At 46.1% G+C, this 130000-nt stretch overlaps 3 protein-coding genes and 2 pseudogenes across 5 annotated transcripts; 1 reads left to right on the top strand and 4 right to left on the bottom strand.

Annotated features, from left to right (window-relative positions):
- Positions 1-9149: 9149 nt before the first annotated feature.
- Positions 9150-12123, bottom strand: LOC142579318 (very long chain fatty acid elongase 7-like). Its single transcript, XM_075689385.1, has one exon. It carries the CDS (start codon positions 11965-11967, stop codon positions 11068-11070), a length of 900 nt encoding a protein of 299 aa, XP_075545500.1. The 5' UTR covers positions 11968-12123; the 3' UTR covers positions 9150-11067.
- Positions 12124-27500: 15377 nt separating this feature from the next.
- Positions 27501-91531, top strand: LOC142577798 (very long chain fatty acid elongase 7-like). Of its 3 annotated transcripts, XM_075687246.1 has the most exons (3): positions 27501-27709; positions 87089-87261; positions 90111-91531. In XM_075687246.1, exon 3 carries the CDS (start codon positions 90138-90140, stop codon positions 91026-91028), a length of 891 nt encoding a protein of 296 aa, XP_075543361.1. In that variant the 5' UTR covers positions 27501-27709; positions 87089-87261; positions 90111-90137; the 3' UTR covers positions 91029-91531. The 3 variants fall into 3 exon arrangements, with proteins under 3 accessions (XP_075543361.1, XP_075543362.1, XP_075543363.1); XM_075687247.1 differs by lacking the exon at positions 27501-27709 and having other exon boundaries at positions 87027-87261; XM_075687248.1 differs by lacking the exons at positions 27501-27709; positions 87089-87261 and adding an exon at positions 89955-90036.
- LOC142579317 (very long chain fatty acid elongase 4 pseudogene) lies at positions 34968-37414 on the bottom strand (annotated as a pseudogene).
- A 15-nt stretch (positions 91532-91546) lies between the features above and the next one.
- LOC142578226 (very long chain fatty acid elongase 7-like) lies at positions 91547-94339 on the bottom strand. The gene is made up of 3 exons (XM_075687630.1): positions 94172-94339; positions 92217-92504; positions 91547-91558 (listed from the first exon to the last, which is right to left on the bottom strand). The coding sequence occupies exons 1-3, from the start codon at positions 94337-94339 to the stop codon at positions 91547-91549; spliced, it is 468 nt and encodes a 155-aa protein (XP_075543745.1).
- Positions 94340-105657: 11318 nt separating this feature from the next.
- On the bottom strand, positions 105658-107366 carry LOC142579316 (very long chain fatty acid elongase AAEL008004 pseudogene; annotated as a pseudogene).
- Between the last annotated feature and the right edge of the window lie 22634 nt (positions 107367-130000).

Raw genomic sequence — 130000 nt, 5'->3', positions numbered from 1 at the left:
ACCGCATGCGAAAAAGAGCACAAAAAGAAATTCATTGATTGCATCGCGGGTGTGGTATACCGCATTCCTCTCGGATGTGGATGATCCTACATTGGTCAAACAGGCAGATGCATAAATGACAGGCTACGAGAACACAATAATAAAGTAAACAACTTGGCCGCTGATGGCTTTCTTGCCATCCATTGCCAGAGATGCAAATGCAAACCTAGATTTCATGAAACAGTCGTCATGAATAGAAGCAGGTGTGAGATGACGCGCTTGATTATAGAAGCTAGACACATGTCAACATTCGGCGACGCATGCGTCAGTAAACCTTATATTTCATTATTCTCAGAAGAGCTGAATTTTCTTTGTTCGCGCTGAACGTGTACATGTCTGTGAATACGTGTCAAAAACTGCTTACGTGTGGTTCGTAGTTTACCATTCTTTTACCGAAATTTAAAGAATCGTGCCCTCTCTCGCTTTCTTCTTATACTATATACCACGTGTTTCAGCGAACAATTTAAAATTATTTTAAAATTGCCTGTGGCAGCTAGCCCCTTCTATTCGAAGAGGCGGACATTGCTTGCACAAGAAATTGAAATTCATAATTGACTAATTAACACAATTTACTCATTATGCTTTAAAATAATGATCTTATGGCACATATTGTAACTTCAATTCTAGCCGGGGTGTTCACAAGGCGGATCCACTTGAAACGAATCCTCAGGATGACACCGAAAGGAATATGTCTGCCCGAAGTTGGCTCTGGCACTGGCTGCTCGGAGCTGACGGTGAGAACGAATTTATTGGCGTATAATAAAAATATTTACGTAGCTATATAACGCTTTCAAAATCTTTCGACATCGATTGGCCAACTCTTCGTCATTGAGGATCCGTTTTAGTGGCCTTTTATGGATGCTTTTCAGCACCGCAAGCTAAGCAAGCGGACACCATCCTTCCGGTTATCCACCATCCGGTTATCTACTTTCAGTGCGCTAGCTCGGCCCCAACGACCCCTTCTCCCCTTCTGTGTGCTCCACATCTCCTCTCAACGATCCAGATAAAAAAGCTGTCTAGGTAAATATGCTGCTCGCTTTGAAAGCAAACAAAAGTTATCTATATACGTGGAGAGCGTTTGATTGGGCGAATCAAACAACACTGCGGGTCACCGTCCGATGCTTGGGTTGCCGGTTAAGTGAACTTCACATCAGGAGATTAGAATAACAACAGATTGGAATAGGTTTCTTTAAAGGGTGATAATTTCTAAGTTCTATGGAATTTTTTTTAATTGCCTGTGGCAGATAGCATAATTCTTGTCCCTGAGGTGGATTAATCGAAGAGGCGGACATTACTAGCCCGAGAAATTGAAACACATACTTATCAAATTATTAAAAATTCACTAACTTCTTAATTAATTATTTTAATGCACATATCGCAATTTACAAATTGTAGCCTGAGAGTCTGCAAGGCGTATGCACTTGAAATGAATCTACAGGATTGCACCAGTTTTGAATGATTATTTCCCAAAATCTGGGACGATATACATGGACGTTCCAGTCACTTTAGTGATTTAATGCATAAAATAGCGGTTTATTAAAAAAACTAAGTGGAAGAACAGTGCGTGTTTACGGATAGTTTGATGGCGCATGTCTCCAAACCGGCGTCATTCTGGAAATTCCTTCTTAGTGAATACGTTTTGCAAACTCGCCGGCTACTATTCGTAAATTGCAATATGTGCCGTAAAATAAATTTTTAGGAACTTAATTAGTGAGCTTATTGTTAATTAATTCAATATGTGTATCACTTTCTCTTGCAAGTAGTGTCCGCCTCTCTGAATAATCAAGCTCAAGGTCTAGAATTACGTTATCTGCAACAGGCAATTTTTAGAAATTCTGTAGAACTTAATAATGATCACCCCGTATAGGGGGACCCTAGGCACGACAATGATAGACGATATTCAATTGTACTCGCAAGAATGTACGCAGCAGGTACACTTCGGTCCATGTAACGTTACTGCAAATCGTCCTTGTGGAACTCGGCGTGTTTCACAAACAACCGCCTGCATTCGCTGACTCCTGACAAGAAGACCTGTCCTCCGTATGGACAATGTGAAGAAAAAGAAAAGTTGAATAAACCCTGTTCTACCGGCTGTAACTTGGTGTCGCTTTTACCGAGGACGCTTTCCTCTGCCCGGTACGTCACACTTGCGGGTGCGATAAACAATCGCATGTCTTCTGTGCATTTGTGCACGTTGTAGTACGGAGCAGTGGGTGCTGTGTGCCCCTCTAGCTGCCGCACAGCCGGCCATTGTCAGAACAAAAGCTATGTACTCCGTGGTCAGGGAGGAAAAAAATAGAGAGAGAAGGCAAAGGTTGTTAACCGGACAAAGCGCCGTATGATGAGGTAAAGAAATGGGGGCATAGAAAGACGCGGCAAATTCGCGCATGGGAGCGGAGGGCACAGCTAAATCAAAGACACTCATACGGGCCAGTCGCCCTCTAGAAACACAAAAGTGCCTTCAGAACCTTGTGGGCCGACGAGCGATGGGGAAGGTGTTCGAGTAGCGCCCGCACAGACCACGGCCGATCGTCCAGTCCTCGCAATGCGACAGAGAGTGTTTGGCTTTGCGACTTAAATTGACGACAGTGGCACAATAGAAGCTCGATGTTCTCTGCGCTCGCAGCATCGTCTGTCATTCCGTTAAATGTAGGGTCGGCCTTCGTGAAGGTCACTCCCAACCACAGCCGGCTCAGTGGTCAGTGGTCGCAACGGACGTATGGGATAAAGGAAGATACAGATCAATACAAATGCAAATTAATTCCCGTAATTGTGTTTTACAAAATAAGAAGAAGCGCAGGAATTGTGCTGTTTTGCGACACAGCAGAGGCAGAACTGCATATATGGCACAGCACAGGGCATTCATTATATTGCTTCCTGCAGTCTGCGCGCCTGCGAGATACTGTGATGGTGATGAATGACGGCTCACAATATTGTGTAGCAGGTAATGACAAGATGTCGGTTCGGTTTCTATCTGCGCAACAAGTTGTTGTTTTTCTTCAGGTAGCGTACGAGGTTTTACTGGCCAGCTACCTTCTCTGAAGCTCGTGCGACGAGTGTTCTGCATTCACCGCCAAAGCCGTGAGTGGTGGCGCTGGCTAATACTCCCATGGCTAAATAATGCGCACTCACAAATGGAAGAGCAGGTGGTTTGGAAAGCGGCACCACTGCAGCTAAACTGGTAAGAGCATCGCATGCGTGAAGCAAGGATATGATTTCAGATCTCGCATACGGTAAGTTCTTCTTTCCTCCACTTTCCTTCGCCTTCATTTTCTCATCTATATATTTCAATCAAGAAGCAAGTGATAAACCCTATGGTTAACTTGGTTTTATTTTCTGCTGGCTTCACATAACGGAGTCCAAACCCCCACCTAATGTTTCAATCGTACGTCTTCCTTTGTTGAGTAGTTTCTTACCCAATTTTGACACTTTATTGAGGTTCCTTAATTAACTTCACAGACAGTGGTCATTGTGGGATGTACTGGAAGACAAGGACTTCAAGGGCTGCATTATGAAAAGTTTAATTTTATTTTCCATTTATTTACTCCTTCGTCATGCGTTGCAATCACGCCACGCCTATGTAATGACCCGTATCAGCTACTCGTTGCGATGGATGATCTGAAGATAACAGAATCAATGGGAAAAGATTCTCACGTGATACTGCCCTATATAAGTCTATTGTATTGACGGACGTGCGGTAAAATTTGAGAATCAATTTTGTCCTGCAGATATCAGTAACGTTCACGGTTGGTTGTGGAAACCTGTTTAACAAACCTTTCCTTTCGTAAGAAGGTCCTGTCGTTTGCCGGCTGCCTCCGCTTATAATATTCTCGAGATGACATTTTAGGGAGATCAGTACACATGCACAGAACCCGCCACTCTCAGAGCGTGCGTGGCGCGCGAAAGCCCACAAGAATTGTCGACTGTGAAATCAGCGCGATACTGCCGCCGTTAACAGAATGAGTACGCTACTACACATTCAGTTCAATCCCACCCCTCGGTGTGGTGCGAAATGTTTTGTTTGTCCATATAACGAGGGTGAAACCGAAGATGAGAAGATGGTGTTTAACTGGGCGGTGTGATCACGTCGGGATGTCACTGAAAGAAGAGATGGGCTGAAAATTGTGACAACGACGTGGCGGAAAGGACACACGGGTACATCAAAACAGATCGGGCGGAGCAATTGTCAGCCTTGATCGTGAGGCTAAGCTCCCATGTTGCCACCACCACCACCACCATGTTTTGTAACTTTTAACCGCTGTCGCAGTGAATCGAGGCTGGGAGGCCAGTCGAGGATGGGCCACCTGGCGGAACTTTTCGGACGTGCACAGCGCTGATCTCCCCGAAATTAGCGACAAACAAACAGGGCACTAGCATTTGACGACGATTAGAAACGAAGAAGGAAAATGTCGTGTTCCGACCTCAGGCGTTAATTTGCGCTCGCCCGCGGTGCCGCTGCTACTTAGTAGAGGGATGATGGTCTTACAGTCCGCACTCAGCACATGCGGTGATGGTGACATGTTGCCCTTGGACTACCGGACAATGAAGATTTCCTCCAAGAAAGGCTCGCAACGCCATCTCGGTCGTTCATTTACACCCATTGTACGCTGAAATTTTTTGCCCAGAGCTTTCATTCGGGGTTGCCTGGGTATTCGTAGAAATTGCACTCGCTTGGAGGAAGGACAAAAAAAATAATAAGGCCTTCAAGTTGGGCACGTATCTCGAGGACAGACCCGTCCTTGCGCCAGCCGCGTGGGGACGTTGAACAATTGCGGGCGGACAAGCGAGAAGTTTAGCCACGCAGGCTCATTGTCATTTCAAGTCACGCGTTTTCATAGTATACATTGGCGCTAGACTGCCTGCAATCTATCTTCTTTATTCTCTTCCGTCATTCCAACTTCCCTATCCAGGGCAGCGTTTGTTTAAGTGTCGTCGTAAGAGAAGCGAACACGCCCTTAAGGAAGTGGGTGTTTGAGAGACATTTTCTTTCTCTCGGTCTCTCTCTCTCTCTTAATGTGCTAACACTGAATGGACGCTTGAGTGTTCAACGCTTGAGCATTAAACGGTAACAAACTATTTGAGGTCTGACTTACAAATCGAATGGGTTGGTACTAATAGAAGATATCTCACGCTACTCCGGGGGCGTACCTAGAGGTTCGAGGAAACTTGAGCAAATGTCTTACAAAGTTTTATATTTCAAAGTTTCATATCTCCACCGCTGTGTTACATGTTTCGAAAACGAGCCTATTCCCTTGCCTTTAGGAGCTTAAGACTGTAGAGTTGAACTCTCCGGTAAATCGTTCTCCCGCAGTGAACTTCACTTCCTTCCTTTTGTTGAGTAAACCACAAAAATAAAAATTAAGAAGGGTCCTTGAAGCAGAGAAGTAACGGCCCCTTGTGACTGAACAGAAAAGCTTTGAACAGAAGCTTGCAAAAGGCAAGCACCAAATAGAATGAGCACTGGACTTACAACTAACTTCATTTTTGACGGATCTTCTGCAGAAAATCAGCGCGCGCGCGACACTATTTGCGACAGAAGAAAACAGAAAACACCAGACTGACGAACTGTCAGCATAAGAACGCTATTTCTTTCGGTCAAACATAATGATTGCACGCTCCCACATGCTTCATGGCCATATTTTCTAAATTGATAAGCCTCGACATTCTCACGTTCATATTGCATTTTCCCTTGTCCAATCGCGACATAACTGAACATAATTTCCTGTTGATTCACAAGTATGTGCCAACTCGCCCAGCAAAAAACTCGGCATTACCAGGCCGATCTTAGTTCTATACAAATAAAAAATTACACAAAGAATACCCAAGGTGCAAAACTCATGAAACAAGAATTCAATCAGTAAAATTAATTAATATGTTTAATAGAAGGGCTGGATATTGGACCTGACTTGGGAAGGGGTAACAGGCACGGTATTCTAGATTTCCGGGTGGATGCCTGTCAACAGGGCTAAGGACCACAGCGATACAAGTGAAGTGCGAGCCGTCGCAGCTGAGGGGGCGATCCACTCTTAAAAGGTGGGCTTGGTACGCGTGCGTCCTACGGGCTCGAAGAGAAAAAAAAAGATTACCGACAATTACAGCATTCCCTAATGCGAAATTTGGGCGCAGCCGTATAAGTGTTTTCTTTTCGCGATATATTGGCTGGCGCGGACCATCTGTTTCATGCGGCACGTTGCAAACGAACGAAGTGGGGCGCGACTGCCTCGCTAATCGGGAGAACGTGAGAGGCGGCGCGTGGATGATGCGTGAGCGCGGTTCAGAGCAGCCGCCACGAAAAGACCTCCGCTCATGCAGAGCTTTGCTTTGACGCGCTCGCCGCATGCCTTATCCATGGCGTCATCGGTGAACAGACGACGCGCGCCACTCTGGCGCTATCTCGGAGCTAACGCAGCTTCAGCAGAGAGGCCCCACCAACTGGGTACGAGCCGCTGCGGAATTCACGTGACAGCATGAAAACCGCGCATCGTCTCTGTAGGTACGAGATGTCGCATGCTTTTTCCTCTTCCGCTGACAGGTCGGCGATGTTTTTACGTTCTTCGTCCTTCGTTCTTAACGCGAGTCATGTCCTACGAAGATGACGGCATCGTTGCCACTAAGCATAATCATGTTGGTGTACGTGCTCTCTTTTGCTGCTGCGTCGGCGCGTTCCAAAGTCAAGGAGAACGAGGTACTGGGTGTCGCCTCCTCGTCCTTGCATTCAGGGTCCGTCTTGTGATACAGAATTGGATATGGCGCACTCTCTCCAAAAACCTTTCCATCAGGACGTCTCGGTTTAGACTCACAGTGTAAAAAACAATCTCAAACCATGACGATGCAAGCAAGCGTGAACGAGACCAAACCAAGCAAACCAAACAAGCGCGAGCGAGAGCTAACGCAAGCAGACGATAGCACGAAACGAGCGGTCCGGTTGAGACCAGACACGAGTACGCATCGAGCGGTCGGGCGGGTTCGCATGACACCCGTTATATGCGCCACGTCACCGAAGGGGCCGCTCTCATTGGTCTCCGCCGTTCGCGGCTCGCGTCTTTCATCTCACTCGCGGCTTTCGCTCTTTCATCCTTCGCTGTTGTGCTCGTTCGCTCGGTTACGCCGAGGCCGACGCCGACGCTAGCCGCAGGAACGGGCGCCTAACAGTTGCGCTCTAATAAATCCGTCGTACCCCCCCCCCCGTCTCCCAACTCCCGCGCATGCTTTTTTAGAGCTACTGACCATAATGCCAACGACGTCTAAGGGGCTAGCTCCGTCGAGACTAGCAGACCTGGACAGAACAGCTATTCAACATATACATTGTAACTGACCATATATTCCGGTGTACGAGTACAGCCTAATGTTGACCAGAGATGCGCACTGCAGCATTCTTTCGCATAACTACAAATAGCAGCTTTCAGTGTTCGAGTATCCACGCAGAGATGCGTATAATTTAGATTACTAATGATAGCCGCTTGTCCATCGTGATCAGTGCCGAGTCAGCGGTGTCGGTCATAAGGTGTCGAAATAAGTAGCAATGTTGGTGCGCAGTGATTTAACGGCTTACCTACTGAAACATTTAGCCACTCAGGACTTATGCGCTGCACATTTCCTTTTGTCAACACGCGCTCTTTGAAATTGTATGTTTGAGAAGCAGGGTTTCAAATCAATTCAAATCAATCTTTATTTGTTTTACATTTATACGAAATGAAGGAGGTTGAGATAAAAGCCGCAATGAACGGCTTGAGACGCTCTCAGCCAGCTATGACAACTCTGGCAGCCGTACATAGCAGGAAAACATGAAAATCGCATATAGAAACCAAGTTATAAAAAGCATCTATGCAACTTATAGAAGCAAAATTTGCTAGAACAAAGATGCAGAGCCTAATTACGACGAGAAATATAATATATAATCAAGAATCTATGGACTGAAATATACGCGAGGAAGGTAAAAAAAAAGAAAAGACAAGAAAAAGGCAACACAGCAGGTATGCCCTCGAAAAATCGCGGAGTAACATGAAACGTGTAGAGATGAATGGCAAGGAGCAAGAAGCGTACAGTGCACACAGCAACGGCTTAGAAAATAACTAAATGAGCTAAATCCATCAATACAGCCCGATAGATATCAAGACCCCACGTGCTACATTCGTTCAACGAATTAGCGTCGATAACGCCACGAGGTTGAGCTGCGTGAATATCAGTCCGCGTAGCGCAGGCATTTTGGTGCAACTAGATTGTATCCTTAAGGGTTGCGCAAAAAATTGTAACACAACACGTACGGTCATCACCAGCCTGCTATTAGAGACATTGTTGAGCCATGAAATGAAATCAGGAAAAGGGCAGGAAGAGACTCACGGCGACGAACTTCGATAATTGCGCTATCTCCCTCTATCATTCATTCGCACTTTGCAAGTTTTTGAATAATCATACAAGGACTAATATAGTCAAATGTCGGCGCTGTTCTGAACGTAATTCGTGTTGCCGACAACTTCTGCTACTCAGTGCGATCCCAGGAGCAAAATCCAGACGAAGGACGACGAAAGGATTGCCGATGGGTTAGACGACCAGCTCATTCACACATCTTGTTGGTGGTCATCCAGCATCTTGCATTAAGTATGCCATCAGGGTCACCAGTTAAGACATGCTCAGTCCGCATTCAAGCTCCTGATCTGGTCGACCACTTTATAGCCATGTTGCGCAAACAACCTCAGGAAGCGTAACACTACTTTCCTACTACAAGCAGCAATTAACTATCCGAAGAAGCGTGTTCTGGGTGAATCTCACTTGTTATATCCCGAGTTTTCTCCCCTTCTCGTTATCTGTTAATTTGGGTTTAAACAAACAGCACATAAGGGTCACTACGCAACAAGCACAGATTGACGCCAGTATTGCATATTTATTTCTAGCTAGCCTTTGAAGTCCTGTTCATCCTAAAAATCGGGTTTAACGGTTGCACTGTACCACGGTTGAACTTCACGCGCAGAAGAGGAGATGGACAGGAACTGGAGGCAGTCGTTACCATATGAATCCACCTGCATTTTAAAGCCACTGTGCGCGCGCATAGAGAAAAATATTGAGAATTCTCATTACACTCGCGCCGTGTTCTAAAAAAAAAGTGGTCACAGTCAAGTTGCGTAGAAAAAAGACATTTATTCACAATTTGTACAACAAATACACAAGGACATTGTGTAAATACACAAATACATAAGCAAGTACACAAGGATGGGGATGAAACACAGAGTGGAGAAATGTCATGAAACAGCTTCACAGCGTGGACCTTACGCCACGTAAATGAAATGTGCAACGAGTTCTCGCGCGCTAATGATAGCTCTTGTCGGCTTAATTCATAGGGGCACCGGGATGCCAATGGGCCTTGGAGGCACTAATGTCAGTGCGTTCTTTTATTCTTTTCTTCAAAAAGCAAGAGACGTCGCATATATGCTACGCGACTTCCATGTTATATGAAAGGTTAACACGAAGCCTTACTTGTGCGGTGCACTGTCGTTGTCGGGTGGTCGTGGCGTGTTACTTGTGGAGCCCTCTCTTGTCGTCAAAACTTCTGACATTGTAAAAAAAAAGGTAAAGAAGTAAAACAAGCCGTATTAGCAACAGGTTCTTACGTTAAAGCTGTTCGTAAAAGCACGCTCCAGCCAGTAATAACTTTGAGCATACTATTAGCCAATGCGACCAGCCAATGGTAAACAGCGGTAACGAAGGAAAGGCTTTGTAAACATAGACATAGAACCTCGCAACGTCAGTAGCTCCATCTGAGCTTGGCCGCACAGCCCTTCGACAGTGCCGCATATGCGTGCGATGAATCGCTCCTACGCATTTGACCAAGGCTACACCTGTCGACCAATTTTACATTTATGAAACATGTGCATATTCCTTCGTCCTTTCCCTTTAACGTAGGTTGCGAATGACACGCGCTAGCAAAAAATAATATCTCACAATCAGCATAACTAGACATACGGCACGTTGCTCAGTCGCGCAGCTTAAGCACAACTATAGGGGAAGCCTTTTGTTCGCTCTCTGACTATAGAACATGCTTTACTGCGCTGTCTCCACTCCATAAGCGAACAATGTCAGTGACCAAGCTACACTGATGAGGAAATTACATAACGTGCTTTCGCAGAATTGTTTCAGCGATGCGTAGATTAATGCATGGGAAAGGGCATACACCTTCGTGGGTGAACGGACGCCCGTAATGACAGTCTCAAGTACAAACATAAGCACCATGCTTAAGCATCTTATTTCGAGTTAGGAAACTGATTGTGAAAGCCTGAGACATTATTTTGATGGTGAGCCAGCGCTAATACAACGACATAGATTTAATATTTTCTGTCTGAATTCCACTATTCTAGCATTGCCTTATGTAGAACAATTCAAACAAAACCGTAGGTACATCAGAACCTCTGGATCGCGAATTGGCGCAACAAAGAATAGATGGGACTGTAGTTCCTAAACTAGCCTTTATTATCAAATCAAAGTGACTGACTGACCTAAGCACAGTGATCGACACTGTACGCGCAGTTTTCTCATTTTCGCCTCCACAGCTAAATATTCACAGGCCAATATTTCAAGCCTTCCGCAAGCAGTTGAACATGACTATCATTCGGCTGTTTGTCTAGTAGATATTATCACGCAAGGAACTAGGACAACTGCCGCAGAAGCCCATAAAATAGAAATGTTTCTGTTAAGCTTTCACAGACTGCCTTTTAGAGTTGAGAAGCCCAACACGACATTCATAGATGTGCATTCATTGACAAGCGTTCCCCCGTGGGAAACCGTCATACTTGAAACGTTTAGCCATAAGTCGTGCGACATGATTACGTTTTCACAGTCAGTCATCCAGTTCATCCTGACACTAAATGAGCAACATTGCAACCCTGTAAAGCATGCCTAAAATAATATCTGTAGCGACTCTCGCTCATCAACGAACAATGTTTGTAAGGAACAGTCCCACAAAAGACAAACATCTCGTTGGCAGTTCTCACTCGGAGTTTGAAGTTTCTAAATTATAAACACTGGCACGCATTTTCGTCAGGCTATTTTTTTCGCAGTTCCATTGGTAGTTTCATCGGTGGCAATGGCCGACGACGAGTTCTCTTCAGGGTGTTTCGAATGTCCGTTCGCTGCCTTCTCAGCGGCCGCTGTCTTCCGGCTGTTGTACGCCTGGATATAGAAATTGATGAACAATCCGAGAACCAGTGCGACCTGTGGTATAGCGATGTAGAGCAGAATGGGAGGATAGCCGCAGTCCACGAAGATGGGGATAAACGCGTGCGCGATGAGCAGTACGAACTGCCCGATTTGTAGCCTGGTCAGGTATCGCTTCCACCACAGGTGCTTCTGCACCGACGGCCCGAGGCAGGCGAGGAAGTAGTACGCGTACATGATGATGTGCACGAACGAGTTAACGCAGACGCCGAGAACCACCTGTCCGTCGGCGCCGAACTGCATGAACATCCAGCCGCTGAACACGACGATGGTGTGGTGCACCACGTGGAGGACGCTTATGTGCGAGAACTTCTTTTTCATGATGAAGAACACCGTGTCCATGAAGTCGGCCACGCGCACCCACAGGTACCAGTAAAGAGAGTCGAGCAGGCTCAACGCGTGCGGGTCAGCGCTGTAGGTGAGACCCTGGCAGTAGGCGCTGTAGCCGGCGGCCCAGAAGGAGTGATAGAAGATGCGCCAGAGGAAATACACGTTGGCAAGCACCTGGAACAAGTTGTACGCTATCACGGTCCGCTTTACGGAGTACGGCTGCTTATTCTTCATGTATCGCGGCCCGAAGGACTTGGCCACGTACAAGTACGTGCCCAGCAGGGCCGCGATGTACATGGGGTTCTGTAGCGTGATCCAGTTCTTGGTTCGCGGGTCCCTTAGCGCCAGGATCGTGTCAATGGCGCTCGCTGGCTTCAGGGTCAGGGACTCCATGTCTGCGGTGCTCTGCGGAACTCGCGCGACGCGCGGCAGCAGTCTCCTGGGTTTTGGCAGATGAGCCGGGGATATGCCGTGCCAGTGCAGTCACGTCGGCCGGAACACCGGGAGGGACGCGTCTGCTGTGACTGGAGTCGAAAGACATGGATTGGGAACCAGAGGACGCGACGCACAAAAAATAAAAGCTCAAAAAAAGGGAAGGGAACTCACCTGCGTAAGCACGTGGTCGCTGATGTCAGCAGCAAAATTGCAGCAGTTGCTGGCGGAAGGGGAAAGAAAAAAACTTTCGTCTCGGACAAAGGGCAATATAGAGAGAGCGAAAGTGGCCCGTCGCCGACTCCCCCCTCCTTGTCTAGCCGTGCTTCCCAGAGTTGTGTGCGTGTGCCGACGTAACCTTGGTCTTTTTTTTGGTTTCTTATAAGCTCGCATTGTTTTTTGCTTCTCGGACAAAAAATGACGCACGACAATCCGCACGCCGACCATAGTCTGCTTGGCGGTGGCGGATGAAGGGATACTGGTGCCGGCACCGAGCTGATATACCACACGAAGAAAAACGCGATTACTATCTCCGGGCAAGGGAAGTCGCGGAGGGATGAGCCGGCCGGTTGTACGGTAATCTTGCTCCATGTTTTGCTGCCAATTGGCTCTCGCCAAATTCCGAACCAAAAAGAGAGTGCTGATCAAATGAAATTGTCTTCCAGCACGCTGCACCTCTTGGGGTCACGTTATCGGCCAGTCTCCTTCCCGAGGTTGCCTTCAATCTTCCCTCCTGTCACCCACCTTCTGTGTTTCAGTTTGTAAAATAAAAAAGCGGAGCATCGGGTACGTATAAACGGTCAGCACCACGCAGTCTCGGAGTCAAGGTTGGCGGGCATGGGCCGGTTTCGCACGCGTAACAGCAGTCTTCAGGTCAATGACCAGCCGCCGTGAAACAACACGCGGGCCTAGCAAGTCGCACGTTACCCAACGAAATTGGCGAATTGTTCCGTCACACTACGCACTGACGTAGAAGCGAATTTAGTTAAAGCTGTAAATGTTGGTGTGACAACGATAAAACAGAAGCTGGCTGAGCACAAAATAGGATACCAATAGACGTGGTTGAAGACTTAGCTGCTCTCTCAGCTGAAGACACCATGCCCTTAGCTAAAGAAGCTTTACTTCCGCTCTTAGGTGCGCTTACTTTATAGCTGACAGCGGAATTGCTGTAGTGAATTCACCTATACTACCAACCAGGAGTGTCACTTCCGCCATTTACGCTATCCCCACTTTCCAAGCTACATTCCTGTTAGGCATGATGCGCCATGTCAATATAGCGATGACGCAATGGCGCCGTTTTTCTGTCTTCTCTTCTACATTATGTTAAATAAAATAAAAGACAGCAGGCTTCGGCAATTCATTCCGCTCTGAAGTCGTTTACAGCGACAGCGCCATTTGTAAAACAGTTCAAACTGCCCCCTTGTTTTCGCTTGCTTGCTTGCTTGCTTGCTTGCTTGCTTGCTTGCTTGCTTGCTTGCTTGCTTGCTTGTTCCTCGCGTAATTGTGCTTACCGACTTTGACGGAATGACCAAGATGTCAATGGGTATATGGCAACTGTGTCGATGTAAAAGGGGGAGAGGGGGAAATGAAGCTTGCAGTCGAAGAACATTGCATTATTTTAAGAAATGAATTCAACAATATGAAATATAAAATATTTAAATAATATTATGCGTACTGTGATATCAAATAAACTGGCGCTTAGTTAACTAATATATTTGTTGTGATTTGCGTGTATTCAGCGAGTCTGAATAGGTGCACCTGCTTAAACAGTATCAGACTCTCCGTGTCTAAGCAGACCAGGTTATATAGTTAGGTGCAGCTTTATGAAGCCTTATTTTTGGAGCTGTTTGGACAAAGTGTTACATTAATATGTCTTTTTACCTGGCGTTCTAACTTATTATTAGAAAATATTTTATCGACCCAATCATCGTGGCCTATGTTCATTATTCTTTCTTTTGTTTGACATTGTGAGGTTGCTTTCTGGTTGTGTAGTAGTTGCGAGAAGTTTAGTAAAACAGCCATAATTTGTTTTGTCTTTCAGTAGGAGAACGTTCAATCCCCTACATGCATGCCCGCCGTATTGGCAGCGTGACATTTAGGATGGCCTTAAAATGTAAAGTTACCTTGAATCATATTTGAGATTCAGTTTTTGTGTAAAACAATGTTTAGGTCCCGGTGATTAGGCAGATGCCGTGTTAAAGGCGTCTCGCTTTTCAGGCTCTATGAGCCTTTTTGAAGGTGGCGGCTGGGAGCTATCCGCATTTGATTTGATTTGATTTGAAAACCAACACTTCTACAATTGATGTTAAAAAGCCAATGATGCAGAAGCGCCCACGAAATCTAAGCAAAATACTTTTTGTTTTCCTTTAAATTTGTAGACATGATATATCGGGTACTTCGGGGCTGTATATCATGTGAGTTACTACGTCAATAATTATAGGTGGCATAGCACTTGCAACGCCATCACTGACAGCGAATCCGTCGACGTTTTCGACGTTCTTTTCCACCAGCCTTTTCATTGTTAGCGCACCCTCCATTGCGGGTATGTGCTATGTTAGAGGTCCAGCATCGTCATTGTCATGTGCGCCTCTCATGTGAGGCGTCGACGCTGTTTTCAAGAGCGTGACGACGAGGAAATGCTCGCCAGCACATCACAATTTTGTAAACAACAAATTCTACGCGATGCATGCATCGACATCCCCGTCCCCTAGGATACTGCTAGCTGTGACCACCAAAATACGTCCGATGACGTCATGGTTCTTAGAGTTTGTGTGGAGTGCGAAACCTTGCACTGTTGCGCGATAGCGCTGCGGTTAGGTCGTCCCCCTCCCAAGTGCACAATGCTGCACTGACTTGGAATCCCAGTAATGCCGACTGTAAACAAAGTTTTCATTTCCTTCGCCCAATGCGATGGTGAAGCTCAAGATGAGGTAGGCAGCCTGACATTTACAAAATAACACCGATGACGACAGTGGTCGTCGTCAGCCTAACGGAATGGGTGAACGAACAAAAGGTAAACCCAATTTCAAGCACTTCGTTGCTGCTATAAAAAAACTGCTGACTCTCTCGTAATTAAGCGTAGATGTAACCATGAAATGGCTATCGGCAAAACAGATTTGTTGGGGATGATACTAGCCATAATCTTAAAATGTGTGTAGGGCAAGTTCACAGCGGCACACCACACCACACCACACCACACGGCACCACACCGCACCACGTCATAATGTGCGCTAGTCCATATGGACGCTGCTCAGCTAAACGAAAAAAAAACCGGCTGAAGGCCGCATGATAGGCAGGGAAAGACGCAGGGTGACAGAGCGCTCTGCCCAGCTAGAATAATAATGAATTGAATTCTGGGGTTTTACGTTCCAAAACCAGGATTTGATTATGAGGCACGCCATGGTGGGGGACTCCGCATTAATCTTGGCCATCAGGGGATCTTTAACGTGCCCCCAATACTCTGGACACGGGCGTTTTTTTACTGGCCGCGAACTTGTGATTTCGCCGTGGCGGTGCTCCGAGGAGGCACATGACGTGACAACGTGCGCCTCGCCGCGGACATTTCCCTCTCTCTCGCTCCCTAGTCACTACTACGCATGCGCCACTAGTAGCACCGAGCCACAGGTGTTCCGCCGCTGCGCAGCGCCGCGTCTTTCCTCCGCCGCCGTTTGATATGACGTCACACCGCGTTCCTCGTCGTTGCGCTCGCCTCCGCTCGCTTCGCCAGCTGCGTCGCATGCCTGATAACATGCCGGAGGATTGAAAAGGAGAGCCCACGTGCGCCGCAACCACAGTTGAGACGGCAGTATGGATGGCGACAATTCTGATAAGCAGGAGGAGGCCTAGAATCGACATTGGAACGAGATGAAGAGGAAACGAATCGCCCAGGAAACAGACGAGCAACGTGCCGAACGACTGGCTAAACGCCGCAACATAGCTAGACTACCAGACTAACCTGGACTTGCAATCAAGATTAACCAAGGCTAACCATGCTATGCCTTAGCTTTCGCTACGTGTATCCTGGCATAGCCGAGCTAAGCCATGCAGTGCCAATTTTTGCAATTCGCCTCCATCAAAATGCGGTCACCGCGGCCGGGATTTGATTCCGGGACTTTGCGCTTAGCAGCGCAACGCCATAACCGCTAAGCCCCCGCGGCGGGTAGAAGCGTCTTAAGGAGGCACCACGCAGCGTGGCGCCCTCTCTCGAGGCGACGCGAAACCTGCGCCGCGGAACTCACGGACCACTGCCGTTCAAAAGAGCGCTCAGCGCCAAAAGACGACAATGAAGTGCATGGGACCCTGTATCTGCATTTTGAACGTCGCTGGTGGAAATGGCAAATAAAACTCGAGCGTACTAGAAGTTACAGCTTGAGTGACATTGTGAACAAACATTAAGAAGAACTCGGAAGCAATATTTTTAGTAACTTGTTTGAGCAATAACTAGCATATGTAATGCGGTCCTGTGCAAATGGTCGGGGGCAAGAGACCGCATTTTCTTAAGAGGAAGCTTTAGCTCGGGCCCAACTCCGACGCAGCCTATGTAAAACGCGAGAACGCTGTTCTCAGATAACCCCTGGACCAACTTTAAGTAAATTTGTTGCATTTGAGAGAGAAAGCTTAATTCTAGTGACTGTTGGAAGCGGAATTTATATTTAGGGCGTGAATATTGTGAAAAGAATTTTCAAAAATTCGAAAGTTTGAGAAAGTAGACGCACAAGGTTTATAAATTAATAGCTCTGCATCGATAATACATGTAGCGCTTCTGTTAACGGCCTCCATTAGATCATTCAAAGCGGACAAATTCTTTATGTCACGTTAAATCTTACATGAATTTGTTACGTTGTGTGCATGGATTCTGCAAAAGCTGTCTTTACATATTACTGAATTTTTTTAGATTCATTTGTAACATCAATTTTGTCCGCTTTAGATGTGCTATTATATGCAATCCCCATAATTGTGATATCATTTTTCGTTGCCGAGTTACAGAGTTGCAAACTCAATAATTTCGTTTTCTGAAATCTTTCGATATTTGCCAATTTTTAATAAAAAATTGACGACCCAAAGCAAAAATTTGAGACCAACAGCTACTAGATTTTAAGTTTCTCTTTAAAATGCAATAAATCATGCCTAATTTGGTACTGTGGTGGCCGAGAAAGACGAATTCTCCTTTTACGTGTATTTAGATAGGAGCAGCCGAGCTAAAGCTTTCTCTTAAGTTTTGCCTGGTGGCCCGGACGATCTCCTTTGGTTCTCGCAACTTGCCCTAATGTTCTCGTCTGAGTGCCCCGATAACGGCTCTGGCTTTTGGCTCACGGTCACTTGAAGGTCGTCGACAACGAGAAACAGAAGCATTTCATGCTTAAGAACAACCACGCTCTGCAAAGAACTTCGCGAAGAACGCAACTCAAGCTGTTTCTGCACTCGACGAGCACGTGCCCTCTGTGAGTCTGATATTTAGGCGCAGCAAACGAGGCAGTTGGAAAAGCATGCGAAGCTTTCATAGGTTTTTACGTGTCGACGCACCTATACCGTCGAGGTCTATGTAAGTTTATCCAGCCAGGACAACGTATACAGAGTTCATTGTCGCAAATAGTGTCAGCGCTACGCCAGAGTCCTAGAGATGTGCGTGCGTGCGTTTGAAACAAAGTTGTTTTTCAGTCGCGAAATATTCGACACGGAAAGCAATATCCGTTTACCACGGGTTTTCACGAAGCGCGCGCCGTGCATCAACTTGCTTATGCAAGCTGCTGCGTTTACGCGGCAAGCAGTAGGAACAGCAAAATCTGCATACAAATGAAAATGTAACAAGGGGCAGGGCGTCTACACGCCGAGGTGAACGTGCGTTTGTGTGGAGCGTTGAAAACATGCACCTATACGAAGCTCGAAAGTGTTCGCAATGGCGCGCATGCTCCTGGCGCTATATAACACTGGAGGATCCAGGTGAATGCCCGGCCTTCGTTCCGCGTTCTGGTAACCGGCGCCATCCTCAAAACTTGTTCCACGTGGATGTGCCTTGCAAACGCACCGGCTACAATTCGTAAACTGCAATATGTGCCGTAATGTAATAGGTTTAAAAACTTAATTCGAGAGAAAGTGGTAATTAGTCAACCATGCGTTTTCATTTATTATGCAAGTAATGTCCGTTTCTTCGAGCAGTCTAGTTCAAGGAATATAATTCTGCCATTTGCAACAAGCAATTTGAGAAAACTTATTTTATAGTTTAAAGAAACACCTGCTATTTGGCTCGGCGAAGGTGGGCAGCTCACCTCTTTCGCATACGATGGGGACCGGTCAGAACTTGGTGAAGGTTTGGTGAAGAGGATTGGCCGAAGCTCTGCTGCTTGGCTTCGGTTATCTAATAAGGGATGTATATTCAGCATGAAGGTGGCCTTCTAGTAGAACGCATAGAGCTATCCCAGACATGGGCCGCGTGATCTTGCATTCAGCAATCAACTGTCACGTATGGCAGTATTTTAATAACCAGATCCTCCCGCATCATAACATTGCAGCCAGACTTGTGAGCATAGACGTAAGTGCTATGTTTGTCCTAAAATTAGTGTTGCTGCTTTCATGCAACAGGGTTATTTTCTTTTTCTTATCTTTTCTTCTTGTTTTCGGAAGCAGACGTACATTATTTGTCCCTGCTACTATCGAGGCGGACGCCGTTTGGGGTCAGGGGACGTCGAAACTCAGTACGGGGCATGAATTTTAATTTGCTCCTACCACGACCATTCTCGGTGCGTTTACGCTTGCGTGGCACATCCGCAGCGCCTATTTTCACTGTGCTGTGTGATCCCCCTTCCGGACCGAACAAATTCCAGTCTCTCTGAACGAGTCGCGCGTTCTTTTAGGTGAGCTGCACAAGATTACGTGCGATCGCGCCACGCTCATTAAATGCCTGAATAACATTATTCGAGCCTTGGTTGCTCCCCGTTTCCATCAGGGGTCGTGTCTTCCAGTTCTCCGTGTGATGGCTCACGTCGTTCCGCACTGCCACCGCACGTGTAGACGATCCACGAGCGCACAGGTGCAAGGACCGATGGATGGAGGGCACGTATTTGTACCTTGTTGTTTTGTCCAGCAATGCAGTGTGGAAGTAAGCAGAACGGCACGTGCCAAGCGCCGGGGGGCTTCGCGAGAGTTCCACAGTACTGTGCAAAATACTCAGGCAAAACGCAGCTATAGCTAAGGCAGGTCGAGAAACTTGGATCACGAGCACGTGGCGACGAGGAACGATGATAACGTTGATGTGAGGCTGCTATATACGCCACGTGTGGAAGGCTGGCAAGGAAGTGGCTGATGTCCGGAAGGAGGTGACATGCTGACGTCATGGTTGCCGGTGCGCCACTGCCGTCGCAATCTCAAAGATGTCATTTTATCTGCTTTCTGAAACATCACTTCCGCGAAGTGGATCATGGTGGTGAAGTGTTTCGAGTTGGTTCTCGGCAATTGAATGCGCCGAAATCCCATGGCGTTAACTACGGTCATCTGTATTGAAAGTAGTCTTTGCCGATACCGCGAAAAACCGATGAAAAACCGATGAAAAGAAAACTTCAATCCGTAGTCACGCGAAAAAAGGCGAGACATTTATATATTCATATTGTGAGCATGCGCAGAAAAAAAAAACTTTGACTGAGACCTCTCTGCGCTAAACATATAAATGAGACGTTAAATATCTCCTAGCGGTCAAAATTAATCCGGTGTCCCACCACTACGGTGTGCCTCATAATCAAATCGTGGTTCTGGCACGTAAAACCCAAGAATTCAATTTCAACAGTGTGTTGCCCAAGCGTATCACTTTTAGCAAAGTGTCCTACATATTTTTGCATAGCTTTTGGTTTGTTTGTTTGTTTGTTTGTTTGTTTGTTTGTTTGTTTGTTTGTTTGTTTGCTTGCTTGCTTGTTTGTTTGTTTGTTTGTTTGTTTGTTTGTTTGTTTGTTTGTTTGTTTGTTTGTTTGTTTGTTTGTTTGTTACAAATTACCAGTATTACCACTCACGACAAACAGCTACCTACGCTAGCTGTTGCTTGCGGCACACATTTCTCGAGTGAACTCATGCCACGAGTTTCTCGACATTCCCAACATTCCCGGCTTTTTAACCGAAAGCATACTAATGTCTCTGAGAGAGGAAAGAAAAGTAGAAAAGCAAAACAGACGCGCGACCGCTTTGCTACCGTGTACAGTGGTAAGGGCCGGGCACTGCTAATGACTCGCCTCACTTCCTCGCTTCTTTTTTTTTTCTCCCTTAACCTCTTTCTTGGTATTAATATTTTCCGAAGGTGACGCGAACACTGACCACTTAGTCACTTAAACTACACTTCCTTCTTTAAAGAAAGGGCTGTGCGGTAAGCCTCTTGGACTAACATGGTTGCATGACGATAGACGTTGGGACAGAGCTGTTCCCTCTCCCCCCTCCCATCTCGATATCGTAACATTCAACCGCTAAGCTTCCTGCTTTCTCGGAGGGAGTATTTACAGGGCCTTTCTAGCAGGCGTCATACACCCACCATGGTAGCCTAATTGCTATGGTCTTGCGCTGTTGAGGTCGAGGTGGCGGGTTCAAACCTGGCCGTGGCGACCGAATTTAGACGGGGGCAAAATGCAACAATGCTCGTGTACTTAAATGTAGGTCCACGTTAAAGAACCCCTGGTGGTCAGAATTAATCCGCAGTCCCCCACTGCGGCATGCCTCATAATCAGGATGTGGTTTCGGCTCGTAAAACTCCAGAATTTATCTTAATTTAGTGGGGCGCAAACAACCTGCCTTGTAATAACATTTCTGCCGACACAAAATGTAAGAAACTTTCCTTGCGTTTCTGTGCCGGTGCTCACGTAGCAATTCTTACGCAAGAGAGTGCTTCGTGACTGGCAAATTTTATAGCAAGCGAACAAGATGGTATACAATCTGCCTCCGAATCACAAAATGCACCTGCGATGGAGAAGCTTCACGAGTGCAGCAGAAGTACGCCAACATCACGACCGTAATTCAGATGCCCAGAAAAGCAAAGTCCCCGCAGTATCTAAAAAGCGCAGTGGATCAAGGATACGTTGTTGCGTGATACAGTGGAAACATTTTCTTTTTTGCTACGCTTGAAAGGCAAACTTACTCGCTGACGCGTGTATCGCGATGCGTTTATGCATATTCTTTTCTAGTTTGTGCTAATAGTATGTCGTTTCATTAAACAATTCAAAGTCAAACACACGAGCAAGAATTCTGAGAAGCACATGTGGTATATTAACCACTGACGCCAGATTCATGTTTGGGCACTGTAACTCGACGTGATTAACGCCATTTCACGAATGCCGATGAAATGCAGTTGACCTTAAAATTGCTGGATGCCTTCTATTCAAAAGTGGTATATTCTAAAAAGCACAAAAGCAATTAGGTCCATTTCCTATTTCACCCAGTGCTGCCTCACCTGTCTGTCTGTCTGTCTGTCTGTCTGTCTGTCTGTCTGTCTGTCTGTCTGTCTGTCTGTCTGTCTGTCTGTCTGTCGGTCCGTCCGTCCGTCCGTCCGTCCGTCTGTCCATCCGTCCGTCTGTAATTATCACTATTGTAACTTAATTGTAACTAAATGTAACTTTACATCAGTGTCGAGAAAGACAAAGGCCGAGTCTAGATAGCCAGCGAGCCAAATATCGGTAATTACCGCTTGATCTTACAGATTTTGCCGTGGAAGACAAATGGATGAATTAATACGCGCCTAAAACAACGTTTACAAACAAGTTCATTCGCCTTTCAGTCGTTGGCAAAAACAGCGGACGGAGTGGTATGCTTTGACGTCAGTCCATGCTTCATTACCTCTCGGAAATGAATTTATCGGCTCTTCAGAGAGAAACGTGCGTCGCCGAGGCGTATGGGGCGATTAATGAGCTGAATGTTAATGAACGTGCGCTTCCCGGCGAAACAGAAAGCTAGTGGCTATTTTTTTTGGGGGCCTCCGGGGGGAGCGATTGAGTTCTCACTACGAACAAACAGCCACGGCCGCGATGGCTGTATACGTTGCACTTGGCACCTCTTCAACTCAGTGTGTGATGGAATGCTCCTTCACCATCCCGAGCTAAGCCCCAATAAAGGCAGGAAAGGGGCACTTTTAACATCGGAAACGAGAGAGCATGACGACAACCATAGGTGAGGATTATTTTTTGTTGCTTTCAATATAAAGATAGCGACACTTGTTTAGAGGAGTTAGAGAGCGAATTCCAATTCTGGCAAACAGCCAGCCCTTAGCGAGAAGTTGTTTATCGACTGTTCGTGAAAAAAAAATTACCTTTCTATGCCGGTGTCAGCGTACGCTATGTCAGATGTTAGACAACGAGTAATTTTTAGAGAAAGCAGTATAGGTAAACAGCACTTCTTGAAAAACATTAGCAGCCACAGAGGGCGTCAGGAAACATGTCATAATGATCAACAACTGTCTTACGTAAACAAGGTGCACTAATTAACTGTTCCCCAAAAATTTGCTTCAAAACACATATTGTAATCACGAAACTGCCGCTCGTAATGGCTCAAGACTCGTCCACTTAGTAAGTATTCTTAGACGATCACCAGTTTTGAAATGTATATAGCGTGAATACGTAGCTGTATACCCCGTAAAATGTTCTGACAAAGCCCACTTTACGTACTGCTAAATCAAATTGCGCTTATTTATTTCTCTTTCTTTTTAAGGTGGCGCGATAATCGTCTAGCGATGACTGAAATCTTCCTGCTTGGCTGTTTTTATACTTCAGCGGACTGCTTGTATGCAGTCCGCTTAAGGCAGTATAATGATAAGCCTGATAAACTGCATACCCGACCGACCACAAGAGGAAGAGCGATGATTGTCCTACTGTTACCCGTCCTAATTGATGATAGCTTGAAGCTTTGATATTTTAGTACATATCTTTACTTGGTAATAGTGAATTTATGAGCGAACTAAAATGGGGTATACGTGAAATTTTGTAGCGTTTGGTCGCTCGACCGGTTATGTAATTGTAAATAACAGGAGCATTCGTGTGAAATATTTGCTTGCGACATGTTCTAACAGTATTGCATATAGTGAGTACTGGTATTTATCTGACTGCTAGGGTTCCTACTAGTCTTTGCTACTACTGCTCCTACTACTGCTACCAGTGCAACTAGCCTTCGACTATGCGTTCATCCAGGAAACTTTGTAAAATAAAAATTGAATTGAATTCCTTACCGGAAGTAAGGAACTGAATACCTTACAAAGAAGCATCTTTGACTACAGCTGCGTACTTAAAAAGGTCGTTTCTGTTTCCACCAATGATGGTCAAGATTATTGCTCTTTTTCTTTAAAACAAGTCATCCAACAACGATGAAGCATCATTGGGCTAGACGCGCACAATTCTTTGCAGCACCTGCAGACGTCGTCTGCAAACGTTGTCTGCCCCACCCCAAAGCCTCCAAGCAGAAAGAAACAGTCGCACGAAGAATGAAATAATGTGACCGTTAAATACCAGGAACCAGTGCAATTTCTTGCTATCCGGTTGTCAACTTCACAAATATTCACGGTCGTGTACGTCGAAACAATGTCGAATTTCGTCCAGCTGGAACTCTCAGTTTTCCTGACCCAACTTTTTTGATGAATACACTTAGTTGTTTGGGGGCAACTCTTGGCTTCTGCACTTTTCCCGAGACTTCGGTTCAGCTAACTCTAAGATACCGGCCCAAAATGCAATTATGAATTAGAACGACTATTTCGAGATCAAGGGGGCTCACAGATGTAGTAGCACGCTGTGGCCTCAGAAAGGCTGGCCAACATTTCGATAGGAGGATCTAGGACCTTTGACGGAAATAGGTCCTCTTATGAAAACGTTATCCAGCCTTTCTGCGGCACCTTAAGCCTCTTTACAAAGTTTATACCACAACGACTATCTCAAGACATGCGTTTTGTGCTAACTTCTCTTGTTTGTATGTTTGCGCTTGTTCCTCCGAAATACGTGCTTTATCCTACTAGCCATTAGCCACGACTCTGAGCATATTATGTGTATTTTTTCCCTGCACAAAGCAAATAAATATGAATGAATTGAAATGTTAACGAGCAGAAAAAAAAACAGCACTGAACGACCGAACGAAGAGAAGGACATAGACCACAGCGCCACCTAACAACCAAGCGTTTTTGTTCTTTCAGTCAGCATGTATATAATCTATCACTATCGCGATAGTGGTATATATGACGTCATCACCCTGTTGTACTATACCATGTTTAAAAAACGTGATCTTTGTCCTCCCCACTCCTCTCTCTTTCTCTTTTTTTCCCTTTTTCCGTAACTCTGCTTTTATGAACGATATTATTTGACATCACTGTTCTAATGAATCCAAGGCGCTCGAAGCAGCACTTGGATGCTTGGATACTTGGACGAAACATGGATGCTTGTACGGAATTTTCCGTGCGGAACTCGTACGGAATACGAAAAATAAAGAATAGATGGGGCGCGTTTCGACAAGAGCCCTTCCCTTTGTCAAAAAGAACAACAACCTTTCTTGAAAGGATTGAAATAAGCTTCTCTCTCCGAAAGCGGGGGTCAGGGACCGTAGGGTAGCGTGTGAGTTTTCGTAGAAAGTGTAGTTTGTGGCAAAGAAGGGTGGGGAGAGAGGGGAGGCTTCCTTTTTTTTCTTTTTTTTTCTTTTTGTTAAGAAGGATTAGTTTTGTAACTTGGGGTTCTTCCCCTTGCGGATTCTTCGAAAAGACAGAAAACGGCAGGGGTCGGCGATACCTCATTAAAGAGAGTGGTCGGGAAGTTTGCTGTTTGTACAAGTTAAGAAAGCAACAGGAAAGCAACTAGTTGGGTACAACAAGGAGTCGAACCGGAATATAGTAGGCATGACATATTAGAGAAGAAAAATTATCTGACAGGATCCGATAACACTTAAAGCACATAAATACCTGTGTAATAAAAGATATGAAAAGGGAGGGGAAACGCGGAGGAGCAAGAAGCAATATGTTCGAAGAATTGGATTGATACAAAAGAAGAAAGAAAAGGCTACTTATTTGGGTCTTTTCATTGATAAAAAAAACACCTTAAGTTACGCGTTCTTTCAAAGACGTTAAGAGCAACTTCTGTTATTTGTATTGCATGGTAAAGCAAAGGATTTTGTTCTCATACTAAGAATATAAAGAAATTCTGGTTCTCGCAGGTGTCTATACATTACCTAGGCCTAACGCATAAGTCGGGACTGTAGTTTATGCATAATTCAATCACTAAACACATATCGTCCATAAGAGAAAGGTAAACACTGTATGCAGAAATTGTAGTATTGTGAAAAGGGAAATTAAAAAAATAACAGAAAATAATTCCAACGTAACGCACGAGAAATATTTAAATTAATTAAATGATTTTACAAAAAGTAGAATTTGTCGCACTCGTTACTGTGTAGCGCGCGTCGAACGTTTTATCAAGCATAGATATATAGAAAGAGAGGATGCATAGAAGAACAACGAGTTACATCAGAGGTAAATTAAACGTTCGAGCTAGCTGATGCACCCAGGTGCATCTCCGAGCGCTAAATAAAACACAAACGGACATGGTATTGTTACTCGCTTCCAGACGTGTGTCCTTTCTCGCTTTAGGTATGCATTCGGGACAACGAGAGGAAGTTTTGTTTGGCTATTGTGTACCGGGGAAGTGGAAAAAGAACAGAAATAGAAAGTTGTAATCAAGCACTGTCATATTTTGCCTTGCTCAAGCACCGTGTTCTTGCACTGGCATTCTCATTTGAAGCTTTCCTGATCAATTTTATTTGTCCACAATAGTACTTGCCTGCAATGCAAGCCACGAGACGCGCCGCTAATGAACTCACAGAATCGCACGTTGACTGTATTTAGTTTTACTATAAAGTAAAGCTATTCCAATATTTTTTTTATTTCTATCTCCTGACGTCAAATTTGCGTAAGCGCCGACGCCAGCATCGGGCGGCGACCCTCAGGGTTGTCTGAACAGACCAATCAAACGCTCTCCTCGTTTATAGGAGGTCACTTCTGCTTACATTAAAAACGAATAACATTGCCTACACTGAGCGGCTTGTCTTATCTAATTGTCTGACAAGAGGCGAGAAGCACGCTCTAATGGAGAGGGATTCGATGGAGCCGAACCAGGGCACTGAAAATCGATAACCGGATGAAAAGGGTGGTGCCGGTGTCGATATTGGTCCGCGTTCCCTTACTTATCTAGTGGTGGGTGGTCAAAAATCGTGGCGGCATCCAACGGAAGGTAAAGAATGCCGCTAAAACGGATCCTCAGCAAAGAAAAGTGGGCAGAGCGAGGTCGTTAACATGCCGAAAGTGCTCGAAAACGTTACACGGCCACGCAAAAAGGTTTATTGTACGCAAATAAAGCTCTGCTCTCTGGCAGGTGCAAGTAGCCAGTGCCTGAGCGATCGATGGCAGGCATCCTTTATTCTCTGAAAGGGGCAGCCTGCGGCTATTCAGAAAAAAAATTCAGTTTTGTTCGGCAAATTAATGCACCTTTAACGTGTACGCGTTACTTTGACGCGGTGAGTTCTTGCGATTTTGTGACGTCGCCTGAAAGGCAGCTGAAGTGAGCGCAGACCGAAAACTTTTGACCAATAGCCGAGGGCTAATGGCAAAAAGGCGTCGAAACAGAAATAACTTTTTTTGTTCGGTCCAATCTTGCATAATCAGTGCGTATAGTCAGCGTGTAGATGGGGAGCTATCACGGTTTTTGCGACGTCGCGTGACAGACAGGTGAAGGGGGGGAGGTCCAAAAAGTTTTTGACCAATCGCGAAGGTCTGATTGCAGAATTGGATCAGAAAAGCTTCCAATAGCTTTAAGTTATATCGCGCTAGATTAGCATTGTTCACCTTGCTTAGCAGCGTACAGTTGCTCTTCCTGATTTCTTTGACTGCAATGCACGGGATTTTCAATGGACACACCTATAAAGACAAAAACAAATACCTCGCGCAAGGCATGCAAAGAGGTCAAGTACATGCCTCATGGGATTTATCATGTATACAAACAAAATATAAAGATTGTGCGACATTTCTTCGGCATTACGTGAAGATTTGCGCGAAGCATGGATGAAGACTGAAATTAATGCGCGCACCTTGCCTCAATTCTTAGTTCCTAGCCTCGCGCTAGATTCGTTTCCGCCAATAACTAACGTCGTTATCAGTCCTTTCTTGCGAAACCGCAGTTTGTTTGTGCACATTGAGGAAGTCTGTTCTAATTTTGCTTATATTTGCATGATCATGTTTGCAAAACTGCAATAATTACGCTCATCATGCACGACAAAGCTCGGAAAGAATGATAAAGAAAGCGCATGACGAAACGCTGTTTTCGAGTTGCAAGCCACGGACCAAAAACAAAGGCTTTCACACTGCAAAGGATCACCATTTTAACCGCGCAACGGACGCCGTCCTCGGAGTCGCGATTGTGCTCATGCAAATTATCTTGTTATTGACCTCTGCATGCGCTGCGGCCGCGCATTCGCATATTCATTGTGACTGAGTCTGGTTAATGCAACGTCGCTGGAAGCTCGCTCCGCGACACCGTGGAGAAAATTTGCGAAACTTACATCTGTCTCGTCCAGCTTTCGTGGAACTGTGTACAGTGGAAACGCAATTTTGTTCTGCATATGCGGCTCTCGGCGGCTATCCAATGCAATCAGCAAATTGCTTGTGTGGAAACGCTCCTCTACCCCATTCTTCTCGCGTGTCCTCGGGGAAGTACATGGCTTCCAAGTAAATAGCACAGGGAACAAAGGCTAGTGGACGCCTCACGTCGGACCGATATGACCCGACATGACCCTTGTATTTACTCGCTAATGTAATTTTGAAATATGAGGTCCTATCGCATGGTCCCATTAACGCGTCACTGTCCGTAGCTGAATACGCTTTCCTGTGAACGAGAAGAAGGATAACTGAGAGACCTGATTTTTGTTATATAGTAACAATCACATGAAGCCAAAGGACAGTGAAACCAAGGAAGGCATTGGGCAACTAACTTGTTTTCAAATGAGTTGCAGGAACGATAAAGTAAACCCTGTTGAAACTTCGAAGTGCGTTTATTTAGGCCATGTAGTGACTAGGGGACATTAATTGTGAAAGGAACTCTCCGTAGACGAACGGAAATTAGTTGGGGCGCACACAGCAGGCTCACAAACGGTAACCTTTCAACAGTTCTTAACTCGCAAACGGCAACTTACTAATAGCTTTGAAAATAAATATATAAGTTGTCCGAGCTAACGCTGGCCAAACAGTTCAACTAAAAAAAATATTTTGAAACGACGGTGAAAGATGCCCATTTAGGATATATAAGGTGTTCGGTCGTCAGAACTCTGACAACCGAACACCGTAGTTCATATGATTGTATCCTGCGCCATGTTTTTTTTTATCTTTTTTTCACGTTTTAACAGCTTGGCTAACGTTACCTGAGACACGCATTATATAATCTGCGCGTCCCTAACTTATAGGACCGGAACTTAGCGGATACCAAAGGAACTTAGGATGGCATCGCATGACAAACAATGCAATAAAGCATGATAGACGTACGGTTGAGAGAAAAGGAGGCAGGAGCAGGGAGTGAAAAAGATACGTGGGTAGCTGACTTCCTCGCTGATATTAAGGAAGTTAGATTGTATTTATCAGGTCACGTGATGATTAGAGAATTCAGTGAGGGGTCTATTAGACTGGCTAAGTGGGTGACAAGAGATGGGAAAAGAAGTTTATGGTGACAGGGATTAGCGAGTTACCAGGAATGGAATAAAATAGGCTGGCAACCGTTAATTGTACATAGTCCTGCAAGACATAAACACGTTGATGACGAGAGAACTGCCACATAAGTGAGCCGTCCTATAGGACAGCTCCACAGTTGAACATGCGACAGGATATTTCTTTATTGGTTAACCCTCTTGGGACCTTTCCCATTTCATTCTTCTCGCTTTATATAGCCATGTTTACATTAGTGTTATACACTGTACAGTTGCACTAGCATAACACAGCTGACATAATGAACTATCATGTGGATAGAATTGAACATGCTCTCAGGAACGGAGGAAGCCTAAAAGTAGCAAAGAAGACACTATGAATAGGCAATAATCAGATGCATGCGTTAAGAGACAAAGCCGGCAATATCATTACTAATATGGATGAGGTAGTTCAAATGGCTGAGGAGTTCTATAGAGATTTATACAGTACCAGTAGCACCCACGACGATAATGTGAGAGAGAATACTCTAGAGGAATTTGAAATCCCACAAGTAACGCGGGTAGAAGTAAAGAACGCCTTGATAGCTATGCAAAGGGGGAAGGAAGCTGGGGAGAATCAGGTAACACCAGATTTGTTGAAGGATGGTGGGAACATTGTTCTAGAAAGACTGGCCACCCTATATACACAATGCCTCATGACCTCGAGTGTACCGGAATCTTGGAAGAACGCTAACATAATCCTAATCCATAAGAAAGGGGACGCCAAAGACTTGAAAAATTATAAACCAATCAGCTTACTGTCCGTTGCCTACAAAGTATTTGCTAAGGTAATCGCAAATAGAATCAGGAACACCTTAGACTTCTGTGAACCAAAGGACCAGGCAGGATTCCGTAAAGGCTACTCAACAATAGACCATATTCACACTATCAATCAGGTGATAGAGAAATGTGCGGAATATAACCAACCCTTATATATAGCTTTCATTGATTACGAAAAAGCGTTTGATTCGGTCGGAACCTCAGCAGTCATGGAGGCACTACGGAATATGGGTGTAGACAAGCCATATGTAAAAATATTGAAAGATATCTATAGCGGCTCCACAGCCACCGTAGTCCTTCATAAAGAAAGCAACAAAATCCCGATAAATAAAGACGTCAGGCAGAGAGATACGATCTCTCCAATGCTATTCACAGCATGTTTACAGGAGGTATTCAGAGACCTGGATTGGGAAGAATTGGGGATAAGAGTTAATGGAGAATACCTTAGTAACTTGCGATTCCCTGATGATATTGCTTTGCTTAGCAACTCAGGGGACCAATTGCAATGCATGCTCACTGACCTTGAGAGGCAAAGCAGAAGGGTGGGTCTAAAAATTAATCTGCAGAAAACTAAAGTAATCTTTAACAGTCTCGGAAGAGAACAGCAGTTTACGATAGGTAACGAGGCACTGAAAGTGGTAAGGGAATACATCTACGTAGGACAGGTAGGACAGGTAGGACAGGTAGTGACTGACAAACGCGAGTTATTGACTTCTTAGTTGAAATCAAGAAAAAGAAATGGGGGGGGGGGGGGGGCATGGGCAGGACATGTAATGAGGAGGGAAGATAACCGATGGTCATTTAAGGGTTACGGACTGGATTCTAAGGTAAGGAAAGCGTAGCAGGGGGCGGCAGAAAGTTAGGTGGGCGGATGACATTAAGAAGTTTGCAGGGACAACATGGCCACAATTAGTACAAGACCGGGGTAATTGGAGAAGTATGGGAGAGGTCTTTGCCCTGCAGTGGGCGTAACCAGGCTCATGATGATGATGATCATGACACTAAGGCGTCCCTTGGCATAACTTTCTCATATCGTGTTGACGGACACCAAGGCTTCGTGGCATAAACCCTGCTTTCCTGTAAAGATCACCACCGTTGCATTACCAACACGGAACGATTATGTTTGATTATTGATTATGTCTAGTAACACCCACTGCGAAACGGTATTGTGAGAAATAGTCAGCTAGCCCGCTTGAGAGAGTCAGGTCTTACGTACTATCCTTATCGCAGTTTATAATTTTTTCCATCTCTACTTTATCTTGTAAAGTTACCGATTCCTGTAAAGACTCCAGCTGCATCTCTTTATTGCACGGCGCTGTGAAGAACAGCGCCATCGCGATGGTAAGGATAAGCCCTTGGGATATGCAGCTCGTGTTCTACTAATTTCGGCTATGGCTTTCAAGACCAAGTAATCTTACGCTTCAGATAGGGAAAAGTTTGGGCGAAGCCGGGCACACTTCGTTCGCGAGTGGTCAATCGAAAGCGGCAACACCGTTTATTAAAAACAAGCTATGCAGAGGACGTTCGCGTCGAAATGGTGTTTCTTAAACCAGGATTCTGTAAACTGCAAGTATTAAGCAATGCGTCCAGATTGACAGTAGAAGCAAATGAAGAGCATCAAGATACTTAGGGAAACATTGAGTCGAGGCTGATCGTACACAGACTCCACCGTATGCCACTGATGAAGCCTGAGGCGAGTGGGGCCCAAGCACGGACTTAAAGGTGAACAAAAATGACCACAAGCAACCGATCAAAGAGAAAAAAAGCTGTATCTGCATAATAGTGGCTCGCTACGTCAATCTCTAGCGTAAATTTTGAGATGATTAACTCGGAACTACACACCTTCTCTGAGAACTTCCTGGCTCAGTATTCATCACACTCAATCGAACTAAACTGGCTGTCATTCAAAACCACCTTGTCTCACCTTGTTGATAAGTATGTGCCAATCATAACCATCCGACATCATAAAAATTCACCTTGGTTCACACGTGGTCTTCGTCGTCCTAATCATAAGAAAAAACGTTTGTACCGCCAAGCAATGACCACACGTCTCCTGTCATCATGGAACAAGTACAAAAATTGTGATAAGGGGTATCAGTCCCTGCTTAGAACAACCCGTCGTAATTTCTTCACTCACGACCTGTCTACTATGTTAACCAATAATTCTCATAGATTCTGGCACATTATCAATCCGAGTTCCTATCCTGATATAGTACTAATTAATGCTGACGGACAACCAGTCACTGAAACTGAGTGTTCGCAGCTTCTGAACGATGCATTTTCATCAGTATTCACCAATGAAGATATAACTTCTTCGCCTATATTAGAGCCATTGCCTAACATTTCCATGCCAGAAATTGTCATCAGTGATTCTGGTATTCTTGCCCTGTTGAATAACCTCAAAACTACTGCTAGCTCTGATCACTTTGGTTTCAATAACAAGGTACTTAAAAACGCTTCTTTAAACATTTTTCAAGTGTTATCAGCCCTGTTTTCACAATCATTATCATCTGGCATTATTCCTCATGACAGGCGAATAGCTAAAGCAATACCAATATTTAAATCAGGTGATCGCTCTGTCCCACTTAACTATCGTCCTATCTCATTAACTAGCAACATATGTAAACTTCTCGAGCACGTCATACACACACAAGTCCTCAACTACCTAGAAGACCATGATATCATCTTCAAGTACCAGCACGGTTTCCGCAGAGGTTATTCATGCGACACTCAGCTCGCCGGATTTACTAACGATATATTTTCTGCATTTAACGAAGGATTCCAAGTTGACGCAGTGTTTCTTGACTTCTCTAAAGCTTTTGATCGCGTTCCTCATCACAGGCTTCTAATCAAATTAACACACTTAAATATTCACCCAAACGTTCTTGCATGGATTAAAGATTTTCTCTCCAACAGATAACAATTTACCTGTGCTAATGGCTGTAACTCTTCTGTTCCTTTAACATCTGGAGTCCCCCAGGACAGCGCGTCCTCGGTCCCCTACTTTTCTTAATATTTAATAATGATCTACCCAAATGTGTCTCATCTCGAATTCGATTATTCGCAGTTGATCGTGTTATATATCGTAATATTAGTAATGACGCGGACCGACTTGCCTTACAAACTGATCTTAATGCGGTGACCGCTTGGTGCTCCTCGTGGTTAATGTCTTTAAATACGTCTAAAACCAAGCTAATGTCATTTACCAACCATTCCACTCGACTTCCTACCACCTACTTTCTCAATAATGCTAAAGTAGAACTTGCGCCAACTTACAGGTATCTTGGCCTTCATCTTCAGTCTGACTTAACTTGGCCTTACCATATTAACACCGTCTTAGCATCAGCTAACCGAGCACTCGGTCTTCTTAAGCGTAACCTCAAGCACGCACCTTCAAACTTAAAGAAACTTGCTTATATCCCGCTGATCCGCCCAAAAATTGAATATGCTTCTGCCATATGGGATCCCGATCAAGCATACATAATCAACAACATTGAATCTCTGCAAAACGGTGCTGTTCGCTTCATCTTTTCCGATTATTCACGCTTCACCAGCGTCACATCGTTAAAACAACGTGCCGAGTTTGAATCACTATCACGTCGACGCCAGTTTGCTCGCCTAACCTTATTTCATAAACTTTATCACAATTACACGCTTCACGATGACTTCTTTTCACCACCCCCTGCAGTTTTCCCGCGCCGTGACCACGCTAACAAAGTAAAACGCATAATGTGCCGCTCATCGCTCTACACAAAATCATTTATTCCTCGGACAATAATAGAATGGAATAACCTACCATCACGCATAGCTACCGAAGTTAACTTACCATCTTTCCAGACTTTGTTGCAAGAAAACGGTTAGTGGTAGCAGATTAGATATTACTTATGGTTATATGCATATTAACATATTATGTAAAATGTTCTTGTGTTTTCATGACTAAGTGCATATACCCCTTGTTCATATCTATTTATTTTATGTTCCTTGTGTGGATGTTTATTTGATGTAGTTTTATTTCTTGTGTATATTTCATGTTTGTGCACCCCCCCCCCCTATGTAATACCCTCGTGTGAGGGCCCTTAGGGTAATGTAAATAAATAAAATAAATAAATAAAAACGTTCTTACCTTGACGGAAACTTGCTGTGGGAACTTGCGGTTCTCTCACAAAATTTAGAATCTACTTTGGAAAAAACTGCAACCGCACGTGAATTGAGAGAAAAGATCTTCATATATGTGAAACGAAAACTTCTCGCATGTGCGCCAGTATACACAAGCTGATGATGATGATGACGCAGATGTATTTGTGTTGTGCCCTTTGCAGTGCGTGGGCCGATAACTTTCGTCTTAAGAAGAAGAATATAAGATGTCTCGCCTCTTGAATATACTCACAGAGCAAGGCTAAATATGGACAGGGACAAGAAACAACACGGAACACGGACAGCGCTGATATGTTGTCTCATCGCGCTGCAACATGTCTCATCGGCTCTTGGAGACATTATACGGCGCCACGCCATCACATTGTTCTTAGCATGTCCTAATAATCACGCAGCCTTGTTGAGGCTTTAGACTTAGTGTCGGTTACTTACGTAGGCCGAGTTCACCGATGCTGTCCGCGCGTAAATGAGAAAATCGCGATTCGCTAGCTGCCCGAGCACTGGCTAGTCAGAACCGCCAGTGCCTTAGCAGGATGCGAAACCACGCCACATGCAAGAGGCCTGATTAGTTACCGTACCGCTTGCGCAAGACACTAACCTGACAATAACGTTCAATGGTGACTGTCTAGATCGCATTAGGGATGGTTGTTTTTGTGTAAATTGACTTCATAAAACAGTTTCTGCTTCCATTTCTTTTTAATCAGGCCACAGTATCTTTTGAGAATTTTTGATGCTTGTCTTTGCATTTCTTTAAATTGATTATAGGGCTCTAATATACAACTGAAAACCTCTGGGTTTTGCAACATGACTGCCACTTGTGTGGTGCTTACTTCCCCATTTTTGTTTTCTCTCGCACAATGACACCCCCATCTCACGTTGTAGCCTCTCTCTCTCTCTCTCTCTCTCTCTCTCTCTCTCTCTCTCTCTCTCTCTCTCTCTCTCTCTCTCTCTCTCTCTCTCTCTCTCTCTCTCTCTCTCTCTCATTCTACACTTAATAGCACTTCATATTGTGCATAGTAACGAGTGTCAAACTTACCTTCTTGAATTTCACGCCCAAGCCGCGGCGTCGTTGCTGTCTCTGTGGCATCAAGTATATTGCAGCATCTGAAGTTATTTGGGTTTCTTTTACATGAAAGTTCTCTAAAGGTTTCCATACCTATTGTTTTTCATTTGCAAATGAAGTGTAATTCCCTTGCTCTCTCTGGTTCAAACACACAGCTTAGTATCCTCCACCACGCTCAGCCACACGCCGCCACAACCTGTTTCGTCATGAAGGGATGGCGCCGGAATTTTCCCATAACTTCGCCGCCACTCTTATGATATGTTGTTTTCTGGCATGCATGTTGAATTTTATTTGTCAGTAACAAATGGTCAACTTGGAATTTTAGAAGTTTTAATCAACCATCCTAGATGAACTAAACACATTCGCCAATGCACCCTTAGAAAATGAAAGGCAAATTCAGCCTATTGGTGAGCCCAAAATCTCTCTGTAGTTTCTGCTACGGTGCGCACGATTGGCCCGATGGGTGCTTATGTACCATGTTGAATACCTAATGTAACACAGTAATGGCAAGCATGGGCGCTTTTTGTCCGATAAAGAGCGATGTCACTCGCCAATGTACAGTTTATTTACATATCACACGTGTTCTGCGAGACAAACGCTGCGACCGAACTGTTTGTATCTTTAAAAAAGAAAGGCAGGTTCCATGCACAATCTGCTTCCTTCGTTCTCTCCCTAACGAAGGTATAGCAACGAGCATATCTTCAAGTAACAGTGCAGACGTTGTGAACAAAGTCAAGCTATAAAATACAGTGGACAGAAATATTATCAACAGTGTCGACACAAGAAGGTTATGTACAATTAGGTGTGAATGTCGGCGTTCATATGCCACAACACGCATAGTGTAAAACGCATTGTTTCTGTAAACGCGTGTACTGTCATGTCCTACCTCTTCGTATGATTTCGGAAGAAAGATTGATAGAATCTTGACGTAAGTTGCCGCATGACAAAAATTGTGCCAGCAGGTTAAACTTTCAATATTAAGAATGTAAAAGGCTGGCAGGAATGTCTCCTCTTCAATGTTATTTAGGAGTTATGACGTTAGCAAAACTTCTCTGAATGCGCTATAGCGACAAGAACTATGTTGTCGGTCTCTCTTTTTTGTTGTTGTTGTTGTTGTTCTTGGGCTCACCACAGTCGAGCATTCGCAGGATGTATTAAAGCGCTTGGCATCAGGGCTTGTGTTGGTAAATAGACAAAACGCATCGAGAACGCGGACATTCTCAGTGACGAGCTTGACATTACAGTGCGAAAAAGTGCATATGGCAGCTGTATATGCTGTACATCGCTAAAGACGAGCTTATTTACACTAACATGCAGCTTCTTCACATATCACGGATAACGTCTAATGTAACTCCTATACGGTGATTGTTGGTAAAGTTTGTACGCACAGTTTGACTGGAGTGATAGAAAACAGGCTCTGTTAAAGGTTTTGCGCAGGCGCAACGCTCACGTGCTGCTCAGTTCATAGGGCACTAGGTCGTCGTACGCATAAGTCTGCACAAACAAAACACAAGAACAAGACGGAGTTTGCTCCACATCACCTGAACGCTTACAGGTCCCGTTTGAACTTTCGGTCTGAAAAATTGCACAAGCGAAGACAGGAAAAAGGGCTCGCGACGCGTGAGTTATTTTCTACAATTCTTTCTTCGCCTCCACGTTGTTACCATTGGCGTGGTGACTGTGTCCGTTTTCGCTACGTAGCTGAGGAGCCGACGTACTGGGAGGTCCGCCTGACGAGCGGCTAAGGTACGCTTGAACGTAAAAGTTCAAGAAGAGGCCCAGAATGAGGATTACTTGTGGGATTCCGATGCAGAGCAACACGACCGGATAACCGCAGTCAACGAAAATTGGTATAGAGGCGTGAGCGATCATTATGAAGAACTGGATGATCTGTATCCTGGTCAGGTACCTCTTCCACCACAGATATTTCTGGATGGAGGGGCCGAGGGAAGCGAGAAAGTAGTAGACGTACATGATGATGTGCACGAAGGCGTTTAGGCACACACCGAACACGGCCTGTCCGTCGGGGCCGAACTGCAGAAACATCCACCCGTTGAACACGACTATGGTGTGATGGGTCACGTGAAGCACCGATATGTGGGAGAATTTCTTGGTAAGCACGAAGAACAGCGTGTCCATAAAGTCGGCGACACGGACGAGGAAGTACCAGTAGTAGGCATTCAGGAGGTGCCGAGAGTTTTCGTCGGCTTTGTACGTCAGGCCCTGGCAGAATAGACTGTAACCGGCCGCCCAGAAGGAGTAGTAGATGATTCTGTACAAGAAGTAGATGTTTGATAACACCTGGAACAGGTTGTAGATTCGAATTATACCTTTAAGCTCGTATGGTTTCCGGTGCTTCATGAACTTCGGACCCCACACTTTGGCCATGTACAGGTAACCTCCCAACAGGACAACGATGAAGCTGGTATTGTGCAGGAGCTTCCAATCCTTCGTGCGCGGATCCCTGATAGCCATAAGCTGGCGTATGGTGTGCATCACGATGCCCTCCTCCATGATGACAGGCACCGGTGTGGCAGCTCAGCGAGCTGTCAGACACTTTGGAGTACTCCGGCGAAACACGTGTGTGCACCCAGCGAAGGAAAGCGGGCTGGCCAGCGGCAGAGACGCATAGCGCTCACTTTTATATGACCAGTTGCAATTACAGTAGCGGGCGATGCCACTGACATGCCTACTCGTGCGTAGCAGCCGCAGCCCTCGCTGGCCTCAGACAAAAGAAACTCGGCGTGGGCAAGGGTGTTTTTTTGCGTAGCGCGCACGCTTGTCCGGGAAGGGCACTTTATTTTTGTGTTCCTGGAACGTCTGCGCACACGAGAACGATGCTTAACTCGTTTGGCGCCTCGAAGACAATGAAGCTTGCGTACTTTTTTCCTGTCGCCAAGATTTAAATATGCGGGTCTGTTTAGCCGAAGGAAGAGAAAGAGTAAAAGCGTTATCTACTTTTCATTACTGTCAGGGTCGTACAAAAAATTAGGAAAGGAGTAATGACAGCCTTAACGCAACTCTTACGTCTTACGACGCTCTCATTTCGGGGTCTCTATTTCTGCTCTGTAACGTGCAAGTTATCACTACTCTATTGTTTTAAAGGCGTGAGGTTGTAAATTCTTAAATTTTTCTGCTGCTTATAAACCGTGGCGCGCTGGGTCCTTATCAGTCTCTGAACCGGCGTTAGCCTTTGTGACGTAAACATTACCCCCGAGTTACGTTAGCTGGTCGAACTTCCAGAAGGGGCTTTCCTAATTTGCTTTCTGCCACAATATACCCCCATAAGAATGCTTGCCACTCTAAAAGCATCTTAACAATATAGGCACCGTCGATCTGACAAAATTTCAACCTGTTGTTCTCAAGTATGCTTAATTGAACGAACTGATAAGTATTTGCGTCAATGCGCATCTCTCAACTGCTTGACGCAAGAATTGAGGCTCCATATCTCCTAGAGTATTTTACGTGCTTCACTCCAACCCCTCTAGTGCCCATGTTGAGCGCTTTGCACTCTGTCAAATCCCGACAGCTAAGTGCAAGGTGAAATGCTTAAGGCTTTCGGTTTTGGTGTCATAACACTTTGAATTTGTGGTACAGCTTCTCCTCTCATACTGCGTAAGCGCAAGAAGTCACAAGTCAACTAAATAGACAGCTTCGCCGGACAATGTCTTGAATTGTTGTTTTCAAGGTTCTTAGAAAGCATTTTTAAGAAAAAAGAACTGTGTGCAAGCTTCCGCAACGTAACGTGCAAAAGCTGTCATCTTTATAAAGAAGACGTTATTCTAGTAAGATAAGTTCAGTGAGTCAGTGGATATATCTTAATGAAGCCAGCTTCAATTGTGCGTCAAGCTGCAGAAGGAAACTCGAAGAGCTTCACCGAAGAAAAACAGGATAGTCTGAATGCTTTCCTTAGCCAAGCTTACCGTCTGTCTGTAAGCTTTTCGCGTGCCTTTATTTTTTTCCTGCTGTTGTAAGCAGGGCCTCGATGTTGGAAGAGCCGGTCTTGCCAAACAACCTTTCCGAAGATGAAGGATGCGCCGTCTCGTCGAACGTTAAGGTTTATGACCAACCAACCACCTGAGTAGAAGCACTTGCTAGCACAAATTCCGTGCGAAGGAAGAAGCACAGACGCAAATCTGCTTTGTTAGAACCATTCAGAGTTTCAAAAGTCATAAATGAATGTCATTTAATTGGCGACTGTGATCTCTGAACTTGCTGGCATGCAAAATGTTCGTCGTTTGGCTGCAATCACTGCTGTCTTCAATCGAGATAGGAAAAGATACATCAGCATAAAAATTTACGTGGTTCTTCATATTGTGAGCGTCAACTATGAATACTAGGATTAGTCGAGGCGGTGAACGGAACTGTGCAAAAAATAAATGTGACCACGGTTGACAAGTTCTCTAACCTACACCAACAGGCCGTTTAGTAGTTTTTCTGGGTATATCGTGCTCGATGCCTTCGTCCAGCACCCTTCAGGTTGACTTAACTGTCTTTTTTATTAAACTGCGCGTATGAATCATGTGCAAAATGTTGACCAACACTAGTGCTAGCAATATGATTGTATTTGTTGCCTTCCAGAAATGTCAATGTATAGAATTGGTTGTAGGTATTGCTTTGAACGACATATATAATGCACCTCGATGAACAAGTCGCGCAGTGTGCGCACCGGACGGATCACAGAAACGATGCACCGGCTTTTTTGCTTACAAAACACAACTATAGCACTTGTAAAACATTTTTCTTACGTATACGAACGCACAGTGTGAATGAGGCACATCACACTGCACAGATCTGCAGTGTAGTAGCAGATGTGCAGTAGCACAGCGACCTCTTCGCATTGGATTGTGGCATGGTGTTGCCCCAGTTCAGAGATACGTCTTTGTTAGTCAATACTGGCTGTGTTATCAATATCAGTGGATGCTGCAACATATAGAGCTCGAGCCCCAGAAGTCGGAGGGATCCTCGAAGCTTTGTCGTCGTTTTCCTTCAATAAGACAGTGGCGCTTTGTGGGCGTGTCGACAAGGCCAAAGCAAGCGACGAACAAATGTGATAAAATTATTAAATGCGGCTGTAATGACCATCCGGCAACTTTTAAATTGTGTCAGTTTCTTTTTCAGTCATTCGACTCTCTACGTCAAATATTAACCACATTTCTCGCTTCGCCTGGCAACGAAAATGATTGAGAATGTGCACTAAGCTCTACGTTACGGTCGCCTCAACTCTTTTTTAGTGACACTATTGCTTTGATCAGTAGAAGTCGGACGCATTGTGCAGCTAACGACAATTACTTCAAGTTCAATGCAAATGGCTCAATTGAATAGTAGCATTAAAAGCACCAATGCTTTTATGTGACCTTATGTAACATGCTTCAGCACGTAGACTGACTGTCAGGACGCTGAGTCCGACATGGGTAGCCGTAGCCACTGAAAGCACCGTTGCAAGGTCCAAATTGACTTTAAACATGTGTGTGTATGTCTACAGGCTACCCGCAACGTCATTACTCATTTTTATGTAAATAAGGATACCTTACATGAAACGAATTCCACATATCAAGCGCTTTCATGTGCAGCAAGTCTTCGAGTATGTAAATATGGATACCTTACATGAAACGAATTTCACATATCAAGCGCTTTCATGTGCAGCAAGTCTTCGAGCTGCTTTCAGCAATCTGTCGGCTGCCTAAAGCAGCCTTCCCCAACCAACTTACCCTTCGTCATCTGCTGTCTTCCGCCATCCTACTCAGAAACTCTCGTTTCTTTGCATAACTAATAGAGATTGTGTTCTTTAGATTAGGGCATTTGATTAATTTTTTGCAGCGGCATGGCACTTACTTTTCACCTGTCGGCATGTACGTACATGCGCAGTACAGATAACAAGAAAGCTATTATGTCTATGTCCTCACGCACCGCTATATTAACGCGGATGCATAATATCGAAGAAAGCAAGAAACTTCATAAAATCAGGAACCGGCATCTCTATTCCACCCCCATTGAAGTAAAAGCTGAAGTACAAGTTTGTTTCATATAAACAATTTGGAATACGAAAAGGAAGAGCAAAAGTTGCTTCCAGGTGGCTTGACGAAGCTGTCACTCCCTGTCTCTTGAACAGGGGGTGAGACAGGGAGTGAATACGTGACGATGCACAACTGACTTTTTACTCCGTCGGGCGGATAAGCGTTCTAATTGGTTGTTACTCCATCCACATGTGAATTTTTTGCTAATTCAAGTCTGTATACGTCGCACTTTATGTAATAATATGATGTGCTTTCGCGAGCTAGTGACAGAACCGACAACGGTCTGCTTGCGATCTCCTTCTTTTTTTTTCAGCTAGTCATGATGTCGTCATTTTCCCCGCCATGAAGGGGGGTAGGTGCGATTCAGGAGCAGGAATACGCCATACATAACGAACAAGAAAATAGTCACCATTGATTAAGTTTGTCGCGTGTCCGCTATATCTTTACAGCTGGTGTACAGAAGCGCCGAACACTATACTACATACGAATGCGTGCGTGTTGGTGGCCGCGTGTTCACACTTAGCGTGAGAGAGTATGCAAATGGCGACTCCTTTGAAGACAACGGTCGGGTAGACTATTCTGACTTAATTACATAAAGAGATACGTAGCGAGCGAAATCGACCAGGGAGAGGAAGTGCGCTTTCTTCTGCGGCTGCGGCACGGGCGGTGGCCATTGTTAAATTGCCAAGGCCACTCCCATCTTCGTCGCGTCTCTTTATATTCGTGAGGCAACGGTCTTGACAGAATCGTCGCTATACGCAGCATGTGCAGCACACCTTCAACTCAGTAGGTCATTGCTTCGCGCACAATGTAAACACACTCGTAGCCACTTGATGCTTCCCGGGCATTGTTTTCCCTGTTCGAGTTGCGCCCGTCCGGGGCAGCTGCCGCTGACGCGCGGCGTCGAAACAGGCGTGCTCGTGAAAAGAGAATATGTTGTCGTTACGAAAGGACATACAAGAACGCGCGTATTCCTGCACGCATAGTGGCCGACTCGAACAATTGCCGATGTAAAGTGGCTGAAGCGTGGAAAAGGAGGTCGACTTTCTTAGCCTCCTCTCAATATACAACTCTTCTGTTGTTTTCCATGCAACTATGAGGTAAAATCACCGACGCATTCTGGAACGAACTCGTTTTAAGATTACAGGATGTATTTCGCCATGGCAATACCCACCCACGCGCAGTCGCTGTGGTCCAAAGCAAAACAGAAGTACGTGTTTATTTCCAATGTTTCTATAGCCAAGGGCACTTATCTCCTTCAGGGAGACAACAATGTTGTTGTTGAACATTGTTGTTGTTGAGACAACAACAACAATGTTGTTCTGGCGAAGATAGGTCTTCTTGCCGGAAAGTTGGCTCCAGGGACATTCCTTGTTCGACAGCTGTTTCATATGGGCACTGTTGTGCTTAATACATGGCTAACAGCACAAGCCATAGCGTGAACGTCGTAGAAGTGAGGACAGTTAATCCATGCTAATAACTCAGACGCTGAACATACGTTCTCACATTCAAGAGTAAGAACTGTATCAAGGGTAACCCCAGTTGTGACCTATCGATGGCGACAAATGTAGAGCAATCCTGCAGCTGATCAGTGACGCAAGAGATAACGTACAAAGTGCGCCATAAGGGGCCTTCAAACCACGCTACCCTTAAAGCATATTTTGTAGAAGTGCCGATCCTTGGCCACCCAGGGGCAGTAGGCGCTCCAGGGGCTGTCTTTCCGTGATGCAGACGATGAGGACGTCTACAAAGCATGGTGCACATCTAGCAGAAAGCTCCTCTGCACGAGCCTCCTAGACTTTATAAGGAGCAACGAACTTTATAAATTCATTTTATGCCTAGTCCCTGTGATCGTGTATACATTTTTTTAATTATGTTTACATTAATATTTAATAAAGACGTTCCTCACTTACTCAAATTGACATCGTTGCGTAGCCAGCGTGTCTTACCTTTTCTCTAACGTAATGGTTTTCAGTGGTTGCGCTGGCGTTCCTCCACGATGCCACAATAACAACGCAGATGCCTTCTGTTGTGTATGAGGTGTTACCTTGGTGCGCGCACTGTAGCGGGCATCGTGTTCCTTACTTTGCGATCATACGCGTAGCTTCCATCACTCTCAAGGCTAATTGAGAAAACAAACTTACCTGCAGGTGACATCGCCACCGCTCATCTTGCGCGAATTTGCAGTTGGCAGCTTAGTCCTACTGAAAGCCAAGTGCACTCGATTCAGTGACGTTGTGCTATACCCGGGACCAACGTTACTATAATGGTGCATGGCGTGTTCAAAGAATAAATGCGATAGCCATCGGCTGCTCATCGAAGGGTGCCCCTCTTATTTTATGGCCTGCTGCAAGCACAGCCTTGTCTCACGGTACCGATAGCACAGAATTCGTGTTAGCTAGCAGATGTTGACGCGCTACAGTAAATGTGAAGTGCAGAAGACTACCATTACGACAAACTCGAAATGTCCGTGAAGTTCTGTTCTCCTTATGAGAACTTCGTCTTAACAGAATTCATTCAGGAAATTGAAAATCTACTTTTTCTCTTCACAATACAAGAAAATAAATGAAACAGAGTTAAAAACCGAAAGGCAGATATATCAGGAGACATGAACAGTATTTTCATTATACGAAGTACCGCTTTATGCGCTCTTCTTTAGGCTATTGAGTAATTATTACTTTTCGGCGTTGCGCAAACCTGTGCTTTGACACAACTGATAACATTTCACCTAGCCTGCTCAAAACTTCTTCAGTGTCTTCGTGTCCTAGAAAAAATGCACCAAAGAATTCAGGGCGTTATTAGCTGCCTTATGTGTGAACACCACTGGCTTCTGTGGCTCCTGGTCAATGTCCTCCCCATAAATTGCAGAAGAGCTTCAGGGGCCTCTCCTCTATTTTTAAAGTGAACCCTCTCGGACTCTGCTTACCGCGATTGATGGGGGCTGCTGTCTTGCGAAAAGCTTACACACAGAAAAGACGTGCGGACAGAACCAGGTGCGCCGTGGCAAGATCAAACCTGCGTCTCCCGGAACAATATGTAGATGTTGTAGCCACTAGGGCGCAATCACACGCGTACTTTCCGTGTGCCAATGTCAAAGTTATTCAAGACTATTTGCGTGTGCGTCACGTCGCTTAAAACGTGTGCGCCAGAGCACCGCTTCACGAAAGCTTCACTTAAATAGATTCCAACATGTGCGTTGGATCTGCATAGTTTCGTCTCTATAGGGTCAACCCTGTAGCTTTCGACGTGATCGTCAACGCTAGCGTAGTTGTTTATCTCCGCAGAAACACCATTTGTTTCTCGTATGGCTAGCAGAGTCGCCTGCTCCAAGTCTGCTGAGCATCTCGCTCAGCCTAAATGCAAGCGTCGGAGGCGTCTGCTGCCGTTCGACTTAACAAAACTTGTGGTTCGCTTTAAGCGGATATTTTTTTTTCTTTCGGAGTCAAATTTTTTTAAATTCCTCTGTCAACTGGTTTCCGCTTCTTGCGATTTTGTTAGGGTTATGGAGCACAGGCTCGTAACCACAACCCTAGCAGTGCATAGCAAGTCAATTTACCATTTCTTTCTTCATGTCATCTGCATGCTCTTTTACACAGCGTCTTTTTTGCCCAACGCGAGAACGACCACATGTCAGCATTAAATAATAGGCTGTATACTGTTAACCACATCGACGCACTAAACATACTTGGTGCTGTGCTTTTTGTTGTACTTATTATTGACATTGAACTCTGAATTGACGCTTTTTCACATCTTTAGTTCCAAGCTCATCTGGTGCCGACTAGACAACATTAAATTTGCACGTTGAGTGTTCCTTACGTGATGCCTATAGATGTAAGGAATCACCACCGTTTCTTCGTTTCTTCTTTAGTTGATTTTAAGTTGCTGGAACGACAGACACCCTTCGCAGCTTGCCCTTTCTTATGCTATCTTCGGCTGATCGTTTTCGAGTGCTCTAGAGCACTCTGTCACGCGACTCTGTATTTGGCTGCTTGAAATGGAGCGCTCGAAACGAGTTCGTCTTGTTCCATCTGTGCGATCAGATCGGGACTGATCTGATCGGAGAGTGCTCGGAGTCGCTCAGACTCTCGTTGTAGCGGATCCGAGATCTCCCCGTGCTCCAATCCCGTGACTCCCGCCACATCTGCTTGTTGAGCGGTGAAAGCGGAAGTCACTATTTATATCGGGTCTCTGCTTTGAGAGGCCGTCGGTTCTGTATACGGCGCTGCAATTGCTGCAATAGCGTAATGGCGGAGGTTGCCCATGGATTCCATTGCGTCGCTATAGGCGAGTTCAGCTGATGTGCTCTGCTCTACCTCTGGCTCCGACCGAGAGCGGCTCCAGATCTGACTGCTCTGAGACAGAACCTTGGAGCAACCAGCCGAATATGCCATTAAGAAGCATGTCAGCCGCAAATATCAGTAATATATTTTGATAACCAGCCTCTGAAAGGCGAGCGTACTGCCAACTGGAGCTTGTATCTAACATTCGAAGCCAAGGTTCTTTTCCGAGGTATTCTTGAAACACACATTTGCATGAACTGTAATGACCCGTTTAAACTGAGCATGCAGAGTTAAATGAAATGAGGGCCTTGTTTTCACGTGTTCCGTAATGCCAACAGCAATGGTTGTCATTAAGCAGAAACTAAATTTTCAGAAAATGAGTGTTTTTGTCAGAAGGTAATGTATAACATCTAGTGGCATCGAACACCTCGTTATTGCTCACAGTTAAGTGCGATGCATCAGAAACAAATCTAAAAGCAAGTTTCTCGCTGTAACCAGCCTGATTTTACATTTGTTTCTTTTATATGGCTCTTCTGATTCAAAGCTCTCTGTGAAACGCGTTGCGCGGTATTAAAAAAATCTCGCTCTATTTACTCCCTGCCGATAAGGATAGGCGCCTCTCCGTTTTATCGCCTGGCACGTTATGCACCAAGGCTCGAGAAGCGATCCTCGCTTTGCTCAATGGCGATCAAGTTATTTCACTGTGAGAGAAAAACTGAAGCGAAAAATTAGTCGCAAGGCTAAATGTGACATAACTCCTAAAAAGCTTATAAAATAGCGGAAATGATCACCTCGATGTTTTGGTTAGTTCCAAGGTCCAAGTTCCAAGTTCCGAGGTTGTCGTTGTTGACTGTGTCTGAGAATGATGCTTGAAAGAAGCCGATCAACTAGTTATTTAAAGAAACTGCACGTTTTACCCGTATATGACCATTCTCTTGTAAAGAACTGTGCACATGTTTTAGGCTTTGTAGACTACCATTCTGACATGAGTTTCAAAGCCTTGTTTAGTGACATTACAGACCTGTACTACTTATTGCAAACGATGGCACGATTTGGAAATTCTATTGAACGTGATTTTGAGATCCGCAGCCGGCACGTTAGAAACAACCAACAGAGCCTGAAATGCGAGAGGCCTTTTATGCATACTTATGTTACTCAATTGATATGCATCATTCTTCAGCCGACCGCCGCACCCCAACGTTTCCTTGGTCATTCCTCCATGTGTGCGCGTAATTATTTATGAAAGAAACAAGTAAGCAAAATGAGATTGTGGTCTCCACTGTAAGAAAATGCTGCTGTCACCATAAATCAGTTCAAGCCAAGCAATCGCTTGAGTCTGCGTTTTTTTTTCTTTATGTGGTTTTGACAAAATATTGGCCGCTGAACAGGTCGATACTAAGGTTTTGAAGTCTTTTTACGTTTGTCGACGGATTTTTGTTTGTTTTGGATTGCCGCGCACTTGACTTTGAACTTGAGGCCATCACACTTTCAGTGGTTTGGCGGCGAATGGACAGAAAGTCGTTAACATGTGTGCTGTCGTCTTTTCGCTTGTATATGCCTTCGACCTCTGGAAGAACGTTAATGTCATAATGAAGACACGCTCATTGTGTGGCACTCAAACAAGGCTGACTGGCACATGGACGAGTGGTCTGTTCCACCACGTAACCAATACTTTTTATTTCCTTGATGAAACGAACCTCCTGCTTCCCGTCCCAAGACTCGCTGCACTTGTCGCGTGGCTCGAACTGACCGCAATAAGAGCTTATGTATTGCATTTTCGTTGCACTCTCGAGGAACTGAGACCTAATACCACAAGTACTTGACAGCTCCTAATAATGAAAAAAGAGTGCGATGCAAGATTTTCATTTCTTAAGCACTGGTGTACGAAGTCGATTTACATATGAAGAAGGATGTGTCCGAATACGTACGCGCCTCTCACGGATGTCGAATGACGAAAGCAAGGCATACATCAAAAGTAAATGGAATGTTGATACCCATCTACTCGAGTACTTCATTTGAAGTCGGTCGTGTGGACTTAGTTGAGGTTGAAATGAAGGGCGGGAGTGCGCAAAACAGAGAATTTGATTGCAGCCATCGACAAATGCGCCGGAATGACTACAGCGAAAACAGGCAAGGAAGGTGCAGCCTGTTTGATTGACCTAATGCAAACAGGTATGTTTAGGCCACTAAGGCTACTGCGTCAGATAATGGTCCTGCTTTTTGCAGCTTTTCACGACTGAAAATCAACGGACTCAGTGAAACGGGTGGCTGCTAGTGGTTTTCCAGAATTAATCTCTGTTAAGACTACTGGTAAGTTCCGCTGCAAGCTGATACCACCATTCAATTTTTATATATGTAAACGATTACCGTTTGTGTGGAATAATTCGCAAGCATTTCAACATAAAGAGCTGTCGAGTATATGCAACATTATGATCGTTCACATAGTTTGCTACAGAATACGGGCAGCTTCACTATATTCAGCTTGTATGACATCTGTAGGCTTCAATTCTGAGCAGTGCTTTCCAGTAAATTGTGCGGAATAATGATCAGGTAGCAACCGTGACAAGCGGTCCCCAGAGCCCTGCGTAGTTCTGTTGTGTGGCCACCGGTGATCTATTCGTTTATGTTGACAAGACACGCCCATTTCTACTTAGCTTTAGGACTATGGGGCACTCTGCTGCATCTCTCCAATCACATCCCTTTTCTTCCTCACAATTCTACACACACATAAACTCTGGTTTCTGTTTGATTAGCGAATGCGTTTAACAACAATAACGCGATTATCTAAATACTGAGCACCTTAGCTTGAAAGAACTCTGCACGAGCAGGTCCAGTCAGAAGTCAAGCTGCGTCAGTTCGAGTTTACCTACCACTTGCTAAGCGAGTGAGCAGCTCAATAAAATAAAGCATATATATATATACACACACACATATATATATATATATATATATATATATATATATATATATATACACTAGCCTCGACACTCATTTGGCCCGACCTACTAGCGCTTACATGAACACGGCGACCGGATTTCAATCTAACAGGCCGGCTCGACATGACTTGAGTTACGTTTACATGAAGCCGACATAGGCGCTTGGTGGCGTCTTGTCAGGCTGAAAATCAGTCGTCGGGTTCATATAAACGCTAGCAGATCGTGCCGAGCGAGCATCTAGGCAATGCAGTCATCCAGCCTTGAAGGGGTGGGTTGACTCGCCGAGACCAGCTGGCAAGTGGCATGTAAACGCGATCGGGTCGGACTGGGTGAGCTCGCCTATTTGCTCAACCAGGTTGGGTCGAGCTGACGTAAACGGAGCCTTCATCGGGTTCATGTAAGCGTAGCTCCTGGCGAGAGAAGTGAAAGAGGGCGAATGATTCTGAAAGCCACCAAAGAGCTTTCCCCTCCAAGTCCGTCCGCGTCTGTGCACTTTGTTGCATTGTGTATAGTGTGGCAGTAATTAAGAAGGCAGGAAAGGCCCTCCCCAGATGAGGGAAGCGCGGCAGCCGATTGCCTCCACGAATGAATAGTACGCTGACGTGACTGGCTCAGTTCCAAGCGCGGGCTGCCATTTTCACCGCCAGCGGGGTCACCGGCCGTCCGGCTATCGACGTCAGTCTGAAGTGCGCGTACATTGGTGGAGGCTTGTATGCACCCGCTTTTAAGGGACAAATTCCGCTGCCTTCTAATGTTGTACCCACTTATAGTTTCTGTATTCCGCCTTGTGCAGCTGTAGATAAGTGCAGACCATTCAGACAATGCTCGAGTCAGTGACATGGCTTGAATACCCATTCGCACTGTTGTCTACCCCGCGTCGTCGACGTATAGTGCATGTGTATGCCATGCTAACATGGTGTCTACGTGTGTGACGTGCATCAAGACAAGGAAAAGAAAGGACAGCTGGCCAGGCGAAGCCAAGAACGATGGTCAGGAGTGGCGACAACGCACCGGCAGCTTTCTACAATAAAGTCCTTGCTTAGCTGATCTGGTGGATTTCAAGCCAGAAATTTGTGTTTACAGAGGGATACTGTTCGTTAAACCTACTAACCCGGACCGATAGGCGGCGTCAAGGAGTGCAGCAGCCCCCCTGCAGGCGAAACGGAACAGAACTCGCCCCCATCCTGCGACGCAGGATGCGACGGAACAAGCTACCCCCAAGGCCGTGGGATGACTTCAAGATTATTCTCCGCCCGCACCATGCAAGGACTTCAGCTGAAAACTCTGACCAGCCCGATGCTCGCAGAAGCAGTGGTCGGGGCCTGCGATAACAAAGTAAGGGGTGAGCATTTTATACTGTGCATAAAACAGGGCTATAACATCGCAATAGTATCGACGTCTGAGGAAGAGACAGCTAATCTCCTACGCAAAACCACATCTCTCACAGTCAATGGCAAGAAGCACGCGTTCTATGCGTACGCTGCCACAGGAGAAGGCGCTGTCAGGGGTATCATTCATGGACTCCACCCACCCACGCCCAGAGAGCCAATCAAGGCAAACCTCTGAGTTCGCACCCAGGGCATCGAGATAATCCAGGCAAGAATGCTAGGGGACTCGAAGAACGCCGCCATCATTTTCTTCGGAAGTGTCCTACCGCGATTCGTCTATTGTTGCGGTGAGGAAATGGCATGTCATCCATACCGCAACTCAGTGGAGGTTTGCAAGACACCACACGGACGTCTGCCCGCAACCGGACACAAAAGTGTGTGGAATCTATGGGGTGGTCGAGCCCGAAGACGGACACGAGTGCTCGCCGCGATGTGCCGCCTGTGGGGGCAGCACCGCACGGGCGACCGCAGCTGCAAAAAACGCCTGAAGCAAACACACCACAAGGCCGACCTGACAGCGAAGTGCACAAATCTGCTCAACAACACCAACCACGGTAGTTTGCAACAGAAGACGAAGAACTGGAGCTCAACGATTTTCCGGAGCTCCCTCAACGGCAAGAGGGGACCCCGTACAAACCCAGGCAAGCAAGGAGATCGAGATCCAGATCGAGATCGCGTACCAGGCGACGGAGTCATCAGAGATCTAGGTCAACATCCTGGGAGCACAATGTCAAGCCTCTAGCCCCCAAACAGGAGACGGCTCCGCAAGCTAAACGTCACACGGCGGCCACCGCCACACAACAGGTAAGCTGGGCGCGAGTAGCGTCCCCCACTGCCCATCCAGTAACTCAAGATCCAGTCTATCAAAGGATTTTAGATGAGAACAGAATTTTAAAGGACGTTCTTGCAAAAATCCGAAGGGAGCTAGCTGATTTCAAACAAAAGAATGAGCTCTATAGAAAAAAAGCCATGCCGGGAGAAACCAAGAACGCCAACTCACAGGGGACAGGAAAAGAGGATAAACTGGATACCATAGCCCGACAAATCCAACTTCTTTTCGCGGAGCTGTACAGGCTCAAACGACAGATAGAGGACTCTTCTTCTCACACCGCAAAAGAGGGACCGAACAATCGAAAAAATGCCAGCCTGGGAATTCATACACGCATTCCTAAAGAGATAGAGCTTACCGACAGTGAAAGTACTACAGATGGCTATTCGCCACACGCGAGTAGCCAAAAACCACGAGGTCTGGCAATGGAACTGTAGGGCTCTTAGAACTAAACACGCAGAACTTTAGAGTTTTATAGCTGCAACGCCTGTTGCCCCGGATATCAAATGCATACAAAAACCAGGCAAGAAGATACCGAACCTTATAGGATACATGATGCGCACGCACCCTGACCATCCCCAGATAGCAGCGCTGACACGGGCAGACATAGCGGTGAGCGTGGACTACGTCCGTAACTGCGGTGTCCAACATCAGGTCCTCACGGTCTGGCCACGTACGTACTGTAAACAGAAAACAAGTTATTGCTAACGCCAACGTCTACTGCTCACCTAGGGACAGGAAGGCAAAGTTCGGCGTGTTAGTAAAGGCCGCATTGCGCAAAGTCAAAAGCAGTGACCGGGCAATTATCCTAGGGGACATTAGAGCTTCGCACTAGGGGGGGAGGCTATGATCGAGGCACACAAAAGGGCCAAAGGCTATCCGACCTCGCGGAGGAGCATGCGCTGGTCCAGCTGACTCGACCGGATGAACCAACCAGAACGGGAAACGGTGCAGTAAAGAACAGCACACCGGACTTAACTTTTATCAACAATGAAGGCACGTTCACACCGAAGGCGGAGCGGACAAGCGGATCCGGCCAAGCGGCCGCGGATTTTCCGCTTTGCGGAAAATACGTGGCCGCTTGGCCGGATCGCGCTTGGCCGGATCGCGCTTGGCCGGATCGCGCTTGGCCGGATCGCGCTTGGCCGGATCGCTTGGCCGGATCGCGCGAGGACCGATTTTTTCCGCGCGGACACGTTGGCCGCTTTGGCCGCAGCCAATCTGAACCCGACACGGCGGAAGCGCTGGGGAACGAATGTAAACGAATGTCTTTCTCTCGGCTTTTCGCTTCTGTTCTTGAAAAGCGTCAAAACATCAAGTTGGTTGGGATTCATAGTAAGGTTTGTTACAGCGCCACACAAGGACAAAAGAAGGTATAAAACGACGACACAGCGCCGTGTCATCGCTTTATACTTTCTTTTGTCCTTGTGTTGCGCTGTAACAAATCTTGAAAAGCGACTAGACAAGTGTCGAGTAAAATGCCAGTGATCTCGTCTTCGTCAGAGCTCATTATTTCGCAGAAGTAGATAGCGGACGGGAGCACGCCAACCCACGACGCAAAATATATCGAAAGTGCGCGTACAAACCCAAAGTGCCGCAAGATGGCGGCATGTCCTTGAAATTGCTAAAGAAATTGCGAGATACCCCGCCTTCCCGGCGGCGCGGGCAGCCAGACAACCCGGCTGGTCTGAACAGGCGCGGGCGCTCGCGGCCTTGCCGCTTTGAAAATCCGCTTGTCCGCTTAGACGCTCCGCTTTCGGTGTGAATGTGCCGTGACAGAGGCGTTACCTGGACCAACCTAGGGGAAGACCTTGTGAGTGATCACTGCATCATTAGTGCCTCAGTTAACACGACGCGGCTTCGCTATAGATTCGGAAAAGCCACCATAACCGATTAGACAGCTTAGAGAGAGAAACAAAGGCAGACCACACCGTACGATAGTGCTAAAGAATGAACGGAATTCATGAGGAGTGTGCACAGAAGCACTACTCGAAATCGCGACAACGGTCGGAACACCGGCAGTAGACAGGCGCCTGCTACACCTGTTGGAAGCGTGGAAAAGTCTGACCAAACGTTGGAAGAGACAGAGACACAACAAAAAACTCAAAATCAGGATAGCCAGGCTTCCACAAGAAACCAGTGAGTACGCGCAGCAGCTGCAAGACACCAATTGCCTTCAGTTTTGTGGTGCCCTCAACGGTACGCTTAGCACAAATTGAACATGGGCTATTCTGCCTAGTATGGTAGATCCGACAGGAAGACGGACCACCACAAACAGAAAAACACCGAAATTAAATGAAAATGAATACGATGGCACGACCGATGCCCTCGATGAGGACCATAAGAGCGTTTACATAGGAATACAGGTCACAAAATCAGTGCGATACAACTATGAGAGACCAGTCAACGCGGAGTTGTAGTCACGTATATTAATGGCAGAGGTATATGCAGCCGCATAATCTTAGCAGAAGAACACCGCACCGGGTCCGGACCACATTAGAAATGCGATGCTGCGCAACCTCAGTCAGGAATCACTGAGGCGGCTTAGGACCTACTTTAACGATTATGTATGGACCGACGACGGGGCAGTACCGGAAGAATTGAAAGAGGCTACTATCATACTCATACCGAAATCGGCTAAACCCAGAGATCTGCACAAGTTGAGACCAATATCGCTCACATCGTGCGCAGGGAAGCTTTTTGAGAAGGTGATCCAAACTCGATGAGCAACTACATCGAGCGGAATGAACTTTTTCTCGACTCTATGCTCGGCGTCAGGCCGCACGTGTCTCCACAGGATGCCTTCCATATGCTTCGCAACGAAGTTTTGAACCCGCCACGAAGCAAAGAAGCCAGGATAGTTGTGGCTTACGATATATAAAAAGAGCGTTTGATACGATTTCTCACGAACCAATCCTCGAAGGTCTATATATAGAAAACATGGGTTGCGGAAGAAGGGTGTTTCGGTGCGTCCTTACCTTCCTTCGCGACAGAAAGGCAGCGATTGGCTTGGGCAGTACGCGCTCTGACATCTTTACAATGTCCAACCGAGGCACTCCACAGGGCTCAATCTTGTCACCGCTTCTTTGCAACGTCGGGATGAAGCGAGTGGCCCTAGAACTAGAACAAGCTCGGGACTTCGGATATAGAACAAAGTCAATGACATAACGTTGTTGGCACACTGGGTTTCCTATGGAGAAAAACAATACCTATTACACATGCAACAGCTATGAGAAACTCGCACGTATTATCTGTGCCTGCCCGCTATATAGCACCCAGAGACAAATGATGTGCAGAGTACTAGACCAGTTAGACAATCGACCCCTATCAGAACTCAAAGCTTTAAGTCAGTGCTCACAAAGAACATCCGCGCTGATGGCCTTACTCGTGTTGTTAAGGTTCCTGCGGTCTACGGGGCTTCACGATAGACTTTAAGGACGGTGCTCCCTACCACTCTATGGTGTGCGCGGTTTGTTCGTGCTCGTTTCTCTTTCTCTTTTTATCCCCCTTGACCCTTTCCCTCGTGCAGGGTAGTCAACCGGAACTACCTCTGGTTAACCTCCTTATGCATCCTTTTTTCTCTCTCTTGACCAAGCACGCGGGTATGATGTGCGCACCCGAAAAATCAGAGTTCATGCGAGTACGCAGCAAGCGTCATAAGAAAGCTGCCACACCGAGGACGGACTTACACCTCGACAGCTGGGCCATTCATGAAGTCACCCGAATGACAGTGCCTGGCTTACTTATCCAAGAGAACGGCAACGTCAACGTCACAATTAAAGAAATTAAATTATGGGGTTTTACGTGCCAAAACCACTTTCTGATTATGAGGCACGCCGTAGTGGAGGACTCCGGAAATTTTGACCACCTGGGGTTCTTTAACGTGCGCCTAAATCTAAGTGATCTAAGTAATATCGCCCCCATCGAAATGAGGCTCGTGACCTTGTGCTCAGCAGACCAACACCATAGCCACTGAGCAACCACGATGGGTGTCACAATTCGGAGCTTAAATCCAACCATTAAGAGTGTGGCACATGTTATATAGCGAGTGGGACGCAGCCGCAATGGGCTCGCGGAAGAAAAATTTATTAGGCTCGTGCAAGCATTTGCGATTAGCCGCAGCCCCCGGTTTCAAAAACTTAACCAAACTGAAATGAAGAAGGTGGACACCCTCATCAGAACGACATACAAATATTCGATTCTTTACGAAGCGCCCTTTGTTTTCATGGTGTGTCGTTACGGCAACTCCAGCATTTCTACGAATTCGTGTTGACGTTTTTGCATAGTGTTTACGTTTCAGCAGAGTGGAAGCGTAGTCCATTTGAAGCAGCATTGTAAAGAATAAAATTACGCTATACACAGAAAAGGGAGCACTCGTGTTATTATTTCGTGTTATTTCGTCTTGCTCTCTGTTCGGCGTATCGCGCTATTTTTATCCTTCACAATTTTTTTTACGCTTTCAGAGCTGCCAGAAAAGACGATTCGTGTACGCCGGAGTATGGCTTCGTTTTTATTTTTTAATGGCTGTGGCTAAATGGGCATCCGACGTCTCCCTCCAAGTTTGTTTACGGGTACGTTAGACGGATGCGGCAGTGCTTTTACGGGAGTACGTCCGACGTTTGACGTTGTCTTTTTCCCTGTTTCATGTTAGGATACTTCGGGCGTAAGCACGCTGAACAGCTAAACACATGCTTCTCTCCGGTCAGCGCTTATTCCGTGTGCTGTGGTGCATCGCACGTGTTTCGGCTCAGCCCGCGCAGATTGGCGTGCTCATCATTGCCGTAACAACGGCCACATCTGCTTCCATAGCGCTGATGCGCGTTTTCACAGCGAGAAAAAGCGCATTCTACTCGGTGGCCCTCGACGCGGTACTACAACAACGCGTGCTTGTGGTAAATAAAGCAAGGCTCACTTTTGCAAGCTTTCACTTTTGCGAAACTTCGCAATACCGCCGAAGTACTGGGCCGACAGAGCTTGGCACAGCGCCAGAAATGCTGACGTACACGCCTACGCATTCGGCCCTTGAAAACGAAACTATCTGATCCGCTGCTTTGTCCTGGCGCCGCGACTCCGCTGTCTGAGCGCGCTGGCTTGGCTTGGCCGGCTGGTGCCTGTTTCACGCAGTCTAGGAGGTCACGCCTAGCTGCGTCAGCGCAGCGCGGCGCACCGCAATGAGAGAGAGAAGTGGAGGCACTGGTTTTTAGAACCCCGTGCGCAAGCATAATCAATATTGTCAATAAAACGTACGGCGCTGACCAAGGTACAATATAATATACTGCACATGGTCGCGCCACGTGTTTTGATGCAAAAGCATCAAATGGCCCATTGAGCGAGAAAGCCGCCGTCTTTCATTTGTACAAGTGAAAAACGGCCCCTAAATTCCCATTGCCTGCGACGCTACGTCACGACCGCGCCTCGACGTAGCAGCGAGGGTGAAAGGGAACACCTGCTGGTGCGTTAGCACGCCAGGTGTTGCGTGAGCACAGAGGGCATCGCAGCAACGGCCTCGCGCGCGCTCTCGGAAACATGTGTTATCCCCGCGTTCCTTGTCCGCGCAAGTTCTCGGCTGCGTTCTAACTGCGCCTGTGTAAGGACAATCAAAGCATGCCAAGCATCCGAGAGAAGTCCACAGAGTGGAACTCCTCTCGCTTGTTCGAGAGGAATTCGTAACTCGAAGGACCGCTCAGCGGTGTTCATTTGGACATTAATGCTTGCGCATTCACAGCTCATATGAAATGATTAGGTACCCTCGGATATTTCTTTACCATGATCTTCCCCGACAGGACGGGATTCCGTCAGACCATCGATATTATGGTCGATATGTGGCACGGCGCAGCTATAGGCGTGACCATTGAGACGGCGATTTCAGATGGTGCGCCTAGTCTCGCCAGCAACGTGCCGCAGCGAGAGGGAGAGAGAGAGATGCGATAAGGAAGACGTGCTGGCTGTGCGCGGCCACCGTGCATGTTTCTACGCGCGGCGATGACGCCGTATTTGACGCTGAAATTTTGAACTGCCACGCCGAACGAATGCGGAACTCGGTGTAAAGCGATATATAAAGCGGTGCGCAACAGTCAATATTTCTGCTTTCAGAGACGGATCTCGTTCGTTATATCCACTGGTTGAACAATTGTCCTTCGTTAATACGAGGTTTTAAATGCCTGGATCTCTATGGGGATTTCAAGGTGAATTGCGCTTACATCGTTGTATCCATTATTTCGCTATATCGGGTCTCGTTATAGCAAGGTGCAAGCGTTATTCCAAATGACAGTGGGGAAGAAAATGATAAATATAAATATAAAATTCGCGATTGAATCTGAGAACTAAATTTACAGGTAAAGCTATGGATGAATTCAGGCTTTTCTATATCTTAAAGTGAGCCTTCATCAAAGCGTTCCGAGAAGGTCAATTTCTGATATATACCACATCAACAAATAAGAAACATGCCACTGTTCTGAAAGGCGGGGCACAGTGCCCTAGATGCTAGGTAACGTTAGCGGAGCGTGACAAATCATGTCCATTCAGTGCGCAAAACAATATCTCTCGTCAAGGTAGCTGGGGCATTCAAGCAGTGCTAGCTCCACTGCCTCTAAGCTGCCACAGTTATCGCAGTATGGACCAGTGGTACGCCCTATGCGGTTAAGATAATTGTTCGTGAATGCTATTTTCAATCGAAGCCGATGGTACAATGTCTCTGACGGGCAAGGAAGTAGTCGTGGAGTTCTCCAACTTACTTCGGGGTCAATATATCGCAGAAAGTTATTTTGGTGAAGCAACAGACTCCAGGTGCAATCCTTTTCTTCATAAGCATAATATTTTGCCAAGTTCGAATCGACAGCTCTTCTAAAATATCCTGCTAAAATTTCTGTATTCAAGTCGATTTCCCGAAATACCAGAGTAGCCAGGTATCCACTAGAAGGTGATGAAATGCCCAGCAGTTTGAGCCTTGGGGTGAAGACAGGCGACGTCAAATGCTGCAGGTTGGTTGTTGTAGGAGAGGAGACAGGGCAGAGAGAATCTGTGAGCAACCAAGAGGCAGCGGCAGTAGTGAAGAAAAAGAACGGCAGTATCTACAAGGCCGGATTGAAGAGGTACCGAACGAAAATCAGACAGAAGAAAAAAAAAGAAGAAGGAATGGACATTCAATGAAATTTGTTGTCAAAAACAACGAGCGTGCATATAGTAAAACATGTAATAAGTATAATACGTGTATGCCGTCACCGAAAACTGAACCTCACAACGTTTAACACGCGAACCCTCTCGAGTGAGGCTAACTTAGCAAGGCTTTTTGAGGAATTATCAGGCATTACTTGGGATATCATTGGCGTTAGGGAGGTTAGGAGGACTGGTGAAGTTTATACAGCGCTAACTAATGGTCACGTCCTCTGCTTCACAGGTCTTCCAAATAGAAGAGAATACGATACAGTATGTCCAATTCATAAGAATATAGCTGGGACATTGATGAATTATACGCCATTAATGAGAGAGTAGCACTCGTCGTAATAAAGCGTAATGTCGCTTTCAGTTAAAAAAATTTATTAAGGCCTTCAGGGTGGATCTCCTTGGCGAGGGATTATTCCATGGATTAAGCACCTGTACTGAACGGACACTCATCAAAGGGATTCCCTGCTGAGCTCGAAGGACACATACGTAGAAGAGATCACGAGAACATGTTCTGCGTTTTGCCTTGAATTGGTGAACACGCAACAAAGCAGTGCTGAATGGCATGAACGATACAAATATGCGTAAGCGTTTCTGTGGGTACCCAACCAGAAAACTGTCCGTCCGTCCCTCCTTCGCGTAAGACAATCGTTTTCAAGATAGAGCCATCCAGCTGTAGAAGAAGACGACGACGATCGCACGAGCAGTGGCACGAGCGCGTCTCCGTGACCACGTGACATCCACAATCAGGCACGCACCAGAACTGTGCAGCAGCCGTGGCTTTGGATCGGAACGTCATCAGCGCACCTGGCGCCTCCACCTGCAGTAGTCTGCTTGCCTCATCAGTTCAGGTTGCCCCGCCGCCTTCCGCGGCAATTCCTGTCGCCGCAACGCTGTCCCGTTTACCGTAATGACGCCAAGACGACCGCAGCCTCTTAGTAAAGAAGAACGGAAACGCAGGAATGCAGAGTATCAGCCTGAATACAGTTTACGCCAGAAACAAATGAATGGCGCTGTGCAGAGCGGGCAGCTGCGGCAACATGCTGCGAAACGCAACAAACAAGGGGAACGACGCCATGCCGACACCGCACGATGCAGACGTTCAAGAAAAAGCTGCATACATCTCCTTCATTTCCTACATTTCCCTCGTCATTTCACCACACGTCCACATCCGCTGCGGACTCGTTATAACACGAGTGGGCAGTGCTTCTCCTCCCCCTCTTCTACGTCATCTTGTGCAGGTCTAACTTAACAGTTCGCTGTTGAAACCGTGCTTCTCCGTTTCACGATTGTTTCACGGTCGTTACTACGAAATGCTTACGCATCGTTCAAATAACTCCCTGGGGAGATTCTAGGTACAATTTTTCTTGTATGTGACAATTAACGTAGCCTTGCAGTAACTGTGTTGTATGTTGCAACTGCACGTTTTATATACCCCGTATTCAACATCCAATGAGTAGCCGGCGCAGTATTTGCGCGCCAACATCTCCTTATATATATCCCGTCAACAAAAACAAAGTTCGAATACGTCGCGGCCATCTCCAGCAGAAATCGTAATCTACAAATGGGGATCCAGAAACTTGTCTAACAGGCAAGCACACTTCTTTTATCCGATGTTTAGCATCAGCACTCCTTGGTTTGGCTCGTGGAAACTGAGTGGACTCGAGTGCATCACAAGCAAATCTCGCGGTTTCAGTGTTTCGTACAAGAACCAACATTCAGGTACACACGTGACAGCTTGTATAAGGCCGTAGTGATACTTCCGAAGGGGTTCTTGATTAAATCTTGTAACATATCATCACTGCGCTAGAGTGACACGGGCAAGAACGCCGTGTTCTGTTCCAAAATGTCTGTTCCAGCGTACGAATACATGTACCAATATTCGCATCCAACAAGCTTCCAACAAGTTTGTAACACGTTTCATCGGCAAGAGCACACATCTTTCCACGGATTCGTACGTCCTATCGGACACATCGCAGAACCGTGCATCTATATTATACTTCTTAAACCAAAGGGCTTTCAGTGTGCTTTTGCGGCCAGCATAACAGTGCTCTGAGATGATCACTTTGGTTCAGCTATAGGTAAGAGCCATGAATCGAATCGTGCGCACAGCCGGCGCGTTATCGACGACGCCTAAGTAAATATTTCCTGCTCCAGCAGTTCTCTTTAAGGGGTGCTTGCATAGGCTCCGAGTCAAGCTGAATTTGTAGTCTGTGCACTATGATCACTCGACACATATATATATATATATATATATATATATATATATATATATATATATATATATATATATATATATATATATATATATATATATATATATATATATATATATATATATATATATATATATATATTTATAAACTATAAAGTGTGTGTTTTCTCGACGGACCGAATATAAACATTAGATCTTTACGAGCAACATATGTTCGAATTTATCATTTAGTAAACAAAACCGTAAACGTCTCTCTAGGTTGGTGCGGGCTGCCAGGTTACCGTCAGCACTTTACACGCTTTAAAGCAATATGTTTCTTGGCTATTTACTTTACTGCTGCCATTGTCATGGTGCACCTGCTACTATCACATTTCACCTGTTTCTCACTTACAAACTTATCAGCCGGCCGGACGTCTAGCGGCGAAAGGATATTTTGAATAAACCTTTCAATTTGCTTTACTAAACAGTCCCCACAAAACATTTGTGTTTGATTTGGTTTGAAGTTACTAAGTATTCGGTATGCGATTTAGATATTCGAAGATCGTTTTTCCGAGAGGCAAATCTCTCGATAAGAGTTCACAATTTGTTAAATGTAAGTTTTTGTTTGCTGCAATATGCACGTTCTCCTTTACTTGGAAGAAGTTGAAGCCAAGGCTCAGCACGTGTGCAGGTTCGGAGTATATTCAATAAGAAAGAAAAAAATAGCCACGGTTCATGGTTTAACAGAATGGTGCCACACCTTTGACACTTGCAGGTGTTCTTATAACTTGCACATTTGAAGCAGGGTTTGGGTACGGGCTAGTTGGTATTCCATTGTTTCAAACATCACTTACAGCGCGTACATAGACAGGGACCAAAAGAACGACGAAGTCATTGGCCAGCCGTTCATAGAGAAAGAAACAAATTAGTTCAAAATAAATTTCAACCGAATCGTCGATTTACTTGGACCTCGAATGACAGGTAAAGACTCTAACGTACTAGCGCACGAGTTGGGCAAGATCCAGAATACCATTGTCCTATATGAGCTTTACCTGATCTCATGCTGCTTTCGTAATAATGGTTTTCAAAATGATGCGTTATTTTCCTTTGTCTCACTTTCACTTATTCGCCAATAGTATATTTAATAGCGATATGAACACGAATATATTTTATTTTTATATTTTATTTTTTTTATGAGCTCGAGCTGTCGTCGCATCCTATGAACGGGCGACGTACAAAACGCTATTTTAGACTGACAGTGTCGTCTTGAATGAACTTGCAGCGCAAAAAACTGCCAACTAGCCCATACGCTTACCTGGCAGAGGCGGTCAGATTGTTCGCGTGCCGCTGCGAGTTCTTGCTCCAACTGACACTGTGGATGTCAGTGTGAGCCTCTCCGCTCGACTTGACCACCCTGCAAAAAATCCCTCATACTGTGCGCAATAAGTGCTCAGAAGAAGCCACAACGTTCATTTGACTACCGTTACGACAATTCAGTCAGTGCCGGAAAAGGCCCAGCTCATCGCGAGAGTAGCAGGACAGGCTATGAGACCTTGTAGCACCGCGGCAGTTACTCCTGTTTCCCTAATTCTGGTGGTGCGGCTGCTTCCACAGCATTTAGTGTTCCACGCCATCATAAGCGGGCCAGCGGCAGATATCGCATGCAGCGTTCCCACAAGGCTTTACGCACGCCATTATCAAGGCCATGATGGGCTCACCTAAAAGAAGTATGCCCAATTCCTAGACCTTTGTCATTCCAACCACGTTTTAAGAGGAAGAACTGCTATTGCTTCTCCATATTAACAAGAAGAAACAAGCCCTACATTGCCAAACCAAATTTTCAATAGCGACTGAGCCTCGTACCAGAAAAAAAAAATCAATAACGTCAGCAAAAAAAAAAGACACAGCAGGGAATTTAGGAGGATGATAACACCATTCAGCTGGTAAAGCAGCAGACGATTGATAGTGCTAATTCGAAGAAAATCACGCTACCGTATGTTACACGCGAACGTTAGCGCCGCACTCTTGGATCCATGATGCATGTTCTGCAACGTTTGTAAAGTTCTATGCATTTACCCAGGAACAAAGTGGCGCTTCCATGCTCTTGCGTGCAGGATAATGTCGATGAGTGGACACTTCGGATCGGCATCCCTCATGAAGTGCTCGGGCACCTTGAAGATGCACCTGGCGACCAATGCTCCGCCTCTTTAACAATTTTAACAATTAAGGCTTTCAAACAGTTCTTTGCAGTTTTAAAATACTTGAACTTTGCTTATGTTTAACCATTTTGATTGTAAATATAGTACTACTGGCTCGTCGATAAATTTGGAGAAGAGACATACGTCACAATTTGGGCTCATATTACGCCTGTTACAGCCTTTTTTTTTTACTTCTCATACGCTCGAAACGCCAGCAAACAATAATGGAAGATTTATTACAGAGATCCAATAGTTTTCATGGTTTATTTGAAGAAATCACTGTTTACTCAACATTCAAAGTCATTTAGGGCGTGCCTCGTTAAGGCAAGCCGAACCATCCAGTATCTCGACATTTCCATGGTGTCGCAGTGCCTTTTAGGTGGATCACAGACACGGTGACGGCGTATATTTCTCTTGTTAATGCTTTAGGGAACTTTAACATTACACTGATTGTGCTCCCTTCAATTTATAAATTGCAGCATCTAGGTTTTCGTCCACGACGAGACGTAGACGGCCTGTCTGGCTTTTATGTAAATTCTGGTCAGAGTTTAAGGGGTCAGAAGTTTAAATGTCATTACGGAAACAAAAAAAATTGTTAACTCTTCTTTAACTCTTGAGTAACAAGAACAAAGACCAGACTTCTGGTAAGGACTGAGGACGCAGCGAACTTGATACGCACTATCGCATTTTTAAAAACGTAGCCTATTTCGATTTGAAGCGAAATAATAATAATAATAATATTCGGGGTTTTACGTGCCAAAACCACTTTCTGATTATGAGGCACGCCGTAGTGGAGGACTCCGGAAATTTTGACCACCTGGGGTTCTTTAACGTGCACCTGAATCTAAGCACACGGGTGTTTTCGCATTTCGCCCCCATCGAAATGTGGCCGCCGTGGCCGGGATTCGATCCCGCGACCTCGTGCTCAGCAGCCCAACACCATAGCCACTGAGCAACCACAGCGGGTGTTGAAGCGAAATCGTCTAGCTTACGTGCAAGCTGTCTCGCGTGTCGCCAGTTTTCGTTAGATTAGTAGGACACTAAGCCATTTCCCGGAGAGCGCGGAGACGCTTCGAGCGCTTTCATTTCTTCTTTAACGAACGCGCATGCAGCTAGTTAAGTGACAAAGTTTGTGCAGTCATCATAAGAGCGTGAAAGAATTACGCTGCGCCAAAAAAAAAAAATGAATGTTTGCAGGCTATGACGTCAAGCACAGCTGGAAAAGTCTCTCACTGAGCGCCAAGCGCCGCTTTCGCATAGTGACGAGGAAAACCACACTAACACGGCCTTTCTGCCTATATTTGCACTTTGAGCGTAGTAACGGAGACAATGGACAATGAAGTTCGGGACCTGACTGTCTGCAAAAGTAGGAATAAAAAAATTGAAACGAATTATTACAAGCACGGAAGGACAGGAGGAGGAAAACGTTTTCACGAGTCGCGCAGGCACGGCTGGCCAGCAAGCAGGTATACACCAAGGACAAAGAGATTACAACGCCCACGGGCGAAAATTTAGGTTTGCGCACACCTCCCTTAGAGAGATCAAAAACACACCTCTGCAAGACGAAAACAGCGCTGCGCTTTCTCGGCTGACTTGTCGGATGCCACTCCAGGCATAGCCACAGTAGCCTGAAGGGTATGGCGTATACACAGTAAATCCGTGCTGCTCAGGCTTTGGAGACTTGATATGTGGATCATGGAATGGCCCAGATGCTACAGCAGGCCGTACCGCGCTTGGAAAGCGCGCTTGCCTCTTCAGCTGTTATAATTGACTGGCGCGCTATGATTTGCTGACACTTGTTCGGCATCTCCTCTTCTCTGCTGGATGGCGTTGACATCGCTGCCTCCTTCGTGTTCTCGCGCTTAGCCGTCCCACTTGAGCAAGGCGTTAAGCGCGTAAATTCAAGCAGGTCGCTGCAGCAACGGATTGTGCAGTTCCACTCGAGGCACAACTCGGCTGATGCATGGACTTTCGTGAATGTTCGTGAATGCCGTGGTGCTCGTAGCAGCGCATCTCATGCCTCTCGCGACGTTAGTTTGAGTGCCAAAAGTATTCCTCGGTGCGTTAGGATAACTATGTACCACGTTACCTCGCCGCAAGTCGTACTCGTTACTCTGAGCAGGCCTCCTCACAGCGTTTACTACGGGCTCACAGGAGGGCACTTCAGCTAGCGCTGTGACTGTGCTACGTGTTTTGAGGAGACATGTGGGTGGGTGTTTGATTAAGCTAAAGGTAAATATTACGCCGGAATGAGAAAATGGATGCGACGTTTCATTCTAGGAAACATTCGCGTCCTTCAGAGCCCTATCACGTCCTCCGGCAATAATCGTCGTCTATTTCTGTTCTTTAACGCTTTAATCCTGTAAATTTCAGGTTACGAACGACACGCGCGTACTGGCGCAACATGGCGTTCCTGACAGGAAGGTAGCGAGCGCAGAATGTTAAGTAGAGGACGTGTGTGCAAGGTTGATGACGAGTGTTGCTACGGGACAAGACAAGCCTGAAAGGCTACAGTAATTTTGGAGTTTTCTTTGTCGACGAGTTCGTGGCGTAGTTCCTCTGTGCGCGTCCAATTACTTTTTTTTTATTGTGACCAAATACTCATAGAGGCCATCTTGAGAGGGTATTACGTAGAGGGCGGGGGATAACGTTTATCTAAAAGTACAAATAATTAACACGACACAGGCAAAGCATGGACAATTAGATAGGAATAAAAACAAAAATATAGAGTAACATCAATCGAACACTGGTGGTATAGTTATTTTCAGGTAAAGGGAAAGAAATCACGGCAGTCACAGCTAAAAATAGCTGCAGATTCTACAAGCAATATAAATGACAAGTTTCCTGCAGATAGTCATGTAGTGAAGAAAAAGAAGTTTTGGAAGAAAGGAACCGAGTTTTGTGAACAGCTGCACTTAGACGCCTGAATGAAAAACCTGTGTTTCAGCGGTGCTGAGTTCTATTAGCTACGCTTCAAAGACTACCGTATGGGGTTTGTAGCTTCTACAGGTCGTAACTACCATGGTTGTTCAGGCGAAAACAAGGAAAAGCGAAAGAACGGCGCGTCCTTTGACATCACGCGCTGTGACAGTTGTGGTCAGGCAAGCGCTGCGGCGCGAAAAAGCCAAGTAAAAAGGAAGTGTTGTGTCTTGCAACACGCGACGTCTGTTTCAGCCACCAGAGGCGTTATGCACGTTCGGAATGCGAAGGTCAGTTCTTTTCGGCGGCATTGTTTGCGTCAATTTTTGTGAAGAGGATTTTCTTCTAGGACGTGGTTCCCATATAAACAGTAAACATATTTTTGTGAAATACAAAGTAAATTGTATTTTGTTTAATTGTAAGAATTAGAATTGGAAAACTGTCACAGCCACGTTCACGGACTGCTGTCATGTGAGCAACGGGCGCCGGGAGGTCTTGAAGCTGCATTAAGAAGCTTTTTGTTCTGCATTCCCTCTGCCTGGCTACTCTACCTGTGAGAGAAAATAAACATTTCATTTCGCATTTCACAAATAAAAATGCTTCGCTATTCAACGCCCCCACTTTCGCTTTCAACGCGAGTACTCTATTCCCTGTGGGCGCGTGTACACCAGCGAATAGCACTCTTTCTGCCACGTCTGCTGCAGCCACGCATGCACCGCATGCTGCTGGTCAGACTTGAAATATTCTATTCTTAGGGCCATTTTTTTTTTCGGAACTGAAATTACGAAGTGATTGACGTAGTGAATAAAGTGGATTTGCAAGTGGATTTGTGCTACAGCAACGGTATGTTGCTTTTAAGACAAGTTCATATATGACACATTATTTTAATTATCCCAAACGATCTCTATATCAATTGCTGAAACAAGGTTACTGAGTTGGACTGTCTATGCATTTTGGCTGGTAATTAAGTATGCCAGCGCAGAGTGATATGCTCAGAAGAGTGACTAGAGTATTGACAGTATCAAGCCAAAGATTGTAATTTATTTTCCTTAATACACATTTAAATGTCCTCTTCATACTCTTAGATGAATGGGTCATTGGCCATAACTTTAACAGAAGGCATATAGATTGATTGTATTGATATGGTCACTTAATTTTTTTACAGGAAATGAGGCCTCTTAGGTATGCTAACACGGTTGCCAGTTAGGTATACAACATGAGCACCTGAAATATCACGCGAGCACTTTCTGTGTCATGGCACGACAGATATGCACCTGCTGGGAAATAAAACTGAAATATATAGTTCGAATGAATGCTATCACAGTAAATTATTTAGGGCGCTCTCAAACATGAGTAATTTTTCTAGGGTTTCGAGGTTCAGGACTTTTAGTTAACGCAAAAAAAAAGTTGAATAAGAAATGCTATTTCAGTAGCTTCACTTTCGTTTTCTTTTTTCCATAAATGGGACCAATTTCTCCCAATTCTTGGTGAGGTGAACCGTTTTAAAATTATGTTTAATAGAGAGATGCTCTGGAAACCTTGTATGGCATATAACAAGACAGCCTCACTGTGGTAACAGTTTCAAATTCCCCGATCTTTTTCCAAGTCGTCCCTGGCTGTTTTCATGAAAATTCCCTGGCAATCTATCACACCCGCTGCTTAAGTGCAATAAAGAAATATTATGGTTAAATGCTTGCCAAGCACTGACAGTTCGTAATATTTACATAATATGAATAAGACGTCAGTCACTTGACATGCAGTATTAGAGTCAATTGAATTGAATCCCTTGTTTAATAAAGCTGACAAGGGCCTTGGCAAGTTCGTAATCCGTGGCAACACGAGCACAGCACGGAAGACAAGGACACAGAGACACACACATAAAGCAAATGCAACAATGTGAGGAAAAACTATTCAATTATTTATTTTTACAGTTCAATAGTAGTATTATATATAATTTTCTCTCATCACTTATGTCTCTAGTTAACTTGGTTTACCTCTGACTAAAGACTACATGGCAATATGAATCAGTACCATTATGACGTTTAGTTATGTTAGAGTATGATGAGCGGTTAGACAACCGTAATGGTCGCCGGTGCCAGGAACGGTAAGTTTCGTTTTAAGACAGGCTCATATGACACATATTGTACTTAATAGAATAAGAAACAAATGCGAGAATCCCAAACGATCCCTATAACAATAATTGCTGAAACAAAGATACCCGGCTGGACTGCACATTCTTCGGGTGTTAATGCAATACGCCCGTGCCGAACGAACATGCTCAGCATAGTGAATGCAGATTTGAAGAATCACGTTAAGAATTGCAATTTATTTCTGCTTACAACAGTCTGCAATATATGTCTCTTTTCTCAAACTACGAGATGAATACATTTGCCACGCTTTCAGTAGAATCCACATAAACGGGTTTTATTGATAAGGTCTCTTATCAGCTAAAATATGTTACCATCTCTTAAGTGTGTTGATAAGGGTAGAACAAGTGCAATGTTCACTAAATTATTTGAATAATCTGTGCGATAATATACTAAGACAAGACCACAAAATGGATAATCCGGCTCTTTTTTTTTTCTTTTGTACAGAGCATGTAGTATACAGTCTGTCTACGACGACGGCACTAAATGCCACAGTAATAAAAACCGGAACACTTATTACGCACGACAAGGGCTTCATACCATGCACGACTGGCATAATGCGAATCTGCACCTGCAGCTAACAGCTAACAGCTGCAGCTAACGCTGAGATCGAAAGGCGCTTAACCCTTTTCAAATAGCCCGAAAAATAACTTCTGCTGCTAAACTGTTCATAAAAGAGACAAAGAAAAAAGAAATCTTCCAACTATCGTCAAACCCAATGCCTTCGGTGCCTTATCCAACTAAATGAATGTTTAATGGTAAATTACGTAAGAAAAATGTGTAAAGTACGACTTACACTTACGCAGAAGCCGCAGACATGAGAGCTCCAGATTGTTATTTGAATATACGAGAGAGCATAAATGTGTTACGCGAAAACCGAACGGCAAAGCCCTTTTCCAGCTGCCGTTTGAGGTCTGTCTGAGTGCCCGCGGCTGCTAGGTGGCGTTACCCTCTTTGGGTGGTGTTTGCCATAATGCCGATTACGGTCGTAGCACACGCTGGTGTGACAGATGCGACGGGCAGAGCAACTACGCATTAAAGACAGATACATCACGCGCGCACGCACGTGAATGGAAGTGCAGTATACCTCCTCATTCTTGTAAGCCCTCCACCGAGCGCGAGTGCGTTATTGAACTGATTGTATTTCTCAGAGTGAAATGCTTCAGAAAATTTGTAAAGTACCACTTACAGACAACCTGCAGACATGATAGCATCGGCTTGTAATTTCAATATACGAGAAAACATAATTCTGCCACGCGAAAACTAAAGACAAAGCCCTCCAGGTGCCCGTTTGTTTTTGGGTGAGCACAGACCGAAAAATCCCGGCCAACTAGAGGCTAACGGCTTCAGCTGTAAAAGCGAACTGCATTTGTACTGACTCTTGTATGCAAACGTCAAATAGTTGAATTCGTCCGTGGTGCGCATTCCTTGGCGTCCCGATGGTAACTTAAAGGCCACCATACTACAAAGTGTCCTAACGCACTAGTAAGAATGCAAGTCTCTCCAAGATGGCGATGCAACGCTAAACATTTGCGAAGCGCGGCGAATCCATTACGAACGACTATCCCCAGGTGTGCGCACACCCCCAGTCGATGCGAAATTTCAGGTTACGTAGGAGGCGCGGACGAATGCCCTTCACCTTCTGTGCCGGTCGCGGAGGTGTGTGTTTCCTTCCTCAAAGCCGCCGGTGGCCTCTGCCGACCATCAGAGAAGCGGTTGCATATAAGCTCACGCTGCCATCCAGCGGAGAAAATCGTAAGGACGAATGAACGAACCTTGCCTCGTACTTGCTCAGGTGGCGCTTCGGCGCCCACTTTATACGTTTTGTTACGTAGCTTTTTTGTCGTATATTTACGCGTATGTAGAGGTGCATGCGCGTACGTGCGTGACTGTAGCGCACGAAAAGCGGCAACAAGTAGTTACACAATCTCTTTCTCTCACATTTCTACAGAAAGGTAGAAGTTCAGAAATAAAAGAGCTCCCGTTTATCCATGTAAAAGTTGCTTTAGGTCACAGAGTATACTTGACATTTTCGTGCTCCCTAAAAACTACCGTGAGGAGTTGAGTTTATTATCTTTTTCTTTTTTTTTTTGCTCCCATAGGAATCGAATCTCTGTAAAAAAAATTCTGTAACATAGGCATCAACAGAATATTTTTGTGAAACTAGAGAAACAGTGGAAAACAGAAAACAGAACAAAACAAACTTATTGTACTAAAATTATCATACTTTCACTTTTTTTTTATTTGCAGTGTACACACTGACTAGCGCCTTGCCGAGCATGAGACGGCATATTATTGTTGGTTCCTGTCGTGGCAGTTAGCGCTCGAGCATTACGGGGAGCGAGTAACTGAAGTCGGCAGTTCACTGTAAAAAACTTTTCCTTAAAGAAACTGAAATTTTCTGGCAGCTGCTCTGCCAGAAAATTCCTGTAAAGCTCTGTTCTCTATTTTTCCTTTTTCTGTTATTTAACAAGTTCTTTCTGTTTTACATTAACAGAAACTTTGTGTTTAAAGACAGTCATCTGTTTTGTATTACGGGAAAAGTTGTGTTTTCTGCTTAAAATTTTTCTGTTACTTTAATAATACTATCAGTTTTATTTTGCAGAAAATGTATGTGTTAAACAATTATCCATACTGAGGAACAGAAAGAGTTTTGTTTTCTGTTACTATTCTAATGTTACTTCACATTCTTTTTCTGTTCCACTGTAGAGAAGTGTGACGTGTAAAGACAATTTTCTGTCGTGATGAATAACGGGCGAAACAAGACTGCCGCTGAAGCCAACGATTTCAAAGGGCATTTCTCTATGTGAGGGCGGCAACTGCCCTCACGGCGAGAATTTTCTTGTAGAAACGTTGACTGCAGCCGATATTCCTTGTTCAACCCCTATTTATCACTTCCAGCCTCCATTTTCATGTGAACATCTCTCATGTTTGAGTTTTTCTATCGCGCGTCACACAATCATCATAAAATAAGGAATTTCTCATTTTTGCTGTCCGCCATTCATACATTTAGTTGTTCTTTGTCAGAGTCAGGAAGTGAGGCAAGCAGACAACACACGAGCAATTCTTTGCGGCCACGAGCGTGATGACGGCATATCTTCGTGGCTCGGGTACTAGCACCTTCCGCGCTGTGCTTTTAAAATGTCCATATAGTACACAAAACCACGCAATCGAGTGTTCCCGCTAACTATTTTCAATATGAAGCGACTTAGTCAGTGGCCAGACAAAATCATTCCTCGATGGTAACGCACTAAAACACTCGAACCGCAGCTAACGAAGCAACAAAATCAATACTGGATACCATATGTGCCTTCGTATGCGGCGGGTTCATATGCCAGCATCAAAACAAATAAAATATTACACAACAGAAAAAGAAAGTCGCACTTTACGTCCACTCCAATGAACTAAACACTTGATCGTAGCTAAGAACTAACGTCGCTTAGTGAGTTTTGTTGAGAGGTCACGCATGCTTTTTTTTTTCTCGCAGCCACAGCAAAAACAAGTACATTCCGCGAACGCAAGAATAATAGACCTTAATAGATTTGTCAGGCCCACTGGCTAGCACTTATGCGTCCTATAACAAAAACTAAAGCTAAATTTAATACTCAAATCCGACGTTACCTCACAAAGCGCAGCGTACGCTGAAATACGTAGTTGCTAAGTTTTGTCACTGTCCGCGTGAATTTTCTTTGCGGGCTACATTATAGTCCTGTTCTATGTCATGAACACGCGGAAAATACTGGGTAAAAGAATACGTAGTGCACTCTTCGTAATGTACTTGAAAAGAAAACCACTTGCCTCTTACGATATTCGAAAACAGAAACGGAACAGTGCCGACATGCATTGACTCGAAGAGCAGCCATCTTGATTATGGCACAGGGTTCCAAGGCCGTACCGCAAACAGCGCGTCGTGCGTGGTATATGCAAAAAATGGCGTGTATGAAAACACTCTTAAACGTTATTTTAAATTTCTTACGCAATTACAATAATTTAAAGCGATTACATATTAGTTTTGACTCGATTTATACGCTAGAGGTCAAGCAGAAACGAAAATGCCTGTTTCTGTCATAGAGCATCCCCAGAAAATTTCTTTTGCGGCACAGAAAAAACCTGTAAATTTTCTTAAATTAACAGCTTTTTTTACAGTGTAATACGTGTATTCAGTAACTGAGTTCCACTGAGTCAATGTCAATTAGTCAGGGAGCTTCTGAGGGTTGTTCGTATCGTCTGTTCTTGAACTCGGGATAGTGATAAATTTGGCGACTTAATGGGGCAACTGATTTGGGGGCCTCAAGTAATTGCCCATAATTCCTATACCCTGCGCTATAAGGTGTTGGACATGTCGCAAAAAAAACACGCAACTGCAATTTTTGCGACCTGTCCAACATCGTATGCCGACCACATGCTATGGGAGTGTGGGCGCAATCCAATACTAAACAACATTGCAACACCGACCGCGAAGAGCAGTGGGAGGATCTGGCGACGTGCGCGGACCTTGAGGACCAGCAACGAGCAGCTACGCCTGCTACGGACTAGCTACGCCTTACATCTTTCGCTACATCGCTAGTTGCACGGTCCTGAACTAGTTATCCAGCTTCTTTGTTAACCTCCGAATTGCTGCCCCATACGTTAGCCCCGGTATATAGAATGTAATGATCGCACACTTTTCAAAGACAGTTGCAAGCTCCCAGTCAAGATTTGGAAATGCCAACCGTATGCGCTCCAACCCCCCCTCCCCCCCCCCCTTTTTTTTTTTTGTTCTGCTGTAAGTTTCCTTCTCGTGATCAGGGTCCCCTGTGAATAAATGTGCTATGAGTGAGCTATGAGTATAGGCCGCGTGAACTGATTGTACGGCACGCTAACTCTGTGATCATGGCGAAGCAATCGTCCTGCGCTCACAGAGGACGCACGGCTGCGCCGAAAGAAACCGACTTCACATCGTGCATACGAAGCTCTGCGTAACCTAATGAACATGCACAGCGAAAGATGAAAGCGAATGCGGAGCGCAACGGGGGGATGAAAGGTCCGTGGAGAAAAGCGGAAAGGGGCGAGCACTGGAGCCATGAGACAGAAGGTGGAGGAGGGTATGGCGAAAAGCGTGAGAAGAAAAGCGTAGTGCGGCGACAATGGCTACGAGATGGCACCAAAGTAGCCCGCGTCGTCCGGGAGGTCTGTTGGCGGCAGTTGCTGGGAATCGCGCCCAGGCGTCGCCCACGCCCTGGCCCTCGCGATCTCCAGATGAGCGAGGAAGTCGCGCTGCATTTCGCTCCGTTTGCAACGTGCCGCACGAGACAGATTGTCCGCGCCAGCCAATGTATGCTGAAATGAAAACACGTATAGAGCTATGCTCAAATTTCGCATAAGGAAGTATCGTAATTGTCGGTAAATTTTTATTCGTTACAAAACCTATTTGCATTGGCCTTAACCTTGTCGTTGCTGCAGTTTGACTAAATACCTTTGATTGGTGAGTGTTAGCAGGGTTAGCGTTAAATTATTTACCATTTGTAATAAATTCTACATAAAACGCAGCAGTTTAAGAACAGGACAAATTGTAGTGGCTGGATTCATTCACGCAATGCACACGCGCATCTGTACGCACCGCTTCTTTAAATGAAATTTGCACAGAGCTTTCCAGTGGAGCAAGAGGTGCCAGCGCGCTATCCTATTTCTATAAAGGTCACGTTGATTGTCTTTCGCCGTGCTGACATTGAATTTTAAGTATCAAATGCCAAGCGCTTTTTATTTAGACTACGACATAAACTTAATGAACCTACATGGTTCGACGACCAGGCAAAGCTAATTTTTTTCATTCGGGATTGACCCGTTTCTGCACTTGACAACATACCAACGCACTGATAGGCCATCCATTGCTTCCACCCGCTGTATAACAGCCAGGACATAGGCGTCATAGCGTCCGCAATGTGAGCGCCAGAAAGAGACTCTGCGTAGCCGCGTGAGACCGCAGGACAGGTGTCCTTTTTCTGTTGAAAGGGTCCTTCGGCCCTATAATCGTGCCGAGACAACCAAACACACGCTGTCACAGTTCTTTTTGATTTTCTGAGGTATACAGTGACTTTTAGGCAGTCGCTTTTAAAGACGATTCGTTGTGAACGTGTTCGCTCTCTGACGCTGCGCACGTTTATGTGAACTTGTTGTAGCTAAGAATGCCAGCTTAGCTACTAAGTTAAGCTTGTTGTAGTTAAGAACGTAGCTATGTGCTAAATCTTAAATGCGCTTGGCTGTTTGCGTAGTAACTCTACAGATTGAGTCTGTTTTTTATAACGCCCACTGTGACTGGACGCTCGCATGCTGCGGTTACAGTGAGCAATATATATTGTTCAGCAGACTACGCCGTAATTAAGCGATACTCTATTTTCCGCTAGTTTTCATTCCTTCTTTTGCTTCTCCTTTTTTAAATGCAAGCGTAACTGGCCAGCTCGTGAAATCGACAGTGCTTATCTGAAGCCGCGAAGCAAGCGAACGAGGAAGGCACCTGGGCCTACATGCCAGCTCCAATATGTCTGCAAATTTCGTCTGCACATTTAATTAGCCCTTTGGGCAACGACAACGCCGAAATTTAAGGACGAAAAGCGTTAGGTGTCTTTCATACTTTTTAAATTAACACTTCGAATACAAAATCTGACACGCATATCCCTGAAATGGCGCTGCTGAAACGTTTGCTATTAATGGATAATGAAAAAAATTTATGAAGAACCAGTTCCGCTTACTATTCAAGAATACGTTGAGCATGCATTGGGAGGTGGTTATTTGCGGCACTATATCGCACTCTGTTATGGGAGGAGGGGCGTGCCCCCTTACCACCATGCCTTAGCCATACGCTGAAGCCAACCGGTACTTCGAGAGCCACTTCCTCAAGCAACGCGTTCGGAACCCCGTGCAGCATCTGCCACCGCCTCTGGTCGCCGACGCAGGCGCAGCGTCTCAACTACAGCGTCTCAAAGCCCTAGCTGTCATGAGGGAAGAATGCGAGAACGCTCCTTACCACCGTGCCACCAAGCGGTACTGAACGGTACTTCTCTGCCAGCGGTACCGCCATACTGTACCACGGCGCGGTCGCGCGGGCTGTATCTTGAAAGTATATAATCTGCTTTGGGGGCACAATCTATAGGTGGGCCGATGGCTTGTAGCTTTGGGTGCGCTCTGTTCTCACCGCGAAATTTGCGTTGTGGCGACAGACAGCACGAAGGTAACTTGGCTCGCTGCTGCTGCCGCGATGCCTCCCGCCAGCGTTTCGACAGCGAGTGTCCGCCGTCATCGAGTGTGAGGTGTTCACGTTCACCTTTGCGCGCCGGCACCATGCTACGTAATTTAGATAGCAAACGAATGTTTACAGGGGGCTTCTACTCCGGCAGCTGCTGCGTATGGGGCGGCTGCGCGAGCCCTGTCTTCAATACGATCTGCGACGCGGACACTGTATGTGTCTAGGCGTACCGAGGACCTATAGTGTCGTGTGCGCTATAACACCCATACGCTTGCGCGCCATCCGCGTTCACGAAGTGAAACGTCACTGAAACTTTTTCGTTTCTTTTGTTTATTTTATGCCTACCTTAATGGCATGAGTTTATTTTTGATTATTGGGATAGCCGGCCCTTAGGGTGCCTATTTTCCCACTGCTCATTGTTTAATAAACAACAACAGCAAGGGCAAAACCAACAACAATAACGCAAATAATAACGGTCCCAAGCATTTAGTTTTCTCACGAGCACCAAAAGAAAACTTGCAAGCATAACCTGCAACAAGGGCTTTTTCCTGTTTAGAAGATCAGGCTGCGTGTGTTCTTTGAATAGTGCTTGTTCTGTAACCTTACAGTCCGAAAATAAACACAAATTTTTTCCTGTCCTCATGTGTTGTTTTGTCAAGATACAAGTAAAGCCCTGCGCAGAATGCCTTTGTTCTTCATCCGTAGTCATCCGCTACGCACCAATCAGGACGGTCGTAAAACATTTCGGCAGATGTGTTGTTCCACGCCAGCTTATTTTGCAGTGTTTAAAACAGCCTAAATTATTTAAATTTCACTCGAAAGTTGCAGCTTTAATATTAATGACTTTGCAGCAGAATTTAGGAAAACTTTCGCAACTTCTTTGTCCCGGTTTAGCGACAGCACGAGAACAAAAACTGTTGGCAAGCCTGTGAACAGCTTTCAGAAGCTACTTGCAGTTTTAAATGGGCTACTATCTTAACGTGCAGCTGTAGGCCAGCTGCTATATGCGTCATACTGAAGCAGATAAACACTTCTGAAATCACCCAGGCATGAGTCTTTAAGATGTTTGAAATAGCATTCATAGCCGGCACTGATGCCTGCACCTCTGGAATGCTTGCTTAGTTGAACGATTCTGCCGTGATAATAACAGAGTGTGTTCCGGTTCTGATCGCATAACGACTTCCTCTTTCTGAAATAATAATCGCGCATGAAGCTCGGCATCACGTTTCGAGGAAGGCCGGTTATATGGGACGTAACGTTCTTTTTTTTTCCTTCTGTTACGATAGCGTTAGCCAGATAGCGGTCGATGTGCGCCTCACTGCAACCAGGCAAACTTGTGCGTCCTTGAAGAGTGGCAACCTATATTCGAGCAGGGCAGCGTTGGAAACAACGAGGTCGCGCTTTCTCTCCAGCGCTAGCGTTACCCCAGCAAACAGGTGCACATGTGTTTCCGGCTGTCGCAGTGCTTTTCCGAAGACGTGCACCCTATATATCGCACCGTTCCTATTCGCCGACTCGTGCCACATAGTTATTGAGTCGGCTTCCCGACACGTTGAACGCGCAACCATCTTACAACTCAGATTTCTGAATTCCCATTTCTGAACTCAAAAAGATATGTTCAGCGGTTCATTCTCAGCGTGGAATGTCTCCTGTATACCCGCAAAACCTGGCAAAGAGAAATTGCGAGCTGTTTGCTTACATCCGCATTTCTAAAGCTTTTCTCACTCTTGGAAAAAAAAAGAAAGATGTTTTAAGGACTCCGATGGTCACTTTAGAAATTTTTGACTCTGTCTCCGATATACATGTACAGGTTTAAAATTTGTCCAGCAGGTTTCTTTCAACGAACACTGCATCTACGCGAACCTTAATATTGATGCGTTTAGACGCCAACCCACAGGCTCCTCGAGCTGGGCGTACACACCACGCTCGAGGAGATCGCCGAGGCGCAGAGAATCGTGCAGCTGGAGAGGCTGTCGAGCACCAGAACGGGAAGATGAATCCTAGACCTGCTCGGGATTCGATATCACGAGGCTCGGGGACTGAAGGAAACACTGCTACCGGTATTTAGTCAGGGACGCCATACAGACGGAAAACATGCCGAAGAATACGCACCCGGTGCATGACGTGCAAAGACGTATACGCAGGGTGGTAGCAATCCTCGAGAAGTACGGAAGACGAGAAGGCGTCCTCTTCGTCGATGCAGCCAGGTACCCGCGGCCAGTCGGTGACTCTGAATACGACGAGGGACGTCGACCACCACCGCCGCTACAACGGAATGTGCGAGATGAACCGGAGTTACGAACACCACCATCACTACTACTACTACGACAAAAACGGCAGCAGCAACAGCGGCAACATCGACACGGCCGGCCGACGGCGGCGGCGCCCGCATTCTCCATGGCAGTCGTAGATACCAAGGGAAGGATCCGAGTCACCGCATCAGCGAGGCTGCCGTAGGCCGAAGCAGCGGAGGAGAAGGCCATAGTCCTCGCGGTACTCCACGGAGGTGCGGAGGATAGCCTGATCATCAGCGACTCCAAATCAGCGATTCGGAACTACACCAAAGGTCGGGTGTCCGCGGATGTGGCGCGCGTGCTCAACGCCCGGGCCGGGGACTTCGGATCTGGCACAATTACAAACAAGTCCCTCAAGTGGTTCCCCGCGCACGTCGGGGAGCTTGGTAGTAACAACAACAACAACAGCCGCGACAACAGCGACAACAACAATGCTAACGGCCGAAGACACACCGACACCACACCCAACCACGACGAGCGCTCCCACCTCGTCGCGAGGCAGCTTACCCGCCAAGACGCGGTCACCCAGAGGGCAGCCGCTGCCGTTGTTGTGCGGGACCGCAGCGGAGGAGTGACGGCGACGGCGGCGGCCACCCCGTCCGGCGCCGGCGCTGTCGTTACCAACACAACCCAAATCGCGGCGGACGGAGCTGGGGATCACGGGGACGCCGACTGCGATGTCGAGGAGTTTCCGGCTACGTACCGAGAAGTGCTTGGTCACTACAGGAAAGGACGAAGCAAATATCCACCACCCCACTGGCGGCTGGACAGGTCCCAGGCGGTCGACCTGAGACGCTTGCAGACGGGCACTTTCACCTACCCCTACCACCTGCACCGCCTTATGGCCAGCGCTGCACCAGTCGCCCGTCTGCCCGTGGTGGGAGCACGAACGGGCCGATATGGCCCATGTGCTTTGGGAATGCCAACGCCATGAGGAAGAAGGACCAGGAGGAAGGGGGAAGACAACAGCTGGACCCTCTGAAGCGGGGCGCCTCGCTGAGATGGCAAGCAGCCCTCCTCAGCGAGGCACCCGAAGACCAGGAGTGGGCCATCCAGTGGGCCAGGGCCATTGCCGAGGATCTCGGAAGATTTTCCTCGGGCGATGGACCCCTGGCAGCCAAGCCCCGGGCACCAACAGCAATAACCGTTGGACAAATAAAGTTTATTCCTATCCTATCCTTAGACATTCTGCTTGTCAATTTAGTATCTCCCGCATGTGTCGCAGACGCTCTGCTAGAGAGCCATCGCTGCAGCACACTTGTCAGTTTACGAAAAACTCTGAGCAACCTTCTCGAGGACGGCAACTCTTTGGCTGAACGCGAAACTTACGGCTTTATGAGTCACGCCCGCTGCTTTGATTTCCACAATACAATCTTGTATTGTTAAATTACAACTTTACCAGCGTTCGGTTCTGTGTGGTTTTGTGCGACTGCGTAAATCAACGGCCTCTGTTCTGCTTCCGTTTATATATATACTTGAAGCATGCCGCGCACTGATAATCTGATTTGGCACACCACGACGTTTTCTCACCAACGCATCAATTTTTGTGATATATCTCTATAGAGGTGACATGATAACCGGTCTTTCCGAAAGTACACGCCTTTGGGAAGTTACCGCTGTGCGCATAGCGAGTCTCCAACTAAAGCGAAAAGAGAACTGGAAACGCGCGTACGCTATCGACTTTTTGCAATCCTAACAATTTTTTGTGCTCAGTCCATTCGCTTCCTGCTCTCTTCTCTGCACTTCGTAAATCACTTATCGAACCTCAGTTGATAAAGGTCGCCCGCCTTCCCAAGCACGTTTCTAGCTATCCACATTTTCCACTAGCTCGCAGCTATATATGAGCCTGTCGAAGGCTATCCGGTGGCACCAACCCTCGCAAAAGTGCATCCTTCCGTACACCTCGAATTATTCACTGCACGGTCTCCGGGCCATCGTGCCATCACGTGCTGGCAACGCAGGTATTTGCTAATATTTTCGATCAGAAAGGAAGGGGTGCTGTGCTTGTGCAGCAATGTAACGTATTTTGCCACATACTGGGTGTTTCAGCGAACACTTCTTTAACATCTTTTAAAGGTTGCTTGTGGCAGATAGCACAATTCTAGTTCGTGAGCTGGTCTATTCGAAGAGGCAGACATTAAATGCAGAAAAAAATTGAAATGCATAATCGACTAAATTAAGAAAATCGCTAATTATGATATAACTTATTACCTTATGGCCAATATTGCAAGTTACAAATTGTAGACGTGTAGTTCGCAAGGCGGGTCCACTTGGAACGAATTCTCAGGAAGACACCAGTTTCGAAATATTAATTCCCGAACTTTGCGGCATTGGCGTTCCACTTGGCCTTCCTATTCCTATTGGCGTTCCGCTTACTTTATCAAAGAAAACATAGTTTTATGCATTCAAGCACAAAATAACTGGAATGCCAATGAATTTCACCGCGAAGTTCGGGAATTAATATCGCGAAAGTGATGTTATACTTAGGATTCGTTCCAAGTGGATCCACCTCGCAAACTCCACGGCTAGAATTTGCAAATCACAATAAGGGTAATAAATTAAGGTAATTAGTTACAAGGTTCATTAGGTAATGTTTGTTAATTATTCGAATATGCGTTTCAATTATTTTTTTGCAGGTAGTGTCGGCCGCTACGAGTGGACTACCTCATGAACTAGGATTGTGCCGCAGCCAACCTTTAAGCATTTTTGAAAGTGTTCGCTGTAACAACCTGCATATGGTTCCCAGAGAGCATGGCGTTGCCAGAAATTCTGCAGCAAAAGTAATCTGCGTCCTCTGGTCGAGGCCATGGTAACTTCGAGATAAACTTGGATTCCTCCTTTTGCTAAAAAACTCAAGCGCTGCAGCTGAAGGACTGCGACCCTTGCACCTCGACCCTTACTTACCCCACACGCACAAGCCTAGGCACAGCTCTTCACTTATCTACACCTAGGAACCTTCTAGGTTAGCCATAAAGGTGCCGCCATTTCAAACTGTTCATTCTTCTGTATATCTATAAAACCCGTTTACCATTGGTAGAGAGATGCCGGTTACCTACATAGGTAACCGGCGTACCCCTTGTGAGCTTGACAGGCGCAGTCCACAGGTCATGTCCTCTGCATACGGCTGATCTTATGAACTTGATTCGGAAATAGGCTTCACCCGTATTTTTTAACACACTCACGAAAGATGACAAGGCTAATTCGAGAGGAATTAACTTTCCTAACTCCACGTGTTTTCTTCAAGAACTACGACTTGGCTTACATGTGCACGTGTCCTGGTATCAGTTTCATCCTTGTCGCTGGATGAATTTGATCCAGCGTCCTAATTACAGTGTTCTGAAGACCACGGTTGTTCTGCTCGAGTCCGTTTCGCAAAGGGTTGGCCTTTGTTCCTTCAAGCGGAACTGTCCTATTTGCGACAACAAGCCAATAAATCATAGGGAACTACATGGCATAACAATGGTGAGGACACGCGTTCACTCGGGACCATACATTTGCGCACTGGGCAGCGAAAGCTGATTTTGGAATGACCAGCCTTAGGTGAATGTGGATGAGGGAGGCAAAGCAATGCGGGTGTCCTTTCTCTCTCTCTGTCTGTCTTCTTTTTTTTTTAATCACGGGTCGCTGCTCTGGGTACTGACGTTCAATCAACGCCTTGCTTTTCTCTTATATCGTTTTTAGAGTGTTTGCATATACGAAAAATTGTAGTGTTGTTGGCTAGAAACCTAAGTCAACGCGAAACACATGTAGCAGAAGCGTGGTTACCTGATATTGTGGGCGACGTGTCGAGATTGAAATCGATGACCGGTGTACCGGCGGCTGGACCCGAGTAATCACTGTATAAGGAGATGTACCGTATTTGCACGACTCTAACGCACACTTCTTTTAAATAAAAGGTGCGTTCAAATTTGCATGCGCGTTACAATCGTAACTGATTAAACTCAAGATCAAAAATGAAAAAGAAAACTAGAAGAATAACCTCAACGCAAGGTAGTTAGCCACACAGCTATCGAACGGGTCCTCTGAAGAAAGCGATGCTCGGAGACATTGCATGGTGGCTCCATGGTGCGTGGAATAACCTCCCGCAGACTATGGTTGCGCGAGCCTCCATAGGTGTGGAATTTCTAATACGTTAAATGGAACTGAGGATGACTTTCTGTGACCGGTAGACCAAGAAAAGGTGGTGTTGTCGGATTCCGATAGCCACTAGCCGCTAAAATTCAGCTGTGTGCGTGTCTGTGTGTTTTTGTATGTTACATAATATCATTTCAACACGGTACGCGTCGACTCAGGCTTCGTTACTTGGTGCACGCTGTAGAATCGGCCCCAAGTTATTTTGGGGGGATATTTGGGCGATAATATAACTGCGCGTTACAATCGGTGGCGCGGTAGAATAGTGCAATTAAATACGGTACATATATGAGCAATATTCAAGAGGCCTATAACCGCTTAATATCTTGCCGAACAGAAGAGTGCTACCTAAGACAAAGTATTCTGAGTTTAAGCTACATTGATTGATTGATTGATTGATTGATTGATTGATTGATTGATTGATTGATTGATTGATTGATTGATTGATTGATTGATTGATTGATTGATTGATTGATTGATTGATTGATTGATTGATTGATTGTATTTTTCAAACGAACATTTTGGCTCTTATACATATTGTAGTGGCGGGCTCCTAGTTATTTTCGACCCCTTGGGATTGTTTAACGCGCGCCTAATGCTTGGTACAGGGTCGTCCTTTATGAAAGGGAACACGCGAGCGCGTGGCCTGTGCTCTGCAGAGGCTGCTTAGAGCGCCAGCAACAGGCAGCAAGGGGAAGCACGTCTGCTGATAGCGCCATCTCTTGGCGACTAGAATAAGCAGGCACGACTGATAGACAAGCGGCTGTGATTGCCTTCCACACCAGGTGGATGCACAACAAGCGGGACCTGCAACCAGACGCTGCTAGCAAACCGCACTTGGTCAACACCACCTAGTCTTGGTACGGTTGCACATTGGAAGCTTGCAAGGACCAACGTATGCCTGCTAGCTAATAGGCAGTCCCAGCGTATTTCAATGCGTAAGCATTCTTTGGCTAGTACCGAAGCAAGATCTGTCCGCCAAGCGAAAAGTATAATGCCTTGTATCTGCACAAAAATGCGCAATGTGCGAACTTTCGACATTTAATTATTATAATAATGTAGATGTAGATTATTGGTAGCTTTATAAGCGATGAGGAACAATTAAAAAAAATGATTAGAGTGAATAACCCTAGAGATACACAGGGTCCACAGAAAATGCATGGAGAAGCCAACCTAGGTAGAGGTAGGCCAACTTGAAATTTGGCGGTAAGCCAACATAAATTTGGGAGTGGGCCAATTTAAATTTTGGGATGAGCCAACTTAAGATTTGAGGATGTGCCAACTTGACATTTGGAGAAATTTGGAGGTGGGCCAACTTGAAACTTGGGTGTAGGCCAATATAAATTTGGCGGTGGGACAACCTATATTTTGGGGTGGGCCAGCCTAAAATTTGGTGGTGGACCAACTTGAAATTTTTGGGGTGGGCCAACTTAAATTTGGTAGTGGGCCAAATCGCAATTTGGGGGTGGGCCAACTTATATTTGGGGGTATGCTTATGCACGCTTTGACAACTCCAGTAGAGTTCCTGCGTACTTTTCTTTTGCAGTACGGAGCCCTGGCTGCCCACTCCCCCCCTCCCCCCCATAGCATGAATAAACCTCACCAGATTTGTAGCGGTTTAGGACAGAAATGCACTAAAATAAAACTTCAGCTTAGGTAAATAAACATATTTTATTTATTATTCAGGCTTAGTTATTTCTATAATGATGGCATTTGGCTAATTAATTCATTAACCTTAGCTAAAGTTATGGCGAAGGTGTTTATATCTGTAATTATTAATATTACTTATTTAGGTCTAACTATTCTCAATAAACCCTTAATTCTTGATAAGGCTCTGTTGATTTAGCCTTAGTAACTTTTTATTCGTCTAATAATTTTGCACAAGTTGATTTTAATTAGCCTCAATATTCCTAATTACCCTCCAATAATCGCCGTTACATTTAACTATTTATATTGTAACTAATCTTATACGTCTTTATTAACTTTACTTACACTTATACCTATCAGTACTCACTATATATAGTCAAAATCATGTCTCAGTCATAGGTATTCATAAGGCATTCTCATATACACCTTCGTAGGACATCATGTATACCTATGCATGCAGTGCATCGTGTCACGCGTTACAGACAGAGAAATGCACGGACAAAGTTCCGAGGGAAGAAGCCCTAGAATGCTTACGCATTAATATAGGTACGTCAGGAGTACCTAATAACTACCGGGCTTATGTTGCCGCTTCAACATTTCCAGTGCGCTTGCGTATCCAATGCGGTTTGCTAGCAGCACACGTTGCGCTGCAGGCCCCGCTCTTTGCGTAATAGTCATGCGAGGAGGGAGTGCTCCAGCTGATTCTAGCAGGCGCTTGCCTATCGGCCATGCCTGGTTATTCTAGCCGCCAACAGATGACGCCACAAGCAGACGTGCTTCCCTTTGCTGCCTGTTGGTGGCGCTGTAAGCAGCCTCGGCATAGTGTTCCTGTATATGCTCCCGCAGGGAGCAGAGTTGCGCATAGGTCCGCCGTCGTGATCCAGCTCTGCAGCGAAGCCCCTCCTCGCGCGCGCAGGAGCCAAATGCCACGCGGTGTTCCGCCTTTTTCTCTAGTGGTCGCGAGCTACAAGCGCCAATTGTTCGCAGGCGCTTAGCAAAGGGCAATTCTTAATACAGGCTACACTCGAATGAGTCATTCGTGCAGTCGGAGGGGGTGGGCTTCCAACCAACCGAAACTTTGTATGTACCTATGTAAACACGCATATACAAACACACACATGAACGTACAAATAGGAGGTAGGACCGCCTTCAGTTCCCCAAAATAAAATACTCCCGTGGCTCGAACAGCTCCAAAGTTCGCTCGCAAACGCGCAGTACGTTGCCACAAAAGGCGGTGCAATGATTTTCATGCATATGAAGTTGTCTTATCATTGTCAAAAAGCAAGAAATGTTTTAGAGAGTGTTTAAAACTTCACACACGTAAGCTGGACACTTAGCGCATATTGGCTGCCGAAACCAGCCGATTAATGACCGTCGCCAAGAGAGCTATCGTGCCTGCAGTTATGTCAGTGACCGTTAACAGAGCGTCATTTATCACTAACCATCGTTCAAAACAGCTGCACGTTTTCGATACATGCGGTGCAGACACAGATTTAAGCGCATTTCAAATGTTCACATGCGCACATTTTAAGCAAAGCTTACTTTTACGATTCATTCACACCGCAGACTAATCAGCTATATAGTATCAGCAAATCAGAAAAAGTATCAAAAAAAGATTCAAGATGCAAGAGCTTCTAGATCAAATTTATTTCATACAAGGGAATGCATGAACGGCTGCTGGCAGCAGGCCAAGTGTGCTGGTTCTTGCAACCTTGGGGGCAGAATTCAAAGAAAATGGGAAGGCAACAAGCTATTAAGAGTAGGTTATTTTTATTGCACTAACCACATCAAGATGGCAAACTTGCAGAGTAATTATTCACACAGTGCAGACTGTAATCTGACAACACATTTTTGGCATCGTAATGGCACAATACAAGTGCCAGTACGATGTGCTTCGTATCACTTCACCAAGGTCCTTGACTTCACATCGTCGAATACCGTACCTGAAACCCGCAGCTGCTCCTCTCAACGCACGATCGACGGTCCGCTGATTGCAATGGCGATGGCACTGACGGAAACGACGAGTTCGCATGAGTCGGCGATGCGCCCGTAAAGTTGGCTTCGCAGCGGCGCGGATCATTTGACGTCATTTTTCGCGCTCGGCCAATAGCTGTGCGAGCGGCGCCGGAAAAGGTATGCGCAACTCTGCTCCCTGCGGGAGCATATACAGGAACACTACCTCGGCAGAGCACGGGCCACGCGCTCGCGCGTTCCCTTTCATAAAGGACGACCCTGTACAAAGGACCTTTTGCATCCCCCGTTCATTTGCATGCATTTGACAAAGCCGGAATTCCAACTCTCGACCACGTGCTAAGCCGCAGAACTTGTATAGCCGCCGGGGTCATCGGTTGCCACTCCAACGCACCCCTATATCGAAAGAGGTCAATGCTTGCCACCAGCCTTGGTGGTGTATAGGGGCTTTGGCATCGCGCTGCTAAGCCTGCGGTCACGGGACTAAATCCCGGCCTCGGCGGCAGCATTTCGATGGGAGTGAAATGCAAGAACGCCCGCGTACTGTATATTGGGTGCACGTCAAAGAACCTCAGGTGGGCAAAATTAAAGCAGAGTTCCCCACTACGACGTAACTCATGATCACTTCTCGGTATCGGCACGCAAAACCCGACAATTTATGTCACTGTTTGCCAATGTTCTCGTACCATTTGTACGCTTTCATAATTAAGTAATAAGCGCATAATACCGCAACTCAATTCACGTTTTTGAACGAGTATGCAATACCCTACAGGCGCCCTCAAATAAGTACAGTGCTTTTTATGACGTCTAAAAAAAAATGCCGACATTGAACAAAGCAAGCGAAATGCTCGCAACTGCTTTAGCGAGCGGCAGAGTTAGGTATCTGCGCAACTGCAGCAATTGCAGCGTGGCTGCTAGGCTAATAGCATAATAACGTAACAGTTCCTCTGCTTCCTCGTGTATCCGTCAAGTCTCAACTTCGGAGTACATCCTGTGGTAGTGGTGTTATCTTTCGTGATGTTTCGCTCCGACGTGAACTTCTTGAGTCGAAGAAAGTCTTTCCCAAGGCTCTAAATATGACAACAATCGAAATAATGACAATAGAAGCAAAAAAAAAAAAGATCTGATGGTGACGTGACAGGCATGAAATAAGCATGAAACACTGTAAAGAAAGAAAAGGCATACCAAAGGAAAGAACTCTGCTTGCAAACCCACCCTGCCTGAACGAAAAACAAGACGTTGCGTTTCTTTATCACTTATGCAGTCAGAACACGTATCATGTAGACGCCGATTTAAACAAAATGCGTTGTGTAACTACAGACCACCTTTAGCTCAGGAAAGTGTGTCGCCGTCGTTGCTGTAACGTGCGACGTGGAATGTACTTTCCTAACACATCCGCCGACGTGCTCAGGTCAAAGACAGAGCGATACGAGCAGACATGTCATCATGCGATCGCGTCAGCCCTGGTTGATCAACGGCCGACAAAGCTTGGCACATGTATATGAAAACGGGTGTCAGGAAAACGCAATTTCCTCTCAATCCAATGAGTACGCACACTTCGAAAATGGAGCAACGAACAGCGTAATAAATGACGTAAATCGAAGAGTCCCACCGTCTGATAAACTCCTGATGCAATATTTTATCTTACCTTCATGCTGCAATGAGAAGATGGGTTTTATTTTTTATTTATTTTTTCACAGAAGCCGGTTTCTGGCTAGATTTCCCGCAAACTTCCGGAATCAGGATGGAACAGAAACCACACTATGATCTGGCATAATGGTGCCCAGTCTGCCCTTACCAGCCCGTACCAACTGCCCAAAACCTCAGTAGTAAGGCAAAACTCTTTAACAGACGCAGGCATGAAACGCCATGAATCCCCATACTCACCTTTTTACCTCTCGTTCGCTCGCTATATCTCACGTCTCAAGGTGATTTAAGTGCTCACGGACGTTCACACATTCAGGGACGTATTATAACGTTCCCGAACCCCTAAACGCGCTCTCGATGATCGGCCCTCATCACGTGGTGGCTATAGAAGAACCTCATAGTTTCAGTTTCTCTCGATATCTGGTTCCAAAGGCGCAGGGCGGCATTTGGATCAGATTTCACGACAACCTGCGTGGATCCGCCATGCAAAAACGATGCATCAGCAGCAGAGAGCTCTACAGACCGGATTAGGTGGCATCGTCAAGGGAAGCGAGCAGGAGGAGGAGCTACGACACGAACAAGCAACACTGTGACCGCGAAGGTTGCAGGGGTTAACACCATCGCCGACCACCCGAACTCTTCTTCGTGACTGCTCTCAATGTTCCTGTAGCACTCACCGGCATCTGCTTCTGCGGTCACCCCCTACTTGGGTTCAGAAATCAAAATACCTCTCACTTTCCCCCCCCTCCACCCTATACACACAAACACAATTTTTTTTTACAATCGATACTAGCATAATCATGAGGATGCGTTCTAGCGATAAAAAAGAAAAGTAAATAAAAGGTAAGTGTTTTCAGGCGTTCGTATAAAGAAAGGTAAAAAGACACGCACGCATGGCGTAAACCCCCAGCTCTAAAGAGACAAATAAATAAAAAATAGAATTGAGAAATCTGTTATGTACCCTCTACCTCCATCCATTGCATTACGTTATTTATTATTTTCAAGTTCTTTCTGTTTCTTCTTATGCGAGGCTGACCCTTGTATTACGCATTATATTATTTGGGTTATAATCAGCTTGGTATTTTTGTTTTTAATTATTGTAAAAACCATCTGTTTAGGTTTTAACGTAAATTATTGCTTTAGAATCACGTTGTTCATGGTATTATCGTCCACAGTGGGTTTGTGCCATTCTTGAGGGAGTAAACATGAACATCAGCTGGAGCACGAAGTTTGACACGTGGAACGGTCGTTGCAAATCCCCCACTTAGCAAGTTTAGGTATAACTGAGAAGACTAAAATTAGTCAATTTCGCGAAAACAGCAGTGCGACAAAAAAAAACAAGAACAAACGTGCGATGCTCTTTCCTAAGATGTTTCTGTCCATTTTACTACCTGGCAAGCGAGCGGCTCGGTTAAAGAAGAACGCACAGGCCAACCGAGTCGCAGGGAGGAAGATGAAGGCAGTTCCCTCGTGGGACGCTGCTGACATCTTGCAAACGCCGGAATACACCTGACCACCGGGGTGGATTCCGCGTCGTCGTAGGCAGTGGGACACACCGGATCGAGCTCACACGTAAGTCCCGCTCATAAGAACGTATACCGAAACTGCAAGTGCGTGTGTAGGTAGGCACGGACGTCTTTGGACGGGCGAAATTCAACTGCCGGGTACATTGAGGCGCCAGCTTGCTCGCCCTAAACATTTTCACACCCTCATGTATGTGCATGCAGGGTGCTTGATTTGTCCCTAACAACCTCACCTTTAAGTGGCAAAACCGAATCGTCCATGGTGACGAATGAAACTTTATTTTCTGGCGACGTTCTTGTAGCGAGTAAACATGACAATAACTGGGGCAGACGACGTTTGATCGGCATAAAATTAACTTTAATAGCTATAGCTTTCGAACGGTCGGGCCAAATAGTTCAGTGCACGCCAGGTGGTCAGAGTCACCAGACAACTTCACGCTCTCCCATCGCAGGTGTAGTCAGAGCTAACTGTTGTGTGCAACAATTTTATGTTAGCCTTTACGGATAAGGGCGTTCGCCATGGGACGAACCAGCAAACTAAAGTGTAAATGGCACAATCGCTAGAATGTTTTTCGCCAAATTGTCCCTCCTCAATAAAGCCGATACGTTCGTTTGCGGGTAGGGTGGGAAAGGCATCGTGAACTTAGGGCATTCAAATCGCTCTCGACGAAGAAGGACGCCACAATTGCACAAGCTTCATGTTTTCCTAACTGATTATTCGCTGTATGGTCTATGCGTGGCCACCGCGCATGGACGTTGTACCGGTTGGTTGAGCGAAACTGATCGTTCTCTACAAATGCGTACGTGTTATTCGAGCAATTGATCAAATAATTCGGTTCCATCATTGTCACGCCGCCGCTGCCATTGCTCTGTCATTGCTTTTTTGTGATACGCTGCAACCAATCCATTGCAAGTTTTACTTTGTTTGCCGTTTATAAAGCTTTTATATTTAGTAAATGATTTTACTATATTGCGTTAGAACGCACGCTCGCTCGCGACCTTGTATATATATTTTTTGCGCTGTGTAAAAAATTTTTACTGCACTACACTTTATGGTGCAGTGCTCACATTGAAAGCGCTTTGACACAATGGCTCATCAAGGCACAGCAGATTCACAGATGGACCAGTGTGCACGCCGTTGAGAAAATGAGTGCCTATGGTGTCCACGGCCGTAGTCAGAGCACTTTGAAACCACCGTCGTAGCATCTGAGCGGTTATAGAATTCAGCTGCTGAGTAAAAATTGGAGGACGCTTAAGTTTCGCCTTTAAGAGCGGAACGCGACATCATTCAAAGATCCCTGACTGCTTCTCACGCCTCCCGGCAACTGCAGCTTATGTAACCATAATGTTTACCAGGAAACGCTGGTGGTGAACGATGTATGCACGAATGCGAGATTTCTGGTAGAAACACGGCCTCTTGCGTGGGCCGATCCCTGAGGTATTGCACAGCCGTGCCAAAAAAATTACAATATTTTCAGGTTTCTGTTATTGTTTCGCACTTTTAATATTTACGTCTGAGAAGATTTAACATAAAAGACATGCGCTGTCGGTGTTTTGTTCCATGGCATTTGTTTGTGGGCTGTCATTCTCAAAATTCCGAGGCAAAGCTTTGTAAAGAAATTAAGACAAGGTGTGAGCAACTTTAGTGATAGAATGTGTTGTCAATATAACTCGCATACAGCGCATGTCATATAGCAAGGCGTGGCAGATACATCTAAGTATGTACAGAAATTTTCGCTCACGGACAACTCCGCTGACGCCGACACTGACACCGGATTTTCTGCGACACGGGGCCCTTAACGCTATCGCTTTAAAGAGGCGCGTGTTTGATGCCCGGCCCTGGTGGCCGTATTCCGACACGGGTAGCATACCAATGCACCCGTGCCAGAATAACTAAGCCCATGCCTACGCCGCGTCGGCACTCGTAACGTAGGAGTAAAGTCCCTTGAATAGAGAATTATTCGGTTCGGAGTGCCACTTGCACAACGCGTCTTAATGTTAGCGGGTCACCCAACACCCGGCATTGCGGGTTATGTGCAAGCGTCAAGAGTAAGAATGCCGCGTCACTTGGATCGACACAATTGGATAGGTTCGGGAAGTTTCCGCCTCCCGACGTCAAGGTGTACAGTGCGTGCGCTATACTATATCGCATGTTAACTACTTTTGTGGGGCGCACTCCTAAAAAGCGCAGCAGTGAGTGGCACTTTCATGCTTAAAGGCCCAAACAATGAAATCCTCCTTACCTCAGTAAAGGAAGCCTTCATTGCTGAGGCCACCTTATGTCACTCTGAAAGCTTCCTTACTGAGGGGCCCTTGGTGAAGGCTTCCTTGCCGCTTCCTCAGCGTAAGGTTGCTCCGTAGCTACCTTCCCTGGCCCTGAACAAGTGATTCACCTCACTGCTAGGGCACGTGATGTTTGCTTTCGCACGCCCGCTGTCGCCCGCCTGCGGAGAAGCGCGAGTACGATGCCAGGTGTCAGCGTTCTTTTCAGTAACACGTTGGGCGTAAGTGGCTTCTCGCAATGCCAGCGTGCTAGTGTTGCTGAACATATCGTTTTGCGCTCGACTGCGGTGCTTTCTCGCGTTGAGCAAACAAAGCTGGAAGAAAGCGTCCGCGTGTCTCCGTATTAGCAATTCAATTTAATGATTACGTGACCGTCCAACTTTCTTTTTATTGAATAAAGGCGTTCGTGTAAAGCTTATAAGAGATGCGCTCGAGCCAAGGCGTACGGCAGCCGTTCTTCACTTGAGGACGGGCGAAGGGAGCTTTCAGAGTGCGCTTGCTTCCTCCATCGGTCCTTCGCTGTAAAGAGGCCTCACGTAAGGTTAGGAAGCGGTCTAAGGAAAGGAACTTTTCATTGTTTAGCCCTTAATCATCGTAATTTCGGTTGCCTTTCAGGTTAGGTTACGGTGCCACAGAAGCGTTATGGCGTCAAAGAGGGTCTTCGATCCCGCCGTGCACTGGTTTCCGGACTTAGACAGCCGCACACGAGGATGGCCGCTCGTCGGCAACCCAATCCCGCTGATCGCCATCTGCGTCCTTTATGTCTACGTTGTCAAAATTTTGGGCCCCAAGTGGATGGCCGACAGAAAGCCCTTCGAACTGCGCGCCCTCATGGCCATCTACAACCTCGCACTCGTTTTCTTGAACAGTTTCTTCGTCTGGGCATTCATGAGGCACGGCTACGTGGCCAAGGGCTACAAGGTCATCGGTCAGGGCGTCGACTTCTCGACCGACCCTCTCACCATGCACATCGTCCACCTGACGTGGTGGTACTACGCTCTCCGCCTGGTCGAGTTCCTGGACACGGTGTTCTTCGTGATGCGCAAGAAGTACGCCCAGGTGACGGCGCTGCACGTGTTCCATCACGTAGTGGTCGCCTGGAACATGTGGATGAACGTCACGTTTGGGGGCCAGGGTCAGACCATGTTCGTCACCGTGGTGAACTCGAGCGTGCACGTCGTCATGTACACCTACTACTTCCTGTCGGCGCTAGGCCCGGCCTTCCAGCGGTACATCTGGTGGAAGCGCTACCTCACCCAGTTGCAGCTCACCCAGTTCACCGTCGTCTTTTTGCACAGCTTGTCCTATCTGCTCTACAAGGAAGACGCCATCCCGGGATTCACACTCGTCATGACCCTCGAGGCAGTGGTGTTCCTGTTGTGGTTCCTGTCGTTCTACGGCAAGGCGTACCGCAAGGGCGGACGCAGCACGCTGGACATCGTCTCCAACACGGCGGTCGCGGCAAAGGAAGCACTCGCCAAGGTTGCCACCTCTTGCTGCCCCGAGTCGCTGGACGAGAACAAGGAGGAGTGAGCCGCACTGACGCGGGCCCACCATGTATGACGAATCCGCTGAGAAGTTCCGGGTGGATGCAACGGTAGCTCACAATGCATAGATCTGAGCCGCTTCATAAGAAGTGATCAAATTAGCGGCAGAAGAAAAATCGAATGCTTCAACCTCGCCAGCACTTGGTTGCACTACGGCTGCCAAGGATATTGCTCTACTTGTGAGCCTGTTGCAGAAACCCCGGAACTTCTTTTTTCAGTTGTCCCCAGGAACCTAACAAACAGCCTCCCTTCACTTATTGTGTGTGCTTCTGCGTTTTTTTTTTCATCGTGTGCGGTTTCAAACTGAAAGTGTCACGCGAAGTGGCGTCTGTGGTTGTGCCCATCGTGTTGTGAGTAAAGACTGAGGAGAGTACAAATATTGATCTCGTGGGTATTCAATTCCTGTATCATTCGTTCGGTCCGTATTATTTCGGCAGTGCCGTTGTATTGTTTAAAATTCATTCACAGAGAAGCACGTCTATCATTAAAAATATATTACAGTACTTACGATGGACTCTAGAAAATAAAGCATCGTTGAAAACAACACGCAGTTACACTTGAGATAACCTTTTTCACCACATAATTGGCAAATGTAAACCTATGTGCTCTAGGGCAGAGCAGCAGCTGTGCGCAGTACGTGGTGAAGGCTCATAACCCTCATGTCAATGTACTTGTTAAAGTTAAAAAGTATCGTTTAATTCTGCTAAAACATTTACTCACATTTTTGCATGTACTGTATTGAATTAATGATACAAAGTTGTGCTGCGGATGCACGACGTTGAGTTGACGTCGCTCAAATCCTCGAGCATTCACGCAAAGTTATACTTACGGCTGAACATTCTTGAGAAGCAGCATGATCTCATAATGGCTTCAGCAGAAAATGCTGCGTGTCTGCAGAGGCAGCACTCTTATTTTCGCAAAAGGTCACCGTTGCTGGCTCTCGTCCACAAGGAGAATGATCTCGCAACATACTGCCCTTCGTGCGCGCCATCCATGTCACAAGAGTTCACCTTAAACTATATTAGCGATTCATCGGCAGCATTTCGCAGGCTTGCGTGCCGCGCGCTGTTGTACACGCAAGCATTTAAAGCCGACAAGCGAAATATTTTTTGTACGCCTTTATATAGAACGACAAGAACCAGGCGAAAAAGATTATACACTGAACAGTACCCACAGTGACAAATAGTTTTGCGTAGTCACCCTCAGAACACAGCATGCACAGGCAGAACGCAATGTTCGCGATGAACTGGACCATCTGCAGTGTCGTGAGGTGCTGCTTCCACCAAAGATACTTCCGGTAGCGCGCCCCAAGAGCGGCCAGAAAGTAATATGTGTACATCCCGACATGAACGAAGCAGTTGAGGCAAGTGCCAAACATGGATATCGGCTGAAGAGCGTAGTTCATGTTGAGCCACATTCCCCAAGGGATGATCAGGTGGTGAAACACGTGCAAACCACTCACCTGCGCAGAGAAAAAAAGTGAGGCCATTTTCGAGAAGCCAAATGCTCGTCGCTGTTTCTGCGTCTGATGTCAACCACAGCAGTGTGGTAGCTTGTTTCGAATAGCAAGCGGCGTTTTGACATATGTATAAGTGCCAACAGAAATTGGAATGAACGGTCGTCTGGGAGTTTTCATGGTGTCTAACTCCTCGTATCCTTACCACTGTGCACTTTTTACTTGTGATATCAAGCACATTCTGAAGAGGCAAGTAGGCGTTTCGTGGTTACTGTTACCACGGCCGTCACTGGCCGAATTAAATTCTTTTAGACAACAAACTCTTGCCCAATAATTGAAAGAGGAGCGGAAAATGGAGATCTGTAAGAAACACGGAGAAACAATAAGAATTCTCAGTTTGATGGAAAGACTCGTTGTGGTTTTCGCCAAGACAGCAACCGTCATCCTTGATTAACAAAGATGACCGCAATTACTTTGACAAAAACAAGTTGTCCTAACCTACCTTTTTACCTAGTTCCTAAATTTTATTTCCGCTGGAAAACACAGTGATGGTTCGCATTGAGCACCATAGCAGAAATGATGTAAAATATCAACTACCTCAAATTGACCGGAGGATGCTCATCAAACGCGTATTTTTCGCGCTCACTACATTTGTGAAATCAAATGCTCTAACGTGTTTAGGTCCGCTCGATCGTCATCCGCAACCGCCATCGTCGCCTTCGTGTACTTGTTCCGAAGCTTGAATTCAGGATACCGCGCAACATCCAAAGGAGCCGCACAAGCCTTCCACATTGGTTCGGACTTGGCGTAGCCTTTTTCCCCAACGATATCGCCGTCTTATGGGCTGTGAGGACAGCCTGGACTGTGAGAACTGCGCCTTAGCGGAGTATAGACCATGGGCTTTGTGTGTGCCTGCTGTAATTGCGGGGAAGACCATTGGTGGGAAGATGTTGGGCACGCATCTAAAACCAGCCATTTTCGGAAAGCCTTCTCTTATGCACAAGGCCAAAATATTCCTTGTGCGAGGATATGAAAGATTGTAGTTTTTTGGGAGCACTGCACTGGATATACGACTGCGGCAAGCGTTTCCAGTATATTTAGAAAAAAGTTTTGCCGATTCATGCCCTTTCTCTACATATCGTCATCATTTTCGCTTTCTTTCTCTCCTTTTGTTGCCCCTGCCCTATACCCAACTCTGAATAGCAGGTTGGAGCATAGTAGCTCAGACCGACCTCTCAGCTTTACTTTATTAATGTATCGCTCTTTCTCTCTATTTCTCTCTCTTATTTTCTCGCCCTTGCTCGTGCTCTGACAATAGGCAGCTTAAATGATATTACAGTGCTTTTTTTTTCTTAGATATGCGCCACAAATAGCTGCAGAAACAATACGAGACAGGTCGGCGTGAGAGGTGCGTCTATGGCCTGCTACATAACCTTGTCGTATGGGGATCGGAGGAATGAACCGTGGTAGTGTAAATAGATAAGAAAGGATAGAATTAGGAAATCAATTTTTGTTTAATTTAATTACAACAATACTGGAGGCTTGAAAAGGGCCCCTGCAGGATGACCAAAATTGCCACAGGCGGACAGTTCATTGCGCACTGCATATAGCATTTTTCGGTGGTGCTTCCCTGAGGACAGCAACATGCCCAAACCAGCAAGGTACACTCTTACCTGGTCAGCCTTCTTCCTGATCACAAAGAGCACGGTGTCGCACATCTCGAACACCCTGAACACAAGGAACCACCACGACAAACGCAGAATCTCGAGGCTGCAACGGCGCTGACTTAGGTCCACATCTTGAAGGATGTGGTATCCACAGTCCCAGTACGCCAGCTTCATGAATTGGCACCCAAAGAACGCACTGAGCACAGCCGCGGCTATGTTGTATACCACCAGAAAATGCGTGAGAGCAAGCGGCTTGCGCCGCGCCATGCACCAGGGCCCCGCGACAGTTACAAAGGACAAGTAAGCCGCGCTGATGATCAGCATGCCAGCTGGGCTTTCTACCAGAAACCAGCCTTCCGTTCTACGATCTCGCTCGGGAATCCAAGAGTTGTCGTCGTAGCGACGGGAGGAAGAAGCTGAAAGCATCGCAACAGAAGTCACGCCGATATTTTTGTTTCAGGAGATTCCCTCTCGAATCAGCGTCTAGAAAGAAAAATGTCCCGGATGTTGCAAAGTTCTCCGGAGTGCCAGCGCGCGTTCCAAGAAGTCCCTTCCAGAGCTCTCGCGGTTCACTGAAGCCTTGAGAAAGCTCCGTCTACGCTTCAAGAAGCCGGACAAGGTTACGCAGTCCTTTCTCTTACCACGTGTTCGTGAGCGAGCTTCATCAAAGCTGAATTGACAGGTGCGTCAAGCACGAGCAACTATTTCGCTCGCTTAGAGCTAGCCGAGATTGGGCAAACGAGGTCGGAGTGCAAGAGCGAAGTTGGTCAGGAAGAGCGTCATTTGCGAATGTGACTGTTTTCGCTACCAGCGAGTAAATAGGCTTAGGGCTGAAAAGTATGCCACCGATGAGTACAGCAGCTGCTCCCGAGCCCGTTGAGGTTCGGGTTTGCGGAACAGGAACGCTGACACAAATCTATCAGAAACGCGGCCGATAACACATGAGGGACGGCCTATTAACCTGAACAGCTTCGGTGCTGTCATCATTTTCGAAGCTGCATCCAGCGTGGAATTACCGAGTGAGAATATTCATGTGGACCCAAGAGAAACCTAATGAGTAGAAGAATACTTGCCTTTGTTAGTGTTATAACAACTGAAATGAGAGTGAAGAAACTGAAACCACCCAGATAGTTTCTTGGAAACTTGCCGACAAGGTCATCTTAAAAGTACGGACAGCTGGGCGAGTTCATGTGGTAACATGATCAAACAGCGCCGAAGATGAACATCATCGGAAGAAAAACAGAACAAGACAACCTACTGTTTTGTTTCCTTTTTTCGTGTTTGTCTTTGGCGCCGTTTCATCACCTTGCGAGAAGGGAAAAGAATCAACCAACTATAATGTGGCTACGCTTGAATAGTACAGTAAATTTTGTTGCTGAGCAAGTTGGTTGACTAATAAGAGAAACATAATAGCGCTACAAAGAAAAAGATGCTTAGGAAGGAGGGCAAAAAACAAACAGTTACTGCCCACTCTGTTTCTTTGTTCTCCCTCTTTCCTAAGCCAGAGTCCTTCCATTTTTTTCTTTTTGGAAGGACTCTGCCTAAGCCTTTCTTTCTTGTAGCGCACATTCCTTAATATATTAGGAATAGCGGCCGAGTCATACCAGTCACATATGACGGCTTTTTGTTTCTTGTTTTCAGCACAAACACTTGACTCCGTCGGTATTCCAGGCAAAGCGTCGCTTTATCCAATAACGAAGGGCGACAATAATCGGCGTTTGCGAAGAGTACTTGAACATAGTCGCTGTGTTATTCTGAGTCAGGCGAGAAACTTGTTGGCAAACGTAACGCCAAACATCTGGTCGGCATCATCACGGTGAAATCGAGAGTGCGAGAAGAGGAGGGTGGTGCAGGACTTCACTAAGTTATTTTCATACGTCCCTTTTTTAATATAAATTTGTAAATGAGAAGTTGGAATCCTGGCTGACACCGGCCACTTCCCCAGTTTCGCTTAATCAAACAATACATGTCAAAGGTATACACCGGCTCGAACAAACGAACAAGACAATGTTGAAAAAAAAAAGCTTAAATAAAAGATGGAACGTGTTTTCGCGTTGTTCATATAGAAATGTCATATTAGCACGCGGTACGTGCTAACACCCAGAATTTCTACGGCAAACAATTACAACTCGTACGATAAATACCCATGCTCTTTAGGTTTAAGGGTCCTGCCAAGTATATATATAAAGCTTTTTGATCTTGTTAGAACTTGTGGTGTAACGTCGGATGTGTTGTATGGCAGGCTGTGCTTGCTTGCATACATGTGAACTGCAAGTGACTGCGCTATGAATTTATTTTCATTTCCGCATGCGCATTTGTTATATAACATATGAAGCGGCTAAGACGTGTTTTAAATATCTTAAGCTTGCGTGACACGGAATGGTATACTGGGTAAACTAGAGTTGTTGTTTTGTTTGTTTGTTTGTTTGTTTGTTTGTTTGTTTGTTTGTTTGTTTGTTTGTTTGTTTGTTTGTTTGTTTGTTTGTTTGTTTGTTTGTTTGTTTGTTTGTTTGTTTGTTTGTTTGTTTGTTTGTTTGTTTGTAATAGATGGGAAGTCATTTAGCAAAGGCTCCTGAAAGGTCTCCCAAAACGTGCACGGCTGCACGGCGTAGAGCAAATATGTAGGCAGTTGTTCCTCGTTGGTCGCACAAGCGGCGTGTCGCGGAAAAGGAAGCTTGCAATCTTCTAGGCTGGGCGGACATTCTTTGCACCGCAGCGAAAGAGCGCGCATTTTAAGAAACGCTTCCTCGGCAGTCTGAAAGGCCACACGTTCTAAATTCCTTAATACTCCTGCTGTGGTCTGGCCCCACTGGGACTGCCGCTTGAGGAAAACAGGAAGCAGACATTGGAGTAAGACGCACTAACTTTCTTTTTGTGAAACTCCTGAAGCGATAGTGGAAAGACGGCAAGTTAATGAAAATAAGCATCAGACATTTCCTGCAAGAAAATGCTGGGAGTTTTCTCTTTCACCATGTTCGAGAAAAGGCAAGTATAATGGAAATGGTGAGTGATCGCACAGGGGGCGTCAGAAGCGCAATGGCAGGAATTGCTAATGAGATGCGCTTTCTTAAAAGAAATAATAAAACTATATATATATATATATATATATATATATATATATATATATATATATATATATATATATATATATATATATAATGTGTACGAGAGTCCGGTTACTTGAAAATAAAAATAAAAAACCTAGGTTTCAAAGGGCAGTGGTCTTCGGTACGTGATGAACGCCTGCGCTCAAACCGCTTCCCTTAGTTATTATTCCACTTCTTTCACACCGTCCCACACTGTTTTGTTGGTCCCTTATTTGGCACTATTTCATTCCCTTTTTAAAAGCTACTGCGAGGCTTACACACCCGGCCAGGCGACTCAGATGACACACTTCGCCCCATATACTCAATCATTCACATATTCGTCCTCATAATCATGAACGAAGCGTAGCCACTCGCGATGAGTCTAGCAGAATAACAAAAGAGAGTGGTTGCTCTGCTGTGAAAACGTGCATACCGGTCTGGCGATGGCAGCGGTTAAATGAAAGAAACAAGTAAACTTATTCCAGATAAGACATTTATTTATTTATTTATTTATTTATTTATTTATTTATTTATTTATTTATTTAACGATCAATTATAGACAAGAAATCAGTGGAAAGGATGATCGCCCGGCGAAGCATTTCAAAAAAGACTAGCACGTCAGAAGGTTGAACTTGTGAGGTACTCGAGTACGTTGTGGTATAGCGAACTTTATCATTTGTCTAAGATTGCCCATCGTGAGGAGTTAATTAGCGTATGGAGAAACATTGTTCACTAGCCTTGGCTGCGAAACGCTCTCCGTGCACGTGTCTCTTTCTCTCTCTCCCTTCTTTCTATTCCCCTTCTCCCTTCTCCCAGCGTAGGGTAGCCAACCTGACTCTTGACTGATTAACATCCCAGCCTCCTTTTTTTTGTCTCTATATCCCTCAAACGGGGATGCGTTGAAAGTGAGCGCAGGTTCAGTTCAGGAAGGTTTAACGAAGGTGGAATGTATCTGCAGTAGCCTTCACAGATAAAAAGCGTAGCTTTGTTCTTCGTAGACTCAGTCTTATCACGTTTCACTCAATCAGTCAATCAATCTTGGCTTATAACCCGTCCAATATAACGTTATCAAGCACTCCAGGCAGTGTGCAAGAAAGAACTACAGCACAGAAGGGCGCAAGCGATGCAGTGATAGGCAATGAGAGCGCCTACATGATAGATTGCGCTGATTTAGAACTAGATGCCGAGTACAGATATGCAAATATCGCTATCTTGTAATAGTAGTATGCAATAATTATCGCCTTATTCAGCATTCACATTTCAGTTTTGACAACTGCTCCTCTATCGTTAGCAGTCCCATTAGCGCGACAGTGACTACAAAGAGATAAGCGCAGAAGTTGCGTCTCCCTCTCAATGTCTTATTAGCTCCGACACCGCGCCGCAGGCATCACAAGACTTAGCGCTGAGCTTCATCACATCTTCCAAATGCTCAATTAGGGGGCAAGTGTTAGAGGGAGATGTCTCCACAGACGTGCTCAAGGCTCAACGTCGCCGAGGCCACGCGAGAATTGGCAAGTGACCAAGAGACGGTGGCGCAGAATAAACCAGAGGCCGGACGGAAGAGCGAGTCTCTGGCTCACTATTCTTTGCTGAAGCAACTGTAGAAACAAAGGAAAAGATGGCAAGATGACAGGAGACAAGTTGTAAGTGCAAAGCATCCGATACATGGCATACCTGTACTACATGCACTATACTGTATGCAGGCAATACATCCGTACAAAACCGGCTTGTATGAGCACCTTTTGTATGTGAGACTCAAACCTTGCCTATGAATACAAGCCTCACAAATACAAAGTTCGCGAACTCTAAAGAAATTACAACGCGCTTATGTTGCATATCGCGGCGTTATCTTACAGGCACAGAGTAATTTTCTGGAAGATAACATTCCTTTTTCTTTTTTAAAACGTCATCCTCGTGCCATGAGGTGTCAGCGATTAATATTATAGTGCAAAGCAATACCTTTTCATTGTATTGCCCGACATTCATCCAACTTTCATCAAAACCGTAGGTGTTCGAATGGTAAAATTTCCGAATCAACCAAGGCGATAATTCGGGCTAGTTGACCTGGTCAGACTGGGATCTTAAATATCGCTGAAGAGAGTGAGACAGACATAACAACGACGTGTGTCATCGTGTTTATGTCTGTCCCTGTACTTTTAGCGCTTAATTTAAGGTTCTGAATCGAATACAAATATTCGCGAAAGACAATATACGGCCGTCGAATGTTTTCTTATTTCTAAACAAACTGAAATATATAGTCCTAGTAGAGAGTGAGTTTGTTAAAAACGAACTAAAAGTTTATTTACATCATTTGTACATGCGCGTAATATCGTTCGCAACGGAACGTCCATTCAGCTGGGTTTCTCGTACGTGAGAAGTTATTTCTTTCAGTTATCTGGCGCGCCATGAAAGCACTTATAGCAGTAATTTCAAATTAACATATAAAATAAATGTTTTGTAGGCTGTATTGCAACGTGTGTTTGTGTCATATATCACTTTGAACAGCAATGTGAGTAATCGGCGCACGTCATGGCATCGGTGTTTGACAAGTAGCCCTATATTAGGCGCAATATATCTACAGCTTAATTAAGGTAAAATCAGACATCCACACAATCGAAGCGATTGCTACAAATATCTACGATATCTATAAAATATCTACAGCTTTGCCGACCTCTCTGAGAAATGGCCAACATCCCTGTTTTTCTGTCTACTCCTGCTGCTTCTTCCTTCCTTCCTTCACAGGAGTGTATTGATGGTTTTATTTTTCCACACCGTGGCCTATTCCTCTTCGCAAGTACAGTGTGGCCCACTCTTAAAGGAAGCACCTAGCTGACACCATAAAGCCAATATAAATGATGCACATCTACTTCACTGAGAGAAAACAAAATGGCTGACAGGACACATGAGGCGGACAATTTTGCATTCATATATAATCTGCATTCCTTCATATCGTAATTAAGCTGTAACTGTTCGTAGCCGCATGCTAAATATGTGTTCCTTTTAAGTTTACCATCATGTGCGCAACATTTATCTGAGGTCACAACAATGACGACTACGACGCTGATAGAGCTTGTGTCCGTCTGTCGTTTCTTCTTGTGTCCATGTTTTGCTGCGCCATACCAGATACCATTCCACGATGACTAACCAGCACAAGCCCATATCGCCAACCTCGTGGACTACGACGCCTTTGTTTACACTTTTACATTGACCCGATATACATGACACACGTGACCCACGGTACTATTTTCACATGGATCACAAAGAAAGAAAGAAAGAAAGAAAGAAAGAAACGAACAAACAAACAAACAAATAGGCAAGCAAACTAAGGCGAACTGTATTTTTAGGTGTAGAATTCAGTGAGCAAACGTAGAACGACGATGCCAACCTCAAAATATCTGGCAATTCAAGTGTACAACAACAGAGCGACGAAGAAGGAAAACCAGGAAAAATGGTGGTTGTTGATGCATAAAATATGCATCGGACACGGCCGCAGAGGACGCTCTAGCCACCGCGAAGCCCCGAAAACAAGACGGAAAGGCAAATTAACTGCGCATGCAGCGCCAATTAGGTACGCAACGCGACTAGAAAAAGGAGCGGCACACTTGCACCAGCCACGTGCGTGCGAAGAAAAAAAAAAACAAAGTGCGCATGGACGTGATCGCGAGTCAGAATATTCTGGCACAGCACTTGCGCAGTCCGCTCTCTACCAAGTGCCCATGCCTCAATGTAGACGCGCAGCGGCCACGTTCCGACGGAGGCGATATGTAAAAATTCATGTCTACTAAGTAGCAATGCGAAACAAGCGATAGGGCTGTCGATGCTTTGAGTCACTACCAAATGTCATTGGCAAGAAAAAGAATGGAGCTATGGATAGCACAGTACCATGCGACGTGCCGCACTTGATCACTGCCGTAAACCTTATAATGTTTTTCTGCATGCCCCGAACCGAGACGGTAACGATCATAGTGGTCTAAGTTCGCGCAGTGCTCACGTGGTCGAGTACTGCAGGCCTGTGCACGCCCTCGTCGTCAGTGGATTCTTTAGATAGTATAGCTTTTCATGCCAATAGTATTAGGTCACGTGACGTGGTCCACTCGGAGTGGCGCCTACAGGCAAGGAACGGCAATTCCTTAGATTTCTGGAGGTAAAGGCAAAGTTCCACAAAGCTTCTCCCTCAAGTGGTAATTGAATACTTGATTGTGCGTTTTTACTACCGCATCAGTATACCAGTAGAACGAATGTTTTAAGCCGCTTGGCTGAGCACTTCAGACAGGAGCCAACTCAAGGGCGAGAAATTTGGCATGCTCCACCAAGAATGCTTAACCGACACATTATGAAGTTACGAGTCTAACTATTTAGTGCCAGAGTGAGGGCAGAAAAGCGTTATAAACTGCGCTGCCACAAATTTCAGCTGATTTTGAGATTTTAGTATAATGAAAACATCAAATAATTTTGTTGGTCTGGTGAAAGGGAGGCAAGTTATGAGTATAAATAAGTGACAGACATAATTTTATTTTATTTATTTACTCAGAGCATAAAGCGTTCCAGAGTTAGTGAGAAAAGCCCACATATATAGAAACATATATTCATATAACAACCATATCGCCATATTTAGAATATATGAATAGATGACTGCTATATATATATATATATATATATATATATATATATATATATATATATATATATATGTATGAAATTTGACTGTGAAAGCAAATATTTCCTTTCACCAAAATTTTGTTGCGATAGTGTTTGAACTGACGTTACTGACATTCAGTTATCGTTAACTTTTTTTGTAATATCACAACCAACAACTGCAACACTATCGACAGCACTATCAACAGCAAACGTTGGCCAGCTACCTCACTTTTATGGATGATACTAGTTTGCTGGTGCTATTTGGAGTCGATTGGCGCAGGACAGGGGTAATTGGAGATCGTAGGGAGAGGCCTTCGTCCTGCAGTGGGCATGAATATGATGATGATCATGATGATGATTAATACCATCGATAGTAATACCATCGATAGCAATTTTACACTAAGTATCGAAGCTATTTCACTTCTTTTACAGGGTCCGAGGTACATAAGCCCTCGCCAGGAATGTAGGCGTGCAGCGAGAGCCCCTTTGGCGTGAACAAAACACTATTTAATAAATCAACTTCCCAATCTGTCACGGACTATATACGCACCACATTGAACGAAGTCAACGCTACGTATCAAACTTGCCCGCACCACCGGTACTCGCCCCCCGACCGCTGGTCGATTAACCTTGGCCCCCTATGGGGCGCTCGCGTTTGCTCTTATAGCCTGTAGCAATTCCACCCCTGCTCCATCTCGGCATCGACTTACGAAGCCTTGGTCACGCTTGCTGCAACAGGCCCACTAAATCACGTGACCAGTTGGACACCGGCATCGACGCAGCATCGCCACGCGGTTGCTGATTCAGCATTCTGATCGGCAGTCGACGGCATCTCGGCAATCGCGATATATATAGATATCATCGAGAGTCAATTCGCCCGTAGTGTATGCATAACGTGTACTCAGCCTTCGGAGCACGTTGAATAACCCAAGTTGTCCCAATTCGGAGACAACCGCGTGTGGCGTTCCTCGTGTGTCTTTGGGACGTAAAACCGGCACTGCCTGCACTGTTTAATTTCGAAAACATTTGTGTGAGCAGGGGCACATTTAATTTTCAAACAATCATTTCCTGAATCGCTGCCGCTGTGCACGGTGTCGCGGGTTCGATTTCCTCCAGCATTTCGATGGAAGAATGCTCGCGCATTGAGTTTAGATTGAGAATTCGTCTCATGTTCCCTGCTCAATATGACGAACAATGTAAGTACTGCGAACTGCTAGGAATCCTCAGGCACATTAAAATGAATTGCAAACAAAACCCAGATTTGCTTCCTCTACCTTCCACCTCAAGAGCAGTGGGAGACGCTGCTGTCCAGCTCCCGCTTCTCGGACCAAATCACGTGTGTTGAGGAGAGGGAGGTCGCAGCCAAGACGGCGCATGGATTCCCGTGAAGAGGGAACCACTCCTGCACATCAAGTCACCTTGAGGAAAGAAGTAATACCAACAAGTTATGTAAATTCATGAGGACCACTCTACTATGGCATATCTCGTAGTCAATGCGTAGCTCCGTGACGTCAAACCCCATAAATCAATCAATCAATCAATCAATAAATGCCGTTGGGACATACAAGGGACTAGGCTGGCTTTTCCATTCATAAGAGCCAAATCCTCTACAGCTTTATAGGACACGGCGTTTCTTCGATCGTTATGTGCTCCACGACATCCACAGTTGACGGCAACCCACCTCAGCGGGAGCTGCAGCATATAAAGAGGACCGTGCGTACTCATTGAACCGAAATGACGTTTCGTAACATGCTGCCGACATAACCTACTGAAGCGTATACTGTTTCTTCCCCTGGCTTTATCGTTTCATTTTGAGATGGCCATTAAATAGAGAACATCCTTGGTAGGCATGACTCACTTACTTTTGGAATGTACGCTTCATGAGCGCATGAGTGATCGCGACGCGGTTTTGAAGTGACGTGTCGAAGTTCGCGTCAGGAAGCAGCCGCACGCGATGTGCGTGGCTAACATGCAAAATACACTGAATCCGAGCGGCGTTGACTTGGTCTGGAGTTCGGGCAAAGAGGACGCAATGCACGAGAACTTGGAAACGGGCATCACAGGCGGCTGAGAGAGGTCGACACCGCCAGCTTTAATATCTCAGAAGGACCACGCAGTTTTCACGCCGTCTGACTGGATCATGTGCCTGAGTGTTTCCTTCGTCGATATAATTTTGGGACAGTAGAGTCTTCAGCATATCCAATATTCCTGTATTGTCACAGCTCATAAATAAAAACCACTGGGTCCCAGTGAAGCATTGCAAACGTGAATTCTGCAATGTTTTCTTTTTTTTCTTACTCGGGAGAGGGAGGGGGAGGAAAGGTTGACATCCTAGTCGGCGTCATATGAGTTATATGTGTAGCATATATAGAGCACTCACTGAAAAAACGCGGGATGTTCGCATCCAATGTTGCAAGAGCGCCACCATCTTAATGAACTCCTCCTGCTCAAGGAAATTGCACTCTTCCTGGTACACATCAGACTTCTTTTCCTTCTTTAAGAACGTATTGTCCGCGTCTCGCATATCAAGGGAGCGAACAGCGGAACCTAGAAACAAAGGCAAGTCTCACGAACCTCATTTAGCTCTTATTCCGTCTTGAATATCGCGCCAGGCCTCGGTTATGCAAGCGGGCTCTTCGGTAATGTCAGCGTGTACATCCTAATCATGACCTTGTGCTGGCCGGTGGCATACAGTCGTCGGTTCTGTGCGAAAGAAAGAGAAATATTCGAGAGAAGACCATTGAGTAAAGGTTCGGTTGGAGTATGGTGCAGCTCGCTCACCTGTAGCTGCGAGTTGTTTTCGTGACTTGACTCAGTCGAAGCGGATGCACAAGCCTGTGCATGCAGGAGCAGCAGCGACGTACTTGCAGCCGCCGTATCAATGAAGACACGTTCAGGTTATAAGGAGACAACATCGAATGGTTTGGAAGAAAAGCGCATTAAAGAGACGATAAAGAGAAAATTACTTGAGCAGTATCGGTCAACTCCGCCTTCACAATACCGAAAAACAACTCAAATACCGTGTGAGAAGACACGATAACCCAGAAAATGCGCGAAAAGGGAAGACGGGTGGCGACGCCGCATTGAAGTTTCCGCACCAGCTCGCCGTGACGTCATGGATTTTGACAACGTTTCTTCGGGCACACTTATTCAATAAACCATGGGCTACATTGCATTCTAAAAGAGCCATTGAATAAAGTTTACCAAGTTTGAAGAACTCTTACTGGGCCATAGTGGCCCAAGTGCGAGAAGGTACTTTGAAATCCTTGACGTCACACTGAAGTACTGGTGCTGGGGTATCGGCACGAGTTTTCTTAATAGAACTCTCATCATCGTTTCGTTTTGTGATAATCAACTGGTTACTGCAAACGTAATGCAAATAAGCGTTTTAAAATAATGCTTCATCTGCCTGAACTAGCTAGCTGATAGCACGTGCTCGGGCTAAGTGTGACGGAGGCTGTACATAGTGAGTCGCCTTTGCCTGGTAGCTTCAGTGTGTGGGGGCATAGTGGGTGGGGAGGTTTGATCAGACGAAAATCCTTATTTACGTACTGAAGAGTAGCTAAATGAGATAAACGATGCTTATTTTGCAAGGTTGATATGTGCCCACTCCCCCTTTCTTCTATCAACAACTTTGGCGGCATGTAAGGCACAAAGACAAGTAAACACCAAGCAAGGCCGCCCACAGCGTAGACACCACCGAAGGGCGTCAGGAGTGCTCGATGTCGTAATGTTACTAAATCGCACAGAAACACGCGTCAGGCGTCGTTTATCATATGCATATTTATTGCCATTCCCTTGATAATCCACTTCAACAATCTTGTAAAAGTCTCGGAGTTTGTTCATACTCCCAAAACTTTTCATATCAGTGGTAACGTATACAAAGGCTATAGCTGCACTTCGTCAGAAGTTATCTACAAATTGACGCGACAATGATTGTCACAGTGATGGAATCACATATGAAATGCGCATTTGCACCAGCACGTTCCCAGTGCTATCACAGACATCTCGCATCAGTAGTGTGAAAAGACACGCTCATAAGTAAACGTCATTACAGCATTCTGACTGTCAACAAGGTATATTTAAGATGGTAAAAGGCAAAACTAGCACCACTGTGCAGGGCGTCACGGAACATCAATGCAGTGCCTTCAATTTCACCCGTTGCCGTATAATGTTGCAGTCCCTTGTATGCCGCCTTGGAAGGGATTAACACTCACATTGAACAGAGCGACTTGTATGCACGCCGCAATCAAGGAAATCATGTGTTATGCATATAAGGTCATACCCTATACAGGAAACCCGACCTGCGGCGTTGTTTATTCGTCGCACTCATGCTCGCGGCCATCGCGGGTCTCTTGAAAGACGAGAGGCCCAAATGACACTCAGTTCTCACAACACGTCACGGCTCGTGCTTGATATTTTTCCTCAAGCCAGCCGAGCCTTTGTCGAAGCGTTTGTCTAGTCCGCTCTGACAGGGCCGCACGGTCCCCCTTTGTCCTTGGCATACAAGTTCACGTAGAACAGTACGAACAACGAGAAGAACAGCACGGCCTGGCCAAACTCGAGCCACACGAATAGGGGCACGTAATTTCCCGTGGCAAAAATCAGTCCCACGGCGTGCACAAAGTACAGCACAAACTGCACTATCTGCACCATGGTGAGGTAGCGCTTCCACCAGAGCCACTTCTTGAACGCCGGCCCGAGTGCGGACAGGAAGTAGTACAGGTACGAGAGGACGTGTACGAAGCCGTTGATGCACACGACGAACATGGTGTGCGACTGGGCCGCGTAGGTGACGTTGATCCAGACGTTCCAGGCGACGATCACGTGGTGCACCACGTGCAGCGTGGTCACCTGGTCGTACTTGCGCCGCAACACGTAGAACACGGTGCTGGTCAGCTCGGACAGCTTGAACATGTACAGCCACCAGGAGAGGCGGACGATCTCCACGCTCGCCGGATCGTTGCTGAGGTCCAGGCCCATGAGGAACGAATAGCCGCGGTCCCAGTAGGCCAGCTTGGCGAAGCGCACCACGAAGAACGCGCTGAACAGCGCGGCCAGCAGGTTGTAGACGAGGATGCAGCCCCGCAGGTCGTAAGGCTTGCGCCTCGACATCCACCGGGGGCCGGCGACCTTGACGAAGTAGACGTACGCGGCAGTGATGATGGCGACCGGCAGCGGGCTACCGGTCAGCGGCCAGCCTTCGGTCCTGCTGTCGCGCAGCGGAAACCACGGCACTCCTCCCGCAGCCGTGCCGCCGAATATGTTGGCCTGCTGCGACCCCATCGTTCGCCCGTGCGTGTGCAAGGCGCTGCTTGAACCGAAATGCGCGCTGCCGCCGGCGCGCGTTCGTGAACCCTGCTGTCAAGCGTGCGCTCCTCCCGCCGGTCACTCGAGTTCTCCGTGCTCGGTGGCGATGCGAACGGGGAAGGGTTCCCAGGGCGAAGCCAGTTTCTTCTCGCGGCGGCGACGGACGTCGTTCGCCCTCTCTCCTGTTGTGGAGCGCAAACTTGGCCCACCCCCCTCGCCCGTCGTTAAGCTTTTTATTTGCTTGTTCGGCCCATCCTTTCTTGGGTGCAGGAAGGAGAGGGGAACAGATTTTTTTTTTTTTCGGGAGGGTCGCTGAGCCCCTCTTCGTGGCCTACAAGCTTGTTAGAATGCGTCCGCGTTTTTCCCCCTTTCTTCTTGCTCTCGATTCACCGCCTGATATGTGTGCTTTGCGGTTGCCACTCTGAACATTGCTCAGGGCCACGGACAGCTAGTCTGCGAATCCAGATAAAGATTTAGAGTGACATACTTGGATAAGTGTCGTTTTATCAGGGTATGAAAAAATCACGCACTGTTGCGTTCTCTCCGCCATACTTTGTCTCGCCAGCTCGCAAGAAATTCTTTTGTTTTTTTCTGTCTTCAGGACTATAGATAGGTCTGCCTTTTTCTTTATCCCCTATTGTTTCTTGTAAATATGATCGTTGAAGCTTTTACATATGTTGTCTTGTGTGTCTAGCTCAGCAGCCTAATACTGAAAATAACAATAGTTCTTTAGCTTTAACTGTCACTTCCGTGAAAATAAGCAGTAGTTATTTTTGTCCTTCAGGCGTGCAACACAGTTGCAGTATTTTGTTACGTTGGCTCGCGCTATCGAGCCCGAAGGCATCGTGAGCTAAATGTCAAAGTGCTGAATTCAGTGCTGAATTGAGTGCTGAATTCAGTGCTGAAATAAACATAACCTATTATCAAGTCTATAGATGCGTTTGTTATGGCGTTCGTACACCCGAGTACATTAGCATGGTAATAGCCTCGCTTGTTAGTTCCGGTACGAGCGATGACAAATGTAATGATAATGACCCGGCCGGAAGCACACACACATACAAAGAAATAATTACAATTGTCTTCTGGACATAAACATACTTCTGCGCTGCTTCATTGTAAACACTCGTACAGCGTCATTACTCACATTCACTTACCGAGAATTTTCGTCATTTTGCGCACGATGACAGTTAGTAGTCAGCAATTAAGTGGTATCGTCTTTTCAATATGCCCAATGCGCCGATGCGCAATACAAACGATTGCAATATAGCACGATCCTCTGCCGATCCTGTCCCGGCCACGGTGGTCGCATTTCAATGGGGGCGAAATGCGAAAAACACCCGTGTACTTATATTTAGGTGCACGTTAAAGAACCCCAGGGGGTCGAAATTTCCGAAGTCCTCCACTACGGCGTGCCTCATAATCAGAAAGTGGTTTTGGCACGTAAAACCGCATAATTTAATTTTTTTTTCTGCCGATCCTCTGCCTGTAAGCAATGTCACGTGGCGATGCACCACATGCAGCGTCGTGACGTGGTCGAATTTGCGTCGCAGCGCGTATATAGAACAAAGTACCGATCAGCACGGAGAGCTGGAACAAGTCGAAGCACTCGCGACATACCACATTACGTCAGCAGGTCGTACTCCGTGATCATGTGCGACCACACCCCATGTGGGATATGGAACATGAAGTAAGCAAGGCAGAAAATTCAACTTGGCATGATATGCACCAGCGCGAGACTAGAAAGTACACGAAATCAAAGCAACGGACAGGGTAGGAGCGCCTGTCATGTGCTTAGACTCGGTGGCCTTCAATGCACGGCACACGGTCGTTTTTGCGTTTCGCCGTCATCGAAATGTGGCCGCCGGGGACGTAACTTGATCCCGTGACCTCGTGCTTATAATAGCGCAACGCCATAGCCACTAAGCAGCCACGGCGCATTAACTTTTTCCGTGTGTAACGCGGCGTTCGCATAGGCGTCACAATTTGCCCGCCGACACTTGTAAGGCTAAATTGCCTTTCTCCTGGAAGAGATCAATAAAAGGAGGCAGACCGGGCTGCGTGGGCGCGCCCGTGGCCGCATATGCACAAGAATTGTCGTGTGCCTTAAAGTGAAAGTCGCATATCTTTGAAACGGCGTGGTCCTGGAGAATTCACCATGGGTAATGTAGCTGTGCGGGCCACTTGCTGCCACTGTGCGGGTACATGTTTACTTGAGCAAGATGTAGCAAAACTAACACGTAGACAAAGAAGAGAAGCAACCGTTCTTTTTTTAAAACGGTTACACCAGGAAAAGACAGACCACCGAAGGGGACAGCTATCCCAGTCATCAAAAATCAACTCGACTGACCAAAAGGAGTGGAAAAAATTTAACAGAAAGAACCTGGCACATACCACTGTGGGAATCATTGCAAGTGAAGCTGTCTGATCGGTTTGCGTTGATTGACCGTAAGTGCCGGTGATGTTGAAGGCATACGGCAGTCGTGAGGTGACGTTAAATGTTCAGTTTCGTGTACCACTTGTGTTTTATCTACTAAGTAAACAGAACACACCGCGAGACGCGTTTCCTCGTGACTTTACTGTGGGCCGTTGTTCGTAGCCTGCTAGAATGCTAGCACCTCCATTGCCTCGCACGGCTCATCGCATCGTGGCCGAAGTGTTGATTTGCTGGACGGCCGCTTGTACATAGTGTCGTCTTCCCACTGCGGTGCTACCATGCGGCTTTACGCCTGCGCGTTCTGCACCAGTTGTTCGCACGGACGAACTTGAACGGTGTTCACTTTCCGGAAGTAACATAAACGTAGTGTACCGAACCTTGAATTTAAAATTTTCCAGTTTGTGCGCAACTGTTCCTATAGTAGTAGGGTTTCTTTCTTTATTATGAGACCCCAAACTTGACATGCTTTCTTAACAGCGCATTTTCCCTCTCCCGCGCTTCTCTTGTGTATGCGAGCTGCCACGAGCAAAGAGAGGCCACGATCCGCTGTTTGAGTGGCTGCGTTGGCTTTCCTACCCATTGCGTAGCTCCGCTCTACAAATTCTAGATATCTCCTCTCTGGACTGATGAGCGCGAGTACACAGTTAAGCGCTTTAGCTTCTGCAGTGCCTTTGAGGGGAGCTCAGGCTCAATTACAGACGTTAGAGGGCGTTGTGGAGATGCCCCGGGAGTTCTCGTTAGAGAGTCATCATCATCAGCAGCATCAGCATCAGCATCACCAGCCTGGTTACGCCCACTGCAGGACAAAGGCCTCTCCAATACTTCTCCAACTAACCCGGTCATGTACTAATTGTGCCCATGTTGTCCCTACAAACTTCTTAATCTCATCCGCCCACCTAACTTTCTGCCGCCCCCTGCTACGCTTCCCTTCCCTTGGGATCCAGTCCGCAACCCTTAATGACCATCGGTTATCTTCCTTCCTCATTACATGTCCTGCCCATGCCCCCCCCCCCCAATTCTTTTTCTTGATTTCAACTAAGATGTCATTACCTCGCGTTTGTTCCCTCACCCAATCTGCTCTTTTCTTATCCCTTAACGTTATACCCATCATTCTTCCTTTCATAGCTCGTTGCATCGTCCACAATTTAAGTAGAACCCTTTTCGTAAGCCTCCAAGTTTCTGCCTCGTACGTGAGTACTGGCAAGACACAGCTGTTATACACTTTTCTTTTGAGGGATAATGGCAACCTGCTGTTCATGCTCTGAGAATGCCTGCCAAACGCACCTCAACCTATTTTATTCTTCTGATTATTTCAGTTTCATGGTTGGAGAGTACTCACATAACAAAGGAGGCTCGCTTCCTCATATCGTCTTTCCCTTCTCCCGCACTCCTGTTATGGAAATTATACATGGAGGGAAAAAGCTGCTGAGCCGTGCTCCCCTCATGGGCTGCAGAACATAGCACCTCCGCAGCCACTGGGGTCTGAGGGCTATGGGTTAATTGCAAAAGTCATGAGGTAGGTAGCGGCCAAGCGCTGGGCCAGGGAGGCCACTTCCTGTTCTGGTGAGGGAACATGAAGTTTGTTGAAGCTTAGTGGGCCTTCCCAATCTGGTTGCTCGTGCACATATAGCCCTGCTGTCTCTCGGCAATTCTCTTGCCTGTGTCAGGCGCCACTCCAAGCCTGAAGATGTAGTGAACGGGAGGAAGATTCGAACTTACGACTTTAATATTAGAAGTCCGGTGTTCTGCTTCTGCTCCACGCCACCACCCATATGATTTATATGATATCCCGCTCTTATTTCCTTCCGCGTTTACCTACAACTGGTGCAGCGCTATGAAGCGGCCGACACCACAGTCGCAACGTATCAGCGTTCGTCTTGTTGGTTTGATTTGCTTGTTCGTTTTCCTTTCGCTAGATACCACTGGAGTTAGCATGTTCGAGGCGAGAGAGAAGATCACGTCGCTTGCAATGCACATGTTTCAAATTTTGCTTTTTCTGTTTAGCCCGTATAATCTCTCTGGCGCGAACAAGTTTAATCATGCCGTATCAATGATTTGCTGCACCCTTGAAACTTTCGACTGTGCTGCGCAACCTCGATGTCCGGGGAGGAGTCAGTCCGGCCACTTAAGCTTCTGTCGCGAATCATTTCCGCTGTGTGGCGCGTACGCTTTTGGCAGGGACGTTGGAGTGATATGTCTTGGAGCAAGTCCTTATCCTCGTCTCTGTTTCCAAACAATTCCTAATCATAAACCAAACCGGCTGGCTACGTTAGAAGGCCTGCCATTCCAATATTTGTTCTACGGACATGAAGCAACTTCCACCGATGTGGTATGCGCAGCCGTATAGGTTGATCCTTGAATTCACAGGCAAAGTACTCCTATCCTATCTCTCCCCGTACGTGAACACTGCATACCGCAGTCCTCGAAATGTAAAGACTTTGCAGCTATGGCAAGGGGCAAATTTCATTTTCTCGCAGGTTCGAAAACGTCTGCAGTTGGCTGCACAATATTTCACAGCAGTAACATTACTAAGTGTTTCATTTAATGTGTAGTAGCATGCTAAGAAATTCATCAGGCCAGAATTCAGTAAAAACCAGCCCCCCCTCCCCGCCCTGCCTTCTCTTTATCTCTGTTCATTTGAACACTACGACATAACAAATAAAAGGTTGCGTGAAATATTAGCCGTGTTATCAGAAAACATTGGGAGCTTCTATGCTTCTGTGCAGTGACCGCGAAATAAAACGCGTCAACCAAAAATAGAACACTGCGCTTTATGACGGTGGCTGCTACAAAGACGGAGCAGGCTTTGTGGCACAAAGAATGGAGGGAAGGGAGCTAGTGGAGCAGAGGTAAACACAGGGCGATCGGATCCACTAAAACCCTACATCAGCGGTGATGCCCTCGTAAGACTTCAGCGCGCTCAACGCCGCATGGCGTCATTAGAATGCACTCCGCGCACTGAAGAGACGTAGTACCAGACGTAATTGCTTCAATGCCCTTGCTACAGCAGGCGGCAGGCGATCACCACCTTCTCTTCGTCGCTTTCACCCCGTCCTTCACGAACGTGCAATGAAGGCCACCAAATGGTAGTACAAGCACACGCAGGCTTGGCAAGGGATATTGTGGCAGATTAAGCTGCTGGCGTTCTGAGAGAGAGAAAGAGAGCAAATATGAAGTGAAAGGTAGGGAGGTTAACCAGAACTGAGCCCAGTTCTGAAGTGGAAGCAACAACAAAGACGCTAAAAGAGCGCCGCGGGATGCAAGCAAAACAAAGGGCTACTTGGCCGCTCGCTGGGCGTTTGTCCTTTTCTGGCGCGCTAAGTGGCGGCAGAAGAAAAGAAAGATAGAAATAAGAAGGCGTGGAATGACGTCAGTGTAGTTGAGGCCGCCTCGTCGCTGACGTCAGTCTGCCCTGCCGCCACGACAGGAACGTTTCGGTCAATATATCGCGGCGTCGAGTAACCGTCGGAGACAGGCACAATCGAGAACCTATGTTCAACTTGGGCGCTGGCTCTCAGGGTCGCAATCTCAAACAACCGGTCGTTTTTCCATTGATAGGCGTGTACGCGCACGCAAAGCGCGCTTCCCACGGCGGCGGGATTTCTGGTGCGAGTCTTGGGAAGGAACACGATGGTGTTCCCACCACGTTGCGTGGTGACTTGGCTCGCGCTCAACGCGCTCCACTTCCTTTTACTCGTTGTCATTGAAAACGTAACAAGTGTCGAAACTGTGAGCAGACTGAAATGCTGTAAATGCGGAGCAATCTTGTTCAGTTCATTTGCATTGCTCTAGAACGACTGCTCATGCGGTTTTAACGCAAGCCCATGTTCCGAAGCTCATGAGGCATTTCAAGTGTTGAAAAACAGCGCTGAAGTTATTTATTGGTTTACTTATTTTACCTTCAAGCACGCAGGGATTTACAGAGGGGAGTGGGGTACATAAAATAACAATACAAAATATCAAATGTGATAAGACCCACAATACACATGAGGAAGCAATGTTAGGCTCACGCAAGAGAAAGTTTGAGTAAAGGTACAAAGCGAAAAACAGCGTCTACATAAAAAAATTAATACACACGTCCACACACTCACACTTCACGCATCATCAAAGAAGTAATTGTGTATGGTTGTACAAAACAAGGCATGGTCCCAAATTGAAACGATATCGGAGGAAAGGTGGTTCCATTGACTGGATGGGCGAGGGGCGAAAGGGTGTTCCTCCCTCTTGAGACATTTGTATAGAGAAGAGCTGGGAATGTATTCAAAGCTTATGCCCTCCCCGAAGTGGCATCTAGTGACTATCTCAGTGGCAATAAAGCTTCTGAAAATGACAGTATAGAGTTCTTTACCAAATGCGTTTTTTTTAAGCCACTGCGTGAGTGAAAACAGCCACCAAGACCTGTGACATGCTCAGTGCTCTGAAGCTTAATGGAACGAAATGTAGTTCTATCTTGAAATTTCGACCACCGAAAGTTATTTAAGTGCCTCGGCACACGAGGCCAGCTCCGATGCGTTCCAACCTTCACACTGGCTGCTGAGCTTTGGACAGAGGTTTTATATTACGGCTCCTTCAGTTTGTCGGTGCACTCCGCGAACGCGCTGCCCTTGTTTTGCACTTAAAATCACTTAAAGCGCTTGCGGGAAATCGAGAACGCGCGAGAGACGGCGAACATAAGCAAGGGCTTGACTTGCGAAGCATATGAAAGGTGGTTCAGCGATCAAGCACAGAACTCCGCTATCAAGATGTACGCGAACGAACTGCTACGTGTGAAACTGTTTTGGTTCGATCTTACGCGGCTAGCAACACAGCCGATCTAATAATAGTTCGCTACTGGCACTTAACTCGCCGGGTTTTCACGCGAAGCCTGTTCGCACGTTGAACCTGATGCACCACGCTTCGCGCCAATTTTCTAAACGGCCATGAGGAAAAAGACTCGCTGGTCGAGGTTGACGCCTGAAACGACTAGCTTTTCATTGCGTCGCGGAGCATCTGCAAATGTGAAACGGGATAAAATAAAACGATCAACGGCACACTTTGTCGGTGGCGTCCGGCGGCAAGATTCCCGCCTACATTCCTTCCGTGGAGTGAGCTTCTGTGAAATGAAAAGAAGGTCGTCTATATATACGGCAGGCTTGTGCGTATAGCGAGAAGGTTCCACCATAAGAAATTTGTCGGCAACCACGACGGCTCACAGAAAGGAGTAAGCGCGACGCGACATCAAAGCGACGCGAGTCAACGAACGTTATATGCCTCGCACGCGCGCGCACACGACTCGCGTAAGCGACGCGACTCGCACAAGATTCGGACTGTAAATTAGCGCTAGTCTTAGTTCCTTAGTTTCATTTGTTGGAACACGTAAGAACTTCAAGAGAGTGTATACTCGGTTTCACAAGCATGTGACACAGCAGCGTAAGCTGAAGTCGGCGTTAGCCAATCAAGAACGCGATTACAGAAACGCGTGTGTCCTTGTATACAGCGTATCTCCGCGTCACGCCTCTGCATTCACGAATGCGTTGCAAGTGCACCCTAAATCTCGGTTGGCTCCGTCAATCAGGGTGCCACGATGCAAGCGCGCCGTCAGGGACGGCGACACCCTTTGAAAGGACGACCCGCTCCGCGCTCCTGCCCTTGTTGGGTCACGAGATATATTCATGCGGCACCTTCTGACACGAATCGGCGAATGAAACGCCGGCAAGAATTGTGTCGAACACAAGAGACGCATAGCTCAGTCGCCAAAGTTTCGTCATTGCCACGCTGCAGGAGTCCTGGCCTGTTGGGACGCATTGTGTAGTATGCGTCATCACCTTAGTGACACCGAACGTCTCCATCCCGCGTACAGGTTAACGACACCGTCTGTCCCTCTTGTCTCCATAATGGGGCGAAGGCGTTCGTGAAATGTCATCTGGCATGACTGCAACGATTAACTATCCGCGTGTACAATATAGCCTGAACGATATGGTGACGAAGGCGCATCTTATCAAAAGCGCGTTATGCGATAATTGCGCATTATCTTTGTTCTAACGTGAGAGGAGGGGGTGGCCGGAGACGCGCTTGTCTTTCAAGTGGTGGTTTATTTTATGCATAGCAAAACTATGTCGCTTAGGACAGAGCTGAAAGGTGTGCAAACCCCGCACCCCGGGAGGAGGCAAGCGACACGATGGGAAAGGAGTTGCGGCGTCCGCATGCCTTACTGCTGCACTGACACATCGTAGGCTAGGGCGACAACAACGTGTGCAGTTGATGCAGTGGAAAAGTTGGCCCAGTTGCTCCTAGTTGAGACCATACATTGTTCCAGCTGCAGAAAAAAAAATGCGGTTTCGCCCATAATGCTATAAGCAGTGACGCAATAGCTGGCGCCCTATTGTACGCAGCAAATATTAAGCACTGTTTCGTCTGGTTTCGGTTCGAGTGAGTGTATACGTATACGTTAGCGAGCAGGGCTGCTTTCGAAAAGAATGAAACTTTCTTCAATGTCGGCTCCAGTCCATGTCGTTGCCGTTTATGTAGGTGGCACTCTACGATGGTAGAGAATAGGGGCATTAGTGGAGAAGTTCTGTTGTGTGTAGCTAGTGGTACTGCACTTAACTAATGATGGCGAAATATTGGCGTTTGAATTTCAGGTATAACTTGTCCCACGAACGTTCTCTGTAGAAAAAAAAAAGCGCTAGAAGTACTACCAGTACGCCTTCGCAACGGTACAAGGAGCGACTACAAATCGCTGAAACATGGTATAAACAAGCGCTTCATCGCCCGTCGCTTCATATCGACGTAGCAACACTATACGCATTCGCTGCTACAAAAAGGACTCCCGGTATTTTCTATTTGTTCATTTCTTTCCTTCTTCGAAGCTGCCGGCGAAAAGTTCAAGGCAGGTGCTATAGCAAGAACATGACAGGCCTGGCGCCTGTACAGAGGCGGTCTTCAAGGTCATGTATTCACTTGGAGATTTGCAAACTAGCCAGCACACCTGTTTGCTGTCACGGTCTTTCACACGTTGCACGCATCCTTGTAGCACGTGGTATTATTGCATGTATCTGCTCCAATCGAGTCGGTTGCCGTTCCTGACATGTTTTTGGAACCGCGCGTTTCTGCGGAGCTACCTCTTTAAACGACTACGTGCACTCGTTTATCCTGTTTATCAGAAACTGATTTGAGGCAAGAGCTAGGAAAGCATCGAATGCAGCACCTAAAAAGAAGGAAAAAATACTGCATCATATAAGACGTGCTTTCGTAAGCGCATTCAGTAGACTTGGTGGCAAATCAAGTAGTGGGAATAATAACATCGAAGAAACTCTACAAAATTTTATTTGAGCTTTCTTAGTAAATTGCCCTAACACAACACCAAAAAGACCACTCTTACCGCGAAAGGCTTGGCGGACAAGACAAGGCGCAAGAAGGACGGCGCGACGCCGCGTTGAAGTTGCCGCCTCAGCTCGCCGTGACGTGATGGATTTCAACAGCGTCGGTTCGGGCCTGGTAAATTTTTCCTCATTAAAAATAGATGACACTGTATTCTGAAAGAGCCAGAGAATGAACTCGGAAAGCTTCTACAACATTTACTGGAGTAACGAAAACGCAAATATGAAAAAAAAAAGAGGACAATGGCACTGACACATTGGCGCTATAGGTGTTCGACGGGGAATTCAAATAATGGAACTGGAACCTTCATTTTCTCCAGTAAAAACAATCCGCTAGTGCGAAATTAGCGGGAGTAGAGTTTTGAAAGAATACATTATCAGTCTGTAACCCGATTTAGTGTGTTTGCTTAAGTGTTACTTTATAGTTACAGACGGTGATCCATGACTGCTGGCAGCGCTATAGAATTACAATAACAGCGAGAAGAAAGCGCTACCAGCACAGTCATAAACCAGCACCGACTGTGACAGTTTTCTGTTCCATTATAGGCAGCTATAGCAGCATACACGAGGGTCCAGCCTGTTACCGCGAAAGCAGGCACGCATGCATGGCCCGGGAAAAAAATGAAACCGCGGAGTTCGCCAAATACATAAATAAATTAATAAATACATTAAATACGGCAGAGGGTTCGCAATCGGTGTTCTTTCTTAATTAGGCCGTAAGCAGACAAAGAACGCAAGGCGTCTTTGATTGAAAAACGCGTAATCCTTAAACTTCCTTTGTTTCAAAATGGAGCACTGTAGCCACGAGGGTACGCTGCTGCTTTATGAGACAACCGCCCCTGTTTCACGTATTCGCCGACGCTGAATAACAAAATTTCGCCTAAGAGCGTTAAGCACTCCGCTGTTTATGTTTTGCCGGTATCGCGATTTCAGAGTTGAAAAAGAATCCCCGAGGCGCAAGCTTCAACCGCTCTGTGTTACATGAACGTGCGAGACTCGTCCTCCTCAATGCAGCGGGGCTCGTGAGTGCTCGTGTTCGGCGGTTAATAAAACGTTTCTGCCGCTTCGGCGGCAACGCCAGAGGCGTTACGTAGCTGCTAACTGCCTTTTCCAGATTTTTTTTCCCCGCAGGCGTCGCGGTGTGCGAAAAGGTAATACTGTGCTCTGTGTGCACTTTCTTACGTCCAGCGAACACGCGCCTCGTAAAACGCGGCGCGTGTATGCATAAATAGAGTTACGTGCGATTTGCGATATACGAACCGGGCTCGACGAGGAAGAACACAACGCGGTGCTTCGCTCCGCGGCCGTTCCTTAATGCAATGCGGGCGTTGCTGGCGCCGGTTGCAGCGTGTCGTTTGTAAAGAAGGAAGTCGCTGGCCCTGTTCGAGGGCTGTGCGGAAGTCTGGAAACACTGTACACAGGGTGTTTCGCCTAACTTGAGCCAAACATTAAGAATATGCACAAGCTACGCAGCTGAGCAGAACCAAGGTAATGTTATTTGCCGTCGCTTGGAAATACCCAGATTATTGTTTGCATACCGCCTAGTTAGATAAGTAGCCTTAATTAATTAATCAACTTCTCTATCATTATAATTACATTAAATGTGTCAATGAGAAAATTCTAGTGCAACAATATATATATATATATATATATATAAACTATCTGTTCCTCCTTACATTTTGTTCTGTCAATATATAGTACACTGAAATCGCCCTTTTAAGATACTCGGACGACTTCACACAAAATTTACGGCTTGAAGAATATCTCTTCAACAAACCTCGGGGAAAAAAACGGTTTCTCCGTCATCATGAGACAACAATGGACCCCAGACGCTCACACGGGCAAACACTTAAAGAGAGGGGTATTTACTATGAGAGAAAAGCTGAGAGGTCGGCCTGTATCAATGTTCTGACCTGCTACTCGGCGTGGGCGGAAGGGGAATGGGTGTAGAAAGAAAGAATAGAGAACACGTTGATTATGAGCATGAAGATGGTGGTGAAAATCTTGCATGCTCCAAGACTCTTCAAAGTCTCTTGTCCAGTCCGTTCTCATGCAAAAATTTGTTGATATAGCCTTCAAACTATCAGGCTGATGACAAGGATCAGGCGAAGGTCCAAATAGAACCTTTACAGTCAATGGCGCAACGACAGATTTTTACAAGATGTCTGTCAGTGATTTCCTCTGTACGTCCAATCACGGGCAGATGCACAAGAGGTGTTCTGTCGTCTCAGGAATACCGCATTCCTCACAATTCAGACTGCCCACCCGGCCGATAAGATGCAGGTAGCAACGGGTAATCTGTGCTTAGTAATGTGGGGCAAGTTCTCATTGCACCTTTTCATGGTGGGCGGTATCCGTATTTTCATCTCTGGGTCGAGTTCGTGAAGGCGGCGATGACGATGACCTGGTGAGGCCCAATATACTGCGGTATTGTCGCGCAGAAGTCTGTACACTAGGGTATTAATGTCAAGTCGTGAAAATTGGATGGACACATGGTGTGGCCTTAATGTGGGCCATCTTTGCGTCCGCGTCGGCGAGCTCATTTCCATGTAAGTCATAGTGTCCCCGAATCCAATGAAACTTTATGCAATGGCCAGCTCTTAGGGCGACATCGTGTGATTCGATCACTTCTCGGACAAGGACATAGTAAGGGCCTCGTCTAAGTGCAGAATCGATCACTTGAAGTGCCGGCTTGTAATCTTAAAATATAGCCCAAGTCTGATGCGGCTCCATCGATAATTTCCTCCCGGATGGCAACAATCTCTGCGGCCGTTGATGTAGCTTGGTGGTTAAGATGGAAGCGCTTACTGATCTTTATATTCGGTATTACGAATGCCGTGGTTGAAGTGGTTGTTGAACCCGACCTGCGAGTAAACATATGTATGGAAGCGGCATATTCTTCAGATATATGGGTTAAAGTAAGTTGTTTAAGTCCACATGACGGTATACGTGATTTTTTCATGATTCCGGGAATGGATAGGTTCACCACAGGTCTTGACAAAGTCCACGCTGGTACGACCGCTGCTTTTCCCATAGTAAAGCCTGAGGAAAGGACGCTCTCATGACGCGAAAGAGAGTCCGAGAAAGTGCTGCCTGGACGTAGAATGCAAATTGTCTATAGAGGGTGACGTTCATGGCGTGTCAATATACGAAGATATACCCTCAAAGGATCACATGAGAGATAAGCGTCTATAGGAGGTACACGTGATTCCGCAATCACGCCCTTTGTCGAAGTGCAGCGTGGCAGACCAAGACATGCTCTCAGTGCTTGAGCTTGTAAGCTCTCCAATGCATCTAGGCAGGAAGGGTGAATGTTTGTAATAATCGGTAAACTGTATCGTAGGTAGCCTACGAAAAGGGATTCGTATAGCTGGAGCACTGATCTCTCTGACGGGCCCCACTTCACGTCTGCTATATATTTAAGCACGTGTATGAAACTGCTTAATTTCGGATTGCTTAGACCAGGGAAAGTTTCGATCAATCATCACACTTAGGAATCTCTGGTGCGTTTCAAACACATTTGTTTTTGAAACCGATTGTTCGTAAGTTCCTTTTCTTACGGGATCAAAGTGATATATTGCTGACTGCTGTAATTCAAATTGGATTAAGTTCTTCCTTGCCTGGGTAGGTTGTCTCATCAAGAAATGAACGAACTCCAACACCAGTTGGTTCTCTGAGGGAAGTTCTTATGTCCTTTTCTTTATTGAAATCAAATTTTTCGAATGAATCTTTGTCTTCGGTGACGAGTAAGAAACTCTGTCGTGATCTTGTCGATATTTTCTTGCCCCTTCCTGTATATCACCCAACGTATAATTTAGGACCTGAACGCAATGTACTGAAACGCGTAAAAATCATGTAGGTTAGATCTTAATTAAGCGAAAACCTTTTTTTTTTTTCAATAGCATTCTGGCACTTTCCCTGTGAAGCCATGGCTACAAAGCAAGGGCTTGTTTGTTCCGTGGTCTGTTAACTGCATCATATCTAACAAACCTGAGACTATTGAGCACCTCTTCTTGGATTGCCATGAATCCGTGTTCTTGGGGGATGTTGTCAAAGGAACTCTGAAAAAGGAACTGTCGATAAGCCCTTTCGTTATTTTGTTCGTGCCATGCGTATAGACGCAGAAGGAGTGCCGGCTGGCATGACAATTCTTTCGTGTATGAACAGCGTGTTGAAAACACGCATGGATGTCAGGAATGCCCGCGTAGACGCAAGGTCTTCGAGGCAACTCCTAATTGAAATTCTTAAGCACACGCGTGATGCCGTGAAGCACATGACTGAACCGCCGGAGTGGTTCCAGGAGCTGGGCAGTTTGGTGTCTGTGATAGCCTCTTTGAAGGTCTTTTAAATCAGTAAAGTCTATGCAGATGATGTAATAGCATTGTTTAGCGCCCAGTGACCAGTTTTGTACGTGTTTACGTAGTGTTGCAATGAAGGTAAAAAGAAAACATAAAGCTGGCGTGGTTCATGGTAAAGTAGCTGACTTCCCCGCAGAGGACCGGAGTTCAATCTCAGCGAAAGGTGCTTTGTTTTTTTTTTTTTAAATCTCATTTCCGAAGATAGCTGATACGGACACCGGCGGCAACGGCGGCAGTGGACACCATCGCCAACCGAAGCGGCTAAGGGAATGAGCCCACAACAGCTTGCGCTGTCACCCGCGTCGCTGTCCAACCAATACTCCCAATTCACGAGCACCCAGGTTCTGCAGAATCTGCTCCCGCACGGATGACTTCCGCGGAGACACTATGCGCATGCGCGACGTACTTCGCGGTCAGCACCACCCGCCTTCTACCTATGATGACGCAGTCACCAAGGCAGCAAATCTCGATCGCCACAAACTGCTACACGACAAAAAAAAAAGAAAGAAAAAAACAAGCGTCGATCAGCAGTGGAGGAGAAACCTGGTGTTAACATTCACGAGCAACGCTCCAAACGTCAAAAAAATATTGAAAAGGCATTTGAACAAAGCGAGCGATTGTCTAAAATTTTCATTTCTCCATGCGTAATGTATAGGCGGTGAAAACGCATCCGAGATTACGTCAGACACTCAAAAACATAAACAACGCCTTGCATTGGGTGCCGTCCTTGAAGGAAAAGCAGATGCAAGATATGCAAGCGGATGTAGACAACTTCAATTGGAGAGGGCACACAGTTCACGTTCAGGCACGTAATTAAAGGTGAACTCGACTGTGATCCATCGAATGTCTATCTTTTGGAATGTGGAGCATATAACATCGAAACCATATATGTTAGACTGACCTTAGACTTTCCCGCCGTGGTTGCTCAGTGGCTATGGTGTTGGGCTGCTAAGAACGAGGTCGCGGGATCAAATACCATCCACGGCGGTCGCATTTCGATGGCGGCTAAATGCGAAAACACCCATGTACTTAGCTTTAAGTGCACGTTAAAGAACCCCAGGTGGTCAGAATTTACGTAGTGCCAACTACGGCGTGCCTCACAATCAGATCGTAGTTTCGGCACGTAAAACCCCATAATTATTAACCCCCCTCGAATTCAATTCAACCATCGAACAATTCAATCATCGTTCACATGTGCAGCCACTTCCCGGCCTTCCCCTTTCTAAACATATTGCGTCACAAGGTCACAGCTTTGACATTATATCAAAGTTATATTATTGGAAACCAATGTTCGTACTACCCGGGAATGTGAACAACGGGAATCTTATTTCATCTACAAATTTAACACAATAAAAAATAGAATAAATGAACACCCCCGTGACCTCTCGGCATTAATATCAAACGAATTCAGCTCTATCTAAATACTTCCCACCCCTTTGTTTCCCTTTCCGATAAATATACTCTTCCGCGGATATATGTTTACTTTTTCTGCGACCAACTACCCTCCCTTCCATGTTTGCATCTGTAATTGTGCCGTTGTCAGATGGGAAGAGGACTTGGCGCCCGTAGGTGCCGCGTCCCAGAGCTGACATGCACTCATTAGCCGAACATCATTCGGTACACTAACCCCGGCACACCCCACTACTCGAGTTGACAAGGTGAACGGCTTTGGTTCGGACCAACGGACCTTCCCGGACAAGGGGGTCGCTGTGTAGCAGCCCAACTGAGTTTCTGCACTCAACACACAAAGAGCCGACATTGGTCGGGACTGGCACGTGCCCAACAGACCTTCGGAATGCCTCAACACAAAAGGAGGTTAAGGCAGACAACCATGGAGACCACAAAAGCCGTCACCGGGGCAACGCGACCGCATTCAGGTGTGCCATGACCGGTTCTGGCTCCGGGTTCCACAAAGACAGGAGAGAACACGTGGATCGACTGGCCCACACGGCCAAGTCGAGCGGCCTTAAAGGGACAGACAACTGCTTAGAACATGAATCGAGATGAGCCCGCTGATGGAAAGATCGCCCGTCGTAGTGGCTAAAACGAGCTACGTTTTGCACGTTAAACGTGGATTTATATTTTTAATTCTTCGCTAAAAGGCGCGAAAAAATGACCGTTGGTGCCCCACGTGGTAAGAACATGAAGATGCATGCGAGGTAGATCGCATGACCTTCTATTATTGTACGCAGTTCCTGGTCTTCGTATTAGTATTGAGGTGCAGTACACAATTTTCCGTTACAATACTTTTCTAACTTAAAATGTGCCGATAGGTCTTCATTTGTAGTGAGTAGAAAAGTGGCGCTGACTTCGCCTTCGTTTTCGATGAGCTAGCTTGACTCGTCTATAGACAGAACGACGACGGGGGACCAGCAGCCATGACGTAGGCGTGTTAACCGCAGTTAACCACCTATTGAAACAGAACGATGGGTCGCTTTCAAAAGTTGTGGGCGGGCTATCGACATGGCTCTCACTTCTCAGGTTTGCTGGAGGAGCGACTCTTGCTTTTTCAGAGGCTGTTGAGATCGTGAATTTCTGCTTTAAAAAAATATCCACCTGTTTTTGGAAGTAGCCGCTTCAGGTGTACACACTACCGAGTGGGAGCTTTGCGTTTCGCCATAAAAAATTAGGTCCTTAAAGTCGCTTGTCAGTCTCTTTAAGAGAAAGCTTTAGCTCGGGCCCTCCTATCTAAATACATGGGAAAGGCGAAATTGTTCTTCTAAGGCAACCAGTGGACCAAATTTGATGAGGTTTGTAAAATTCAAAAGAAAATGGTAAGGACTATAGTCACTGTTGGTTGCTAACTTTTATTTAGGTCGTCATTCGCAAATTTTTCACAAACGAAACAATGAAGTTTACAACTCTGTAACTCAGCAATAGAAGAATGATTTCACAATTGTACAAATTGCACGTAATAGTACATTTGAAGCGCACAAAATTGATATATTATACATGGCTTTCAAATATACCACTCATTTGTGAGAAGTTTTGCCGAACCCTTGTAAACAATGTAACAAGTTTACGTAAGACATAAAATGACATATCAGATTTGTCCGCTTTCGATACTCTAATGGATGGAGTTTACAGAACTGCGATATCTGTTCTAGGTGCATAGCTACGAAATTGTTCACTTCGTGCTTCTATCCTTTTTGTCGAATTTACCAATTTTTGAAAATTTCATCGAAAAAAATCAGGCCCTAAATCGGAATTAGGCTTCCAACACGAACTATAATTTAACCTTCTCTCTCAAATGACACAAACTTCATTAACGTCGCCCCTGTGGTTATTTTAAATAAAGCATATCTGCGTTTTACATGTACTTAAACAGGCGGCATCGGAGGTGGGCCCGAGCTAAAGCTTCCTCTTAACATGCATTATTGCTTGACTGGGGCTCCCTCCTGTTGGCCGCACTCTGCACAGCGAGCCCGGCCCGCATGCACAGACTCATGCTTCTGGTGATCATATTATGCTGACTTACTGCTTACCTAGTTCCTTTAATGTTGTCAATATTTTAAGTTCATACACCTTTTATGTTCCGCCTCCACTTTCTTTTCTCTTTGTCTTCTTCTTTTTCTCTTTCTTTCTTTATTTATTTTGTAAGTACGAGTGAGTTGTAGGAACCCGTTCTGGCAGACTGCTCGCGCACGTGCCTTAAACTACTGTTTCACTTATGTCGGCGCCCGTCTCCCCTTTTCCTTCCCCGCTCCTTCCTATGCCTTTCTCCTGGATAAGGGAACGAAGCCCACTAGGGTGAAAACGAACAAGCAAGTACCACACCACGGCATCAACTGTTGCCGGCTTACGAGCGTCCTTCACGGGCGCCGCGGAGGGAGGCTGTCCGCCCCAGCAGACCACAAACGGCGCTGAGTGCACTGGCCCTGTTGACGTTTTTACCTGAAACCGCTTTTTGTGCTTTGTCTGCTCGCTTAGCCGTACTGGTGGCCCTCATAATCTAAGCCCGTCATAAACAAACTTTTCATTAAATATTGGCTTCCGCTCTCTTTCTACCTTTTTACTGATAGAAAGTGTTATAATATATATATATTTTTTTTTTCAAGGAAATGTTCTGTAGGTCGGGTGCATAGGTAGTTGAAGAAACGAAGGCGCACACTTACGAAAATTTTAAAAATGCAATTTTTGTAAGTGTGCGCCTTCGTTTCTTCAACTATATATATATATATATCTGTGTGTGTGTGTGTGTGTGTGTGTGTGTGTGTGTGTGTGTGTGTGTGTGTGTGTGTGTGTGTGTGTGTGTGTGTGTGTGTGTGTGTGTGTGTGTGTGTGTGTGTGTGTGTGTGTGTGTGTGTGTGTTATTCATAAATAGCGCGGGCACGCGTATGGAAAAGAAAGAACAAGCATCTAATTTTGACGTTTCGGCCCGGAACCGGCTGTCATCAACAGTTGATGAAGGCCGGCGCCCGGCCGGAACGTCAAAATCAAATGTTTGTTTTTGCTTTTCTGCCTGTGGCTCTGCACTTTTTCAAATTATTTAACAGCGGATCCGCAGAACTACTTCCCTCATAGTGTCACAAAGAGGAAACCCAATGCACAGACGTGTATAAAACTATTTACATGTGAAAGCTTAGTGGCGAACGCGCAGGCTGGTACACAGTTCACAGCTCCAGTAGACAGTCTGCCACTTCTTTTTCGTCTCTCTCTTGTGCGTACAGTCCTGTCCAGATGCATCATAACATAACTCTCGGGGGCTGGAGCGCCGTACCGGCGCTTGTTAGAATGATAGCGAACTAGATGAACGGCGCGGTTTTAAACTGGACACGTGGACGACGTCAGTTCGTAGCTGGGTCACCCCTGTCTTCAACAGGGGCGACTTCGTAATTTAAGTCACTTAATCTTCGCAATACCTGGTAGGCCCCGGTATAGCATGACATCAGTTTTTAGGATAGGCCGACGTGGCGACTTGAAGACCACGGAAAAACGAGATTTCTGGAAGAGAACTTAAGGTTTCGATGGCGACTGTCATAGCGAGTCATTTGTGTTGCCTGGGACGATATAAGTCTATCATAGGCAAAATGGGGATCCAGCACCCGAGCAACGGCGTCATGGGCGTTTTCCGTGTTGCGTAGCGACACCGAAGATAGTAGGGTGTCAAAAGGCAGGGTGGGATGGCAACCAAACGAAAGGTAGAAAGATGAGAAACCGGTAGTATCATGACGTGACGCATTGTAAGCAAATGTGGCGTAGTGCAAAGTGCGGTCCCAATCCCGGTGGTCTGCTAAAATGTACATACACATCTCCGTAAGGGTGCCATTAAGCCTTTCAGTCAGCCCGTTCGCTTGTGGGTGATATGCAGTTGTGAGCTCGTGTTCGGTTGAGCAGGAACGAAGTATGTCTTCGACAATTTGCGACAGGAAGTAACGGCCACGATCTGTGAGCAGCTTCCTTGGCGCGCCGTGGTGAAGGATCACGTCCTGAAGTAAAAAATCCTGCCACATCTGCAGCACTGCTGGTGGGCAGGGCACGTGTAATAGCACAGCGCCACGTACAACCCGTTGCAACGGTTATCCATTTGTTCCCTTTTATAGATGTGGGGAATTTGTTACAGTGCATTTAGACAAGACCATGTGGGCGAAAGAGAGATAGAAAGATAAAGCTGTCCTAACTGCCGCAACACCAAATAGAAGTCCATGAGGCAAAAGTAATCTAGTGGCTTGCGCAGAGGTTTGTGCTGTAGAGCGACGTTCTTCGTTGAATCCATTCTAAACGACACCATCAACATTTGAGCATCTTTTACAAGCAGAGCCTAGACAAAGACAGCAATAACGGGAAGACGACAGTCCCTGACTTGAAATTCCAAGGGCTACTGCTTGACACGAATGCAACTTGAGAACACGCAGACACAACACAGCGACAGCGATTGGGGTTGCGAGGAAGGATGAACGCAGAAACATGAAGGTGTCAGGCTTTGACCAGTATGTTTTTGACCAGTAGCATTCATTCCAGAATAATTATTTCTTCAAGTCCTAGCAAATCCTTAAAAGCGATAGGATAATACAGCAGAGGACATTAAACTAATAATTAGGCGTAAACAATGTTGGCATGATACCTATACTTTAATCAGACTATAATATAAGAGGTCATCAGGACGACCGAAGCCATGGGGACAAAATGTCTGGCCCATAGCGTTCATTCTTGTTGAGTCGTCGTAATGACGCAAAATTTTCTCGTAGTAACGTTCCTATGAAAAATTTATACCGAAACAAACGGGGCACAAGAAATCACGAAATGAAGCCACGAATACAGCGCATTCAAACTGCGCACATTACAGAACTGATCTAATCGCTGACTACGGACGAATCAGGGGCATTGTTCCTGGACGATCACCTTTCGGGGATGCTTCCACTTAAGCGAAAATTTACGTGCATAGCGCTAGACGTATCAGAGTTTCCTACTAAAATTACTAGAGGAAACTCTAGCGCTACGATCGTTCAGCCATCATGGGAATGATGGGTTGTACAAAGATTTGTCTAATCTTCGTACTTGTGACTTCAGACCTTCTTGTAGCTTAATTTACTACGTTTTATTTGCCTTTATTGACCTAAATTTGGAAGCAATCCTGGCTCTTCAAACGAAGAACGTGCTGTTCTGTTCTGAATTTGCGCACATGCAAATTCATTGTGAATTGCTGCATTTATGATGCAAAGAAAATTTTTTGTTGAAAGTGATGAATCTTTGTATTCACAAGGCCGTTTGTAGCAAGTAGGACAACGTTTAGGCACATCTATGTAGTAACTATCATGTCCATGCTGGCTTGACCACCGTCCTTGCAGATAGGTCCCATAGACACTAGCGCCAAAGTTCCCTCTGGCAAATTTTGCAGTAGACTCTATGGCGGGTGCCGACGCGTCTCGCGAAATCTTGCGAAAGCGAAAGTATGTCCCCTTTCGGAGAACACCACGGGGTGGTGTCCCGGAAGGACCAAAATATCGATCTAAGAGTCAAAGCCCCGAAAAACGATCCAATTGTAAGAGCAGATATCAAACCCAGTTTTCGGTAGCTTGCATTCCACCTTATGACCCCTGCGTGGCCATGCGGATTTGCTGGGAGAATGCCTAGTCATCCTACATAGAATAAGAGATGGCGCCCCATGCGTGTTTCCAGGGCTTACGGTGCGTAAGAATGTTTCCTGATTGCCCAGCGTTCGAGGTATCTGCCACACACGATATCAACCGACGTGATAAGGAAACGATAGCCCCGACGATGTCTAATTGTGGACTCTAGATGTGAAAGATAAGTTCTGAGAGCGCAGTATTGTGTCTCACATTGTGGATATTTTAAGGCAAGGCGCGCGCTTTCAGCGCTCTCTTCTCAATGCAAGGAGGCAGTCTATGTTCGTGACCGTGTTGTCCTGCCAAACAGGAAGCAAATACTTGTTGATAGCTTGATAGCTGACGAAAGAAGGCTTTCACATGCATGCGCGCCGCCGGAAGGGCCTCGCGCGGCTTCCCACAAGGAAATCCCACATCAAGATAGTTCTTGTTGCCCTACCTGAAACCGGTTCCCTTTACTACACGATGACGTGCATCAGTGATAACGTGGTGCTGGAATGAAATAATTACTGGCCCAGATTGCCAGGCTAAATTCGCATGCACAGAGAGAGAGGAGAGAGAGAGAAAGAAAGAAAGAAAGAAAGAAAGAAAGAAAGAAAGAAAGAAAGAAAGAAAGAAAGAAAGAAAGAAAGAAAGAAAGAAACTTTATTTCTGAATGACTCTTCGTGCGAGTCGTTGCTGTCGGAGTCCAGCGGAGTCTCCAGTCGTGGTGGCGAGTTCATTTGTACGGACACATTGATCATGTGTGGGGAACGAGCAGTGGCCACAGCGCGGTCTGGCCTCAGTGTGGTCCGGAAAGCTGGAGAGCTTATCCGTCCACGGAGCAGTCCAGCTCTCCCATGTATAAGGAAGAGACGGATGTTTCACGTGCAGAAGTGAGAGCTACAGGGCATTTTTAGTATATGTATACATAAGTACAGTGTGTGCTGAGGTACATGCCGCATATTTGACACGCCGGTTTGCGCAAGCACTACCCGTTTTAAACTGTAAGTAGATGAATGAATAACATAAGCACTTCCCTTGGTATGGAGTTGTGGCAAGTGTCATAGAGTTGTGTACCCAGGCGAAAAATTAATGGGTGAAATCAGACATTTACTATAACCAAAAATTTCACGTTCTGACATCGCGACTCGATTGCTTGCCGGATAAAATAATTTTTAAAAAATCATTAGTCACCTCGGCCCGGCGAAAGTGGATGTCCAGCAAAGCTGTTGAAAACCACCACTACAACTGCTGAGGGGGGTACGCAAGGCTTTATTTCTATAAAGTAATGGTAGTCATGGTAATTTAAAGAAATTGTAGTAACGTGAATAATAATAACTTTGACAGCACGCCGCCGCCCATAGTGGTGCTGCAACAACATTGAAATCAGTTGCTAGGCTGGTTATTTCATATACGGAAATCTATACGGACGTCACTCCCCACGTCACAAGCTGCCGTCGCCGCGGCAGCATGCGCAACAGTAATCTTTACCGGTGAACGTATGCGAGGAGAGCTGTGTGCTTCGCATTGCATGTAGGTGCAGCACCTCCTTATCATCAATTATGTGGTTCGGCTGCTTGTTTTGTGCTTGCTCTTTATTGA

Source organism: Dermacentor variabilis, chromosome 4 (assembly GCF_050947875.1).
Source record: "Dermacentor variabilis isolate Ectoservices chromosome 4, ASM5094787v1, whole genome shotgun sequence".
In the NCBI taxonomy this organism is placed as follows: Eukaryota; Metazoa; Arthropoda; class Arachnida; order Ixodida; family Ixodidae; genus Dermacentor; species Dermacentor variabilis.
This window is presented reverse-complemented; position numbering and strand designations above follow the sequence as displayed.

What these genes read in the sequence shown, in the direction of transcription:
- LOC142577798 (XM_075687246.1), top strand. Translation starts at nt 90,138, where the DNA reads ATGGCGTCAAAGAGGGTCTTCGATCCCGCCGTGCACTGGTTTCCGGAC.
- LOC142578226 (XM_075687630.1), bottom strand. Translation starts at nt 94,339, where the DNA reads ATGAAGCTGGCGTACTGGGACTGTGGATACCACATCCTTCAAGATGTG. An exon ending in TCAGGAAGAAGGCTGACCAG is followed by an intron (nt 92,505 to 94,171) that starts GTAAGAGTGTAC and finishes TTCTCTGCGCAG; the next exon opens with GTGAGTGGTTTGCACGTGTT.
- LOC142579318 (XM_075689385.1), bottom strand. Translation starts at nt 11,967, where the DNA reads ATGGAGTCCCTGACCCTGAAGCCAGCGAGCGCCATTGACACGATCCTG.